The following is a 117,177-nucleotide window of genomic DNA, read 5'->3' as shown; positions in this document are numbered from 1 at the left end:
TAAAATACCCTCACAGCAACACCTATTTAGTGTGTGATTGAATAACTGACCAAATTGACACCAACCTAATTCTAGTAGTAGTAAGTTAATCACTTTATTCATATGCAATGCACAAATGGTGATATCAGAAAATTCCTAGTGGAGTTCAATGAGGGGAACTGCAAAAGCTTAAGATAGTTGTCATAGAGGTCATGGGTGTGGGTGTCAGGGTGTGAGTGCAGGTTCCATCTCTTGGTCGCTGTGTGATATTAGCAAATATCTTAACCTTTTGGTGCCTGTTTCCTCTGTAACGTAAGAATGATAGTAACTTTTAAGGTTGTAAGGATGAAATAAGATACGGATTCCTGCTATGCTGTGAACATAAAGCTTTCTTGCTGAACACATGTACCTTCACTTACATGCATAACCAGAAACTTTTAAAATATGCTGTGGGGCCAATTTATTATGCAGTATCTGCACCTATTTCCCTTTATCCATTACACGTTTATCATTTTGTAGTGTTGTCTGCTTTACATTGAAAACCCAGGGAAGATAGTGGTGAAACTGCTAGACCAAGACAGACCACATTCTGGACCATGAACACACCTCAACAAATGTAAAAGAATTGAAATCACACAGGGTGTGTTCTCCAACCACAATGGAATAAAACTGGAATTCAATAACGGGAAGGTAACAGGAAAGTCTGCAACACTTGGAAACTAGACAACACATTTATAAATAACCCATGTGCTAAACAGGAAGTTCCGAGGGAAATTTCAAAAAATTGAACTGCATAAAAGTGAAAACACATTATTTTAATAAGATAGAATAATGAAACAAATTAAAATACAACTTTTCTCTAATATAATACTATATAATTTACAATATATGCTATATCATAATGCTACATCATTTGCAGCACACAGCTAAGACAAATGCTGAGGGGAAATTTATAACACAGCATACTTTAGGGAAGAGAAAATCTCATATCAATCTCTCAACTCACGACCTAGGGAAAAAAGAACAAAATAAACTTCCAGCATCCAAGAAAGAGGAAATAGTAAAGATTAGAGCAGAAATCAGTGACACTGAAAGCAAAGATGATAATCAGCGGGAAAAGGAGCTGGTTCTTTGAAAAGACCATAAAATCGACAAACTTCTAAAACTACTTGCATAGACAAAAAGGCAACACAAATGATCACTATTGGGAACGCAATGATAGATCATTGCAGGTCCTGCAGGCATCAAAAGGATAATAAGCGATTATGAACTCTACACGCACAAATCTGCCAACTTGGATGAAATCACCCAGTCCTTAAAAAGCACAAACTATTGCATTTACCCAGAATGAAATATCTCACTTGAATAGCTCTATAATTATTAAACCCTATGAATTTGTTTGTTTTTTAAAGATTGATTTATTTATGCATACAAGAACTGGGTCGTAAGCCAGAGGTGTGGGGGCGGGGTGTGTGTGTGTGTGTGTGTGGATTCACCAGCGACAGTGGGGAGCAGAACAGGCAGATCTACTGAAGTACACTGCTGAGGGGAGCAGCAGGCAAGGCAGGAGAGATCTGCTGTGCCATGTGGGGCAGCCCCCTGGCCTGCTGGGGATCAAACTTGTGCTGCAGAGACTGCGGATAGCTTGATAGCGCTGTCTTTAACCCCTGTGCCACCAGGGAGGCCCAAGCCCTATGAATTTGTAATTAAAAATCTCAAAATGAAATCTTCAGGTTCAGAGGGTCTCTTGAGATCCTTAACTTAATCACCTACATTGCTGTACAACCTTCACAGGTGATGTTTGTAGGATGTGGACGTTATCTTTTGGGGAGCCAATTGTCAGCCACGGTTATAAAGACTGTGGTATTGGTGAAAGGACAGACATAGTGATCAACAGAACAGAAAAGAGAATCCACAAAAAGACCCGCAAAATATGTACCATTGATTTTTTTTTTTTTTTACAAAAGTGCAAAAACAATTCAATGGAAGCCAGATAGACTTTTAAACAAATAGTGCTGGCGGGTCAGGAGAGGTCTGCCACGCCATGTGGGTAGCTTCCTGGCTGGCCTGGGATTGAACTTGCCCTACACAGGCTGTGGATTGCTTCACAGGACTGTGCTTAACCCCTTGCACCACCAGGGAGACCCAAAACTATAAAACATTTAGTGAAAAACACAGACATTCTTGGGGAATCTAACAGGAAGAAAAAGAATTGTACTTGTAAAGAATTCATAAAAGGAAAAATCCATAAAAGGAAATATCAATACATTAGACTCCATCAGAATTAGAAACTTTCTCTGTGTTCGGTGACAGACGTTAACAGATGAAAAGATAAACTACAAGCTGGGAGAATTTATTTGCAAACCACGTACCTGACGAAATTTTTTTCTAGAAAACAAAGAATGCTCACAACGCAACATTAGAAGTTTTGGGGCCTCCCTTGTGGCACAGGGTGTTGAGCACAGCGCTGTGAAGCTGTCCGTAGCCTCTGCAGTGCTAGTTCGATCCTGGCCGGCCTCGGAGCAACCCACATGGCGAAGCAGACCTCTCCTGTCTCGCCAGCTGCTCCCCTCAGCAGTGTGTTTCATCAGTCTGCCTGTTCTGTTCCCTGCTCTGTCTCTGGTGATTCCTCTTCACCCTCCCGCGCATCTGGCCTGTACCTCAGTTCTTGGATAAATGAAATAAATCTTAGAAAAAAACATGCAGTTTTTATGTCTAAATTATATGTGACAATTATATGACCAATGATGTAAATAGTTGCCCCCCTCCCCAACGAGACGATCTAAAGATGGCAAATGCGTGAAAGGATGTTCAGCATAAGGGAAATAGAAATTAAATCCACAATGAGATAGCACTTTACCCACAACGGCTCAAATTAAAAACAATTTCAACACCAAATACTCAGGATGATGCAGAGAAACAGGATCTTCATATAATGCAGGTGGGAAATAGTTTGCCAGTTTCTTTAAAAAAGGAAACGAAATATGAGCCAGCAATTACACTCCTGCGTGTTTATCCTGGAGAACTGGAAACATATTTACACAAAAAGCCATAGACAGATGTTTATAGCATTTTCTTTATAATAGTCTCCTCAAATGGAAACAATCCTCCTGCCTTTTGGGGTGAATGGTTAAACAATGGCACAGCCATACCTGGTACATTATTCAACAGTAAAAAGGAGCCAGGGCCTCCCTGGTGGCGCTAGGGTTAAAGACAGTGCTATCAAGCTATCACCAGCCACTGAGACGTGAGTTTGATCCCTGGCCAGGGAGCTGACCCACATGGCACAGCAGACCTCTCTTGTCTTGTCCTCTGCACCCCTCAGCAGTGGATTTCAGTCGATCTGCCTCTTATGCTCCCCACTCTGTCTCTGGTGAATCCTCTCAGCCCCCACACCTCTGGCCTACACCCCAATTCTTGTATGCATGAATAAATAAATCCTAAAAAAAAAAAAGGAGCCAATTATACCTGTGTATCTGGTTTTTCTTTATTTTGGCCTTATAATTCCCTACTGTCATACAATTTTTATGCTATTAAGATTTTAAAAATGTTTTTCCCACCAAATTTAGTTGTTTTCACCATCTAATATGCAGGTTTCAGGGATAAGGGCAGGAATATATCTTTTTTAAGGCCCACAATTATAATTCAGATGATATGGTGCAAAAACAAAATATTGCTATTGTGATAACAGCATGTTAAGATTTTTAAAAAAGTCACTAGGAAATCAATTTTAATATTGTTTTATATTTTTGCTTTTGCAATTGAAAGCCTCAAAATTCTATCACAAAGGGCTTTAAACATCTCAATGGGAAGGAACTACATTAAAGTGGCTTTGTATTTACAGTTGTCATCAGTTAACCACATGACATCTAGGAAACACTCTTAGAATGAAAATTTATCTAACCCTAAGTGGTTTGAGTGCACCCATAAGTAATGAAATCCAAGCCTCTCATTTTACTGATAAGGAAATGTAGTTGAGAGGGCCTATGACTTGCCCCAAGATGCTCATATCTGGCAATAGAGTAGATGGAGCTTGACCAGGGGGTGCTGGACCCCAAATCCAATATTCTATCACAGCAAGCTGTCTCATCAAAAAGATTTATAGTTTTCCTTCTGTCAGGGGGGAAAGGATGTTCTGAGCTAATCCCATACAGGCTTTGTGAACCCCACCCCCACTCCAGACCAAAGTGATCAAGACATTGGTAAAGACAAGTCCCGTAACCACCAAAGGGAGGGTGGCTGGGACCTGAGGGTGGAGTTAAGCAGCCAGGGTTGGTATAAAACCAGACACGTGGGCCTTGGGGGCTCTTGCTCTGTCACTCACCTCCTGGCTTCACCGCTCCTGGCTCGTGGCCAGCTCTCAGGGCGCCATTTGGGATTCCTGATCAGCGGATTGGGTAGGACGCATTTAAAACTTTGTCTCCCACTTTTCTCCCTGAGCTGTACATTTCCTCATTTGCCCTTCCCTTGTGTATAAACCTTTTATGAACCTTTCGCGTGTGCCTGCAGTAGAGCATTGATAAGTCCTTTTAAGCGCGCGGGTGAGGACCCACAGTCAGGCACCCCGTTTTGTATCGGGGCTGCCCTATAACACTTCTTCAAATAACAAATACAGTTGTTCTAAATCCATTTTCATAAGACTATATTATAATACATTCAGGAATGCTGAGTATCATCTTTTTCATAAGCCATAGTTTGTTACCGCTGTTAACATGATGTATAAAGGGCATGTCAAATCTTTACTTAAAAGAGTCACCCTACAAAACAGTTTAGCAACAGATTTACATTTTCACAGAATATGGATCTAAATGACAAGTGTGCTATTTCTTACTGGTATTCTACTTGTACCAGTTTTAAAGCTAGAAACCCCACGCACATTTCTAAGCAATACAATAGAAAGTTGGAGGTAAAAATTATAGGCTAATGGGCATGGATGATACTTCAGTATCGTTTTTCTCCTGTCTTTACAACAGACTGATAGAACAGACAACTTATAGAACACAGGCTTCAAAGGTTCACAAGGTAATTTGTGTGACATGATAAAAGCTGTTCTAGGTCAAACTGGACAGTGTCCAAGTCACAGAACCAACCAAGTGTCCAATGACCGAAGCCTGGATGAAGAAATTGTAGAAGATGGATGGAATGGAATACTACTGTGGGTCTGCTACTCCTAGGCAGCCTATTCGGCTGCCATTTTGTCACCTAAACAAGGTCAAAGTTGTCCATCCAGTTAGGAACCAGGAGCCCAACCCTTAAGCCCTTCAAATCAAACAAGAGCACAAAGCTGGATCAGGCTGGGAAGGTTATGCATCACAAGGTACGTCCAGAGTGCCCAGGGGGCTGAGGACCGATGCATAACATGTGCATCAGGAGATATGTCCAGAATGCCCGGGGGGCCGAGGACCGATGTATGACAAGGGACCCCAGAAGCTGATCAGTGGAGCACCTTGTTGATAAGATCAGAACCATGGCTGGGGATTAGGGTGTATCATCAAGTAGATTAGAAGTGCCTGGAGGGCAGACTCACAATCCCTAATCTTCCATACCCTTCCCCTTTCTTTAATCTCCTTAATCTCTTTACAACCAATTACGTGTGTCAATAAAAGGGCCAGGATCTTGCTCTTCAGCAGCATCCTGCATTGTGCAGCCTGCTCCACGACTCCCGTTTGTCAGTGTGGTGTTGTCCCATGCAACACTACTCAGCTGCTGAAAAAGATGATATTGTGCCTTTTAGGACAAAGTGGATGGATCTTGGGGTGATTATGCTAAACGAAGTAAGTTAGAAAGTGAAAGATGGATACTAGATGGTTTCCCTTATTTGTGGAATACAAATAACCAAAGGACACAAGTTGACGAAGCACAGCAGACTGTTTAGACCGCGTGAAAAACACCGGTTACCAGAAGGAGTTGTGGGGAGGGGCCGGAAGGAGGGACTGGCCTGGGAGTTTTGGGGTGTGTGGGGGTGTGAATGACTGCACACATGGAGGTGTGACATGTATCCCCAAAGTTATACAGATCTGCAGAAGGATGGATAAACTAATAAAATTTGAGGGAATAAATTGTGAAGTGTCCACGCTGTTCTTTACAGGTTTTTTTCATTCTTCCACCTCCCCTCGCTGTCTCCACCTTGATTCCTGACTAACACCCCCACTCAGGTCTAATTAGCAAAAGAGTGGGCGCCCGGGCACCACTTACCTTGCATGCGAAACTCCAGAAGGCGGCCTGAGAAGGGGTGGCTGTCCCGAGCTGTGAGCCACGCTCTACAGGCCGCGCTGCGCGTGGGGAACATGCTGAGGACCCTCCTGGATCGCAGCGGCTGCCCGAGCGTCTGGCATGGCAGCGCCCGCCCTCAGAACGTTTAATCTAAGCAGTTAGTCAAAATGCAGATACTTTGAAGTTCATTTCATACGCACTTCAAAAGACTTGACTCCTCGGGGCTTTGGCGTCAAGCGTCTCCAAACACCGTGTCCTGCTGCGCCCCCCACCTGGGCCACGCGGCCTGCCCACAGCTCCACCTGCTGCGCGCCCAGGGAGCAGCTCGTTCCCGCTGGTTGGGGGGGCAGCCTTTGCAAATCCGTAAGGGCATGCACTTCATGAGTTTAAAAACATTAAATAGAACAAACACGACAAGAGCGTCGGCTCATTTCACAAACCGTATGTGCGAGTACTTGGCACCGAGCTGCATTTTTAAAAACGGTTGAGGGCCTCCCCAGTGGCAAAGCGGTTGAGCGCTGGGTTGCAAAGCTGCCCGCAGCCTTTTCAGTGCCGGTTCCACCCCGGCCGCCTGCGAGGGTCCCACATGGCGCGCAGACCTCTCCTGCTGCGCCCGCTACTCCCCTCAGCAGTGTACTTCGTCAGTCTGCCTGTTCTGCTCCCCGCTCTGGCTCTGGTGAATTCTCTCACCCTCCCGCGCTTCTGACTGTACCCAGTGTTTGCATAAATAAATAAATCTTAAAAAAAATAAATAAAAACAGTTGAGTTGAGACCATCTATGCGCTTTCCAGACAGAGGAGGAGATGAAGCATGGAGCTGAGAGTGACCTTCCCACTGCTTCCATCGCCGTGCTCACCCCGCGCGCACCTTAGTGCTGTGGGGCCGCTGACGTCAGTCCAGGTTCTGGTCCTCGAGAGGCTCTTGATTTCTGCACACTGAACACGTAGGCCCCTCGCCAGGGGAAACGCTTTATTCTCGGATTAGAGGTTCTCGATGACTGGAGGTCAAATCCAGTTCAATGACCTGTTCAGTTTGCCTGCAGAGTTTAAAAATTGGGAAATCTTCTTGGTTTCTGGCTGCTCTGAAAAGATTGGGAAACCTGGCCACGCTGCTCCCGTGCCCGAGGACAACTGCAGGTTGGGGCCGCCCAGCAGAAACCAGCCTGGAGAGGGCCTGCGGCTGGCGGCGGTGTCGGGGCTCCCTGGGGGTGTTGGGGTTCCCTGGGCCTGCGTCCTCATGCAGACTGCCCCGTAGTCTTCAAATTTCTGATGATAACTTAGAAGAATCAGTACATGCCTTACTGCCAAGACAGGCTACTACGTTTTAGATAAGCCAGCAGACAGCTTGATTTTTTTCCCTCACATGTCGGCAAGAAAATCAGGTTCCCAAAATTTGACAAACAAAATGAAAATCTCTAGAATGTGAGATTGATATCCCTTTTGAAGTTCCTTAATTCCAATTAGTTAATTCACCGACCTATTTATGTTCAAGTTGCTTTTCTTTTACCAAGAACGTTAGAAAATTTAACTGACACTAAGAATTGAACCAATGTAACCCAAAGTCTTTACCAAGGGCATTTTCCCTCTAACGAATAACGATTGAGATATATTATATATATATATATTTAATATTGAACTATGAACCAGGCAAGCATGTTGCCTGATGGTGGAGTTAATTAGAAGCTATTGTTTCTTGGGTCTCCCTGGCAGCGCAAGGGATTAAGCACCGCATTGTGAAGCAATCCGGAGTCTCTGCAGCACAAGTTGGATCCTGGCTGGCCAGGGAGCTACCCACATGGCGCTGCAGAACTCTCTTGTCTCGCCCGCTGCTCCCCTCAGCAGCCTATTTCAGGCCGTCTGCTTGTTCTGTTCCCCACTCTGTCTCTGGTGAATCCTCTCACCCCCTCATCTCTGGCCTGTACCCCAGCTCTTATATGCATAGATAAATCTTTAAAAAAAAAAGAAGGTATTGTTTCCATTCTGTATGGTCAGTATCATTTGGTCAACTTTTAATTTTCATTTCTAGCACATTTGGATTTCCAACAAACACGTGAGTAAATGGTTTATATAACACAGCAGCAGCTGCTGCAGAACCAATAGCTATTAACATTGACCTGGTAAGATAATGAAAAAAATTATGCATACTCAGTGGCAAAATTCTATAGCAGAGACCATAAAGTGATACTATTATATCTGGCCCACACATTGTATTAAAAAAATTCTGAATTAGTTCCAAACACCAAAAAGAAAAAATGCAAAGCCTGTAATGCAGCTTCCACAAGGGGGCACTTCCAGCCAACTTGGCTGGGTACATGACAAACCTGGCCTGGGGGCATTTGAGTTGGTGTCCTCTGCTCCTGAGTTATTACTTTTCAAATCAGAAGTATACCATGAAGTTTCATTTTCATCTGCTTTAAAAATGTTTTCCCCCGATTTAAAATACTCAAATATTTCAGCATGCAAAACAAGATCCTGGAGGATCCACTGGTAGGGTGGTTCCTTGAAACAAGGAAAAAGTGATTATTCAAAGTGAGATTGATGGCAAAGCAGGTGCTAGAACTCTGAAATAATTAAGGTCGGATGGGGGACCTCAGCCATCTGAAAACAGTGGGTGCAATTATTACAGAGAGTTGCAAGGTCTGCGGGGAAGGATAGAGGAGGCAGGAATTGGGGGCACTTCCTGTCTGTCTCGGCGCAGGTACTGAGGCTTCTTGCGTCTGTAGTGTCCTTCCCTGGTGGGAGATAGGGGCATCCACTGTGAGTCCAGCCCGTGATCTCTGTGCTCTGGAAATCTTGTTTGACTTTGATGTTTTGATGCTGGTAAGGGTTTGACTTTGACCCTTGGTTTGGCTTGGTTTTGTCGCCACCTTTTGTCTAACCCACTTCTTAACCCCCTTTAGACTCCTCTGCTCGTTATGCTTTATCATTATAGTGACAATTTAACTAATTATTGTTTTGAAATGGCAGGCTTCACAAAAGACAATTTAGAACTAAAAGTTCCCTTTGGGGCACTTGAGATCTCCTGAAATTTGTCAGTCTCGCAGGTGCCCTCAAGATTGCTTCTCTCCTATGGTTAGCTTATTTTGCTGGGTAAGAGGAGACAGTGAAACAAGAACCTGTCTCTGATCTTACACGGCACAGCCTCCGAAGGACTGTCTCTCTCTTCAGGACTCTACTCCTGCTCCTCCCTCCCCTCCAGCTAAGCCTCCTGGCACTTTCATCACCAACAATCTTCCATGAAGGCCCATCCAGTCTTCCCCCACCACTATCCCTCCTTATTCTGCAAATTACCTTTAACCCGTTAAGCCCTACCTGCTCTTTACCCTGCCCCGCCTCCTTGAAACTCCGCTGCTCCTCAACTCCCATCCAAAGGGCATCATTGTTCCTGCCTTACCTGTGATTGAAGGCCGGCCACCTGCGCGCCCACCTGAACAAGTGCGTGCCCCTGAAGCCTTACTCTCTGATTCATCTGTGACTTGACCAAGAATCTCAGGACTCTGGGAGAATAGAAAACACTTAGGGCCTCCCTGGTGGTGCAGCGGTTGAGTGCTGGGTTGCGAAGCTGCCCGCAGCCTCTGCAGCGTGGGTTCGATCCCCGGCTGCTCCCTGCGCAGACCTCTCCTGCCGCCCGCTGCTCCCCTCAGCAGTGTACTTCGGTCCTTCTGCCTGCTCTGCTCCCCGCTCTGGTGAATTCTCTCACCCTCCGCGCTTCTGACTGTACCCAGTGCTTGTACTTCTGACTGTACCCAGTGCTTGTATAAATAAATAAAAATAAATCTTAAAAAAAAAAAAAGAAATCAAATCTGGCTGGTCCTTGATGCTTATTCTTCTGGGCTCCCTGACTTACATCACCTGGTACGACTGCTAGTGGGCACCAAAGATACCATTTTATGGTCTGAAAAAATCCAACAGGCCTCTTTTCTAGAGGACCTACAAAGAAGTGAGAATACCCCTTGTGGCTTATCTGGCGCAGAAAACTACTGGGGAGCACTTAGAATCCCTTCCCACCATCTTCTCCTTAATACATGACCAGAGAGACATACAAAATTGCAGATGACGAAAAGATGACTCCATCTGGATACCATTAATTTGGAATGTACATCCATTTTTCCAAATTAGAATGCTTGGAAAGATTAATCTGGTCTCTTTCTCAATGATAGAACCACTTCCTTGTGGGCATTAGCCTTGTTGCTCACAACCAGCAATCACCAACCAAAAGCTTAGTATCAACTGGAGAAATGCTTTTCACGCTGAAATCCATACTAGCATGGAAAAGCCACAACCGAAGGACAACTCTTTTTTTTTTAATTTTTTTTTAATAGAGGCATGTTATTTACTTATTTGTTTGTTTGTTTGTTTTGTTTATACAAGCACTGGGTACAGTCAGAAGCGCGGGAGGGCGAGAGAATTCACCAGAGCCAGAGCAGGGAGCAGAGCAGGCAGAAGGACCGAAGGACACTGCTGAGGGGAGCAGCGGGCGGCAGGAGAGGTCTGCGCGCCATGGGGGACCCTCCTCCGGTGGCCGGGGAGCAGCCGGGGATCGAACCGGCGCTGCAGAGGCTGCGGGCAGCTTCACAACCCAGCGCTCAACCGCTGCGCCACCGGGGAGGCCCCGAAGGACAACTCTTAAACTCAGGTGGAAGGACCCTTAGGCAGTGACTCTTCCCCTTGCATTGCCCATGAGTTCTTAGAAGCGCTAATGTTAAGTGCAGATAATGAAAGCAGATACTCAAGCAATATCATTTCATTCACTGTATACTAGAAATTATTTTCTTATCAACCTATAACTGTTAAATAGCTAAATTTTAATTCCTACGGCTAGCGTCTCATCTAACCAGTAGAAAGGTGCTTTGAAAGGTTGTATAAAATGAGACTTACATGCAGAAAGAGGACAAGATGAGGGAAGAGGGACTTATTTCAGGCTTAGGTAGGTATGGCAGGTTATCTTATCTTCCTTCACAGAATGGGAAAAAAGTTACTTTCTTGGTGCTGACCAGAAAATTCTCTGTTGACCGGTTAATACTACATTCTTGGGTGATGTTGAGACAGCAGCGGAGCTGAAACCAGTCAGGTTAGGTATTAAGGTTTGGTGGGCTCAGCACAAGTGCCTAGGGGGGCTTGTTGTTTTTAACAGAAGGAATCAAGTTGAACGAAATGATCTTTTGAGGACCTGCTCAACAGTCTTCCAAACGCTCATACTGCTGCAAAACTGTAACAAATACAAATGTGGGGCCTCCCTGGTGGCACAACGGTTAAAGTCTCAGCACTATCAAGCTACTGTCAGCCACTGCTTATGAGTTCGATCCTGGCCTGGGAGGTGACCCACAGGGTGCAGCAGACCCCTCCTGTCTCCTCGCTGCTCCCCTCAGCAGTGGATTTCAGTGGATCCACCTGTTCTGCTCCCCACTCTGTCTTTGGTGATGCCTCTCACCTCCCTGCATCTCTGACCTAGACCCCAGTTCTTGTGTGCATAAATAAATAAAAACAAATCTTAAAAAAAAAAAGAAATACAAATGTGGGTTAATGTTTTACAGTTGAAAACAGACATCTTATTTTGAAGTTCTGGAAATTCACCCCAACAGGAGACTTAACCTCTTTTTTGGGGACCCCCAGAAGCAGATAATGACACAAACTTCTTTCTCGTGATTTTTGCGACAAGCAGAGGACATCACAAGGGGTTCAGTTTCCACCTACAGCACAGCACACAGGTGCCCGGACTTCCCCGCCTAATCTGCCCCACATTCCTTCTCCTCCTCGTCCATTTATTTTTCTATTGTCCAGCAGTTTCGGATTCCTTGAGCCGTGTCTTTCCTTTTCCTTTTTGTCCACTGACTCATTTCCTTCTCTATTCCTCACTTACCGAACATTCAGGCCCCCTGGTTATTGCATAGTTGTTCCCCCCAAACTCTCTGACCTCTACATCACTAGCAAGAACATTCGAGATGCTAACCAAGACGTGCACCGCGTGACCACCACAGCCCGGACTCCATCACCGGGCCCCTCCACACCAGCTTCCTGGATCCAACAGATGGGTTCATGCTGGCACGGAGTCCTGATTTTATCTTTAAGATAGCCTCATCGATTTTCTACTTTCTTTTCTAAGTTTCCTGCTAGCTAAATGCCTTATCTCCAGAGCCCCTCCTCAGCTTCAGGCCACCACCAGAGCTCCACAGATGGTCCGGCTAGTGCTTGCCCAGGGTGCCAACAAGAAACCGCTGACTCTCTGGACAATTTCACTGAACCTTGACCACAAACTCCGCAGAAACTACTCTAACACCTAAAACAAATGACGTTTGTCTTGAGCAACAGGGGACACTGACAAGGCCAAACACAGACTTTCCCCTTTTGCCTGACCCTGCTGGCAAGTCCAGACAGAGAACCTCCAACTTTCCACTCTTTGTCTCATGATTGATTTGCTAAGATTAAAGTTGTTTGTCCACTGAAACTAGCTAACCACAGAGAAAAACATTTCCTGTTCACGTGACTGAGATATCTGCTCGAAAAACAACCCTAACTATACATCACCCCTCTGCGACTTGTTTACTCTTCCTTATATAAATCTAAGGCAAAACCACCCTGCTGAGTTACTCTGTCTTTAGATGTGGATGCGCTTGCTGTTGCCTGAAGAAAGTCGATCTCCTTACTTATCTGATTTTTGTCTTTGATATAAATCACACTAAAAAGGGACCAATCAATAGAGTATTAATGCAAAACCAACATAGACCAAGAAACAGATAAATCCATGCTATGTGGGAATTGGCTATGTGATAAATCAGGCATGGTAGTGAATGGTCAAAAAATAATTGTTTAGGGCCTCCCTGGTGGCTCAGGGGTTAAGTCTCAGCACTTTCACTGCTGTGGCCTGAGTTCAATACCCTGGAACTAACCCACATATGGGCAGCAGACCTCTCCTGTCTCACCTGCTGCTCCCCTCAGCAGTGGATTTCAGTGGATCTGCCCGTTCTGCTCCCCACTCTGTCTCTGGTGCATCCTCTCACCTCCCGCATCTCTGGCCTACATCCCAGCCCAGTTCTTGCATGCATAAATAAATAAATCTTTAAAAACATTGTTTAGTCAATGGTATTGGGCAAATTTAGCTCGCTCTATAGATAAAAAATAAAATTCAACCCTCCACTTACATTAAATTAAAAAGGCGAGTCTCAGACTGAAATCCTAAATTCAAAAGGTAAAATTATAACTTTATTGCAGAAACTGTAGGAGTGTTTACACAGACTCAGGGGTACTCCAGTACCCCCAAATTTGCACACTCGAAAGAGGTCCAGTCAAGTGTGTGCTCAAAGGCAAAGCTCTCTTGGAGCGTGAAAGAACTTTAGCAGAATTAGTGAGCATAGAGAAAGAGAAGAAAGGATATTTCTAATCAGAATTCTCCCACTAAATCACCCCAAATTACCATCCTCTTGTAAGCAAATGCCCAGCCAGACAGGGTTGGCCCAAAGCGGGGCTGCTGAGGTGGAAAAGCTTGCCACAAGTCGAAGGTACCTTCTGGTGGGGAACCACAGGAAAGGGGTTCTGAAGCAGGTCCTAGAAAGCAGGGAACATAGGAGCAAAATCATAGCACAAATCAAGGCGTCTTTTACCTGCATCTCTTCCTAGTGACCCTAAATGTCTCTCCTCCAAGTCCTGGGTGCAAGTCTAAAGCCGAGAAGCAAGCACGCTCTTCCCCAAGTGTCTCCTTTTGAGCCCACCAGCCTGTCAAACAGCTTCACCTGGCCACTCAGCTCCGCCTCTCATTAAGTGGGGGTGGGGAACGGCCCCTAAAAGGAGAGTATCTGTGATCCAGAAGTGGAGAGGATTTTCTAACCAAGATGCAAATAATGGATAAACTTGGTTACACCAAAACTGAAAAACTTGAATAAACAATAATCATGGGCAAAATTAACAAAGACACGAGAGTCTGGGTGATGTTTGTAAATCTTTTACAGATCAGGGATTACCTCGCAGACTTTTGATTTTAGACTGTGATTTATAGACCATTATTGGGTAAAAATTTGAATTTAGTCCATTGCAATCAGCATAAAAAGTGAAATAGAGTAGATAGCAGTGATCACAACAAATATTAGGGAATGTATTCATCAATCCTTTGTTTACATTATGTAAAGAAAATAGTTATTAAAAATACAAATATACACATAATCCATATTGGCTAGGAATAGATATATTTACATATATATTAATACTTACTAACAATAATATACTTATGTACATTTAACATTTAATTATCTATTATTAATATAATCACATATACTATAGCTAATTAGATATTCATATATCATTTTATGTTTGAACATATTAATGATTATATATAATATGCATGTGTTAGTTGTGATGCAAATTTCTATTGCTGATTATGTCAATTACTGTTGATGATGATGAAAATAGTGACAACTCAATATTTAAGGGGTTCAAGCGAATCACTGAGGAAAAAAATTATATTCAAGAGAAAATTGGGCAAAGTATACAGTAGGTAACAGAGAGTGAAGTGTGAATGACTAACAAGTATTTGACGAGGTAGTTGGGGTGATACATTTTAACATGACAGATACGTTATGCTAACTGGACTGGCAAAATGAAAAGTTATGTGTGCTGCTGAGTGCTGGGGAGGGTGAATGTGGAAGCTCTTGTAATTTTCATGGAAATGTAGACTGGAGTGCATATTCTAGAAAAAGTCATTTGGAGATTGTCAGTGAAATGAAGAATGTGATTTCTCTTTGACCCAGCATCCCTGCTTTCAGGTGTACATATTCAATATAGCAGGGAAATTTCCACCCGTGCCCTTCAGGAGTGTATTGGGGTGGTGCTTGTGGTTCAAGCAGCTGGAGGCACTTAAATTTTAACTCATTGGCAGTATGAGTTACTACGCACTGGGAAGACACTGCAGACTAGAGGTACACAAGGAAAAATGTTGAGTGTTGAGGGAAGAAAAGGGTTTCTGGAAGAATACCTTGGAAGTGATAGCCATACAAATATGCACGCGCTGCATGTATTAACAGTTGAAAGCAGGTGTCTGCAGGCAGGAGCAATAGGATTTGTTCCCCTCTCATTCATTTTTTTCTGTACTTTTTCAAGTTTTCCACAACTTAGCTGAGGAGTCAGCCAAGTGAGTTAAAAAGTCATCTTGGAAGTTCCAGCGCCAACATATAAAGGAGCCTAGACTTGCTGATGAAGGGAGTTTCTGGACGTCTTGCATTGCTGACATGCAATGCACCTCATCTTGCAACATGCACGATCATGCCTACTCTGCTCTTGAATCTGGCCTAGGATGGGGACTTGCTCTAACCAACAGAATATGGGTGACATTGTGCCCAAGTGTGGCAGCTTCCATTTTTCTGTTTGGGGAGTCCTGAACTGCCATCGAGGGGGTTCACCTCACAGAGAGAGGCCATGTGGAAAGGCCTCTTGAAAATGGAGAGGCCCTGAGGCGACCAAGAGAAGCTCAGACATCAGGTGCCCAGCAGAACCCAGCCCCTAGCCCACCAGCCAGCTGAAGGCATAGCACGGGTGACCGCTGGCGAGACCAGCAGAACCACTTACCTGAGCCTAGCCCAGACTGCGCCACAGGCAGTAAATGGTTGTTTTGAGTCACTGAATTGTGGAGCTGGTGACACAGTAATAGAAAACTGAAGCAACCAGGTGAGTAGGATCCTAAAACTTAACCTTTTAGAAGGAGAATATTGTGTATCACCATCCTCCTGGTGTTAGGCTCTGCCATGAGACTTGATCTGGCTAATGGAACATGAGCAGACACAGTGTGCATCCCTGTGGGTGTTTGATAGTCAGATGGCTTGGCCAAGTCTCTTGTGTCTGGTCTGTGCTGTGAGAAGAGCAGCCCGGCGGGCTCCCACACACTTTATCCTGTGTTCCAGAATGATGGACAGGTGGGACAGCCCTGTCTGGAGCAGAATCACCATAGCCAATCCACAGACCAGTGAGGAAAAAAACACGTTTCTTGTCCTAAGCCACTCAGAGCTGAGATCTGAGCGTTGTTACTTCTACAAAAACTAACATGCTCAGCCCACCAAGGATCATCTAAACTCTTCCTTCAAGAAAACCTTTGCCACTTCCTGCTGTGCCTCCTTGGAAGCTAAACCTCATCATCACTCCTATGCCCCACGCTTGGTGGAATAGGAGATTCTGACTCAACGTAAAGCGTGTTGATCATAATTAGAAGAGATACATTGCAAATTACAGAACTATGTTGACTTTGTCATCACAACTCTGGGAAAAATTTTATGGATCAAGGTTTTTTGAGAATGTTTGACCAAAGATTGAACAAAATAATATGTGAGTCTTCTCAATTTGTTTTCATAGTGACTCTGCACTCAGTGGGGCTGGTAGCTGGATCTCGGAGGGATTGGCTTGACTAATGCAAATCTGGTCCAGTCTGCACCCTGATAGGGGCCACTGAAGGCCAGAAGCACCTGACCCAGTGGAGAAAGACTTCAGATGGACACACCCCGAATTCTCCCTCCCCTCGCTTGTCATTAAGAACAGATCAGTAAGGGAAGAATCTGAATTTTTTTAATGGCCTTCGACCTTCCGTGAACGCGGCTAACACTTTCCACGTGCCAGGATCCGTGCTAAGTCCTTCACGTGCAGTCAGTCCATCAGACGCAAGCAATCCAAGGAGGCGAGTAGCACAATTATCACTCTATTGACCAAAAACGTCAATCACTCAATTGACCAAAAAGTTAAATAATTTCTCCAAGAAGCAGCTGCTAGAAAGTGGCAAAGACAGCGTTCCAACCCATGTGTTCCTGCTCTGGAGTCTAAACTTACTGTGACTCTGTATCGTAGGACTGGCTGAGGGTGGGTGAGGCTGCAGTTAGAATTAGACCCCTGGTGTGGCCGGAAATGAGAGGGGCCACGATGCCCGGGCACAACACTGATTTCTCTAGCTGGTGAAATGTATCTGCCATGTCAGAAACCGCCGACATGTAGGGTTGTTTCCTGCAGCAAGGGCATAATAATTTGGGAAACAAGGTTTGTAAAGTAAATGGTTCTTTTTAAGAGTTCACTTACTACACCACTGCCAACATTTTTACTTCCTGTGTTGTCTATTTTGGGCTCTAAGATTAAATGGCCTTTCTAATCAGCGTAGAAATGCTTCTACCAGTGAATGCAATAATGATTTTACTGAAGTACAAACCAAGGCTGCCATGTAGCCATTTTTTTTTTTTTGTTTCCTTATGTCTTAGGAAAACAGGCTAAATGGAGTGTAATTGATATTTTCAAGGAAAAATAAAAATGCTATAACATGGGGCTTCCCTGGTGGCGCAAGGGGTTAAGGCGCAGCACTATGAAACTGTCCGCAGCCACTGCAGCACGAGTTCAGTCCCCGGCCAGGGAGCTACCCACAGGGCAGGCAGACCTCTCCTGTCTCCCCGCTGCTCCCCTCAGCAGTGTATTTCAGCAGATGCACCTGTTCTGTTCCCCACTCTGTCTCTGATGAATCCTCTCAACCCCGCGCACCTCTGGCCTGTACCCCAGTTCTTGTATGCATAAATAAATCTTAAAAAAAAATGCTATGACACAGTGAGGACCAAGATTACTTTGGGAAGATCCTGGGCTACAAACATCTACTGCCACACCCAGGGGCAAGGATGAATGAGAAATGATTACATCGAAGTAGATGACCGATTACTAAAGGGCTGTTTATCAAGGGCTGAGCTCGTTCAGGAATAAAGTCAGTCTGTTCTCCTAGACAAAGAATCCTACCAACCTGAGGAGCTACTCAGGGCAGGGAAGCACGTGGGATGTGTAGTGGAACGATCAATCCAACATCAGATCAATCTAAATCAACTAACAGGGTGTTAGTTACAGAAACAAGGGTCACACTCTTCCAACTTCCTGTTTTCTGCTGAAGTGTAATAACTATCCCCAATGTTTTTCCTTCTTGGGAAGAAACTGAGAGAAACAAACAGCACCTAGAGATGCCTCCAAGAACAGCGACTCTACGACATGACCTCTGGATCCCGTATTTAGGTAGAACTTTGGATGACCATTTTGTGGGGGAGGGAGGTGATGAATGTGTGGCTGTGTGTTGAAAGCTGGCTGGCCTCAGCGGGAGCATCTTTGTGCAGGAAGACAGAGGGTGCGTGGCCTGGACGTGCAAGCTGAAGGCTGAGTAGCTAAAGGGGGGCAGAGAAGCTGCGCCAGGTAGATGACTTTCCCATCACATAGCTGGTAAGTGATGGAGCCAGATAAAACCCAGGCTGTAAGTTGTTAGCATTAGAGGCAACTGAGTGTGTGTTATAGGGGAATGAGCTGCATGATCATCACAACTCTTCTGGAAATTTTAGAAGCTGAGTAAAAGAAAAAAAAAAAAGGTTGTTGACTGGAGCTTACACTTTCAACCACTGGACAATGTTTTATCTCTGGACCCCTGGCTCAAGTGATGATTTGAAGAGTTGGCATTTGTTTCCAAGGTCCCCAGAGTGGATCTCATTCCCATCCACGATAAGAACTGACTGTGTAGATTTTGCTATGTGTAGATTATCTGGCCTTTCTGTAGTCTCCTCCCAATAACTTTCCTCCTCGATTACAATCAGTTTCTATCTATGACTTTCAACCTTACAACAAAACTGCCTGTCACTTATGTATGCATAAAGCCAGGCACTCTTCTAGGTACCTAACATGGATGAATTCACTTGCCCCTCACAATGAAGAGCACCCCCACCGAACAGGTGGAGAAACTCAGGTGTGGAGATGTTAAGTAATGTGCCCAACTCACACACCTAGGAAGAGACGAACACGGATGCTTGGCTCCTGAGTCTGATTCTTGTACCCCTTTGCTCACCACCCCCTCAAAAGAAAGTTCATGGGGTACAGTCACCGTGTACAGCTCTCGGAGCTGGGTTCTTCCGGATCAGATGCCTCCCCTTTCCCTGAGCTGGCTAAGCAGTGTGCAGGTGCTCCTGAGCGTTCCCTGGAGGCCATAACTCTGGTCCCCGAACGTTCTGGCTGTCTTCTGACCAGGGGGGAACAGGTGCTCTGAGAGAGCACACAGAGCACTCACATCTCTTGGAATGCTACATGCTTCTTGTAAGGTCGTGAGTCACTATCTCACCCTGCCGCCGTGTTCTACTCAGCCCCAGGATGGGGTCACATTCACCTCTGGCCAGGTACCACCATTTGGTTTTGATGTTGCCTCTAGAAACCCAACTGATTCACCTTTAATTCCCACGAGGCTCTGAAAGCCTGCAGAGTAGCCTCTGTGGCCATCTAGCTGTCCCGGGCCTGCTCACATTCCACTCACACTCCTGTCTGCAAAGAGCAACACACAGGCTTCTGATCCCCCAGAATGGAATCCCGTCAAAAAAAGCCAAAAATTACCACAAGCCCTTTCTACACTGAGCTGGTTATCATTTGATATTTTCCTAAAAACCTCAAAGAAAATCCTCTATGTAAGTGCTGACCTAAGACATGTTCTACATATTCAAAATAAGAGAATGGAAAAGTAAACATATTGACAAAAAGCAATCGTGTTATTATGGCAATTCTATATTATTTTATCTCATTTTTTATAGTAACACTTAAATATATTGCTCTAGGCATTGTCTAATAAAACTAGGAAATAAAATGAACATTATGATTATCATTTGTCCACTACTCAGTGTGCACTTGATTGGCGCTGAAATATGGTAGGGTCATTAAGGGCTTTGTAATCAGCTTTCCGCACCAATCCAAGGGGTGAATGTCACGTATTTGTAACACAAATCCTATAAAAATTAATCCCCCGAGCACGACAGCTGAGGCAATAGCAATAAGTGTGTGTCCTGGAAAGGGCAGGGGCACTTCATCCACATAAATCTGCAATAGAAAAAAGGCAAAGTCTTTAAGCTTTTTGAATTTAGTCATTCAAAACATTGAACGCCATACAGTGCCCACCCTGGTGGAGACGCCATTCACGATTTAGCAAAATTCTGCCCAGACTTGCAGAGATACTCAACACCCACAACACATAGCAGTGGTCGCTTGTCCATATGGCAAGTAACAAATTGCACGCAATAAGTAGGGAATAAAAGTTCTATTTATGATTTTGTGCCTTTATCCTATGTCTCTAACAGCAGAGCTAGGCAGAAAGAGCATTCACAAGGCAAGAGGACGTTCTGTCTCCCATTACCGAGGAATGGACAGAGAATAAGTGGGTTCACAGAACACTAGGGGAAGGGAGCACGTGCTCTTTTAAAATATCATCTCTGGAAAATTCTCTGTGCATTCAAAATGTTCCCTCTGCCAGTCTAGAAAATTAACAAAAGCAAGTTCTGAGGCGAGAGAGAGGATGGTGGACAGTAGCACGGAGAGGTGGTTTTTTCTGACACTTGAGGCAAGGATGGAGGACATATATATCAACAGAAGTGGGGCTGATGGAGAGTGAGATGGTTCGAGCCCGGTGGCATCGGTTTTCGCTGTCAGATAGGGAGAATGATCATCCTTTGAGGGAGAAGAAAGTGGAGATGAACGGAAATAGGGCGGTGGGGGATGTGGGACATGCTAAGGACAAGAAAGGACTGATAAGCTGCTTCATAGTTGGAGTGATAGATGCCACCACCCTCCCAGCGACCCAAGGAGTTGCCTGTTTTCTTAAAAACAGTCCCGACCTGCTGTCCATTCAAGGGTACAGTCCCCGCAATTCATTCCTTACAGTCCCTTTTCAATAGCGCTGCTGTGAATTTTATTGCCTTGCTTTTTATAAATAAGCTTATTTAATAATCTCCTTATCTATGTTGACATAAAAGCCCCTTTTCTGTTTTAGTGAGGGTGCTTTGTTTTGTTTTGTTTTGTTTTGTTTTTTGAGGGTCCTTTGTTTGCCACTAAGACTCTTTACAGTACTGAATGGGCACCAGAAGTGTTATCCAAATTGTTGAATGTAGTTTTACTTTTCTCTGGCTGTTTTCAAGATTTTTTTTTATCTTTGAGTTTTAGTAGCTTGATTACGATGTGTTTAGCTAGGCATGATTTCATTTTGGGGATCCATTAACCTTCCCGAAGATGGAAATTCATGTTTCACCAAATTTGGGACATTTTCAGGCTTCATTTCTTTAGATTTTTTTTTTTTTTTTTTGGCACCAATCTCTCCTTCCTGTCCTTCATGGTCTCTGGCGACATAAATGTTAAACCGTTTCACACTATCATACAAGTTCCTGAGGCATTTTTTTACTTTTTAAAATCCTTTTTCTGCAGGTTGAATTTCTGCTGATTTATTTTCAAACTCATTGACATTTTCTCTACTATATCCATTCTGCTCTTGAGTGGCTAGCTAATGACTTTCATTTTTTAAATATTATATTTTTAAGTTTTAGAATTTCCACTTGGTCTCTTTTTTATAGCTTTTATTTGTCTACTTAAAATTTCTCTTTCCAATCATTTCAAAAGTGTTTACCTTTGCAGCAGAGGAATTATTTCTAATAATTCCATTTGTTACTTGTTGATTGTCTCCTCATAAGTGATCACATTTTCTTAAGTCTTAGTATATTGAGTAATTTCGATTTGTACCCCAGACGTTTAAACTATTATGCTGTAAGATTCTGGGTCCTGTTAAAAATTCCTATTTTCCTGTTATTCATTTTTATGGATCTTCTTTGCTTCCTGAAGCTTCTTTTCCTTGCACTGACACATCTTTTCATGCTGAACATTTTCCTCAAGCATTTTTTTAAAGTTCTGCCTACAGTGGATTTTATTTGTTTTCCTTCATCTAAGAATACCTTTACTTTTCCTTTGTTCTTGAAGGAGATTTTAACTAAATATAGAATTCTGGATTGATAGTCATTTCTCTGCATGCTGCTGGGCATATTGAAAATGTTGTGCTTTAGGGGTTTGTTGTAGCAGACAATCATGCTGGTTGAGCTCAGATCACAAGTGATGCTTTACTTTCTATGGTTCCATTGTCAGTTCCTTTTTTTTTTTTTTTAAAGATTTATTTATTTATGCAAATACAAGAGCTGGGGTGTAGGCCACAGGTGTGGGGGATGGGAGGTGTGGTGAGAGGATTCACCAGAGACAGAGTGGGGAATAGAACAGGCAGACTGACTGAAATACACTGCTGAGGGGAGCAGAGGGCGAGTCAGGAGAGGTCTGCCGCGCCATGTGGGTAGCTTCCTGGCCAGGGATCGAACTCATGCTGCAGTAGCTGCTGAGACTTAACCCCTTACGCCACCAGGGAGGCCCTGGCAGTTCAGTTTTTGAAGGCTCTGCTATGCTACTGTGGCTTCTGTGATATCCAGGGCTTGTTCTGGAACTTTAGTGGTGTTTACATTATAGTTTATTTTGAAGCTTTTGATATGCTTCCTTAGTTAGGTGTGTTCTGCTTATGTGCTGCCTGGCACTTGTACCGATTCATATCCAGAATTAGGAATCTCCTTCTCTGCCTCTCTTCTCTTAGGGACTTCCCCCATACTTTCTACTACCAGAGACTTTACCCTAGAGCTCTGGGAAGGAAGTCATGAGGAGTTTAGCTCCCTGTACTATTGTGCTGTTGCCTGAAACAGGGACTGCTTTTGGGAGGAAAGAAGTAAGGAAAGAGAGAAAACATTCATTTTACCTGAAATTCATCAACTAAGTTACAAAAGGTGACCCCTGGAACAACGGACATTCTGAAGTGAAAAAGCTCAGAGCCCTGTGGGAGAAACACATCTGGTCACCAGCAGCATCGACATGTATGTTACTTTAAGAAAAACTATACGGCGGTCACTTTCCCTGCAGCTGTAGCTTGGGGAAATTTCAGGCTGCTTCTGACTCTTGGGTATATACATCATGTATCAAAATGGAAATGGAGACCTAAAGACAAGAGTGTGCAACAGAGGGATCTGATAGCACACAGCAGGTAGTGTACAGCAGCTCTCTTCCTCTCTCTCTCTGTATATATTTACACACACAGAAACATAAGGCCCAACAGGGTCTTGAAGAGCACTTTGGGCTCCTCTTCCCATTCATGTTTTTGGCTTGCTCCATACATTTTATTGGCTTTAACGACAATGACCTAGATTATGGTAACTTCATGTGTTCTTATGGGCAGCCAGAACCAGAAGACAAATGTCTGTACAACCAGGTGGAATATTAAGTGCATTTCCTCTCCCCCAGTTACTTTTAGAAATATCCATTCTGTTCCACCTAGCTCTGTAATCTACTTGTCTTTTCTATCAGCTCAAAAAATAGAAGTTAATGTTAAATTTGACTGTCAGATATCTTCAGAAATAATAGTATCAAGGGAAATGGAGGAAAAATAAACATTCTCCATATACTTTAAAGATGCTATTTTCACCATTCCTGGATACCTTTACTTTAAAACTGAAACCAATCTTAGTTTAGACATGAATATTTTATCTGAAATTAAAACAGGAGAAATAAAAATGCTGTCCACTTACCCTTATACTTAAGTTGAGGCCTGAAGGATTATACACTGAAGCATTAAGATTTTGTTCTAAGAACATTTTCAATATTTTTACATTTTCTGGTACAGTTTGTTCTAAAAGCACATAAAGTATATTTTAAGCACATTTAGCTTATTTTCTTATTTTATATAAAATATGTCACATACAATTAAGGTTCAATGAAAGAGTATACTCTATAACATGGCTAAGTTATTCCAGACTTTCAGCTCTTCTTGACTTTGCAGAAGATCTATTTAGGTGAAATTAGGACTAATATCTCACATGGCATCTTTTTTTTTTTTTTAAGATTTATTTATTTATACAAGAACCGGGGTATAGGCCAGATGTGTGGGAGGGTGAGAGGATTCACTAGAGACAGAGCGGGGAACAGAACAGGCAGACGAACTGAAATACACTGCTGAGGGGAGCAGTGGGTGAGACAGGAGAGGTCTGCTTCACCTTGTGGGTTGCTCCATGGCCGGCAGGGATCGAACCCGCCCTGCAGAGGCTGCGGACAGCTTCACAGCGTGGCGCTCAACTGCCTGCGCCACCAGGGAGGCCCTCACATGTTATCTTCTTAAGGGCATTATTAAGGTCAAAACCTCTGACCACCTTCATTTGGGTTGACCTCTCCTGCTAGCCCCACGATCGTGACCAGCTCTGATCTGCACACACTTGGTGTCTGCAGCAATGAAATAATTTCAGGACCACTTTAGTGGTTGATAAATGATTTTCAATAAGATGGCAGAAAACTTTCACACTATAATCACTTAAATCTTTTCTAAAAGAAGTGGTCAGTTGCTTCCACCTTACTTGTAATTCTTTCTAAAGCCAGATATGTAGTGTAGGGGTTAGACATTATAGAAGTGTAATTGTACATAGTATTTAAAGGGGGAAAAAAACATTTCATTGTACCATTTGTCAACTTCCATGTTGTAAATACTCTCACCAAGGCCAATTTCAAGCTACTATTAGTTTAATAATCATTTTGTAAAATGCTTGAATATTTAATAATTAGAGGTAATAGCAGTTAGTAATAGCAGGCACCAGCAGACCACAGAAAATAGGGATGTTAGTTAAAGCAAAACATTTAGTCATTTTCTGTCTTGTATTTTACAATTCAAAAATGCATATGTTGGACAGAGCAAGACATACTGAATACCAAATGTCTAGATATTTGGTAACATATTTTTTAAAGATTTATTTATTTATACAAAAACTGGGGTATGGTCAGAGGCATGGGAGGGTGAGAGAATTCACCAGAGACAGAGTGGGGAACAGAACAGGCAGACAGACTGAAGATACTGCTGAGGGGAGCAGCAGGCAAGTCAGGAGAGGTCTGCTGCGCCATGTGGGTTTCCCCCTGGACGGCCGGGAATTGAACCCGCACTGCAGAGGCTGCAGACACCTTCACAGGGCGGCGCTCAACCCGCTGTGCCACTGGGAGGCCCTATTTGGTAACATATTAATGACTGATTAAAATAAATCTATATCCATCCATCCATCTCCTTAAACTTCATACATGGACAAGCATACAATGTGCAAAAGAAAGTTGTATATCTGAAGTTAAATTGAATTGCGTTCAATTTCATTTTTCATATATAAAAATATTTCTGGGCCTCCCCTGGTGGCGCAGCGGTTGAGCGCTGGGCTGACAGGCTGCCCGCAGCCTCTGCAGTGCCGGTTCGTTCCCTGGCCACGGTGAGGGTCCCACCAAAAAATAAATAAATAAATAAAATCAGTCAATATTAAAAAAAAAAAAATTTTCTGCATCTTTCAATTAGTTTGCCATAAAACCTTTTAGAAACTTTTCTCACATAATTAGAAGATAGTGCCTATAGCTTATCTGAAATCACTTTACAACCTCCTCTGTACCACAAAATAAGCTGGAAGGAGCCACTAGACCATCATGCACCACAAACTCAAGCAATCATTTTTGCTATTGGTCTATAAAATGGCTTTCAATGTATTACAGTTCAAATTCTTCAAAATTATTTGATGTCACAGAACCCAGGTCACTGTGTGCTAGAGTAAGGGGGAGGCAACAAAGTCAAAATAAGATGCCAATTGATCAGAATTCTTTTCCAAAGATCTCCTGACCACCTCTTGTGTAGACAGATTTTGTACACCACTTATCTAGGTAAAAACAACATTACTGACATAATAAAATAATTAGAGAAGAAAGAAAATTCTACTTAGTTTCCAGTTTCCCCTTCCGTTCACTTCAGTTATAGTGACCAGATAATGATTTGGCAATGGGTTGGATCCATCCTCACTGTGAATTTCCAAGGTAATTGGATAGTTTGTGACCGGAAACTTATAACGAGGAACCTAAAATACAAACTCCAAGAATGAATATAAATTTGGAAATTTCAAACCTAACTTCATTTCCTGGTAAAGAATGAATATATATATTCCCAAGAATTTGGGTCTTCTAAATGAAATGTGCTTAGGGCTTCTGTCTGCATGAAAAAAAAATCTGTCTTACAGCAGAATCAATGTGAATTTCAAATGTGATACACAAACATTGTGGAGCAAAACTCATAACTTTTTATAGGTTTTTTAAAAACAGGAACTTACTATGATGTTATTCAAACTTTTTCGGCTAACCCATATCCCATAAAGCACTGCCAAACTGGATCTTGCTTACCTTCTTTATACCCTCCTCCCACCATAAGTTACGATCTTTCAGCCACACTCTTTAAATTGAAGTTCTAGAGAAAGTTTTCAAATCTAGTTTCATCACATATGAATGATGAGTTTTTGGCAAGTTACCTGGATTTTATGTGTTTCAAATAAAATGAGAAAATCATGAAGAAGTCTTAGAGCAGAGTTTTGCAGAAACTCCTCAAGAAATAACACAGTTGCTCAGCAAGGAGGGAGTTGTAGCAGTATATAATAACAACTCTTTCAATTTAGTGAATGTCCACTCTGTGCCTGACATAATGTGCGTGTATAGAAAATATATATAAATATATCAATTTATATATAAATATACAAAGTATATAAAATATATAAATTAATAATTAAAATATTTTATATATATATGGTCTCATAAGTTTTTGAAATAGATCTACTTGAAAGTTATACCAAGGGGACACTTGTCTCAGCTAATGTAAACAGCAAAATCAACTTGATATACCTTTGAATGCTTTGAGACTAAGAAAATGAAATATTTGAGATAGAACCTAGTCTTAACCAACATATTATACTGTGTTCTGTTTTGTCATGACTGCCAGACTGAGCTCCAGATTCTAGATCCTTGAATCCTGGAAGCTGATGCGTGTTAAATACTTAATAATTGCTTTAATAAATCAGAATTCACCACAATCTAGTATATTATTTTATGGATTACAAACTGCTTTCATATTCATGACATAGACCTCAGAAACATCTTTGAGGAAGCAAAGAAGGAAAGAAAACAAAGGTGAATATAAACAGCTGGGACTACATCAAATGAAAAAGCTTCTGTACTGCAAAAGAGACAGCAAGCAAAATGAAGTGAACCTCACTGCATGGGAGAAAATATTTGCACACCATACAACTGATGAGGAACTGATAGCAAATCTCTACAAAGAGCTCACCCAGCCCACCAAAAACAAAAGAAACCACCCAATCAAAAAATAGGCAAAAGAGCAGAAAAGACACTTCTCCAAAGAAAATTTGCAAATGGCCAACAGGCATATGAAAAAATATTCAACATCACTTATTGTGAGGGACATGCAAATCAAAAATCACAATGAGATACCACCTCACACCTGTGAGAATGGCCCATATTAAAAAAGCTAGAAACAACAAGTGCTGGCGAGGATGTGGTGAAAAGGGAACCCTCTTACACTCTGCTGGGAATGTAAACTGGTCCAGCCACTCTGAAATCTGTGTGGAGATTCCGCAAAAGACTATAAATGGATCTACCGTAACACCCAGCAATTCCACTCCTCAGGGTCTACCCAAAAGACACAAAAACATTAATGTGAGAGGAAACCTGCACTATGTTTATTGCAGCACTATTTACAATAGCCAAGACATGGAAACAACCTAAATAGCCCCAAATAGATGAATGGATCAAGAGGATGTGAGATATATATATATATATGCAATGGAATACTACTCAGCAATCAAAAAAAGATAAACTTATGCCATTTGTGCAACATGGGTGGAGCTGGAATGGACTGTGCTAAGCAAAATAAGTCAGGAGGAAAAAGCATAATTAGTGGACAGTTTCATTTGTACACGGAATATAGAGAAACCAAATAAAATGTCAGGAAAAAAGACAAAACTTGGAAGCGGACCATAGATCTGAGGCATCCAGCAGGGGAGGGGCAGGAAAGGGGATCAAAACAGGGGAGGAAAGAACACAAGGGATTGTGGGGAGGGGCCACAGGTGCTGTGCGGAGGGAGAACGCCAGGGACTTATACCCAAGGGGAGAAGTCAAACCCTCTCCAAAATTAAACAATGATGTAAGGCAATAGCGTTTATTTCAAAAATTGCTTTCACAGGATAAGTAAGCATGTGTGTTTATAAGAATCCTGTGAAATGGACAGGGTAGTGAAGGTTTTATTTTATTTTACAGATGAGGTTCGTTAATCTAAGGACACTTAAATCCAGATCTTTTTAGTTCAGTGTCATAACAAGACATTATTTCTTGTCATGTGTAGCCAAATGCACATTGCTAGATCTTATTAATATAAAAATACTTTGGCTTCAAATAATTAAGAGTTATCTTACCTTTTCTCTACAGTCTGAGAAAGCAACAGCATATGAAAACTTCTGATCATGTGTGCAATTACACGACTCCCGATTGGACTTACCAGCACACTGTTTGTATTTACCTGAGTTCTGCAAATTAAATCATATAGGTTGACTTGCTTTTATTTGGTGGGGGGAGGCAGAATTTCTGCAAACTGAGTAAATGTTCAATAAACACTTGTTTCCTGAATGATTAAAATCCCTGAGAGGTTTAAAGGGAAAATAATAATAATAAAGGTAGAGTAAAAATATAGTAGCTCTGAATTTTGTCTCCTTGTTCATTTGAATCCAAGCACTCCTCCACTGCTGTACAATTTACCTCAGGAGACTGGATGGGACCTAGAAAGCCCGTGTTGCTCTGAAGGCCGCTTCTTGGACCCCTGAGCTCACTGCTCTCGGGCCCTCCCTTTGCAGGCATGAACACAGAGGCCCAGAGGAGCTGACATGATGTTACAGACACCAGACCACACTCTCCAAGCCTGTTTCAGACCTGTTTGTCCTCACAGCACTCACAAAGGATGTTCAAAATCGCCACAGGAACTGTCCTGTCATTCGTTTTCTACCCAGTCACTCTCACTGGAGATTGGTTTATTTCACCTTTTTCAAAGAACTGACTCTTGAATTCGATAATCAACTCTTTTCAGTTTGCTTTTTCAATTTGTGTTCCTTTGTTTCCACCACCTGAGACCTCTAGCAGTTGTGGAAGAGGCGTCTCTGATTCTATTTGCTTTCTCTTTTTGGAATTCCCTGCTCTCTGAATAGAACTCTTTCTCCCCCGCCCCCCCGCCCCCCCCCCCGCCTGCACACCCCCCCCCCTGCACTCTAGTTTTCTTTGAAAATATGTTCACCAAGAAAGGGTGTAGATGTTAGTCATTTTCAGTTTAATCTACTTTGGTAAAAATACAATGTGATAAAGTTAATTTGTATATCAGGAGCCACACAATGAGGCTGCCCCCATGCACAAAATGGTTCATGCTACAAATCTAAGCCTAAAGCAGCCTGAATTCCCAGAAGCCTGACAGGAACCACCTCCCTCCAGCTCTGCTTTGCGACTACCTTACCTCACAGAACAGCACCCGCTAGCCTCAGAAGGAATCCCTGACCTTCTAGTCGACCACACCCTGTTCCCGCATCACCTCTTCTAACGTTCTACAAAATGTGCTCTTGCCCAAAACCCCTCAAGAAGAAAGCTCTGCATTCCCCATCCCATGAATACAGGACACCCAACTCATTACTGAATTATTTTAGTTTTGTCATTTGACAAATGTGTGGTTTTTTTTTAAAGATTTATTTATATATGCATACAAGAGCTGGGGTGTAGGCCAGGCCAGAGGTGTGTGTGTGTGTGGGGGGGGGGTGTGTGTGAGAGGATTCCCCAGAGACAGTGTGGGGAGCAGAACAGACAGATCTTCTGAAATACACTGCTGAGGGGAGCAGCGGACGAGACAAGAAGGTCTGCTGCGCCATGTGGGTCACCTCCCTGTCCGGGGATTGAACTTGTGCTGCAGTGGCTGAGGATAGATTTATAGTGCTGAGACTTAGCCCCTTGTGCCCCCAGGGAGGCCCAAATGTGTATATTTTAAAACACAAGTAGGCAAGCAAGTCACTTCCTGGCTTAAACTCGTTGGGTGGTTCTTGATCTTTCTTAGGGTAAAATTAAAGACCCTCTCCAGGGCCTACAACAACCCTGTGGCATTACTCTCTCCAGAGTAGGGCCTACTCTCTCCAGCCTGATTTAGTGCTTCCCTGTGCTCCTCCTGGTCTTTGAATCCTTCAAAATCATTGAGCTCTTGCCCATATCTGCCCTTTGTGCTGGGTGTTCCTTTAGCCTGGAATGCGCTGGGTCTTTCTCCCTCTTTTGTTTTTCTCCTTGTCCCTTGTTTGGTTAATCCCCATTCACCTTTCAGGCATCAAGGATCCACAGTCACATTGCTTGCTTTGTATCCAGCTCTAGTACTTGTCTAGCTTAAACTCTGGGATAGATCAGGATTAACCATAGAGATATTTTAATGCAGATTTTGGGACCATACCCTATAGCTTTTGATTCAGTAATGAGGTGAGATTGAGAAAGTAGCATTGTAGAAATATTTCCAGATAATTCTGGCTTAGATTCCACTGTGCCATACTGACACTAGTTAATTTACACAACTCCTTGTTTAAATTCTCCTGGCAGGAGTTTAAATGTGTCTCTGTTGGGGCCTCCCTGGTGGCACAAGGGGTTAAGCACAGCACTATGAAGCAGTCCGCAGCCTCTGCGGCATGAGTTCGATCCCTAGCCAGCCAGGGAGTGACCCACATGGTGAGGCAAACCTCTCCTGTCTCCCCGCTGCTCCCCTCAGCAGTGTACTTCAGTCAGTCTGCCTGTTCTGTTCCCTGCTCTGTCTCTGGCGGATCCTCTCACCCTCCCACGCATCTGGCCTGTACCCCAGCTCCTGCATGCATAAATAAATCTTTAAAATAAATAAATGTGTCTATGTTGAAGCAAAACCTTCCTTTTAAACACACCCCGTTCCTTTCACAAGGTTGCAGACATGAGGAAAGTGTTTGGAGCTCCTTTCATTAGGATTTTTCACCCCACCAATCCCTTTGAAATCCAAATGGGAGACAGAGAGAAGTCAGCGGGGCTGGGATTAGGGGTGATGGGTGAGGTCCGTCTAGACTTCTTGATTTCAAAATGTGTTCAGGAGTCTGAGTAAAAAGAAGGGAGATTGAAGAAGTAACATGAAAATCAGGGGTAGTATTGACAGCAGTGTGATGATGATGATGATAAGCTGACTTATCAGGGCAGAAGAAACACTGAGCTGAACAAACCTTTTCATTCACCCCTGCAACTAGGCCCATCTGTAACTTTACTGAATGATTTCTTGAACTCAAATGAATAGTTGCTTATCTGTAGAGAAATTCCTTACCTTTGATTTGTGAAATAGATTTCTTGGTATGGGTTTACTAGGATCTGCATGATAAAAATGATCTGTCAGTGGAATAGCAATTCCCATATTTGATGGAGGCCTGTAGTTTATCTGCAAGGGGTCAGGCAAGGAAAATGTGTCATTTATTGTTGTTTTGATTTTCAAGAAAAGCAAATATTTCATTTTTAGCTCCATGTATTAAGGTAAATTTCAAATTTCCTTATATACCTTACTCTTTGTTTTTCAGAATTTCAACAACCTCAAATTATGGCTATAGTCTGGTTATTTGATTTTATTCAAGTTTGGTTATTTGATTTTTAGTCACAAAATTTTTTTAAGTAATAAATTAGTTAAGAAAGACTAATAATTTACATCTTAAAAAGCCATAGATTCTGACAAGGTAAAAATTGAAATTGTTACTACATTGAGGCCAGTAAGATATGTCAAGATGGTAAACATATGGGCAAATAACTACATAATGAAAAAGCGTAAGATTATGCCACTATAATATAACATAAAATGATACTAAAATGATGAAAATAAGTTACCAAGAAATATCATTATTTTAGAAAGTTTTTACATTTTAGAAATAATCATCAAATCCTCAAAATGACTTGAAGTCATCTGGAGTGTTTTGAGCATCTTAGAAAAGAAACGCTAAAACTGAGGAGCCAACCAATCCCATAAAAGTAGCACATCACTGGTGCCCTTAAAAAAATCTGCTTAAATTTTTTACCGGCAAAGTTTTGATCATATTAAAACCCTGGCTGTCTCTGTGAATGCCACTAGTCCAGTCTTCCAGTGGGATAATATTAATAGGTCTGTGATGCATAAATTTGAGATAACTACAGCTGCTTTTCAATGTTGGCACAAAGGTTGTAACAAAGCACTCAGTCGATGCTCCCCAGACAATCAATGCCAGTGAAGTCCAACCCTGGAAATATCCAAAAAAATCAAAGTTAGGGGCTTCCCTGGTGGTGCAGTGGTTGAACGCTGTGCTGCAAAGCTGCCTGCAGCCTCTGCAGCGCTCGTTCAATCCCCGGCTGCCAGTGAGGGTCCCACATGGCGCTCAGACCTCTCCTGCTGTGGCCGCTGCTCCCCTCAGCAGTGTATTTCGTCAGTCTGTCTGTTCTGTTCCCTGCTCTGCCTCTGGTGAATTCTCTCACCCTCTCGAGCTTCTGACTGTGCCCAGTGCTTGTATAAATAAATAAATAAATGAATAAATAAATAAATAAATAAATAAATATTTAGGGAAAAAAAAAAAAGAAAGAGTAACTGTTATAGACTGACATATATGCCCTCAAAATTCGTAAGTTGATGTTCTAACCCCCAGTTTCTCAGGATGTCACTGTATTTGGAAATCGGATGCAATTAAGTTAAAATGCATCATTAGGGTGTATGCTAATCCAATCCTCAGTACAAGAGGACTTAGATCTTGTTGGCCTCACCTTCCTGTTAATGAGCCCCCAGGCTAATAGGAATGCAGCCAGTCACCAGGAGCAACAGACCATCCACCCTCCAGGGGCTTCCTGCTTTCAGGCAAGGGCTCCAGAAGCAATTGAAACCTGATGGCTGCACAGACACAGACAGCAAAACTGACCTAGTCGTGACCTAGGACTGATTAGACCGATAGGAACACACACCCTTGGGTGGAGACCAAAGATGCTAACGAGACATGAAATATGAAGACGCATGTAACCCATCTGCACGTGCCCCAGGGTAGCCCAGCCCCAAACACATTATGATGCTATCGCCTGATACCCCGCCCTGGTAGTCAACCCCATTAAACCAGGATGCTTGCTGCTCTCAGGTCAAGAGAATGTGGCTCAAGGCCTTTCCACTCTTCTACTTCTGTGCGATCTACCATTTCTGCTCTGCTCCTTCTTGAAACCCATTGGCTCTTTCAAAATTTGTGGAGTATAAGTTGGTGAAAGTGAGACAGAGACCCTTTAGGATCTGTACAACTGAGCCCCTTCCATGTGTGAGACATGGTTTTAGATGCCCTACTTAAAGCATGACATTTACTTCTCAAAACAACCCTATGAGGTATTTTTTTTCCATCATCTCCATTTTATAGATTAAAAAGCAGCACAGTAACTTCCCCAAATTCTCATAGATAATACCAGAAGTCAGACTGAACTCATTGCATCTTCCTCTTTGAACCTCTATGCCGTGCTGCTACACCACCTTTTGGTCATACCCCAAATGTTACAAGTTCTTAGTCATCCTTGGTCGGTAGGGTTCTGTACAATTTGTCCTTCTTTTTCTTGGTTTATATTCTAAATTTTCTAAAATTAATATTTTTTATAATTAAAGAATATATTACTTGATGTAAATCTTTGCTAGTTGCAGAAATTTCCACTACGTAACTATCAGTATCATCAAAAAAGCCTTCAGCTTTAAATGCCAACAAATTTGGATTTCCAACAATCACAGTCAATAGTGGTTTTTCAACTACTTGAGTATCTAGGGAAACAAGATCAACAATATTAAATCATGAAAATTTAAACAACTGAATAATGATGGGCTAGTCAGTATTCTAGAACATCTATAGTATCTATTATGAAGGCTACATAATAGCTACAAATATTTAATGATTCTTAGAAAAATCGAACTTCATGAATACCGTGTTTCTTCTGAGCAAAATTGCTTCCCTCCACCCCTCAATCCTCAGTGGTATCAAAAAGATGTGGACAGAGGTGGATGACTTTGTAGAGAACCGAAGCACGCATGTTTAACTACGGTGGTGGAGCTTTGGTGGTGGGCGCGCTATGGTAACAATACCTGAAGCGGGGATCCTATGCTTCTAAAATACAAACAGTGATGTAAATCAACATTACCTGAATAAAAAACATTTAAAAAATCATTTAAAAAATAAAGGGCTGTCAGTCAATTGTTGCCAAGAGAAAACTCCTTACGGGTTTGAACACAATCAGGTCAGTTTTGCCTTCAGCCCACTTATTTGCAACCCCTCCCTTCTGGGAAATATAATGAAAAGCTTTATTAATCTGCAAGTCAGAGTTGAGAATTAGTAATCAATGTGCCTGAAATCTCATCTACAGCAGTGTCCCCTATGCCAAAATGATCGGGTCATTCTTCCTAAATTTTAACTGGGGATTTTGTTAAAACTCAGGATTCTGATTTAGCAAGTCTGGGGAGGGGCATGGGAGTTCACGTGATGATCTGAGCTAAGTATACATTGGAATAGTGTTGAATCTGCTTTTGGTAGGATGGACATTTTAATAATGTTAATTCTTCCAATCCATGAGCAGGGGATGTCTTTCCATTTCTTTGTGTCTTCTTCTATTTCTTTTAACAGTGTTTTATAGTTTTCTTTGTGTAAGTCTTTCACCTCTCTTGATAGGTTTATTCTCATGTATTTGATTTTTTTGTTTCAATTAAAGAAAGGGATGGCTTTTTTGATTTCCTCTTCTTCAGACTGATTGTGTATAGGAAGGCTACTGATTTTTTGTGTTGATTTTGTATCCTGCTACTTTACTGAACTGGTTGATTATTTTGAGTAGTTTTTCTGTGGAGTTTTTAGGGTTCTCTATGTATATTATCATATTATATCGTCTGCACATAGTGATAGTTTTTCTTCTTCTTTCCCTATCTGGATTCCTTGTATGTCTTTCTCTTGTCTTATTTCCCTGGCTAGGACCTCCAGTATTATATTGGAGAGAACTGGTGAGAGAGGACATCCTTGTCTTGCTCCTAATCTTTTTTTTTTTTTTTTTAAGATTTATTTATTTATTTACACAAGCACTGGGTACAGTCAGAAGCGCGGGAGGGTGAGAGAATTCACCAGAGCCAGAGCGGGAGCAGAGCAGGCAGAAGGACCGAAGTACACTGCTGAGGGGAGCAGCGGGCAGCAGGGGAGATCTGTGCGCCATGTGGGACCCTCGCCACGGCCTGGGATCGAACCGGTGCTGCAGAGGCTGCGGGCAGCTTCGCAGCCCAGTGCTCAACCGCTGCGCCACCAGGGGAGGCCCTTCTTGCTCCTAATCTTAAAGGAAGGGCCTTTAGCTTTTCGCCATTGAGAATAATATTGGCGGTGGGTTTGCTGTATATGGCTTTTATCATGTTAAAGTAGGTTCCTTCTAACAAGAGAGTGAAGACTTGTCGGGGGCTGGAGGCTTGACCGCCTCCTGGCCACCGCCCCCCACCCTGGTACACGCCTGGTACATGCCTGGATTTACCTGGTAAATCCCAATTAAAGCCTGCAAAAGCCACCGAGGGCTCCAGGACTCTCTTCCTTTACCCGGTCTGCTCGGGTCATAGAAATCCTGCTCCGTCCCTTCCTGCCCACTACAGGATGGTCGCCGGGTTCTGAGCTTCCTCTCTTTCCATCCTCTTTTATGGCAGCTTTCCCCTTCGGGCAGTTTGCCAGAGTCGCCCGTTTAACTTTCGTGTCCTGGTTTTTGCAGGGACCTGCTGCTTTTCCCCCCTATTAACTTTTTTTTTTTTATGGGAGAACCTAACCTCAGCATTTCCCCCACCACCCTGTTGACCTAACACCCTCTCAATGAGAAAGGATTCTAATGATTTTAGAAAGAAGTTTTGCAGGATATTTAGGTTACAGAATTGATGGGCATAGAAGCAGATGACCTCCCATTTTTTTCAAAACCTGTAATTTTCATTTATATAGGTGGTATTTAGTTCTGCTTCGCACATAGCCTCTTAAAATGCAGTGCTTTGTCCTTTCACTATGATTTGCATATCGTATTTTTATCTCTTTAAGGGTTTTATGTATATTTATTTTGTGGTGTTTCTATTATTTCAAGTTCTTGGAGATTAAATTTTTCTGTTCCCTGGGTCTGTTAGAATACCCTTATATTCCGTCATTTCCTTACACAGTTTTAAAATCATTTTCTTCAATTCACGTTCAATGAAGATTGATTTTTCCATGAAGTCCCTGTTACTTGCGTTATGAAAGGATTCCCACAGGAGGCACTGTGCCTGCTCATGCTGGGGTGAAAATTCTCAACTAGAGGTTCTGGTACCTGGTGGGTTCACTCTGGATGTTCCACAGTCTTGTTGTTGTTTTTTTTTTTTTTTTTTATAGGAAATTCTTTTCTCCAGTCTGAGTTTTATGAAGATGATAATCCCCCTGTCTCTTTCTTCGAGTTGGTGAGTCGAGTTTTCTTAGTCCCCTCTTTACCGTCCCAGCTTTCTAGTGAGTGATCTTGGTGGCAACTTCCACCATGAAGAAAGTAGGTCCAAGCTACAATGTCTGCCAATGCTTGAGAATTAAAACCCACCCTACTGCCTAGATGTAAAACTCCTACCTGAGCCTCACATCCTACAAGGAGCCATGAATTAACTAATTTCTTTGGCTTTGAGTTCCCTCTTCATTTTCAGCGGCAGGATTTTCTTCTTTTTCTCTCCCTTGCTGCCATCATTCCCTCCTCTCTTTCTCAGTTATTTACTAAATATTTTGTTTTTCTAGTATGTCACTTTTCCATCAATTTTAATACATCTCATATTACTTTTGTAATAAATACCTGGCAAACTGCAGGAAAATAGAATTCTATTTAGAAGTCATTTTTTTGCCTTAAACTTTTTAAAATAATTACAATGCCAAGATAATGAAAATATTTTCTTTTTTAAGAGAACAGCAAAAATCCAAAGTAAAATTTGGTAGAAACTTGGCCTGTTAACTATATTTTTCTCATTTGTAAAACGAAGATTATAATCTAGGCTTTCAGGGTGGTCATAAATATTAAATTAAAAAGGCATAAACTTGTTAATACAGAGCCTCACACATAGTAAGTGCTCAATAATTGGAAGCTGTTGTTAGTAGGATGTCAGCTGCTAGGAAACCAAGGATAAAGGAACTATCAAAGAGTATATTTCACATCCAAGGAAAGCAAAACAAGATGCTTTTGATGTATCCCAATAAAAATTAACTTACCTTTTGATCCAGGTATGATCTTAAGTCTTAAGGCATAAGATTTTCCCAGATCAATGTACTTCAGGACATTGAGGGACAGGGTATTATCAAATAGTCGAAACCAGTAATTACATGGTTTTGAAGATATGTTCCATGTTCGTCCATGCCTTTGCCCAAAGTTGTATAAGAACCAGGAGTTTTCTGGAAAGGTCATATTATGGGGCACTATTTCAGGCATGGTAGCAATAGCTAAGGCATTGTTAGCATCTAAAATATTTGTGATCAGGAAGCTGCTATAACCAGGAATCACCACAGTCTTCTCTATATCCGTATCTTGAAATGAAGATATAACACCAGGAGCTATAAGAAGAATGATTTGGTTTAAAATAAAGCAACTAATGGTGCCAAGCACACATGAACATAACCGATGAATATACTAGTTGAGGTATTAAACTATGGTCTTAACTAGGTTATAGATTTCAGGTTATAATCAATCATTTTATAGAAAGATACATATTCAAACATATCAAGCATAAGCCTATTCTATGAAACTAGTTCTACAAAAATTCTCAGCAGAAAAATAAACCATGTAGGGCTAAGTAAGTGCAAAAAAGCTAATTTATTACAGAACTGTTAAGAGCCTTAATAACCTAGAGTCTTTATTCTGATTCTACAAGAGAAAGGTAACGTAGCCAGAGTTTGCCCAGTGTCTAGAATCTATCTCTCAGAAGGTTAGTTAATCAATATTTGTTGAATTGATAAATCGATGTTGCTTAAGGAAAATGGTGGAGAGTTAGAAGAGGCTCTAGGGCAGGGCCTGAGGGAGCCCCATCATATAAGGAATGCCAAAGGGCAAAGATTTCACGGAGAAGTGATAGGAGTCAGCGAGGATAGGAAGGAAGCCAAAAGAAAGACTGATTCAGGAAGACGAATGTCTATTTAGAGAAGTTTTCAGACATTATTTCATCAAATAGTTTTTCATCCCCCTACCCCTCACTCTTTCGTTCTGACTGTTTGGAATGATCTCTTTCTTTTTAAAAGATTTATTTCTTTCTTTATACAAGCACTGGGCACAGTCAGAAGCGCGGGAGGGTGAGAGAATTCACCAGAGCCAGAGCGGGAAACAGAACAGGCAGACTGATGAAACACACTGCTGAGGGGAGTAGTGGGCACAGCAGGAGAGGTCTATATGCCACGTGGGACCCTCCCCGGCAGCCGGGGACAGGTGGCCGGGGACAGAACTGTCGCTGCAGAGGCTGCGGGCAGCTTTGCAGCCCAGCGCTCAACCGCAGCACCACCAGGGAAGGCCCCAGAATGATCTCTTTAGTCCAACAGTCTTTCCTGAACTTCAGGCCTGTCTTTCTATATATCCACTTAATCTCTCCACTTTTATGAGTAACAGGTATCTTCCATTTAATATGATCTCTCAACTGATTATTCCAACAGTCTCTTAAATAATTTTTCTGCTTTCTTTCTTGCCCTTTCTCCATGAGTGCCCAGTCTATTCTCAACACAGCAAAATGAGGCAAAAAAGTTATGACTAGGTTTTAACATATTAAAATAAAGAATTCCTCCAGGAATCTAAGTCCATGGAGACATCTATAGATTACCAACTGAACTAAATTTTGAAAACTACTAATGTATAAATGAGCATGAAAAGCCTTCCCCAAAGATAACTTTTCATTTTTTCTACCACTAGGGATGTATATTATACTTACATTGCAATTGAAGTGTAAGTTTATAGGAATCTCCATCACTTTGAATTTTAAGGGAACTAAGCAAACAAGTGCTCTCATTTGCTTCCTCTAGTCCAAAAGGCTCTGTAATTTCTGCAGTAGCGGAGGACAAAAATCCTTCAGAAGTGTCATATTTCACTATCTCTTTTATGTAAGCTGTTCCAGTTTTCCTAAAAGACAAGCCAACAAACATTAAGCAATTTGGGCAAAAAACAGTGGCTAAATGAGGAAATTGTGAGTATATAATTTATAAATAAAATGTACTACAATGGGTAACAAATGAACATTTAATTAGCATTTGTTCAATCTTATTAATAATCAATGAAATCCAAATTACAGAAATGGATACAATTTTTCATCAATCAAATTAGCAATTATTTTGAAACGACAGGTTTCCAAAGCTGCAAGAACTGAATAGAGATAGACTTTCATCCACTACTAGTGGGATTGTAAATTGGCACCAGCTTCCTAGAAAGCCATTTGACATTATGCACGAAGATCTCTAACATTCTCTCCCTCTTTGATTCTGTTAGTCTATTGATAGGGCTCTAGCCTAAGGAAATATGTAGAAAACACAAGAGAGAAGAACAGCTTTCCACACAAAAATGCTTATTGCAGCATTATGATAATTGTTAGAAGTAAGAGATTTCAGCAATAGGAAAGTTAAATAAATTCTACTACTTGATTTTACCTAGACAAAAATGTAACTATTTTAAAAATAGTATTTAAAAGTTTTTAGCTACACAAGGAAAATGTTCTTACAGAATGTCTAAGTGAAAAAAGCATGGTAGAAAATGTTATGCATGTTATGCATATTAAAAGACTAATTATTAATTCATTAAGGTACTAGCCATCATGATTTCAAGTGTTTTGTTTTTATTTATCTATGTTTTAAGAAATTTCTATCATGAACACATACTTTATAATCAAGAAAAACAATCTACTTTAAAAATGCTCAACTAGGATATCCATAAATGAAAATAGATCTTGACACAGACCTGATTCCCTTCATAAAAATTAACTCAAAATGGATCATAGACTTAAATATAAAATGCAAAACTTTAAAATTCCTAAAAAGTAATATAGGAGGAAATCTAGATATGCCTGGGTGTAGTGATGACTTTATATACAAACCAAAGGCACAATCCCAGATATAAAAATATTGATAAGCCATACTTTATAAAGTTAAAAACTTCTGCCTGGTGACTCACCCAGCAGGCCCCTGCAGACCCTGTGGCGTCCTGGTCTGGGACCTGAAAGTAACCCCACCGCTGCAGGCCCCCCCAGACTTCAACAGGGTTGACACCGAGGAGATTCGTGCTACATTGAACAGGAAGTGGCTGGAGAGAGGACCCTGGGGATTGTGGCCTGGGCTGGGGAACACCAGTGGGAGGGCTGTCCTGGAGAGGCCTGGAGGCTGGTAGAGGAAACTCCTTTGAAAGAGGGGGAAACCTAGCGGAAGAGCTGGGATGCTCCCCACAGGCTGCCCCCTGGTAAAAATAACAGCAGAGCGGGCATTCTGACCTGCACTCCCAGGAGCTTACATTGTACGGAGCACTTAGAGCGCAGGGACCACTGGGTCTAGCATCCCACGCCCCAGAAAGGAGCGAAATCAGGGATGCCACAAACACAAGCCAGCCCTGCCCCAACTCACCCACACCAACAGCTGCCAAATGGCCAGCGATTCCACTCGTAGATGGAAGAACTCAAAGGGCACAAAAACACTAATTTGAAAGGACACAGGCATGCCCATGTTCTCTGCAGCAAATTTACAAAAGTCAAGTGATGGAAGCAACCGAAGTGTCTGACCACAGATGAGTGGATCAGCAAGATGTGACACGTGTACCTGATGTAATACTACTCAGCTATAAAAAGAGATGAACTCTGCTCTGCCAGTCAGACAGACGTGTTTGTCTGTTGGATACAGGAGAACGTCCTGAGTGAACACCGTGGAGAGGCAGCAGCTGGGCGAGCCCAGAACTTTCTGAATGCGCAGGATGGCAAGCCCACATTTCTGCAGCTGGTCTGATGGTGCTGATCTAACTGGCCCATGATTCTCAAATCAGGGCAGGGTACAAGACGCCGTGGCATTTATAAACGTGTCCGGCTTGTGGGGTGTCAAAAGAAGACCTACTCTATTGAGTAAAAATTATTCCAAAAAGCAAGCTCAAACTTTAGACTCTAGAAACCAGCATGTTGTCTAAATAAGCAGAAGGCAGATCAGTAACTACCCAGAGTGTAACATTTTCCCCAGATGAATGTAGTCGAATTTGCTGGTGTGTATTTTGTCCTTGGGTGCATTCACTGGTACGTAGGCGTAGAAGATCATTTTGTTGGAGGTGAGGTACTGCGGAGCGAGTGCAGTCTCGAAGCCCATGTCAGGAGCCTGGGACAGAAAGGGGAGAAAAGAGAAGCAACTTCGACTATGTGACATTTCAGCTCTTTGGCATTTCGGAGTGAGAATAACAGGTCGGATGCAGCTCACATCCAAGTGCTACTGCCCTGTATCCAAGGCACACCTGTGTGTGCGCGAGGGGAAATGCACTTTTTTCCTGAGTAGGAGCAAAAGAAATTCTGGAGAGTAAGACTCTGGAGACGTTTCCTATGGTCTCTGCAGGAGGCTGGAGGGAAGGGGAGACGGGACGTGTGTGTGTGTGTGTGTGTGTGTGTGTGTGTGTGTGTGTTTCCAGGTGTGTGTGTATGAGGGGCGGGGGCTGCTGGAGGTCGGGACCGTAGAAACAGGCTCTCTTTTGGAGTTCCAGTCAGGGGAGGGCGGCCCAGTGCCTCTCCTACTTGAAATCTGCGGCTGAGGCCTCCTGCTAGTGTCTCAGCACGACCGTCCCCGCCCTGACTTTGGCGACACAGGCCTTTCTCAGGCTTTGCCGTCAACAAGGGTAGTTCGGCCCAGGTTTCTGACCCTCAGGTCTTGTTTTCCAAACACTGTTCTCTGATCCTGTTCAGCGCTGGGAACCTGCAGGGCCCGAAGAGAGGTGGGGCCAGTCCCCGCCAGCTCCAACGCTGGAGTTGCCTTTGCTGCTGGGGCAAGAGGGGTGGGTGTAGTGGTGCAGACCCGCTGGGCACAGACATCAGATGGTGCCTCCCAGCCCCACTGATGGTCGTGCCTCCCCCCTCGTCTCTTAAATTTGGGAACCTCTGAAAAGAGGAGAAAATAGGAAATAGATGCAAGAAGAGCAAATGTGGGGCTGAACAGATGGCTTCAGGACTCTTGAAGATTACTGAAAAGACTGAAAGTACGTGGGATTTGGTCCCGCCTTCTAGCCTGGGGCAGCAAGGATAGCTTACACAGAGGGTATGTGCGCCCAGTGACAGGGTTTGGTGACTGACAGCACAGGCCCTGGGACCAGTTGCTTGGATAGATTCCTGATTCCAAGAACTAACTAGTGGTCTGTGTAATTTTGGGTAAATTAATCAGCCTCATGGCGCCTCCTTTTTTCATCAGTAAAATGAGGCTAAACAGAAAGATTAAGAGCCCAGAGGAGTGTCTGGCACACAGTGAGGCTCAAAGAAGGCTGGGCCTTATTTTTATCCAGAGAGGGTGCATGCATAGTCTGTTTGGGAGGAGGGAGGTGATAACATTGGGGGTGAGTTCCTCAAAATTGTCCTGAGTATAAAACCCCCAACAGTCTTTGATTTTAACAATTTAAACACTCACATAAGAGAGCGAAGACATTGTCTGTGAACTTTGAAGCTGGTGAAAACTTGAGGTAACTGGTTTTTGGTTAGTTGTGTCTGAGCAGATTCTACACCACAGACTGGCACACACGGGGGTCACAAGGAGGACCCCAACTCGCTCATGAGTGACTCAGGTAGGGGGGCTAACACCATACTCTCAATGCAGTCTTGGGCTGGCGATCTGGAATGATCTACTAAGAATAGATTCACCTTTTGTTCTATTTCTTTCAGGCCAAAGGACAGATTTTATTAGCTCCAGTCAAAGCAACCTGCTTGATTCTCACTGATACGGTGACATGAGTCCATTGTCATAGCCCTGTGCCCTATTATGAGCTCCTTTGGCACATCTAGCTCGACAGTGGTACACTGCACATTAAAAATACTAGCAACAGGGGCCTCCCTGGTGGCGCAGCGGTTGAGCGCTGGGTTGCGAAGCTGCCCGCAGCCTCTGCAGCGCCGGTTCGATCCCCGGCTGCTCCCCGGCCACCGGAGGAGGGTCCCCCATGGCGCGCAGACCTCGCCTGCCGCCCGCTGCTCCCCTCAGCAGTGTACTTCGGTCCTTCTGCCTGCTCTGCTTCCCGCTCTGGCTCTGGTGAATTCTCTCACCCTCCCGCGCTTCTGACTGTGCTTATATAAATAAATAAATCTTTAAAAAAAAATACTAGCAACATCTGTATGCGGTATCATCTATGAAGAGAATAAATTCTTCCTATGTTAGCATTATAACCAAGGGGGCAGACTGAATGTGAAAAAAAAGAACTTCAGGTTTACTCAAGGTCACTCTTGAGAGATAGAGAATCATTCCAGATCGCCAGCCCAAGACTGAGTTGAGAGTACGGTGTTAGCCCCCTTATCTGAGTCACTCATGAGCGAGTTGGGGTCCTCCTTGTGACCTCCGTGTGGGCCAGTCTGTGGTGTAGACTCTGCTCAGACACAACTAACCAAAAACCAGTTACCTCAAGTTTTCACAAGCCCACAAAGACCCTGGGTTGGGAGTAGTGGGTCTAGCTTGGCATCTCAGATGGTGTTTTGCTTGAAGATATTTGTAGGAGGATATCTGGGGTGGCGTTAACTTTACATAGCTCTGTATGGGACTTAGAAGAAGGTTTTGGAGGTGTTCTCTGCTACATGGAAGTTTTTCCTTTAGTTAAATAAAGTGCGGAAAAATGAATTTGCGCCCAGAAGAATATTTTCCCCACTTCCCCTTTCATTCTGCGGGTGGAGTGTGGCATCTACTCTCAACACAAGGCTATTTCAATGCGTTAGATCACTGACCTGGCCAAAAAAACCTTTTGTATCTCCAAAGGCTAGTGTATTTCCAACTTCAAAACGCTCTGGAGTCAGTTTATGTATAAACGCCATGTGGTCATAGTATAATGTGAAAATCTTATCGGGAATAGATCCCAGCTCAGTATATCTTTTTATTCCTATTAGGAAAGAAACAGATGTTTTTCTGTTAGTGACAGAATACAACTGGGACGCTCTTGATACCATACCTTGTGGAAACGCCTTCACTGGAAATGAGGGCGGGGGCTGGGCTCAGAGAACCCGGTGACACACACGTTAGTCTTCGTTAGGCCCCTGTTGCTGCAAAAGGTTAAAAATATCCCAGGCTCCAGTTCATTACAGACCTGTGTGCTAAAGCAGGCGAAGGACAGAGTGAGGGGTTGCTTCATCAAGAGATCCAGAAGGAAAGAGGTCAGCTACCCCTGGGAGAGGTTTCTCTTCCTAATACCAGTCAAGCAGGCCCCTGAACAGGCAGAAGATGGTGAGCAAATAACCCCCAGGAAGGAAAGGACAATATCCATGGAGACCAGCAGGTCATCAGCACTAGGTCTGATATGTCGAATCACATTTGTGTCCCGTGTCTCCTGCCTTAGAGCATCACGTTGGGAGGTACCGACAGTGACGGAGAAGTGCAGCGATATCACTTACCAGCAGATACTGCTCCAGAGAGAGCGTGAGGTCCTGGCCCGAAGAGATCCGGGTGAAAGCTCAGGTCTCAGGATGGAAAGGCTGATTTCCACACACATCCGTCCCCAGCCCTCCCTGTCCGCTCCCCTGCCCCTCAAACTTGAGATGCGGCATGATTCTCCCATCTCTTGCCATACCCAGAGCTCTCATCCAGCTGGAGGATTGTCAGTCCATTGTTGTGTGGGTGATCCGCAAACTTAAATTTCTCATCTCCTTATTTTCTTTTAATGTCAGGCTTATGCACATGTAACTGCCTGCTACCTACAGACCCACGTCGGTCATACAGCTCGGACGGAACGCCTCGCCCTCACACAAACCCCCTCCAGCCTCAGCCATCCTCATCTCTAGCAAGGGCAGCAGGGCCACTGCACTATTCCTGAGGCTCCATCCACAGCCCTGGAGGCGTTCTTAATCCTTCCTCTCCTATCCTGTATCTAATCCGTCAGCAAATCCTATTAACATCAGCCTCCCATGCACATGCACTCCAACCACTTCTCATCCCTTCCACCACGAGCTCCCTGCACAAGACGACAGGACATATGTGTAGGAGACTCTTATAAGAAGAAATCCTATGACCCGCTGTCTGTGAGCTAGAGCCCTGGACGCTTGGGAACCAGGGCTGCCGATGGCTTGACTCCCAGGCAGGGGCCAAAGGTCTGATACCCGGAGGCCACTGGTGTCAGGCCCGGAGGAGAAGATACCCTAACTGGGCAGGCGGGCAGGATGACAAAGGGGTGAGAATTCCTGCTTTCTCCACATTTTATTTTGCTAAGGTGGTCGTGGGACTGGCTGATGCCCACCTCACTGGGGAGGTCAATTTACTGACCCCTCTGATTGGAATGCTAATCTCATACAGAAACTCTCTCTCTCACACACACATTCAAAAATAATGTATAAGCTGGGCGTGCCTTCGCCCAATCAGGCGGACACATAAAATTAACCACTATAATTGCTAAGAATCAACTTGCCATAAACGAAGATACACTTTTAACACTCGATGTAGCTTATAGTCACGGTCCACCAGGGGGCACTGGTGGCATAGTGGTCACCTGGCGAGCGCTCTGTCTCAGCTCTTCATAATGTCATCTCTAATGGAGTTTCCTGAATCGCGAGTGCAATACATGTCGAGCGTTATTGCTGCTTAAAACGCCTTCAAAAACATCACATCACAATGTAATGTTATTGCGGGTGCAGCAGGAGAGGAAAGCAAAGTGGCGGGGCATTTATTTCTCAATAAAGCAAATGTCACTGGGAGAATTGTCACCATTTCGTATTTTCTTATAGAACAGGTTCCAATTATTTTATAGGGCCTGAGAAAAGAGGAAACCCACAAATAAATGAAATTGCATTCTATTTTACTACTTCTGCTGGTGCGCATCAAGGACACAATATTGAAGCCCAAGTAACCAAGATTTTTGAAGTCATATCAGAAACTTTTAGGAGGCTTGTTTAAAATCATCTCAGAGACTCACAAGATCAGAAGAAATTTGTCTGAAGCTAGACAGTCAAGAATGTTTAATAAAATTGTTAAGAATGCTGACAATGTTAAAAACAAACAAACAAAAATCAGCCTCACTCTTGACTTGGAGACAGTATTTTTCCTAATCTGGTTGGATCTAATCAGATATCACCAACTATACTCCAGTCTCCAAAGTCACCCTAGCACGTGTGAAAGTGCTACTCCAGCACTGCTGGGCGAGACTATAATTTCTGAAGATAGGTCTCCCTTTCTACATAAAGTTATTGAATTGTGATTTTATTTTTTGTACAATTACTAGCTTCATTAGTTGATAAGATGAACCAAAAAATGTGTATGAAAATGATAAAACTCTCTGAAGAAAACGTAGAAGTAAATCTTCACCATCTTAGATTAGTCAATGGTTTCCTAGAAGTGACTGTAGCAGCTACCTGCCTCCCCTGCTCCCCTCCAGCCACGTGGTGGGGAGCCGTGCACATGTTCCTGGAGCAGTTGCTTATGGGACCCCGTCCTCCAAATGTTGGGGGTCTGTGCTTTGATTGCTGGTTGCTGCTTCTGATCACAGAGGTGCAGACAAAGATAAGGGTGACCGTTATTGTTGCACCCGCAGCCCCCCCTTTTATTGTAAGTAACCAACTTACAACTTTGTCTGAAGCAACTTTCAGGGAACTAAAAAGGTCTAGGCCCTAATACCCTTTTCTTTTCCCCCTTTTGGGAGCCAGACATTAAAGGTTAGGATATTTGAGCCATTATTAAAAAGACAGGAGATAACAAATGTTGGCAATGTCGTGGAGAAAAGGGAGCCCTTATGCACTGCTGGTAGGAACATAAATTGGTGTAGCCAAATATAGAGATTCCTCAAAAAATTAAAAATAGAACCACCATATGATCCAATACATACGCTTCTGGATATCTAGCTCAAGGAAATCAAATCACTCTTTCAAAGAGATAGCTGCATGCCCATGTTCATTGAAGCATTAGTCACTATAGCAAAGACAGGGGGACATGTCTGAGTGTGTGTCTGAGTGTGTGTGTGTTAATCATCCATTAAAAAAAGAGGAAACTTTGCCATTTATAGCAACAACATGGATGAATCTTGAGGACAACATGTTAAACAAATCAGACAGAGAAGACAAATACTTCAAGACCTCACTTATAAGTGGAATCTATTTTAAAAAGTCAAACTGAACTAGATCACAACATGGATGCATCTCGAGGCTATTCTGCTAAGTGAAAGAATCCATCCGCCACCCGACAGATACTGTAGGATTCCACTCACAGGAGGTGCCCAGAGTCTTCATACTCAGCGGCAGAAAACAGGATGGTGGGTGTCAGAGACTGAGGAGCGGGGATGGGGCTCTCTTGCTCACAGGGTGTAGAGTTTCGGGTTTACAAAATAAAAAGATTTGGCTAGTGGTGGTGGTGGCAGAACACTTTGGATGTACTTACTGCCACCAAACTTCACAATCAAAATGGCTAAGATGGTACCTTTATAAATATTGTTACCACAACAGGTTTTTAAAATCCATAATCCCTAAGAGGTTTGAGACCTAGGATTAGTTGAAGATTCGGATTGGATTAATATGGCAGATTTTTTTTCCCCCATAGATTTAATCCCTGGTTCACATGCAATATTCGTACCAATAAAAGTAAATTTCCTACCTGCCTTCGTGAGGTAAACCTTTCCACGTTTGGAAACAAAAATAATATCTGAAGAATAAAAGCTATGACAAGTGTGTATGATGGTATCGTCGTGAAAGTCAGCTAACAGTTCAAAAGTGTTGCCGCCATCAGTTGAAAGCCAGACCTGAGGAAACAAAGGTAACACCTCATTCGAGTGGCCATGGAACAGCCAGCAACTACCTAGCAGCCTAAGCATCTACCTACAGAAGTCGTGCAGTGTGGTCTTTTCTATGCTTCTCTCTCTCTCTCTTTTTCACTTGCACACACGCACACTCACACACACTCACACACGCGTGCGCACGCACACACACACACACAACCCTTACCTACTTGGTCTACTCTTCGTTTTCTTCCTAGAGTTGCATGACCGTGTACACAGCAGAGCCTTGGGAATGCACAGTGTGTGTGATGAATGTATAAAAGAACAAAGTTACTCCCATAATCTCCCAAATGGGGTCCCCTTGTTCATAAAAATGGGTGCGGTTCTGGTATATCTGGATATGGGGGAAGAGTTTACCCCACTGATATGAGACTTTCTGTTCTAGGCATCTGGAAAATATGTGAAAACATGTTTTCTGTGAAAGCTTCCCTTGCCACTTACAAGTCTGCGATCCGGTATCTTAGCATATCCTCGAAGTGTCTCTGTTTGCTCATCTTTCAGTAAGAGTTGTTCAAAGATACATCAGCTCAGGTATTGGAGGAATACTTCTCGATACCTCTTTCAATAGCCTAAGTCTTCTTTAAATGAGGATTTCTGAATTTTAGATGTCTTTTTATAAATTGAATTTAAGAAGTTATACCTGAAAATAGGCAGGACTTTGAATATTAGGATTCTAGTGTGTCTCAGTGTTGGTCTCTGGAGTTTCCTTAATTGGAATTTTTTTTTGAGCTTCTTTAACCCACATGTCCATTTCTTCCAATTTGGAGAGTCTGGGGCCCTTATTTCTTTAAAGAAGTTTTCTGCCCCTCTCCCTCTTCTTCTAGAACCACCCCCCTCGCATAACACGTGTGCAGAGCTCCTTTCAATAACACCACACAGGACTCTCTTCACTTGTTTCCGTTCATTTTCCTATTTGCTCCTCTGATTCAATATCAAATAATCTCTCTTCAAGTCTGCTGCCTTTTCCTCTGTCGATCAAGTCTGCAGTTCAACTCCCTGGTGAGTTTTTCAATTCAGTTCTATTTTTCAGCCCCAGAATTTCTTTTTGTTGATCTTCTCAATTTATTCATGCATTATTTTCCATCGTAATTACAATTTTTAACAGTTTTTTTTCTTAATCAGACAGCTCAGAGATCTGCATTTCCTTAGGGTCATCTTCTGGATTTTATTTTGTTTCTTTATAGGGCCACGTTTCCCTGTTTCTTTGTACGCCTTGTGACGGCTTATTGTTGTTTTAAATCTTCAGCATTTGATTTAACAACCACTTCTCCCAGTCTGTGGGCTGGGTTCACGTAGATCTTGTCTGATCGGGCCAGTGGGACGTTGCAGATGTCTGAAATCTTTTGAGATGTGTCTTCTTTGGCTGGTGCTATGCTCCTCGTTATCTCGGTTCCCTGAGCAGCTAATCTATTCTTCTTCTCAGAAACCATTAAGCCCTTGTTGCCCTGTCATCTGCCCGCTGCAATGATCATATCTATTTTCAGCAGTTTGCAAACAAAGCTTCCAGTTAGGTGAAACAGACTCCAGGCTGCCAGACAGTCCATGGTCTGGCCAGAATAGTGGACACACAACCTCTCTAGACAACCAGTGCACAGATCCTCTCCCCTCTTACCTAGATGTAGAAATACTACTTTTGGAGTTTCTCCCCCACCCCTCTCTTCTGCATTGATTTTCCCTCTCTGTCAAGTAATTCTCATCAGCATATAATTCTTCCTATCTGGAAAAAAAAAACCTTTTATTGACCACCCTCATCCTTCAGACTATGCCCTGTTTCGTTGCTCCACGTTTCAGCGAAACTTTCCAAAACACACGTGTGTATTCACTGTCTCTAACCCCAGCTCGCACTCTCTCTTGAGCAGACTTTCCACCTCCCCGTCCATGAGAGTGACTCTCTTCTTGATGAACAACTGCTCAGCGTCAAGTGAATGGCATGCACCTGTGCGGGGTGTGACTTCCGTGCTCACCTGATTGCCGTACACATACAGGAAATGACTCCGTGGATGGAATACCATTCCAGCAGGGGAAGTGAAGGATGGAGGAAATAAGAAGATTGGAAACTTTTGTACCAAAGTTGGTTTGTGATCTTTTAGAATTTTCACATGGACTGTGGTATGTTTCTAGAAACAGATAAACAAAGCATGAACAAATTATAAGAACTTTTTCATTACTATTACTAGCCAATGTTACAATTTTTAGTTTCCTGTTATTTGACTCTTGACTAAGATAGGGATATACCCATCAACTCAGTGTAGAAGTGAAAGATTAGGGATCATCAATATCTCTTCACTCTGCCTCCGTCCCCACCCCTCATGCATACATAGTCATGTTGTATTCATGTTGAAAATCAAGTAATAGGGCCTCCCGGGAGGCGCAGGGGTTGAGCGCTGGGTTGCGAAGCTGCCCGCAGCCTCTGCAGCGCCGGTTCGATCCCCGGCTGCTCCCCGGCCACCGGAGGAGGATCCCACATGGGGCGCAGACCTCTCCTGCTGTGCCCGCTGCTCCCCTCAGCAGTGTACTTCGGTCCTTCTGCCTGCTCTGCTCCCCGCTCTGGCTCTAGTGAATCTTCTCACCCTCCCGCACTTCTGATTGTACCCAGTGCTTGTATAAACAAACAAATAAACAAACAAATAAATAAAAAATACATGCCTCTTTAATAAAAAAAAAAGACAATCTTAGTGGGCCTCCCTGGTGGTGCAGGGGTTAAAGACAGCACTATCAAGCTATCACCAGCCACTGTAGCACCAGTTCGATCCCCAGCCAGCCTGGAAGCTGCCTCACATGGGGTTGCAGACCTCTCCTGTCTCACCCGCTGCTCCCCTCAGCAGTGTCCTTCGGTCCTTCTGCCTGCTCTGCTCCCCGCTCTGGCTCTGGTGAATTCTCTCACCCTCCCGCGCTTCTGACTGTACCCAGTGCTTGTATAAATAAATAAATAAGCAAATCTTTTTAAAAAAATAAATAAATAAAAAAGAAAATGAAGTAATAGGTGATTAAATAATTTGTCCAAGTTTCTATAAGAAAGGGCATGTGGAGATTTATTACTTTTACTATTATTTATTACTTTGCTGGTATTATTGTCAAGCTTTATTGCTAATTACTATTTATTAAAACTGAACTAGGCAGACAGACTCTGATGCCAATGCCCATAATTATTGCTCCAAACTTCTTTCGAAAGTGTGCGGGTACATGTGGCCATAGTCCAGTTCTACTGGATCACGATCTTTTTTTTTTTTTTTTTAAGAGGCATGTGTTTTTATTTATTTATTCGTTTGTTTGTTTTTTTGTTTGTTTGTTTATACATGCACTGGGTACAGTCAGAAGCGCGGGAGGGTGAAAGAATTCACCAGAGCCAGAGCGGGGAGCAGAGCAGGCAGACTGACGGAGGACCCTGCTGAGGGGAGCAGCGGGCGGCAGGAGAGGTCTGCGCACCATGTGGGACCCTCCTCCGGTGGCCGGGGAGCAGCCGGGGATCGAACCGGCGCCTCAGAGGCTGCAGGCAGCTTCGCAACCCAGCACTCAACCGCTGCGCCACCGGGGAGGCCCTGGATCACGATCTTGAAGGGGATCAATGTACACCTCACGTTATGCCACTTTGGTGTAAGCTGAAGATATTTGAGGTTCACTGGAGGCAGGGGAAAAGGCTTTTCCTTATTTGACTAACAGCAGCAGCTTCTGGTAACTAGGGCTGTCATGAATTCCTCCTCAGGGGAGAGTTACAACCAGAAGGAAGAATTCAAATCCAACCTACTCCAGACCTTCTCCTTCAAGGCAGAGTTATGGTCCTGGTGGAGAAGGGCAGACCATTACTACCTGCATACACACACACAGTCATAAACATTTTACCTCCTGTTTGTTTTCCTGAAAACATTTTTTTCTTTCCAAAAAGTCATCTGATACCCCTAAGTGTAGTGGGTTGTAAGTCCCACCTCTTGGAGTTACTCGTCGCTGACTTTCGTGTGTGTGTGTGTGTGTGTGTGTGTGTGTTGTGTGAACTACATAAAGAAACCATTTTCTTGGGCCTCCCTGGTGGCACAAGGGGTTAAGACACAACTTATGAGGCTGTCCGCAGCCACTGCAGCACAAGTTCGATCCCCGGCCAGGGAGAAACCCACATGGTGCAGCAGACCTCTCCTGTCTCCCCACTGCGCCCCTCAGCAGTGGATTTCAGTCAGTCTGCCTGTTCTGCTTCCCACTCTGTCTCTGGTGAGTCCTCTGACCCTCCACCCCTCTGGTCTGTACCCCAGTTCTTGTATGCATAAATAAATAAATCTTTTTTAAAAAAACCCATTTTGACAATACCAAACACGTTCTATGAAGCCATTATTACACTAATACCAAAACCGAATAAGGACAACACAAAAAAGGAAAACTACAGGCCAATCTCCCTAATGAACACTGATGCAAAAATCCTCAATAAAATTTTAGCTATCAGAATCCAACAATGTATCCATAAGATAATTCACCACGACCAAGTTGGATTCATTCCAGGGGCACAAGGATGGTTTAACATCCAAAAATCAATCAACGTTATCCAACACATCAACAAAAAGAAATATAAAAACCATATGATAATATCAATAGATGCTGAGAAAGCTTTCGACAAAGTGCAACACCCATTCATGATAAAAGCACTTGAAATTCTTGGGATACAAGGAACATACCTCAACATCATAAAGGCCATATATGACAAGCCAACAGCCAGTATCATTCTCAATGGTGAAAAGCTGAAAGCAATTCCATTAAGATCTGGAACAAGACAAGGATGTCCACTCTCACCACTGCTTTTCAATATAATACTGGAAGTCCTAGCCAGGGCAATAAGACAAGAGAAAGACATCCAAGGAATCCAAATAGGAAAAGAAGAAGTCAAACTATCACTATTTGCAGATGATATGATAATATACATAGAGAACCCCAAAATCTCCACAGAAAAACTAATTCAACTCATCAATCAATTCAGTAAAGTGGCAGGATACAAAATCAACACGCAAAAGTCAGTAGCCTTCCTATACACAAACAATAAATCTGAAGAAGAAGAAATCAAAAAAACCATCCCTTTTATTATCGAAACAAAAAAAATCAAATATTTGGGAATAAATCTAACAAAAGAGGTAAAGGACCTATACAAAGAAAACTATAAAACACTGTTAAAAGAAATAGAAGAAGACACAAAGAAATGGAGAGACATCCCCTGCTCATGGATTGGAAGAATAAACATTATTAAAATGGCCATCCTTCCAAAAGCAATATACAGATTCAATGCTATTCCAATCAAAATCTCAATGGCATTCTTCAAAGAAATAGAACAATTATTGATGAAATTCATATGGAATCACCAAAAACCCCGAATAGCCAAAGCTCTACTGAAAAAAAAAGAAGGAAATGGAGACATCACACTCCCAGACTTCAAACTATACTACAAAGCCATAATCATCAAAACTGCATGGTATTGGAACAAGAACAGACATACAGACCAATGGAATCAAATAGAAAATCCAGAAATAAACCCACAGATTTATGGTCAACTAATCTTTGACAAAGGAGCAAAGACTATGCATTGGAGCAAAGAAAGTTTGTTCAATAAATGGTGCTGGGAAAACTGGGTCGCTACATGCAAAAGAATGAAGCTTGACCACTACCTCACACCATGCACAAAAACCAACTCAAAATGGATTAAAGAACTAGACATAAGACCTGAAACCATAAAATACATAGAAGGAAATATAGGCGAAACACTACGGGATTTGCACATCAAAGACATCTTTACAGACACATCACCCAAAGCAGTGATAGTGAAGACAAAGATAAACAGCTGGGACTACATCAAATTAAAGAGCTTCTGCACAGCAAAAGAGACAATAACAAAAACAAAGAGAAACCCCACCAACTGGGAGAACATTTTTGCACCCAACACTAATGATAAAGGACTGATCACAAAAATCTGCAAAGAGCTGATGAGACTCAGCAACAACAAAGAAAATAATCCAGTCAAAAAATGGGCAGAAGAGCTAAAAAGAAACTTCTCTGAAGAGGAAATGCAATGGCCAACAGACATATGAAAAAATGTTCAACATCCCTTGTCATCAGGGAAATGCAAATCAAAACTACCATGAGATACCATCTCACACCAGTGAGAATGGCACATATTAAAAAAACTAGCAACAACAAATGTTGGCGAGGGTGTGGAGAAAAAGGAACTCTTCTGCACTGCTGGTGGGAGTGCAAACTGGTCTAACCACTGTGGAGAGCTGTGTGGAGATTTCTGGACCTACTAAACATAGAGCTTCCATAGGATCCAGCAATTCCACTCCTAGGTATTTACCCAAAGGACACAGAAACATCAATTCCAAAGAGCACCTGCACCCCTATGTTTATAGCAGCACTGTTTACAATAGCTAAGCTTTGGAAACAACCCAAATGCCCAAAAATAGATGACTGGATCAAGAAGATGTGGTCCATATATACCATGGAATATTACTCAGCATTCAAAAAAGATAAACACATGCAATTTGCAGCAACATGGATGGCGCTGGAAGGGATCATGCTCAGCGAAATAAGCCAGAGAGAAAAAGAAAAATACCGGATGGTCTCACTCATAGCAGGAATCTAGAGAACTTAAATAAGGGACCAGGAAAATGAATATAAGAAAGTGAAAATCAAAATCAACAGAAAACTATGAACCAGAGACACTTTTTTGGGGGGTGGGGGGCGGGAGGGGAAGGATTGGGGTCAGAATGGGGCATTTGCAATTGTATGGGGGAATATAAAAATAAAATTTATTATTTAAAAAAAAAACCCATTTTCTTATCTCCTGTTCATCTGTTGTTTTCCAATTTAATTTGCAGGGCTGTAATTGCTGAATCTAAAAGTGCAGAGGAAAATTTTTTTTCTCCCCTAAAAGGATTAGAATAGGGTTAAGAATTTTTTAATGGCTCTAAGACAATAAATTCACAGCTAGGATTAACAATCTTTGGAACACAAAACATATAATCTGTGACAATTTAGTTTCTTTTTTTTTTCATTTTATCTAACCATTCATGGAAACTTAAATTTATGTAGACCAAACTCAGCTTATATTCTCCCAAATAGCATCACATTTTCCATTTTCATCAAACGGAATGACAAGCAGTGACAAGAAATCTCTAAGTGTCTTTAATTATTAACTGTAAATAATTTTGTTTGAGCTGATTTTATCAACCTCTATTGCCAAAGATAACAAGAACTTAGAAATAACTTTTGATAAGGTAAATTCTCACTGTTTTACTGTGCAATCATCACCTGGAGGGGGTCACTGTAGAGGTATACTCCAGTGTTAAGCTCTTGGTCAAAAAGAAATGTTATCACAGTGGAAGGAGAGGTTTTCGTTTGTCTTGAAAGGTGAGGTAAGCAAGGATACCATGCAAGAAATGGTTCATTACTATAAAAACAAGAGTGCGCCTACAAAAAGAGAAATGAAAAGTCAATGCTGTTCTTGAAATATAAGTTCTAACTAATTTTCTTAGATAAATTCATTAAATAAACGAATGAACAATTGTGTTGTCCTGGCTAAGCATAAATAATAGTTTTAGGTCTTTAAAGCCTGTGTTTCTATTCTGAAGACTGTGAAGGATTGTGAGTCTAGAAAACACTGCAAAGCATCTCTTTTTGGCATGGATTATTTTTCTAGAACCATCAAATTAACATAATTAGGTAATTACCATTAAAGCCAAATAGAGGTTCGGTTGGGAGTCAGAGTGGTGGCTAAGCCTCTCAGTCTATGGACTTGCCATCTGGCAGAGTAACAGCAGTCCGTGAAATCATGCACAACGAAATGTGTTACCTTTTAAAAATCTTTAATACCGTACCTCACTCAGAGTCATGTTTCTCTCAAAGGTGATAGTAACATAATCAACTGTAAAAAATGAAGGTCTGAAATTACAAACAGCATCTATACTTCTAAACACATTCATTTTCTTGCACTTATAACAGGGTGTGGTTTAAATTAATTTTTGATTGTCTCAAATTTAAATTAATTTTTGCCCTCAGCTTTAGGCCATAAACTTCTACAAAGTAAACCTGCTTGTATGTTTTATTTTATTTTAGTTTTAAGTTATTTTATTGAAGTTATATATGCTCTCCTGAAAAAAGCCTGTTAATATTTAATTGAAATTTACCTTCAAAGTGCTCTCTGTTAGCAAAACATTTTTCATTATACCACAATTTTCCTTTGACATAGTCAGCCTAGATAGAAAAACAAAAATATCAGTCAGTCGGTATGTAGACTTCAGATATAAAGTAGAAAAACACTAAGAAAATTTAACGCTCAATAGTTTAGAAATGCGAGGCAAATAGAGAAAAAAATTGCATGCAAATAAAAGGTTGTAGAAGGAGAACATAATACAAGACTGTGCTTTTTGAACAACACACAAAAAGGAATACAAAGAAATTTCACTGAATTAACACACGTCAGTGGAGCATCTCCAGTGTATGAACTGCCTTTCTGAAGCTATTGAAGCTTAACCTTTCATCACAGATGCCATGGGTTGCCAGTTCATCTCTTATTCTTCCTGAACTGCAGTGAGGCTTACAGAGTTTTCATAGAAGTGTGACAGCAGACAGGAGGACCAGGAAGACAGCCACCAAAACACAGGTTTTGAGAAATAAGCCATAAGAGAGAGAAGCCTCCAAGAAAGTGAGATTTTAGAGGTTGGATATTAATTATATCCAAGAGTTTGAGATGTTTTTGTCACAGGAAGATTCTGACTTTTTTTTTTAAAGATTTATTTATATATACAAGAGCTGGGGTACAGGCCAGAGGCCTGGGGGTGAGAGGATTCACCAGAGACAGAGCGGGGAGCAGAACAGGCAGATGGACCGAAAGCACTGCTGAGGGGAGCAGCGGGTGCGAAAGGAGAGGTCTGCTGTGTCATGCGGGTTTCTCCCTGGCCAGCTGGGGATCGAACCCACTCTGCAGAGGCTGCAGACAGCTCCACAGCGCTGTGCTCAACCCGCTGCACCGCCGGGGATGCTCAAGATTCTGACTTTTAAATTACTGTCAAGGGGCTTCTCTGGTGGCACAAGGGGTTAAGTCTCCGCACTATGAAGCTATCCACATCTCTGCAGCCTAAGTTTGATCCTAGGCCAGGGAGCTGCTCCCCTCAGCAGTGTGTTTCAGTAGAACTGCCTGTTCTGCTCCCCACTCTGTCTCTGTTGGATCCTCTCACCCTCCAGTACCTCTGGCCTGCACCCCAGCTCTTGTATGCATAAATAAATAAAATAAATAAATAAAATAAAAATAAATTACCATTGAGACACAGTAAGGCCTTTCCACATTTTAAAAGACTGATAGTAATCTGTTCATCAAAGGTTTTTAAAATGATCTAAAATTGATTGTAGTGCTAGTTGCATCAAATGAACCTCTTGAGTTCTCATATAAATCTTCAGGTTTGTAGGATACTCAAATTATCATTATGCTATCTGAGCAATTAATAGAGACTCTTTACTGATCTATTCCTTTTGCCCTCCCCTACCTGGAATCAATCTGGTACCAGCCCAATAATTTAAACTGATCAGTTCAACCTCATTCCAAGGATGAGCTCTGACCCCTGACTAATTTAGAGCCACAAGGATTGGTCAGGAGTAAATAGTGACCCATGTCAGGGCAATGAGTTGACACTGGGACTTGGTGGAAGTACAAGAAAAATACTTCCGGTTGGGACTGTTAACAACTTATTCCCCTACTTTGCGAAAATCAGTTTTAGTCGGTTTCTGTCATTTTTCTTCAAAAAGGTTCTAACTCTTGTTAGGTAGTTGTTGCCTTCCCTATCAGCCACTTTGGTTTATAGTCTGATTTTAATTATCTCATTCTCTTAGGATACTGGGCTAGCTTGGATGGACTTTGAAGGGAGGACTCAGGTCTGGTTTGGGGAGTACCTCAATCATGCCCATACTGGAAGGACAGAAGGCAAAGCATTCTCAGCCCCTCAAGGCTACCATTTTCTTATCTCACAACCAGAAAGAGGCTACCCTGGGTTCCAGGTCTTTTTCAGCCTGCCTGCCTTTGGGCACACAGAGAAAGCAATCTTCCATCAGGCTTCCTTCTAGGAGACAAGACGCACTTGCAAGCTAGCAGAAGGCTTCTCTGGGAGCTCAGGGAGCTCTGCAAGCCAGCCCTGTCTAGGACCTCTTACCTCCCAATCCTCCACCTCATGTCTGTGTTGCCACATACTATGTTTTCACATAACTGATAAGAGGAAATACATGCCAGATCGCCTGAGTAGCATTCCTTAAAGCTCGAGCTTCAAGTGGTCCCAGCTGTCCAGCAACCCTGAATGTCTTGACTTATCAGGCAGGTAACCTGGAGTCAGTGGTTTAGGCAGCAAAGCTCAGGTTACAATTTCCTCCAACCCTTTATTTGACAATTTTTTGGTGTGGTTTGGATGTAGGTATACCTCTTATAATTAGCATATAGCCCAATGATCTTTAGTTTTCTATAGTATTCATTTACATTAATTGTAATTGCTGATATATTTGGATTGTTTTAGACCCTCTTCCTCACAGTTTTCCTTGTATCTTTGTGTCTATTTTCCTCCTTTGTTACTTTTGGTGAAACTGATAGGATATATATGTATTTTTTATTTTAACATTTATCATTTTTTACATTTTTTTAGACAGTATTTGCTTCCCCCCACCCCCCTCAGATTGAGTCCCCATAGAATGTCCTTCCCCAAGGCACCCGCGCACCATCCCCACAGTCCCCTGGGCTCCTCCCTCCCTCCCTCTCACCTCTCTCCCTCCTCCTCCCCTGCAGGATGTCTCTGGTTTATAATTGACTGTTTTTGCTTTGTTGTGGTTTGTACTGTTATTATTTTTTTTACACTGATGTCTTATTTGGTTCCCCTATATTCCTGCTATAAGTGAAACTATCCGATATGTTTCTTTTTCCTTCTGGCTTATTTCACTGAGCATCATTCCTTCTGGCTCCATCCACGTTGCTGCGAATGGCATGAGTTTATCTTTTTTGATTGATTGCTGAATAATATTCCATTGTGTATATGTACCACATCTTCTTGATCCAGTCATCTATTTTGGGGCATTTGGGTTGGTTCCAGGTTTTACCTATTGTAAATAGTGCTGCAATAAACATAGGGGTGCAGGTGTTCTTTTGAATCACTGGTTTTGTGTCCTTTGGGTAGATCCCTAGGAGTGGAATTGCCGGATCGTATGGTAGCTCCATGTCAGTAGACTGAGGAACCTCCACACAGCTCTCCATAGTGGTTGGACCAGTTTGCACTCCCACCAGCAGTGCAGGAGAGTTCCTTTTTCACCACATCCTCGCCAACATTTGTTGTTGCTAGTTTTTTTATGTGCCATTCTCACTGGTGTATGGTGGTATCTCAGTGTGGTTTTGATTTGCATTTCCCTGATGATGAGGGATGTTGAACATTTTTTTCATATGCCTGTTGGCCACTTGCATTTCCTCTTTGGAGAAATGTCTTTTGAATTCTTCTTCCCATTTCTTGACTGGATTGTTTATTTTGTTTTTGTTGAGCCGTGTGAGTTCTTTGTATATCTTTGTGATCAGTCCCTTATCAGTGGACTGGAGTGCAAAGATTTTTTTCCCTATCAGTGGGGTGTATCTCTGTTTTGGTTAATGTCTCTTTTGCTGTGCAGAAGCTTTTCAGTTTGATGTAATCCCAGGTGTTTATCTTTGCTTTCACTATCACTGCTTTGGGTGATGAGTCTAAAAATGTTTCTGAGATGTATGTCTTGTAGTGTTTTACCTATATTTTCTTCAATATATTTTATGGTTTCAGGTCTTATGTCCAGTTATTTTATCCATTTTGAGTTGATTTTTGTGCATGGTGAGAGGGAGTGGTCTAGTTTCATTTTTTTGCATGTGGTGGTCCAGTTTCCCAACATTTATTGAACTGTCCGTGTTCCTTTGCATATTCTTTGCTCCTTTGTCAAAGATTAGTTGTTCATATAAGTGCGGCTCTATTTCTGGGCTCTCTATTTGGTTTCATTGGTCTGTGTGTCTGTTTTTGTTCCAATACCAAACTGTTTTAATTATTATGGCTTTGTAGTATAGCTTGAAGTTGGGAAGTGTGGTAACTCATTTCTCCTTTGTTTTCATCAGTAGGGCTTTGGCTATTTGTGGTTCCATATGAATTTCATCAGTATTTGATTTGTTCTATTTCTTTGAAGAATGTCATTGGGATTTTTACTGGAATAGCATTGAATCTGTATATTGCTTTTGGGAGGATGGCCATTTTAGTAATGTTGATTCTTCCAAACCATGAGCAGGGGATGTCTTTCTATTTCTTTGTGTCTTCTTCTATTTCTTTTAACAGTGTTTTATAATTTTCTTTGTAAAGGTCTTTCACCTCTTTTGTTAGGTTTATTCCCAAATATTTGATTTTTTTGGTTTCAATTATAAAAGGGATGATTTTTTTGATTTCTTCTTCTTCCAATTGACTGTGTATAGGAAGGCTACTGATTTTTGTGTGTTGATTTTGTATCCTGCTACTTTACTGAACTGGTTGATTATTTTGAGTAGTTTTTCTGTGGAGTTTTTAGGGTTCTCTATGTATATTATCATATTATATCGTCTGCACATAGTGATAGTTTTTCTTCTTCTTTCCCTATTTGGATTTGTTGTGCATCTTTCTCTTGTCTTATTGCCCTGGCTAGGACCTCCAGTATTATATTGAAGAGCAGTGGTGAGAGAGGACAGCCTTGTCTTGTTCCTGACCTTAAGGGAAAGGCCTTCAGCTTCTCACCATTGAGAATAATGTTGGCAGTGGGTTTGTTGTGTATGGCTTTTATCATGTTAAGGTGTGTTCCTTCTATCCCAAGAATTTCAAGGGCCTTCATCATAAATGGTTGTTGGACTTTGTTGAATGCTTTCTCAGCATCTACTGATATGATCATATGGTTTTTATTTTTATTTTTGTTGATGTGTTGGATTACACTGATGGATTTTCATATGTTGAACCATCCTTGTGCCCCTGGGATGAATCCCACTTGATTGTGGGGTAGACGGCCTCATTGTCTACTGCTGTGCTGGTCCGCGGCATACTATCCCTTTGATGTATTATTGGAGTCTGTTGGCAAGGATTTTGTTGAGGATTTTTGCATCAGTGTTCATTAGGGAGATTGGCCTGTAATTTTCTTTTTTTTTGCTGCCTTTGTTGGGTTTTGGTACTGGTGTAATGTTGGCTTCATAGAACGTATTTGGTAGTATTCCTTCTTTTTCAATTTTTTGAAAGAGTTTGTGTAGGATAGGCACTAATTCACTGCTGAACGTTTGGTAGAATTCATTTGTGAAGCCGTCTGGGCCTGGGCTTTTGTTTTTGGGGAGTGCTTTGATTACTGCCTCAATTTTGCTGCTTGTAGTTGGTCTGTTTAGTTGTTCTATTTCTTCTTTGTCCAGCTTGGGATGATTATATTGTTCTAGGAATTTGTCCATCTCTTCTAAGTTGAATTTGTTTGCATATAAGTGTTCATAGTAATTTCTGATTATTCTTTTGATTTCTACTGAGTCTGTTGTGATTTCTCCTCTTTCATTTGTAATCCTATTTATATGTGTTTTCTCCCATTTTTTCTTTGTGAGCCTGGCTAGGGGTTTGTCTATTTTGTTTATTTTTTCCAAAGAACCAGTTTTTGGTTTCATTGATCTTTTGGCTTGTTTTTTTAATTTCCAATTCATTTATTTCTGTTTGATTTTTAGTATTTCCTTTCTTCTACTGGCTTTAGGGTTTTTGTTGTTCTTTTTCCAGCTCTTTGAGATGTGAGATTAGGTTGTTTCTTTGAGTTCTTTCTTGTTTGTTGATGTGAGCCTGTATTGCTACATATTTTCCTCTTGTTACTGCTTTTGCTGTATCCCATACATTCTGGAACGTGGTGTCCTCCTTGTCATTCAACTCAAAGTATTTTTTAATTTCTTCTTTGATCTCCTCATTAGTCCAGTGGTCTTCCAGTAGTGTGGGTTTCAATCTCCATGAAGTGGGAGGGTTCCTTGTTTTCTTTTCATGATTTATTTCTAGCTTGATGCCTTTATGATTGGAGAAGATAGTTGGAATGATTTTGATCTTCATGTATCTGTTGATTTTAGTCTTGTGGCCCAGTATGTGATCGATTCTGGAGAATGATCCATGCACACTTGAGAAAAATGTGTACTCAGATTTTTTTGGGTGCAGTGTCCTATAAATGTCTGTTAAGTCCATGAGTTCTATGTCTTTATTTAGGGCTCTAGTGTCTTTATTTTTTGTCTCGTTGATTTGTCCATTGGTGAGAGTGGGGTGTTGAAGTCTCCCACTATATATGTATTTTCTTTAATGTCTGTTTTCAGAGCTGATAATAATTGTCTAATATATTTTGGTGCCCCTTCATTTGGTGAGTATATGTTGATGAGTGTTATATCTTCCTGATGTATTGTCCCCTTGATCATAATGTAGTGTCCATCTATGTCTCTTTTTACCTTAATTTTTAAAAAAGATTTATTTACTTATTTATACAAGTACCGGGTACAGTCAGAAGCACGGGAGGGTGAGAGAACTCACCAGAGCCAGAGCAGGGAGCAGAACAGACAGACTGATGAAGGTCACTGCTGAGGGGAGCAGTGGATGGCAGGAGAGGTCTGCGTGCCATGTGGGACCCTCGCCAGCGGCCGGGGATCAAACCGGCACTGCAGAGGCTGCCGGCAGCTTCGCAACCCAGAGCTCAACCGCTGCGCCACTGGGGAGGCCCTACCTTTTTTAATTTGAAATCTGTTTCATCTGATATAAATATGGCTGCTCCTGCCTTCTTTTTTGGTCCATTTGCTTGTAGGATTGTTTTACAACCTTTTACTGTCAGTCTATGTTTATCTTTTGTGGTTAAATGTGTTTCCTGGAGACAGCGGAAGGTTGGATTTTGTTTTTTAATCCAGCCTGCTACTCTGTGTCTTTTTATTGATGAGTTTAATCCATTTACATTTAGAGTTAATATTGATATGTTGGCATCTGCATTTGCCATTTTGTCTTTTTTGTGATTTTATTCCTTGCTTTATTCTGTTCTTCTTGTTCAGTCCTCTGCTGGTTTTGGCTTTAGGACTTGTTGTAGAATTTTTTGGAGTGGGGATTTAGTTGTAATGAATTTCTGGAGTTTTTGTTTGTCTGAGAAGGTCCATATATTTTCTTCGTAGAGGAAGGAGAGCTTTGCAGGGTAAAGTATTCTTGGTTGGCATTTGCTGTCTTGAAGTTTGCTGAATGTTACTCCATTCTTTTCTTGCTGTTAATGTTTCTTTGGAGAAGGCAGAAGTTAACCTGATTGGTTTTCCTTATAAGTTATCTGTTTCTTCCCCCTTGCCAGTTTCATTATTTTTTCCTTGTCTTGGACTCTTGCTTTACTATTAGGTGTCTTGCTGTAGTTTTCTTTTCATTGTGGTAACTGGGAGTTCTTCTCGCTTCTTGTATGTCTATATTCATCTCCTTTTTCATGCTTGGGAAATTTTCTTCAATTATCTCCTTGAATAATTTCTCAGTTCCTTTGTCTTTCTTCTCACCTTCTGGAATGCCTATAACGCTTACATTTCCTCTCTTCATGGAGTCTGATAAGTGTCTAAGAGTCTCCTCATACTGCTTCATTTGCACTTCTCTCTCCTTTTCTCTTTTGGCTCTTTTTATTTCTGTATCTTCAATAGTGCTGATCCGTTCTTCCGTTTTATTGATTTTGTTTTCATTGCTTTTCCCAGAGTTCTTTATCTCCCCTAGTAATCTTTTAATCTCCTGCGTTTTTCTTTCCTTTCTTAAGGTCTCAATTTCATTCTTCAGTTCAGTGATTATTTGTCTCAAATAATTTTTTTTTCCTTTTCATTTTCTTTCTGCTTTTTAATCATGATGATCATTAATTCTCTATCTGATAGGCCAAGAAGTTCTTCCATGTCATTGTTGAGCTCTGGTGACCGTATTTCTCTTTGTGGTGTGCTCTCCTGCAGGCTTGCTGGGTTATTTATATTTTTTCTTCTCCCTGTTGTTTGCTTTCTAATGAGTTTTATGCATTGGGACGTTGTGCCACTGGTGTTGGCAGGCATCTCTTTGGAGTGCTCCATTAGGGGTGCCGGAAACAGTTTACCAGACTGAGACCAGCATTGGTAGGCCAAAACTCCACCAGGGTGTTGATGCTGTGTTGCTGAGCGCTGTCCCTTATAGTTCCCTCTGTATTTACTCAGTTCCAACAGGGAATCAGCTAGTTGGTGATTTTGTTCTGGTCATGAGGTGGGCGCCAGAGATCCGTACTTGCTGACCTGTGCTTTTTCCCAGTGGTTTTCTGAGAAACAGGGGTGTGGGTGTGTGGGGGGGTGGGTGGGGGAAATGGGATGGGGAGGAAGGGGTGGGGGGGCAGAGGGGAGCACCTCAACACAGGGGCTTTTAGTCAAGCTGTGTGCTGTGTCTGCTCCGTGTTCACCCGGTGCTGTGCCCACAGCTGTATGGATTGATAGGGTATTTTTTAACTTTTCCCCGTCCTCTGTTAGCTTGGAAACTTTATGTTATGTGTTTTTCTATTTGGTAATTATCTTTAATTTTTGACATATATGTTTAAGTAGACACATTTTTTTCTAACAAGTTCTGAATTTATTCCCCACATTGATGCTCCTACCAAACAAAGAACTTAAAAATAGTTTGATTATCCACTGAAAATGATCTCTATTCCTCCTTGCTGTATTGTCTAGAGGTTTGGTTACACCCAATTAATAAATACAAAATTTGTAACTCTTATGTTTATATCAATTGGATTCTTTGAACAAATACTTTTTAAGTGCCTAGCTTGTGTCAGGCGCAATTCTAGACACAGATCCCAGAATGAAGTCCTAGATAAGGTCCCTGCCTCTCTCAGAACTTAGAGCAAATGTTCTAGTTGTCTTTGCTTCTGGTGCCCCCCTCCTTTCAGGGGCCTTTGGGGGGCTGACTCTCAATGTGCAAATTTCTTTTCTTCACTTTCATTCTTGAATGATGTAGTTTAACTAGATTTGGAATTCTATTTTAAAAGCTATTTCCCACTGTTCTTTCTGATGTCAATCAATTTTGTCTATCTGGTCTTTTTAGTTTGAGAATTTTTCCTCCTGCTGGTATAGCAAGTCAGTTTCATTGGTTTCCAGAGAATAAGCAGGTGTGCACATTCAGAATCGCTCACAGGCCTATATGAGGAGAGTGGGGAAGAAACATAGCAAAAGGCTAAGACTACTCATAATTTTGTTGTAGTTGGGCCTCCCTGGTGGTGCAAGGGTTAAAGTCTCAGCACTATCACTGGCCACTGTGGCCTGAGTTCAATACCCCCCTCCCACCCCTAGAGAGAGCTGACCTGTCTAGCCTGCTGCTCCCCTCAGCAGTGTATTTCGGTAGATCCACCTGTTCTGCTCCCCACTGTTTCTGGTGAATCCTTTCACACCCCCCCCCATACCTCAGCCTATACCCCAATTCTTATATACATAAACAAATAAAAATAAATCTTAAAAAAAATTTTGTTTCAGTTCCCAAAGTGAAACATGCTTACATGTTAATGGGATGACCTAGCTGACTTTGTAACAGAGGAAAAAATCTGATGAAACACAGTCCCCAAAAGAGTCATCAGCAGAGCTGTGGCTAGCTCATGAGCCATTTTTGTTCAAATTAGAAAGAATTTCCATTTCTCCAAGTAGGCAAGACCTACACCCAGGTGCATGAACTAGTGACTACAGCGTTAGCCAGATTTTCAGCTCCCAGTCTCTTTTCAAATGGGTGCCCTTGTGTAGAACACACCAGAAAAACACAATAATCCTGGATGGAACACTTAAAGAAGGGTGGGGGTGGCCTCTGAAACGAGGAAGGGTCCTTCCTCCTTTGAAACAAAGAGATCATTGCTTGATGGTTGGTGGAAATACATTTTTTTTTTTAGTTCAAACTGTAAATATATACTATTCTACAATAACATATCATTGTGTAATCATGTGTATAATGCCAGGAATAATCTATACTGTGAGTTCTTATCTTGGCCCTCATCTTTGTTCATCAAGAAAACACACTTAGCCTTTTGGCTCTCCGAGCAGCACCATGGCCGTCGGCAAAAACAAGCGCCTTACGAAAGGTGGCCAAAAGGGAGCCAAGAAGAAAGTGGTTGATCCATTTTCTAAGAAAGACTGGCACGATGTGAAAGCACCAGCAATGTTCAATATAAGAAATATTGGAAAAACGTTAGTCACGAGAACGCAAGGAACCAAAATCGCCTCTGATGGCCTCAAAGGTCGAGTTTTTGAAGTGAGCCTCGCTGATCTGCAGAATGATGAAGTTGCATTTAGAAAATTCAAGCTAATTACTGAGGATGTTCAGGGCAAGAACTGCCTGACTAACTTTCATGGCATGGATCTTACCCGAGATAAAATGTGCTCCATGGTCAAAAAATGGCAGACCATGATTGAAGCTCATGTTGATGTCAAGACTACGGACGGCTATTTGCTTCGTCTCTTCTGTGTTGGTTTTACTAAAAAATGCAACAATCAGATTCGGAAGACCTCTTATGCTCAGCACCAACAGGTCCGCCAGATCCGGAAAAAGATGATGGAAATCATGACCCGAGAGGTGCAGACAAATGACTTGAAACAGGTGGTCAATAAATTGATTCCAGACAGCATTGGGAAAGACATAGAAAAGGCTTGCCAGTCTATCTACTCACTCCATGATGTCTTTGTTAGAAAAGTAAAAATGCTGAGGAAGCCCAAGTTTGAACTGGGAAAACTCATGGAGCTTCATGGTGAAGGCAGTAGTCCTGGAAAGGCTACTGGTGATGAGACAGGTGCTAAAGTTGAACGAGCTGATGGCTATGAACCACCAGTTCAAGAATCAGTTTAAAAATCAGACTTTGATGACAAATAAAAAGTCAAATTTGAAAAAAAAAAAAGAAAAAGAAAACACACTTATCTTCTAACCAAACTTTAGATATTTTAAGTTTCTTACCCTTTCAAAACCACAAAAGTCAGCCCTTGAAAACTAGAAGAAAATAAAAAGAAACCTTATTTTTAACTAAAAATATGAGAAGACATCAACAGTATATAACAATTTAAATTACACTAATGGAAATCATTCTCTTTCAATATGCCAGTATTCAGTAAGATCAAACACTAAAGTAGCAGGCACTATAGGCCAGAGATTTCCTCTTCAGTCTTTGCCCTGTTTTATCATTTGACTAATTTATCTATACCTTACCTTAATTCCAGGAAGGACTTGGAATCAAAACCAAATCTTTTCCATGATTTAAAGAAGGAGTTAAGAGGTGTGCGGAAGGATATTAAGTCAGTTACCCATTGGGTTTATGAAAGCACACCCTGGGTCTGTTATTGTCTGCATGGGCCTCTTTTTTCTGCCCAACCCCAGGCGGACTCTGGATCAGGTCCTCTTCATGTACACCCATGCCTCATTCTCAGGGCTTTGAACTTAAGTTGCAGTGGGTAGTTAACTATGCAGTTAAACAGTTTCATGATAAACACAGAAGCTCCAGATCTACTAGTTATCTGAGCCACAAAGGGTACCTTTTCAGAGATGGTGAGGGAAAGCTGTGATTATTCCTACACTGGAAGAAAGATAATAACCATGTATAGCCGATGCCCCCTATCCATGGGGGATCCATTCCAAGACCCCCAGCAGGTGCCCGAAGCCATGAAGAGTACCAAACCCGACATACATTATTTTCCCTATACATATACTCCTATGGCAAAGTTTAAATTATAAATTAAGAACAAGATACTAACAACAATTCATAACAAAGTAGAACAGTTATAACAATATACTATAATAAAACCTATGTGAGTTTCCCCTCCCCTGCCATGAAATATCTTCTTGTATATGTTTTTGGACCACAGGTAACTGAAACCAAGAAAAGCAAAACTGGATCAGGGGACTGCGGGATAAGAAATACCTGCTTCTCAACCAATAAATTGTTCCTTCTCTTTTTTCCCCTACTGTTTCCTAAGTCCATTACTACTCTAATTGTGCTGCGGTAATTTCGGAGAGGTATTTATTAGCATGTTTTAAAATTTCATGGCATGCATATTGCATATCCTCACCAGAATGTATATTCTCCTTTACTCAATCCCAAAACTTATTTTTAATTTGTTACTTTGTAAGGCTCTATTGAGCTTTATTCATTACCTAGACTATTTTGGGAGCACATATAACCATAGATAGCATTAGGGAGCTAACCAGATATGTAAAGAATTTTCTACATGTACATATTTAAAACTTACTATAAATGTGTACAGCAATAAAACCAGCACCATTTCCAAATGATACATTATATACTATAAGGCTCTATTATGCTGTTACATATTTTAAAAGGAAGGGGTATTTTAATTCTAATTATACTATATATCTAAAGTATCCAATATTTCTACTTTATATCACAGAACGTATGTAAGTTTACAAGGAAATTCACATACCCGTAAAGTTAAGTTTTTTGGGTAACGAAGATCTTCACTTACAAAAAGACCCAAAGAGGTGAGGATAACTAAAAAATGATTTGTTAAAACCATATCCACCACTGAGAGCGTTCCATATTCTAAAGGAAGAAATCATACATTGCATTACAAAGCAGGGGAAAAGTGAGTTCAACAGCAGAACAGAGACATTTTACAAATATTGGTCAATCACTGGTAACATGAAAGGCTGAGTGTGAAAGCAGTGTTAGAGGAATTACCTTCTCCAGATTCTGTAAAGGAATTCTCTGACAGGTCATACCAGAAGGTTTCAGCATAAACCCAAAATGCAGAACTGGTGAAGCCTACGTAGACACCTAATGTGTGAGAAAAGGAAAAGAAAGACTGGACAATTGTGTAAAGTTAGTAACTCAACTTTATGGTGCCAGATCTCCAGGGCCAGCGCCTGATTTCTCCACTCACCACCCGTTCCCTACTCCAGCCTCAGCTCCTCACCTCTTAGCTGGAATCTCACACACTTAAGCATAGGAAAAATGAAGTAACTTCAGGACATACCACAAGACCTTAGTCAATCATTTGACTTAAGTCTTAAAAGATTTTGTTTTATACTGAAGGGGATCTGGATATTCCACCCCAAAATACGTCACTTTGGCATAAGACTGTTTTGAGCTGGAGGCCATTGAGAATCAACAGATGCAGGAAGAGTTCTTTGCCTTCCCATATCTTTCTAAAAGCAGAGCATACACTTCCCCCTGCGAAAGGTGTTCACCCCACCCCTTGTCCCAAGAAGAGAAGAACATTTTTATCAGCAGATGGAGGCATATTTACATAAAAAGATCTTACTAGGGTAATTATCTTCCACTAGTCTCCTGCATATTTCCTAATCACTTCCCTAACATTTCATTGTCCCTTAAAGGGATAAACTTATTTTCCTTGTTAAAATGGATTATAGACCCCCAAGTTTAACCACTTCTTTGAGTTTTCACTTCTTTTCTGTAAATTTCATAGATGTAAATGAGTACTGAGTGCCTTTTCTCCTGCTAATCTGTCTCTGTTATAGTTTAATTTGCAGGCCTCACACACAGAACATGAGAGTGGAGAAAGAGTCCTCGCTCAAGCCCCTCCTGAAAATATCCTCCTAAGCACGAATATATTCATATTTCAGGAGCACAATCTAAGTCAGTAATTTACAAAACTCCAAAGAAGAAATGAAAATGTAAACTCTAAGAAGGAAGAAATGAAACGAGCTCACTCTCGCACACCATGACTAAAACAAAGAGACACTCTCCAGAATGGGAGAAAATATTTGCACACCATACATATGACAAGGAACTGTTATAAAAGAGCTGATACAATCAACAAAACAAACAACCCAATCAAAAGATGGGCAGAGGAGTAGTTCTCCAAAGACGGCTCTTCTCCAAAGAAAACATACAGGTGGGCAAGAGGCACATGACAAAAATGCCCATCATTACTTATCATCAGGGAAATGCAAATCAAAGCCACAATGAATGAGAACGATCAGAAGCCACAAGTGCTCCCAAGGGTGTGGAGAAAAAGGAACGCTCTTATGCTGCTCGCAGGAGTATAGACTGGTCTAGTCCCTATGAAAAGCAGTGCAGAGATTTCTCAAAAGACTAAAAACGGATCTGCCAGATGACCCAGCAATTCCACTCCTAGGTACCTACCCCCCAAATACAAAAACACTCATTCAAACAGAAACCTGGCCTCCTATGTTCACAGCAAACAATATCCGCAAACAAGTTATGTGCCCTAAAACAGATGACTAGATCAAGAGGATGTGGTAGAGACACACAATGGAATACTAGTCAATAATCAAAAAAGATAAACTCATGCCAACTGCAGCAATATCGATGGAGTTAGAAAGGATGATTCTAAGTGAAATAAGCCAGAAGGAGAAAGATAAATACTGGATGGTGTCACTTATATGTAGAATACAGAGAAACCAAATAAAGGGTCAAAGACAAACTTTAAAATCAGCCTTTGAAAGATGACCATAGATTGACAGCTTTCAGAGGAGGAGGGGAGAGGGAAGAGGGACACTGGAGGTGGGTGGGTGGGGAGCACAATGGACTGTGGTGGAGAACTGGGGTGTTTCTGTGGTGGGGGTGCTATAGTGACTGCACCTTAGGGGGTGCATCACATCCTGTCAAAACACTAGCCAGGATGTAAAATGGTGACACCTCAGTAAAAATTAAAATTGAAGCAAAAGCAATGGCCGCTATGAAAAAGTCCGGACACAATGAGTGCTGGGGAGGATGTGGAGAAAAGGGAATCCTGCTGTGGTGCTGGCGGGGATTGTAAACTGGTGCAGCAGCTGTGGAAAAACGGTACGGCAGCGCCTCAAAAAATTAAAATGACAACTACCATATGAGCCAGCAATTCTACTTCTGGGTATTTATTAGCAAAATATGAAAACAGTAAGTTAAAAAGATAAATGCACTTCTGTGGTCATTCATAGCACTGTTCACAATAGTCAAGACACGGAACTAGCCTAAATGTCTGATAATGATGGATGATTAGATTTTTAAAAAATGATGTGGTATATATATATGTATACACACACATTGCAATACTACTCAATTATATTTAAAAAAAAAAAGATGAAATCTTGCCATTGTATCAACACCTTGAGGGGATTGTGCTAAGTAAGTCTGAAGGAGAAAGAATTTAAAGAAACAAAGCAATGAAGAAACAAAAATCCATAGACTCTGGCAACAAAATGGTGGTTACTAGAGAGGAATAGAGGGCAGGACAGGTAGAGGTGGCTGAATGTTTGGTGGCAGGGTGGACTGTACAGTAGGTGGTGGGCATGGTATAACCTATACAATTGTCAAGGTGAGAAACACCTGAAACCTACACATGGTTGTAAACCAGAATTACCTCTGGTAAAGAACTTGTGTCCTAGATTTTAGCTTGGAGTATTAGATATTAATAGGGAAGAGAGGTATAGATTTTAGAGGACGATGAATCAAAAATTCTAGATTTCCCTTGTTACACATGAGATGCTCAGTAAACATCAAAGGGAAAGTTAAAATTGACAACCGAATACAGGAACTTAGTTTCAAAGGAGTCCTCAGCTCCAGAAATACAGATTTGGATATCATCAGCCTGAAGAGGGCAGTGCTGCCCTGAGGCTGAATTGTGTTTCCCAGAGAGACATTTGTGGAATGTAAAATAACCAAAGCAAACAAACGCAAAACACAACAACGATGATTCTTAGACTGTGAAAATCCTTTCTGGTTACCAGAAAGGATGATGGTGGGAAAGAGGAGTGTATAGCAGAGAGAACTTCGGTGGAGGGTGAGGGAAGCAGGTGCACATATGGAGGTTTGAAGTTGTATCCAACTTATGGTTAGGTAAATGATTGGCCAATCAATAAAATTTGTAAAGTGAAATAAAACTGGAACAAAAACATGTTGAGAGAGAGAGAGAGAGAGAGAGAGAGAGAGAGATGTGGTTACATAAAGAAGGAAAGTCAAGGGAAAAATCATGGGTTCATCAACATTTTAGGGTCACACCAAAAAAGAAGATGGCCTAGAAAAGTAAGGAGGAGTAGCCCCTGGGATAAGAGCAAAGCAAAGCATGTCAAGAGAGGAACGAGTTTTGAGGAGTGGTCAACGGTGTCCAGGGCTGCTGCGAGGGAAAGCGGGATGAAGACAGGAACCGGCTGTGGGAACTGGCAATACAGAGACCACAGATGCTCGTGGAAGAACTGTGTCACAGGCGTGCTGGGAACAAGAGTCTTATTTATAGTGGAAGGAAAATAAAATGGAAGGTGGAAAGGGTAGCACTGTAATAATAAATTCCCTCTATAAATTTAGCTTGGAAGGAAACAGAATAATGGGGAATGGAATTAAACTGAGTTGCATGAAGGTTTTGTTTAAGGTGCTAAGGTGTTTAAGAGGGGAGCTATTAGGATTGTTCTATGTTAATGGATCTGACCCAGAAGAAGAGAACAGGAGCTAGTGCAGGAGATAAAAGGGCAAATGCGGGAGGGGGGGCTGGGGGGGTGGGAGAGTGGGGGGGGAGGGAGGGTGGGGGGTTGGGGGGAGCTGGTGGCTCAAGGGGTTAAGATGCAACCTATGAAGCTGCCTGCAGCCACTGCAGCACGAGTTCAATCCCCAACCAGGGAGCTACCCACAGGGCACAGCAGACCTCTCTGGTCTTGCCCGCTGCTCCCCTCAGCAGTGTATTTCAGCTGGTCTGCCTGTTCTGCTCCCCACTCTGTCTCTGGTGAGTCCTCTCACCCCCCACACCTCTATCCTGTTCTTGTATGCATAAATAAATAACTCTTAAAAAAAAAAAAAAAGAAAGGGCGAATTGCAGGGCAGATGCAGCAGCAAGGGTCTCCAGATGACGGGAGGGAACAGGCCCCAGAACAAAGACATGTGAAGTGACCTGTGAAGCAGCAGCAGACACACTCCTCATAAGGAAATAGGCAAAAAGGCAAAGCAGGCGCACAGGCCCAGCGATGAAGGAGCTCCTTGTGACCAACCCTGATTTTCTTTGTTAAGTATTAAATAGAGGCACAGCGGAGAATGCAAAGGGAAGAAAGGTGATGTAGAGTATTTGAGGAGTGGGAAGGGGTGTGATAAGGTCATTTTGCAGGGTGGGAAAATAAACATACCAGGAGAAAGAGAGGATTTCTGGGAGTGCCCACTTGAGATGTGTGATCACGAAGTTACAGTGAGTCCACTGGAATTTTAAAATGAGATTAGTGCAAGTTTTTCTTAGCAAAAAATTTCTAGCCATTGTATGCCCCTCCCGCTCAGAAGTAGGGGTGGATTTAACTAGAGTGGGGGTTGTGAAAGAAAGGAAGATAGAAAAGGGCAAGGAAGTGAAAGAAGTATTTATGAGGATGGGCTGTGCAAATTATGGTGAGAAAAGGTGAAGATAAGAATGTGGGGAAGAGAAAAAGGAGAAGGGACAATACATTGACGTCTCAGTGAAATCAAAGAGAGGTTGGCGCGTGGGCACTAGAGCAGGGTGAAAGGACAGGATGGAGTGAACAGAGCACGAGATGCTCGTAGAGGAGTTTGGAGAGTGAGTGACATCATTGGATCCAGCCAGGTGAAAAATATGGCCACAGAAGATGGAGCTGAGGCCTTGAAACCGAGTCCTTCCACACGGGTGGTGAAGTCTCTGAAAGCAGGGGCAAAAACAAGGGCAGAGGAAGGCCACACTCAGCAGTGAGTGAGTGTGCATGCATCATGGTGGGGCCCATAGGCTGGCAAGCAAGACTTCAAGAAGAATTAAGAGGTGTTGAAAGGAACTGGTGTTCTGAAGGAGAAGACAGGAGTAATTATTAAGAAGCAATGCCAAGGCGCACAAGGACACCCCGCACGGGAGCTCTGACACGTGCTGCGGGGGAAGGCTACAGGGCAAAGGCTGTTACTGGGAATGGCCAGGTGACGCTTCATGGCAGGACGTTTAGGGACCATTCAGAGAAAAGATCAGTGGTAGAATGTATGGGGTGGGGGGATGCTGATGACAGGCTGTGAATTCCAAAGAAAGGATTGGGGTGGATGGAGGGGCCAGAAATTTGGGTCAAATTAAAGGAAGCACAGAAGAGTTTGTGATGTAGGGTCATAACCTGGGAGTCTAAGGTTTCTGGTGGTGACTGATAAAACTGGGAGAGTCTGATGGATGTGTCTTAAGAGTGTCACAGAGAAGGAAAGCGGAACAGGTTCCCACCATTAACTCCATGAGCTGTGAGGTCAGAGGGGGGCGAGCAAGGGCCCACAGAGGAGGTGCTAGTGTAGGTGGTGGCAGCTTGATCCCGTGGGAACTTCTCTTTTGCCTCAGTACCGTGTGGCCATTTGGGGAAAAGGCGGTTTCCGATAAAGCATTGGTTGCTGAAGCAGTTTCTTTTCCCAAGAGGTAGAGGCAGTTAGTGGGTAAGATCCCGAGGAGCTGAGACCATCCCTCCTTCTCTGATTGAGCTTGAGGAGGTGAAAATAGGTCCTGTCCTGTGGATCCTGGAAGTAAGGCAAGTTTGGTGTTTGGATAGCCAGGAGATCAAACCTGGCATCCTCGGAACTAAGCTGAGTATCCTTCTGGTTGACAGGGGAAAGAGACATAATTCTGAGTAAACTAATTCAGCACAAGTAGGCACTCAAAGCTAGAGACAGTGAAAGATGCTAAGTTTTTAGGAATTTAAAAAAAATGGGGGGCAGGGCTATTTGTCTCTCTCTACACAGGGACCTCAGTTATAATCTATTACTTTATAAAAAGTCATGGTAGGGAAAGCTTTTGTTCTTTGAAATTATGCTTGTTAATTCATGTTACTTCACTCTCCCATATGAATTTTTGAATTGGTCTGTCAACTCCCCAAACACCTCCCCAAATATTGCTATGATTTGTGTGTGTGTGTGGGTTTATTGAACTAATAGACAAAATTTGGGAAAAAAATACCATCTTTCCAGTTTTTATAACTTCTACACAGGCCTTGTAACTTTATATTTTTTAAAGATTTATTTATTTATTTATGCAAGAACTGGGGTACAGGCCAGATGCACGGGAGGGTGAGCGGATGCACCAGAGACAGAGTAGGGAACAGAACAGGCAGACTGACGAAATACACTGCTGCGGGGAGCAGTGGGCGAGGCAGGAGAGGTCTGCCGCACCATGTGGGACCCTCGTGGGCCGGCCGGGATCAAACCGGCGCTGCAGAGGCTGTGGACAGCTTCATAGCATAGCACTCAACTGCCGCACCACCAGGTGAGGCCCTGGAACTCTAGTTTTTGGTCTATTCCTAGGTCCCTTTTGGGGTGGGTTGCTTTATTACTTTCTGGGTGGTTTTTATAAATTGCTATTCTTTTTTTTTAAGTTTTTTTTTTTAAAGATTTATTTATTTATGCATACAGAAGCTGGGGTACAGGCCAAAGATGCAGGGGGTGAGAGGATCCGCCAGAGACAGAGTGGGGAACAGAACAAGCAGATTGACAGAAGTACACTGCTGAGGGGAGCGGCAGGTGAGACAGGAGAGGTCTGCCGCACCATGTGGGTTGCTCCCCGGCCAGCCAGGGATTGAACTCGTGCTGCAGAGGCTGCGGACTGCTTCACAGTGCGGTGCTTAACCCCTTCCGCCACCAGGGAGGCCCGATAAATTGCTATTCTATCCCTCAATTTTAAACACTCCCTTATTTTTTTCTGATAGTTTTTTTCTATTGATTCTTTTGGGTTTTTATACAGATACATCTATAATCTATATTACCAATGTAATAATATTTTATCTGTTATTTAAAATGTTATTTAGCATGATAATATTTTAGTGATATTATTTAAAATAGTCATTGAAATATTCATTAGGAGGTTCTCAATGACCTAAGAAAATATGGTTAATAGCTGAAATGCATAAAGATACTATTAAATATTACAATAATCATGGCAAAGCACATACATATTAAGGAAAATAATATGATGCCTTAGAGCAAAAATACTATTTATACATGTACGGCAGGAATAGCAGCAGGATCAGAACCATGCTGAATGACCCCTAAGCATCAGCAGCATCATTGGAGCGGGGAGGGAAGTAGAGGAAATTAAGGGAAACACTAAAGTCACTATTAAGAGGGCAAAAAGCTGCAGAGAAAGAAAAAATACATCACATTTGCAAGCACTCAAGGTGAAGTAATAAAGAGCAAATTTTTAGGTATTTTTCAGAGAAATTTTGACTCCATTATGTCTGTGTATTTAACTTGTACTGCCAGTTAAATATCGCTGTTATAAAATACAGAACACCACGTCCAACATTCAGTAAAGCCAGGAACTTACCACTACGGGTTGAATTCAAAATGAGGCCAAGTAATGCTATATCGTTGGCGCAGGGAGATTTTGTCACTATGATGTCTACCACATGTGGCTGTATATCCTCTAATTCACTTCTTGACAGCCTATGGCCCATAGACCACTGAAGAAGAGGCTCTGTGGAGATCAAGTCTAAGTGTTTAAATTGTAGCAGCAGACTTAAAAATGGAACATTACGGCTTTCTTTAAAGGTTTTAAAGCAACAATGTAAAGCATTGTTCAAAAAATGGGTGTATTACCTTAGTTTTCGTCAGTTAAAAATTTGCTGACACAATTTCTAGAGTCAAGGGAATGAAGTGTAATTCCCCTTGACAGGGGCCTGCACAGTCGCCCTGCAGGAGAGCATGAAGCTTGGGAGATACTGCACAGGCCGTCTTTGGAGGGTACTACTGGCCCCAGGCTCTATTGCTAGAAAAGGAATTGCTGGATCACAGAATTTACACATTTATAATTTAGACAATAACTTCTGTTTCAAGAGTCTATGTATTTACTTCTTGTTCTCTTCCCTAAACCCACTTACACAGTAGTAGCTTTATAAAAAGGAGAATAAATCCACTAATCCACTAGAATACATTCACCAATGAGAACCGGGAGTTGACACGAGTGGCCAAGACACTTAGAGGGATTTCTGGAAGATATAAAGAAACTGTGGTGAGCCCAGCAGGAAAAATCAGTCTAGAAATGGGACACCGTTAGCCTTTCAACTTTGCAATCTATTCTTGGATATACAAAGAGTTAAATTTGGATAAGTTTATATTTTAAAGCATAATAAAACGGGAGGATAGCCTTTCTTGTGGAAAAAAAAGAAAAATAAGAGTACAAAAACTAAGCCAGGGTAATTTGACTGAATACAGTTGTCTGAATTTCAAAAATATTTAAAGTACTTTTAAGAACAGAGATATCTAATAATACCTTACTGTTTACATTTCTACAGTGTAAATACCCATCTCCCCAAACTTTCACTAAAATCTGTAGCAAAACCAAAGCCTATGTAATACATATTTTTACTTTGAGCAAATCAAGATAAGAAGGTAAATTTCCATCTGTGCTGACACAGTGGATAGCACAGCGACAGCTAAGAAGAGACATAATTTACAACAGTGTCACCCCAAAACTCAATGAAATTTGGGGCAAGGCGGTTGACTTTCCAGAGTGTAGCATGTGTGTACAGGCAGTTAACAACCAGACCTGAGAGGCCAGGGAGATTTGAGCTTGCATCTGGGGCACCATTACAAACGCCTTTAACTTAGATGTTGCATTTTATTGATTGATTGATTGATTGATTTTTCCTAACTTGGTTCTTTTTTTTTTTTTTTTAAGATTTATGTATGTATTTATACAAGACCCCAAGTACAGGCCAGATTCGCAGGAGGGTGAGAGGCTTCACCAGAGACAGAGTGGGGAACTGAATAGGCACATAGACTGAAGTACACTGCTGAGGGGAGCAGCCAGCAAGACAGGGGAGGTCTGCTGTGCCATGTGGGTCAGCTCCCTGGCCAGATATCTAACTTGTGCTGCAGAAGCTGCTGATAGCTTCATAGTGCTGAGACTTAACCCCTTGTGCCACCAGGGAGGCTCCCAGTTTTTTTTAATTATTACAAATAATGTACATTAAGTAGATTTGTACCTGTCTTTTGTCACATGTGAAACTTCCTCTCTAGAGTAGTTCTCAATCTTCTGCATGTCAGAAACAATTGGGAAGATTTTTTTTTTAAACTACAGATACCTGGCCCACATGTAGAAATCAGATTGTGATTGGTGTTTGGTGGGGTCAAGACGTGATTACTGTGTGATTCTTTCCATAAAATGTAGTATTTCTTTATTTCCTCTATGAACCACATCAAAATGGGAGTAGAAGGATAAAAATTAAAATGAGAGTGAGGATTGAGGATTAAAAAAAAATATTTATACTATAGTGGTACAGGTGATCCAAAAGTTGGATCAGACAATTGGGAAAAACAGTCCTAGTAGGTTATATTACTCAGTGTATATAAATAACCTCAAAACAGCCAGTATTTCCTGAAAACATACAGATGTTCCTAACTAAGACTAAACAAGAAATTTTGCAAGTGGTACTCAAGATAGTGATGCAAAGAATACTACCTCCTATAATGTCTTAATAGAAGACAAAAAAAACAATGAAGCCATTGGTTATTATACCCTCTAATATGGCAATAGAAAAAAAATCTATGTCCATATTCCTACGGCACTCTTTGAAGACCCGTATTAACAACTACCCAAAGTATTTAATTCTTTGTCTCATCAGATTGTAAGTTCTTCAACAATTATGAGATCTCTTATTTATTTTTTACTTCTAGGACTTAGCACAGAGATGGCATATAGTAGGTGAACAGGTTTGTTGAAAGAATACTACAAATTCCATTTTCCTTCTTGATCAATTAGCATTTACCTCGAACCGTATCCAAGAGTGTGCCTTTAGTAACATACGTATTTATTGCATGTTGGAAAGTAATCCTGACTAACCATTCTTCTACAGCTGCAACATCTGCTTAAAAACAAAGAGCAAGAGGAGAGAAGAACATAAGGGACTATCGTGATGGGGGAATTGGTGGTGGGAATATTATGGGGACTACACCTGAAAAGAGAAAGCACACAAGCATACATTGTACAAAAATGAACAATGATCATAAAAATAAATAAATTAATTAAAAAACTCAAAAAGCAAATAATCAACTATTTTTTGTGTGTCATGCTGGTGAAATTTGACTGTACGAACACTACCAAAGAGGATTCCATGTCCTTGCGTAAGGCTTCCCTTGTTTATCCTACAAGCATTTTGAGAGTAAAGCAAGGAAAAAAATGATGACGTGATCTAACTACCACAGCAATGAATCCTAATAATCATTTTAGATCATAATTTTTCTCTGAGAGCTGTTGTAGCTTGGTAAAAAGCAAACTACAACACCTCATGTGAAGTGGCATAACACATTATTTGAGAGTGCACCATAATTAAATAAAACATATAACGTAAGCCCTAGGGCAAACATTAAACTATAAATAAGGAGCCAATGGTGACTATGAAGGGAATCATAAAAAGTAACTAATATGAAGGTGACAGATAATAAAAGTAAAACCTAAGACGTGTAGCAAAAAAAGAAAATTACCTGATGATGTGTTTCCATTGAACACTGTCAACAATTACATTAGATGTACACATTCTAAAAATAACAATTATTTGATTCAAACGTATCCTTTTGTTCTTCACCAAGTCAGTCAGGTCTTGTTTTTTACAGCACCTTCATAAATATTTGTTCATTGAATAAATAGCACTCTATGTTTTCTCCTTTATCGACTAAAAAAAAAGACCGAACCATATGCAATCTATAAAAAGCCCACCTTAAATATAATAGCATAGATGTATTAAAAGTAAAAAGATGGGTGGGAGCCAAGGAAGTCATGGCTGGTGAACTCAGCTGAGGAGCTGCTGCAGTGGCTTCCCCCAGGGGCAAAGGCTAAGGCTGAGACTGAACTCAGGTGCTCGCATGAAGAACATGCCTGACCCAAACAGCTCATTGCACGGGCCTGCATGCTCACCCAGTCATCTAGGTGGTTCAGTGTACCACCCCAGGCATGATGTGGTGCTTCTGGTGACTGCTGAAGCAGCTGAATCCCAAGTAGATCAAGCACTATTTGTGATTTTTGCTGTCACTGCTGGAGTTTGGGAAAAATAAAGGTGTGGGAAAATAACAGATATGCTTCAGCTAAAGGAGTTTCCTGTGTGCCTGCCTGATGCAGTGAGAGAAGCTGATGGATAACCTAACTGGCCTTCACTGGGACTGAGTCAAAGATGGTATACATTCAACTTTCTTGAACTTATAAAACATGAAAATAAGAGCTCTGAGGATCCACAGGTCTTGGTTGACTTTGCTCAAGTCCCAATTAAAGCCAGAAATAGAAAAAATGATGTGGGTGCTATGATGTTTATGATGTTTGAATATAAGGAAAATGTAGGTTTTAGCCTTTCATCAGCAATAACATTCAGTATTTTCTTGGTTGGTTTTATATCAATTACTTCTCTTTTCACATGTTTCTTAATGAGCAAAGGCTTCTGTTTGGTGTCAACACTAATCCTGGTCATCCTAAAAACAAAGAAAGTATTCATCTCACCTGTTCTGTGTCTAACATAGTGACAGATGTATATGAAACAGCCATGAGACTGTGTGGACATTGTTAGCTGGTATATATGAAGCTGGGGGCTGAAGAGTTCAATGCCAAGACCAAGACAACCCTGTGCAGGTACTTAATAGATTGTTACATCTATTTCACATGAACAAGATGTTCAAGAACTCCTGAGAACAACAGCCCTGCATGAAGAGCTATAGAAAAGTGGACAATCTAGCTATTAAACTCTTTGTTACTTTGGGTAAAGAAGGTAAGACTGTCCCACTCTGAAAATGTTTCTAGTTTATTTCAATCACTCATAGACCTACCCTAGAGCCTGTGAGAGCTTCCCTTTTGATTGGACTTGGTTAGGGATTTCCATCCATATGTTAGATAATTCCAAGGTTATCTAAAATTATTCCATGGAATGGATAGGTACTTGAGGTGTCATTTTTTAAAGGCTTCTTCAAGTGAGTCATCTAAGAGACTTTCTGTCAACATGTTATTACAAAACCACACTTGAAGGTGATGATTGGAGAAATCCCAGCAGTGAATGCAGAGATGCTTCAAAATATAGGGCGAAGGGCTATAAGTGGTTGAGCGCTGGGTTGCGAAGCTGCCCGCAGCCTCTGCAACGCCGGTTCAATCCCCAGCCACTGGGTGAGGGTCCCACATGGCGCGCAGACCTCTCCTGCCGTGCCCGCTGCTCCCCTCAGCAGTGTACTTCGATCCTTCTGCCTGCTCTGCTCCCTGCTCTGGCTCTGGTGAATTCTCTCACCCTCCCGCGCTTCTGACTGTACCCAGTGCTTGTTTAAATAAATAAATAAATCTTTAAAAAAAAAGTTGTCTTAGGAAATGTAGAAGGATGAAAAAAGATATGTTATGCAGACACTAATCAAAAGAAATCTGTATTGGCTATATCAGTATCTGATAAGAGATTTTAGATCAAGATAACATCAGGAACAAAGAGGGGAATAGATATGATAAAGGAATCAGTATACTAAAAATATAGGATAGGGCCGGTGGCGCAGCGGTTAAGCGCTGGGTTGCGAAGCTGCCCGCAGCCTCTGTAGTGCTGGTTCGATCCCCGGCTGCTCCCCAGCCACCGGAGGAGGGTCCCACATGGCGCGCAGACCTCTCCTGCCGCCCACTGCTCCCCTCAGCAGTGGACTTCGGTCCTTCTGCCTGCTCTGCTCCCCGCTCTGGCTCTGGTGAATCCTCTCACCCTCCCACGCTTCTGACTGTACCCAGTGCTTGTATGAATAAATATATCTTTAAAAAAATATAGGATATCCATACACGATTATAAACCTAACAAAATTGTTTCCAAAGGCATCTGCCAAAGGCCAGCTCCGGCAAAATGTCATGTCAGGGGTTCCTGAAAGGATGAGACGGCATCGGCGAAACTGAGGGCTGAGGGGAAGGGGAATGAGGCAGACACACACACACTCTATCTGGTGCAAGGATCTCCTGCGGTGGGTCTCAGCGGGGCTTTAGTTATATATTAAGGCAAGCGGTGGGATGACATCATCGTATGCATAGTAGCAAAACAGAAACAATCAGTACATTCCTTTCCCATAGACTTTTGGCACCTACGTGCTTTCAGAAAAGAGGTGACCTTTAAAGTTAATAGATAATAAAATCTTCTACTCATTATTTCAGCCTAAACAATTACCTAAGACAGCTAATAGTCCACGGTACCTCCCTATCCGCCAAGGCTACCCTATCAGGAGACTCCTCTACCTATATGGCCTGCAGCTAGAGACCAGTTGCTACCTGGTTACCAGTTATCAGAACTTTTTCTACCTAGAAACTCCTAGCATAATCAACTTTCTGAATCATTAAAAGGCTTCTTTAAGGAACTTCCATAAAAGGAAATTTGTGGCCAGTTCTGCGTTGCTTATCAGGCATGCTCTCGTACAATAATTATTTCCCGTTGTCAAGTGGACCAAACTGTTCAGTGTTTAATTTTTAAGTAGGTAATTCTCAGTGCCATGTACTTACAATATTCTTATGAGTATAATTTATTGCCCAATGTATTTTCCAAGAAGATTTTTGTTATGACCACGAACAAAAAACAAAGGGATGCTTATTCTTCAGCCCCACCGTGTGAGGCACAAGGAATCTTCAGCACCACAGTGTGAGGCCCTTTTTCTTCAGCCCCAAGGCATGAGGCTCTTTGAAAGTCTTCGGCCCCATGGCCCCACGGTGTGAGGCCCTTTTCTTTTTTTTTTTTTTTTAAAGATTTATTTATTATTTATACAAGCACTGGGTACAGTCAGAAGTGCGGGAGGGTGAGAGAATTCACCAGAGCCAGAGAGGGTTGCAGAGCAGGCAGAAGGACTGAAGTACACTGCTGAGGGGAGCAGCGGGCGGCAGGAGAGGTCTGCGCGCCATGTGGGACCCTCCTCTGGTGGCTGGGGAGCAGCCGGGGATCGAACCGGCGCTGCAGAGGCCGCGGGCAGCTTCGAAACCCAGCGCTCAACCGCTGCGCCACTGGGGAGGCCCGTGAGGCCCTTTTCTTAGCTGCTTGCCAGTGTCTTATCTGGCTGGGGCAGCAAGGCCCCTTGCAGCACGCATCAATCAAAAGCTGATTCTGCAGTTGAAAACATTCTTGAAGTCATAAGAATGGAGATAGGTGTGTTGGGCATGTGTGTTCCTGGCTCCTTAATTGGAGCTAAAGAAACAAGAAGCATCACAAAGATGAAGAGCCTATCATATTTGAGGGTCGGTAAGAACTCCTGGATGCTATCACCTGGGCTCTAGTCCCTCCATTCCTCCCCAAAGCCCTGTGTGTCCTTCTTTTTGAACTTAACATTCATTACCACCCTTTGCCCCCCACCATGTTCATCAGAAGCTCTCAGAATAGGAGGATGGCATCATTGTTAAGGCCATACAACTCATTTTTTGATGATAGCATTTCAAGATAGTAAAAGGAGAAAAAGATGTTACAAGAAGATAAAACTCCAGATTGAAAACCTCAAGAGCCTATTAGTAAAATGAATCCAGCAATATTTAAAAGGATAATACATCATAAGGGAGAGCGAAGCAGGCTCAGAATTGGAAAAAAAAAATAATCAATGAAATATATTGATGACCTAAAAAAGAAAATTCTTTTTTTAAATTAATTTTTTTAAAGATTTATTTTTATACAAAAATCGGGGTACAGGCCAGATGCACGGGAGGGTAAGAAGATTCACTGGCGACAGAGCGGGGAACAGAACCAGCAGACTGACTGAAATACACTGCTGAGGGGAGCAGTGGGCAAAAAAGGAGAGGTCTGCTTCACCATGTGGGATTCTCGCCTGTCGGCCAGGATTGAACCCATGCTGCATTGGCTGCGAACAGCCTCTGCACCCAACCGCTGGCTCCACCAGGGAGGCCCCCCAATTTTTTTTAAAGATTTATTTATTCATGCATACAAGAACTGGGGCACAGGCAAGAGATGTGGGGGGTTAGAGGATTCACCAGAGACAGAGTAAGGAACAGAACAAGCAGACTGAAATACACTGCTGAGGGGAGCAGCGGGCAAGACTGGAGAGGTCTGCTGCTCCAGGTGGGTTGCTCCCTGATGGGCCGGGATCGAACTCATTCTGCAGAGGCTTTGGACCACCTCATAGTGTGGTGCTTAACCTTTGTGCCACCAGGGAGGTCCCCAAAAGAAAATTCTTATAATCATCTCAATAGTTGCAGAAAGAACAACACCAATTCAAGATAAAAACTCAGCAGACTAGGTATACAAGGGAACTTCCTTAATCTTATAAAGAGCATCTACAAAATACCATATAAATAATATCATACTAATGATGAAAGACTGAATGTTTTCCCCCTACAACTGAAAATAAGGCAGAGATTTCCTCTCTTACCATTCCAATAAGTGAATTTGACAAGGCTGCAAGTAAAGAGTCAATCTGCAAAAATCAATCATACTTCCACAAATGAACAATGAACAGAAAATTAAAGTATTAAAAAATAACTGCATACAGTAACACCAAAATCATGAAATATTTAGGCATAATAAAAAATATGTAAGGTCTCCACTGAAAACCACAACACCCAGATGAAATGAATTAAAGATGGTGTACATAATTTCACATGAATCACATTTTAGTAAGTATGTCCCAAATAACAGAAGATATTTACATGGGATAACAAATAACTTTCAATTATATAAATGCTGCTTATGTTAAATTTTGGCAATCCAGGTTCATGAATAAAAGAATTAATGCAGGTCACTCTTACCTGTATTTTTAGTAATGTTTTCTCTGGGAATTTCAATCAGCCAGTAAGCCTGATCACTAAACTTGAATAAAGAAGACATCACAAGTCAGTGTTTTACAATATTAATAGCAACACTTACTTTGACATCCACCTTATCTTTTAAAAATTATATAAATTAAAATATCCGATGCATATACTCTTTTTTTTTTTAAAGAGGCATGAATTTTTATTTATTTATTTGTTTGTTTGTTTGTTAATACAAGTCAGAAGCGCAGGAGGGTGAGAGAATTCACCAGAGCCAGAGCGGGGAGCAGAGCAGGCAGAAGGACCGAAGTCCACTGCTGAGGGGAGCAGCGGGTGGCAGGAGAGGTCTGCGCACCATGTGGGACCCTCATCCGGTGGCTGGGGAGCAGCCGGGGATCGAACCGGCGCCACAGAGGCCGCGGGCAGCTTCTCAGCCCAGCGCTCAACCACTGCGCCACCGGGGAGGCCCTAATGCATATACTCTTTACCAAGAGATCTCACTCTTAGGAGTTTTACTTACAATATTTTCACATATGTGTGAAATGAAGTATTAAAGGATATATTTTCATGATTATTTATAAAAGTGGAAAATCAAAAAGATTAAAATATTCATCAGTTATGTATACAATAATACAGCTACAAAGTGGAATACCATTCATCCAGCCAAACCTGAGGCATTATTGACTTCATGTATCAGAGGACAGAGTTTGAAGTTGATAGACAATTTGTGAATTTAAGAGAAAAATCCCAGGAGCAAGGGAACTGCAAGAATGGCAAACTAAGGAAATAAAGAAATTCTTTCCAGGGCCTCCCCTGGTGGCGTGGGCGGTTGAGCGCAGCGCTGTGAAGCTGTCAGTAGCCTCTGCAGTGCCAGTTTGACCCTGGCCGGCTGCGAGGGTCCCACATGGCACACAGACCTCTCTTGTCTCGCCCACTGCTCCCCTCAGCAGTGTATTTCGTCAGTCTGCCTGTTCTGTTTCCCACTCTGTCTCTGGTGAATCCTCTCACCCTTCCACATATCTGTTCTGTACCCCGGCTCTTGTTTAAATAAATAAATAAATCTTAAAAAAAAAATTCTTTCCAGATTCTTGGGCAACACATGTATAAGAGGAGACCCCTTACATGTAAAAAAAAAATATCAGGAGTAAAAGCTAAAAAACTGAGTAGAAATATCAGGTGCTGAACCAATAAGACAGTTTGTTGTTTGCACCAATACAAGTAATAATCTTTTAATCTACCAACAACAAAAACAATAAATTCTCATAAGAACAAAGAAGAATCCAAAGTTGATGCAATTTATTATGACCAATGTCCAGTTGTCACTCAAAATAACAAGACATGAGTAAAAAGAGGACCATGTAATTGATATTCAGGGTGGTGGGGAGAGAAAAGGTAGTCAATAAACTGACTCAGAGTAGGTCCTAATAGCAGACAAAGACTTCAACGCAACTATACAAATATGTTTGTCACTTTAAGGAAACTGTCCTGGGAAAGGAATGAAGAGGAAAGCCCACCATAGAAATGAAAAATATAAAAATAAAGTCAAATAGAAATGAGATTTAAAAGTATAGTAGCTGAAATAAAATATTTACTAGATGAGTTCAATAGTGAATTGAAGATGGCAAAAGAAAGAAAAGTGAACTTAGAGATATTGCTATTGAAATTATTCAATCTGTAAAAAGGGAGAAATTATTAAAGAGAATTAAAGAGACTTAGAGAATTGTGGGACATTATCTCATGTTCCAAAATGTGTGTAACTGGAGACCCAGGCAAGGAAAGAGATAAAGAAAGGGGCAGAACAAATTTTTTTCTGCGAAATAATGGCTGAAGACTTTCCAAATTTGGTAAATTTACAATCCAAGAAGCCCAGAGTAACTCAATCAGGTTCAGAGAAAGAGAAAAATCTTAAAATCATTAGGGAAAAATGACACATTACATACAAGAGACAACAAAATTAACAGCTAACTTCTCATTCAGAAGCAATGGTGTCAGATGACATTAAAAATGAGGGATTACATGTTCAAAATGCTAAAACAAAATTAAGTCAGTCCAAAATTTATATCTGACCAATTTTCATTCAAAAATTAAAGTGACCACTAAAAACCCACTAGAACTCATAAACGGGTTCATAGAGGCTGTAGGATACAAGATCAATATACAAAAACTAATTGTATTTCAATTGTTCTTACAATGAACAGCATAGAAATTAGATTAAGAAGGCCACTCCTTTTACAATAGCATCAAAAAGAATAACATATTAAAATAAATTCAGCAAAAGAAGTACAAAATTTATCCTCTGAAATGTACAAAACATTACTAAAAGAAATTTTTAAAAATCTAAATAAATGGAAAGACATCCCATATTCATGGATTGGAAGACATTATTAAAATGGTAATACTACCCAAACTGATTTACAGATTGAACACAATCCCAGATGACTTCATAAAATTGACAAATTTATCCTAAAATTAATAAATTAATGAAATTCAGATGAAGACCAACAATCTTGAAAAAGAACAAAGCTGGAGGATTCATGCTTCTCAATTTCAAAACTTATTGCAAAGTAACAGTATCTTGGGGGGGTGTGATAAAAATGTTCTAAAATTTGATAGTCATGATGGTTGCACACTCTTGGAATATACGGAAAGGATTTGTCTACTTTAGATAGGCAAATCGTATGGTGTGTTAATCATACCTTAATAAAGTTATCCCTCCACCCCAAGTAGAGGTGAAATAAAGACATTTTCAAGTGGAAGAAACTCCCAGAGGATTCATTCCCAGTACCCTGCACTGTGAAAATGCTAAAAGAACTTCAGGCTGATGGGATATGACACCAGATGGCAACACACAGCTAAGAAAAAAGTGAAAAGCAGTGGAAACAGAGCAATAAGTAAGCAGTGAAAAATTTAGTTTTTCTTCTCTTAAGTTCTTTAAAACATATGTGGTTGTTTTAAGCAAAAGATATAATATATATGTTTTGTATGTTGGCCTTAAAACATAAAAGGTAATATTACTGAACTAGATAGCTTAAAAAAAAAAACCACATTCTATAAAAGAGTCTATGCTTCTTGTTAATAACATATCACAGAATAAAATAAAACGTATTTACCAAAGTTAAATTGAAGTGGAAGATGCCAGTGTATGTGCTATTTATGATTTCCAAGCTGGGAGAAATCCCTCCTGATGCAAACGTGCTTAGAAATTCCTCTGAAGTAAGGGTATTGTCAGATTGAAAATAACACTGGATAACCTATAGGAAAGAGTAAAGAAACAAGTAATGACAGTTTTATGGAGAGAAGTATATTACATTAATTTAAAAGTGAGGAGAAATCTATGGAGAGAAGATATTGCTGACCACTGTTAGTGACTTCCTTCTCTAACTAGGAAAAAATGTCTGTTCTGAAAGCATACTTTCAGTACTCAGTGACTTATTCTGCTAGAGTCATAACAGGTTTCAATTCATCCTCATAATCTCTTCTGTCATAGAAATGGTCATAAGGTTTTGACATTTAATAAACTTAGAATCAAAGTTACATGCTAGGGCCTCCCCGGTGGCGCAGCGGTTGAGCGCTGGGTTGCGAAGCTGCCTGCAGCCTCTGCAGCCGGTTCGATCCCCGGCTGCTCCCCGGCCACCGGAGGAGGGTCCCGCATGGCGAGCAGACCTCTCCTGCCGCCCGCTGCTCCCCTCAGCAGTGTCCTTCGGTCCTTCTGCCTGCTCTGCTCCCTGCTCTGGCTCTGGTGAGTTCTCTCGCCCTCCCGCGCTTCTGACTGTACCCAGTGCATGTATAAACCAAACAAACAAACAAATAATAAATAAATAAATAAGACATGCCTCTAGAAAATTAAAAAAAAAAAAAAGTTACATGCTATCGCAAATAGAAATTGCTATTTAATTAAAATCATTCCTTTCTGTCCAAATTCCAAAAGAAAGAAATATATAAAGCAAAAATCATTTTGCTGTATTTTTATTGGTTGTTTCCAAGTTTTGAGAAGGTATATTAAAATGTAGCCATCACAAAGGGTGGATTTTACCAAAAGCCAACATGAGATATAAATTAAGGCTTTATCTCATTGAGTTCTCCTAGTAGTTAAGATCATTTTGGGCAAGTCATTTTGTTATAGGACAGCCCCGATATTGAACGGGTTCCTGGCTGTGGGTCTTCACCCACGCGCTTAACAGGGACTTATGAATACTCCACTGCAGGCACACACAAAAGGTTAATAAAAGGTTTATTTACAAGGGAAAAGGAAATAAGGAAAATGTACAACTCAGAGAGAAAATAGGGAAATAAAGTCTTTAATGCGTCCTACCCGATCTGCCGACCTGGAAACCCAAAGGCACTCTGAGAGCTGGCGGAGAGCCAAAATGGGGGACCCCCCAAAGCCCACGTGTCTGGTTTTATACCCACCTGGCTGCTGAACCCCACCCTCAGGTCGCAGCCACCTTCCCTTGGGTGGGGATGGGATGTGGAGTCCCCAGTGTCTTTGGCTTTGGCCTGGGGTGGGGGTGGAGTCCACAAAGCCTGTGTGGAATTAGCTTTAGGACAGCCTTTTCCCCCTAACAATTTGAGTTTCAGTTTTGCTATCTATGAAGTGGGGAAACACATGCATTCTACAACGTTATTGAGCCCTTATACGTGCCAGGCAGTGTTCAAAGTGCTGGGAAAACAAAAGTGAACAAAATGAAAAAACCCTGCCTTCATGGAACTTACGTTCTTTTTCTTTTTAAGATTTATTTTTATTTATATATGCGTACAAGAGATGGGGTGCAGGCCAGAGGTGTGGGGCAGAAGGGCTGTTTAAGAGGAGTCACCAGAGACAAGAGTGGGGAGCAGAACAGGTGTTATCTACTGAAACATACTGCTGAGGGGAGCAGTGAGGAGACAGGAGAGGTCTGCTGCGCCAGGCTCCCTGGCTGGGGATCGTACTCCGGCTGCAGTGGCTAGAGATAGCTTGATAGCTTTGACACTTTAACCCCTGCACCACCAGGGAGGCCTGGACCTTACATTCTAGTAACTATTGGCAGGGAGATAAATCAAATGGATAGACTGGTAATGGGAGGATGGAGAGAGAAGTAAAATAAATATAGAATACATAACCAGAATAAATTAGAGATGAGTGACTGGGAGTACATGTGTTTGGGAAGGGAGAGTGATTTTTAATAGGGCTATCAAGGAAAAGGACAATGGTACTGAATGGGATTGAAAAATACCACCCCACAATATGCTACTTTTAGCATAAGGATTATTTTGAGCTGAAGGCAACAGGGAAACAGCAGATGCAAAAAGAACCCTCTACCTCTCCTTAACTACTTAACAGCAGGCTATGAATTTCCCTTTGTGAAGTGGTTCCCTCTTACCTCTCCTGTCCCAGGAGGAGAAAAGATTCTTTTTACCACTGGAGACAGAAAGTTGGCACCAAATGGTCTGCATAACAAAGCTTGATAAAATCACCCTTATCTTCATTCGGTTCCCCCAACAATTTATCATTCCTAAGAACCCAAGCCCCCTTTCATTATCTTATCACTCCCCCACAACTTATTGTCCTTTGTTAAGATGGTATATAAAAGAGCCCCAAATTCTAACCACCCCTTTGTGTTGCTCATCATTGTGTTCTTTCATGGCTGTGAGAATGGCAAAGGTAAATAAACTGTTCTCTTTTTAATCTTTCCGTTTTTGCTCACTTAAAGTCCGTTTAATCTTTCAGTTTATTTTACAGGCTCCAGCCACTGAATCTAAGAGAATAGTTGAGTACTCTCCTGCAGTGCTTATAGATTAAATGTCATATTAAACATAAAAAAACATTTTAAAAAATGCCTCTTACACATGAGTACTTTATGAAGCTTAGCTATTATTTCTAATACCATTTATACAACTGTTATATCACAACTATCAAAAAACAGGTTACAATTTCCCATGTAAGAGTACAAAACTGGGGCCTCCCTGGTGGCGCAAGGGGTTAAGCACCACACGGTGAAGCTGTCTGCAGCCTCTACTACTCGAGTTCCATCCCCAGCAGGCCAGGGAGAAACCCACATGGCACCGCAGACCTCTCCAGTCTCACCCGCTGCTCCCCTCAGCAGTGTACTTTGGTCAGTCTGCCTGTTCTGTTCCCCACTCTGTCTCTGGTGACTCCTCTCACCCCCCTCACCCCAGTTCTCGTATGCATAAATAAATCTTTTTTTTAGGGTTAGGGTTATGAGAACTGGGGTACAGGCTAGCAAAAATAAATCTTAAAAAAAGAGTACAAAATTAAGGGCAGAGAGTCAGATCACCTGCTCCAAGGCACCTGCTCCATTCATGGCAAGACCAAAACATGACTTCAGTTCTGTAGGTTTCTCTCCTTCTAAAGTGTATTCTTTTCACATAATATATAATCACAAATCATAAAGGCATTTCTTATTCAAAGGAAATGCACTTTGCAACAGTTGTTAGTAAGAACCTAATTATCATCGGTCACATCAAGAAACTGGTAATTAAGTCAAAGCAGACTTTGGGATAGATGTTATTTGACTGCATAGGCTATTTCTCTCTAGTTTTATTCTATTTATCATGGATTTTTTAGGGAACATGTCTATTTTTTAGTAACGTATGCTTTTGTTAGCATTTGCTGGGTAGCTATGTCAGTACATTTTATTTTATTTTGTTCTGTGTTTTTTTAATCTGCCATTATTTGAATCAAAGGAATAATGTCATCTTTTGCCAAGATGACAACGACAATGTGGTACTTGTTACATAAAGGGAACGAGTTTTTCTCAAGGTCATGTGAGGTAATTTTCCTTCTCTAACAGGCCACATCTGTCAACTTCAAAAGGACAAATCAGATCCATAAAAAATGAGGATTGCTATAGCTACTCTTATAAAAAGCAAAAAACACGCCATCTTAAAAACAAAAAGGCAGCAAAACAAAACAAAAACACCCAAGGTATTCCAAGGTTGAATAAAAGTTTTTACCTGATCCAAGTGGAATGAAGTAGAAAGGACAGATAGGATTATTATTTCTGTAGAATCTCACCTCCCAAGTCTGAACAGAGTAGCAGGTATTTAAAAAGAGTGCAGTGTTCCTGTTTTAATTCATGGACTGAAAAGGAAAGTGGAGGTTTGCTACAGACGCTATTAGTGGATCTTACCAAGTTCTCTAAGAAAAGAAACAACTTGATTGTGCCATTCTTTGCTGTGTGCCCATAGTTAATACAAGAAAGGCGTTTTTCCAAAGTACCTAAATAATACAAAATATATGTACATTGTGTCACTTATAGAAGAGCCATCTTTTCTTTAACATTTTCGTTCAAAAACCATACTTTGTATGTAAATAACATTTATTTTTAACTGAGATAATATGGGAGTACCCCCATCAAGTATTACCACCATAATGCACCCTCCACCAACTCACCCATATTCCACCACCACAGACCATTATGCTTCCTTCCCTCTCTGCTCTTTTCCTACCCACACCCCCTTTCAACCCCCTGCCTTCTGGTCTTTCAGTTCTGTAGTCCGTTATCAAGGGTTAGTTTTTCAGCTTGTCTTTATCTATTAACTTAGTTACTTTATATTCTGTTTGCTAGTGACACCATCAGGTATTTATCTTTCTTCTTCTGACTTATTTCACTTTGCATTATCCTTTCAAGCTCCATCCATGAGTTTATCTTTTTTGATCATTGAGTAGTATTTCACTATGTATATATACCACATCTTCTTGATCTACTCTCTGTTCTGGGGCACTTAGGTTGTTTCCATAGTTCAGCTATAGTAAATAGTGCTGCAATAAACATGAGACTTCAAGTTTCCTCTTGAATTAGTGTTTTCTAAATTTTTTGAATAATGTGTGGGAGTGGAATTATGGGGTCGAATGGCTGACTGATCCTTGTTTAATGTTTTGAGACACCTCCATACTACTTTCCAAGAGAATCATATTTTTTATTTTTTTAAAGATTTATTTATGCATACAAGAGCTGAAGTACAGGCCAGAAGTGTGGGGGGGCGAGAGGATTCATCAGAGACAGAGTGGGGAACAGAACAGGCAGACTGACTGAAACACACTGCTGAGGGGAGCAGCGGGCGAGTCAGGAGAGGTCTGCTGTGCCATGTGGGCAGCTCCCTGGCCGGGGATCCAACTCGTGCTGCTGAGGCCGCGGATAGCCCCATAGGCTGTGTCTTAACCCCTTGCACCACCAGGAAGGCCCCCCTGCTGCTTTTCTTAGAGGCAATTCTTTTTTTTTTTTTTTTAAAGATTTATTTATTTATTTAAAGATTTATTTATTTTTTTAAAGATTTATTTATTCTCGTATTTATGCATACGAGAGCTGGGGTACAGGTGGATTGAATGAAATACACTGCTGAGGGGAGCAGCGGGCAAGACAGGAGAGGTCTGCTGCGCCATGTGGGTTGCTCCCTGGCCGGCCGGGGATCAAACTCATGCTGCAGTGGCTGCGGATAGCTTCATAAGTTGTGTCTTAACCCCCTGTGCCACCAGGGAGGCCCTGAGAATCATATTTTTTAAATGACAAAATATTTTTAAAAGAATAAGGATTGCAATTGGATATTTTAAATTTACATTACTCTAAATAAAATTCAAATATTTCACTTTTTTTATTTTAAAGAGACATCATCAGGTTACTAAAAAGGAAGGTTTGGTTGAACACTAAAACAAAAGATAACACAAGCTAGGCCACGATACAAAATTAGAGGTGGCCCAAAATCAATTCTTGACTCTTAACCTCCTCAACCTTGGGGAGCACGTAAGAGGGCAAGGAGCTAGAGATTGGAGAATTCATGCTTTGATAGCGAGCTACTGATCTGAGGTGACTCCTCTCTCTACAAGGGAATGTCTTAACTTCTCGAACCACACTCTTAAAGGACAGTTTCCCCAGATACAAAATTACTAGTTGACAAGTTCTTTCTTTTAGCATTATGACTATGGCAGCCTACTGCCTTCTTGCTTCTAGGGTACCTAATGAAACATCTACTGATAATTTTATTGACGATCCTTTGTATGTGATCATTTTACATCTCTTGTGCTGCTTTCAGGACTCTATAGTTTGCATTAGCACATTTAATTAATGTGTTAGGGCGTGTCTTTCTGAGTTCATCTTTTTTTTTTTTAATTTTATTTTTTTTATAGAGGCATGCTTTATTTATTTGTTTGTTTGGTTTATACAAGCACCGGGTACAGTCAGAAGCACAGGAGGGTGAGAGGATTCACCAGAGCCAGAGCGGGGAGCAGAGCAGGCAGAAGGACCGAAGTACACTGCTGAGGGGAGCAGCGGGCGGCAGGAGAGGTCTGCGCGCCATGGGGGACCCTCCTCCGGTGTCTGGGGAGCAGCCGGAGATCGAACCGGTGCTGCAGAGGCCGCGGGCAGCTTCGCAACCCAGCACTCAACCGCTGCGCCACCGGGGAGGCCCTGAGTTCATCTTTCTTGAAGTTTGATGAGCTTCCTGGATATTTATATTCATGTCTTTCTCAAATCTGGGCAGTTTTCAGCCACATGCCTTCATATATTCTCTTCCCTCCCTCTCTGTCTCCACCTTGTTACTCTCACACAGAGGGCATGCCAGCCCACTTGTCCCACAAGTTCCTTATGTTCTGTTCACACTTTTCAAGTTCTTTGTCCTTTTACTCCTCAGACTCAATAATTCCATTATCCGATCTTCAAGTTCATTGATTCTTTATCCTGCCTGCTCAAAGGTGCCTTTGCATCCCTGTAGTGGTTTCCCTTTCAGTTATTGTACTTTTCAGCACCAGGATTTCTTTTTGGCCTCTTTCCAGACTTTTTATCTCTTTATTGATATTTTCATTTTGTTCATACATCATTTTCTTGACCTTCTCCACATCTTTAGTTCTTTGAACATCTTTAAGATGATTAAAGTCTTTTTTTTAAACAGATATCCAGTCTTTTTCAAGGATAGCTTCTGTTTATTTCATTTTTTTCCCCTTTGAACGGGTCATACCTTCCTGTTTCTTTGTATGCCTTGTGATTTTTTTTCTGCTGTTGTTGAAAACTGGGCATTAAATCTAATAATGTGGTAAATCTGGAAACCAGATTCTTCCCCAGGGCTTCTTTTTATTGTTACTGCTTTTGTTTATTGTTGCTGGGGCTTTGTTGTTGCTGTTGCTGCTGTTACTGCTGTAGCATTCTTTGTGCCATAGGCCAGCCTGAGATTTAAACTTATGGTTCCCAGGTCTTTTCTGAACTTGAGTCTTTCCCTTGTGTGGTCGCTTTCTAATTTAACCCCTGTGTGCAGTTGCTTTTTAATGTCCTACTCTTTGGACATTAAATGAAGGAAGGTGGAAGATAGGGCATTGAGCCTTTAAGTCCCTTTTGAAAATCATTTTAACCAGAGGGAGAGAGGGGCTTGCATCAAAGTCTCTATACTTTATGATCAGAAACAGCGATCAGCATTCAGAGCATACATCCTCAATATTTAGAAGACAGGATCCTTTTTGTCCACTCTGGCTTCTTCAAGTTGTGTGTCACTGCTCTGGGAAAACATGCATAGCTGACTATCACAGGGATGAGGGCAGGAGGTGGAGGTACATAGCTGCTATGTAAAAAGAGCTGATAATGACTGAAATAAACAGCAATTTATTGTCTGCTCCTTCCCCCTGGAAGTTGCAAGCTTTCAACAGAGTTCAGTTTTATCTGTTACATAGCCTTGGTGATTTTACTTACAATTACAATACAAAGCTGGGTTCTATAATCTGAAATTACTGGATAATTGTTTGGATCACTTAATTGTAACTGAAAAAGTCCTGGGACCCTCCCATAAATTCATCCAGGGAAAGAGAATGACTAGTCCCAAGGATGGGAAATAAAAGTAAGTCTCTGTTATGACTGCATGGTATTCATCTTGATCATCTAACACAGCAGTTTCAATGCTGTTCTGAAAATCCTATAATTAAACATAGCGATGCAAATACAACAAAATTGGTTTAAAATACATTAAAATATACTTTCTATCTATCCATTCATTTTGCCCATACCTGAAAATGCTACCAGACCTATTTTTTAAAGCTATAATTTGTCTTTAAAGTCCAAATATCTTCTCTATTTAAAAATCTTTATTGACACCCTTTGATGAATAAACTCCTTAAAAGGAGAAAAATTAAGCAGAAGGAAATTAACTCCTTTGAATAACATGCTTTGAGAGTCTGGATTTACATTTCATTTTATTAAATGCTCAGAATACCTTGTATCCTCTCTAAGAAGATGAATCAAGAGTCAAGAAGATTAATTTATTTCTCAAAAGTCACCCAATTCACAATCATAAGTCAGATCGAAACCTAGGTGTTTTTGTCTCAAAGAGTCATCCCCTCTTTATCCTGCTAGACTGTCTTCAATCCATTATCTGATCTTCAAGTTCATTGATTCTTTATTCTGCCTGCTCAAATGTGCCTTTGAACTACTCTAGTGGCTTTCATTTCAATTACTGTACACTTTTCATACTAATGTAGTGCATGAACAGAAAAAGACTGACTTCATGACTGAAGATCTGATGCAAACTATCATGATGGGCTTCTATTTGTTTCCCAACTCTCCTTCCTCCAATAAATTTTACAAAATGCTGTCACATTAATCACCCTAAATTATAGCTATGTTACCTCCCTATCCAGTAATTTCAAATGGTTTCTCAATGAATAAAGACTAAAGCCCGAAATCTTTACCTTGACATCCAAGTGCCCCTGAAATGAGTCAGTTGCCACTTCCCAGAATGGTTTACTTCTTCTGTTACATAATTCTAGTCATACATAACTATTTACTGTTCCCCTACATTCTGTGGCTTCCTACTTCTACAACTTATTACTGACCTTGATGTTGTCTTTGCAGAGTACTGTTCCTCACACGAATATAGGTAACTATTGCCCATTTTGGAGCCCTAGGTTGATGGCTATCTTTTATACCAAGGCCTCCAGACCACTTACCACCCCCTGCCAAGATAGGAGTAAACACTCTATTCTCTGAAATCTCATAAATTTGCCTGAAACTCTATCATCTTAGATTATATCCATACACATGCCATATATTCTCTATTAGAATACAGGAACTAGAAATGGATCATCCCAGAATTCACCCAATTCTGCAGTATATCCGTGAATAGAAGAGCCTGAATTTATGTCTTCAGCCATTCAGTCTACTGTGTTTTTTAACTGAGCATCTACTGTGTTTTAGTAGCTCCAGTTCAGTATACTATAGAATCTAAACAATCTGCACATTTGTCTTATTGCTTTTATAAAGTTTTCTACCATAAAAGTTCTATTGACCAACTTATCCATGTATTACTTTCAGAAAATTCTCTTCAATCTAAGTCTACTAACTTTACAATTCAGTTTACAACTCATACTCATGGAAACTTTCTTTGTGGAGAAAAAAGAAAGATCTATTCAAATAAAGTTTTGCAAATATAAAATGCTCCTTAAACTTTAAATATTCTATGACATTTAAATGATGAAATACTATAACAAAAGAAAATTCTTTCTATAAACAACTTAATAGCATTCAAGTCACATGACACATATCATTAGAAACCTCTGGACCAGAACACAACAGATAATACCTGGGAAAATTGGAAAACAAGGTAAAGAAGAAGTACTAAAAGAAAAAAATTATAACCACTGGTTAGGAAGGCGTGTAAGGAGAATTCCTGAGAAGAAAACAAATTAAGAGAGTCTGAAACTTACCTTTATTATATATCATTCCTGATGAAAAATCGAGCATATTGAAAAGTAAAATTATAATATATAAAAGTGGCAATTCCATCTGTTAGAAGAAATACAAATTATTTTCGTTCAATATCTTCCAGCATACTTTTTTGAGTTACTTTTGCTATAAATAACTATATATAGTGCAGGCATCATCTCTTCAAATTAAAAATATTTCTCATTAAGTGACAAAAGCAAACAACAGTTGACCGAGCTCTATACTAACTCTGTGTTATTAAAGCTATAGACAAATGTTAGTGTTACTGAAAGAATTATGGCTCAGGTTTTTCTTCTGTGCAGACACCTGTTGGAGGGCTGCAATCCTTTCTATAGCTGTGTAAAACAGGATCTTACTTGATAAAGGTACAGCTTTGCCTTGACCTAAGATTTTGATTGACCTACTGTAGTGGCAGAAAGGGCCAGAGCGGGATCTCTGTAACCTGAGCAGGCCGGTCAAGGAGGAGAGTCCTGGAGCCCTTGGTGGCTTTTCAGGCTTTTATTGGGATTTACCAGGCCCATGGCAGGCAGGGGCGCTGGAGGCCTGCCAGCCTCCCAGCCCCCAGCAAGTCTTCATTCTTTCTGTACTCTATGTTGTTCTCTCTGCTTCTCTTTTGCCGGTTCTTCCATTTGTTCTGCTGGCGTCCCCGTGACGCCGCCCTTATAAGCCCAGTCTCTCAGCCCAGGTGAATCCCACCTACACTTGCCCACACCCTACTCCAGGTGCCCGCCGTCAGGCATGCATTCAGGACCGCAGATCCATCATCCATCCTAATGGTGGAAAGGCAGAAAATCCTGATATCATTTTCACTTACCCTACACCTACTTTTGAGAGGGATAATGCACGCAAGTTCTGAACATCTCTGCATTTTCTTGCCCCGCCAAGAACATAAGATGCTGACCACTTACTGCCCAGCTTTTTCTCTGAGCTTTATTTGCAAGAAGGGAAATAAAAGAATATTTGAGAGTTTACTAATCATCATGCACACAGAAATAAGACTTTGATGAAATATTGTCCTTACCAGGAAAATCTTGTATTATTTTGCTAAATATTCACATTGAATGACATAACATCATTATTAGAACCTGTTGGTGTTTCTCATCCCTGAAAAATTGACTGAAATATTTTGCTCCAGGCTCAGGTTTGGATGATCTGGGTTTGGATGACCTTTAAGTTATCCCCAGTGTTGTTTCAATTCAGTTCTAATTTCTAATTTCATTTGAGTGGGTTTGAGTGTCTCTATCTTTGACTAAAAATGGAAAACCTGGGGCTTCCCTGGTGGTGCAAGAGGTTAAGATGCAGACTGTGAAGCTATCTGCAGCTACTGCAGCACAAGTTCGATCCCCGGCCAGGGAGGTGACCCACATGGCACAGCAGACCTCTCCTGTCTCCCCGCTGCTCCCCTCAGCAGTGGATTTCAGTCAGTCTGCCTGTTCTGTTCCCCACTCTGTCTCTGGTGAGTCCTCTCACCCCCCTCCCACACCTCTGGCCTGTACCCCAGCTCTTGTATACATAAATAAATCTTAATTATGATAAAACTCAGATCTTGCAAGAATTTGGTTTATAAAAAAAAAATGAGGGCCTCCCTGGTGGCGCAGCGGTTGAGCGCTGGGTTGCGAAGCTGCCCGCAGCCTCTGCAGTGCCGGTTCGATCCCCGGCTGCTCCCCGGCCACTGGAGGAGGGTCCCACATGGCGCGCAGACCTCTCCTGCCGCCCGCTGCTCCCCTCAGCAGTGTCCTTCGGTCCTTCTGCCTGCTCTGCTCCCCGCTCTGGCTCTGGTGAATTCTCTCACCCTCTCGCGCTTCTGACTATACCTAGTGCATGTATAAATAAATAAATAAATAAATAATAAATAAATCTTAAAAAAAAAATGAAAAACTTACTTTGAAAGGCTTTTAAATATTTTCTTAAAGAAAGGGAAACCCAAGGGAGTGAAACTTGAGGGAGAGACGCTAAGGAGTGATCTTTGAGGTCTCCAAGCTGTGCTAGTAGTTGTACGTAACGTTTTTCTAGTAAGTCAACTCTTGTTTTTATTCTGAAATGTGATTTTAATAAAGTTTGTCTTTTCTTATTTTTTAAAAAGATTTATTTATTTATGCATACAAGGGCTGGGGTACAGGCCAGAGATGCGGGGGGTGAGAGGATTCACCAGAGACAAAGTGGGGAGCAGAACAGGCAGATTGACTGAAATACACTGCTGAGGGGAGCAGCGGGGAGACAGGAGAGGGCTGCTGTGTCCTGTGGGTTGCTCCCTGGCCAGGGATCGAACTCATGCTGCAGAGGCTACGGATTGCCTCATAGTGTGGTGCTTAATCCTCTGCGCCACCAGGGAGGCCCAAGTTGGTCTTTTAAGCCACCTCTTTTTTTTTTTTTGTAATTTGGAGATGGAATGTTGATATGAGACATTAAATATCATGTCCAAAATTAGTAACAAGCAAACAACAGAGTCAGGATTAAGACCAAAGTCTCTTGATTCAATAGATCAGTGCACAAAGATGCCACAAAATGAATATTTCAGCACTCAAAAGATACCAAGTGCATGATTAGATTTACCTCTCAATAAAACTGCTACACTTGTCCACCATCATTCTGTTCTCTCCACATAATTAGTCTCATTCTTCAGTATTATTACTGTTCTCAACTGTTTTCAATTCTCTGTGAATAATCATCTCATGTTTAGAGAAAAATCACTGTTCATTCATTGAGAGATGTGTGATCTTTGAAAAGTTACCTAACTCCTTTGAGCTTGGTTTCTAGTTAGTCAAACAGGGATAACAGTCACTTCATAGGGTAGTTGTGAGAATGAAATGAATAATATAATCAAAACATCGAACAGCTACTTTACACAAGCTAGGCACTTGATAAATACCAGCTCTGCATCTGTCTCTATGCACAGAAGCAGCTTTTTTATCCTCATCATTCTTGCCTAATCACCCATTAACAATTAAATTACTCCCCGGTTATCCGTCCTATTTAATTGTAAGTTTTGCATAATGGTCAGATATAAGCCACATGTCTGGCCATTTCCTCTTTTCTGATTCTTTTATAAACACTCCACGAACATGGAAGTGAGTACATTGTCAAGTCCCACGATAGTACGACCCTTATTTCTTACTGTAATTTCCTCTTAATGAGATGCTCGACTAGTTAGTTGTGCTTTTCTTTTTTATATTTTCCCAAGCTTCCTTCCACATAGGCCGAGAAAGAAGACCCAAAATCAGGAGCTGAGCTTTCACCGTTTACTGGTTTACTTTGGTAACAACCAATCAGCTGAAGCACGTTGTAAAAATCTAAAGGACTGGCAGTTGGAATTTCCAATTAACTGCCTCCTTCAGAGCACCAAAGATCATGTTCATTAAAAATCTGAAAGGTAGAGTTTCTCCTTCTCCACCATCTACATCTCAAGGGTACAGTTTACCTGTCAACACAACATGCACTAGGAAGTCTCATGACAACATGTACAATGAGGTTGAAGGGAAGAGAAACTGTCAGAGCATCACAACTCTGTCTTGAAGGGAGGGAGGGAGGGAGGGAATTAAAAAAATAGAGCAGAATTTATTGACAGGGTAAACAATACACAAAGCTGAAAGATGGAAATGTTGTGTATGTATGGGGCTTAGTAAACTCGAATGACTGCCAGTCTGTTCTCCAGATTCATCATGTATGAAGGGCCTTTTTCTGGTTGACTCTACCCACTCAGGATGCCTTTAACTAGAAGGCCAAGTCTGAGCCTTCCTGACTTACTCAGCACCCTGACTCATCATGAATGGTCACTGAGGCTAAAAAAGAATTTTTTAAATAATGATAATAAAACCGGCTTTACAGTGAGTCCCTTTACATGGCTACTTAGGACATTGCAAAGGGCAGGACAGGGCACAGTGCAGGTTTTCTGATCCCATGCAGATCGGGTAAAGGAGGAGTCAGAGTCCTCAGTGGCTTTTTGCAGGTCTTTTATTGGGGTTCACCAGGCATATTGTAGGCAGGGGTGCTGGGGGGCCGGGAGGCTGGCAGGCCTCCCAGCCCCCAGCAAATCCACACTCTCTCTGGGCTCTCTGGTGTTCTCTGCTTCTGCTTCTTTGCTTCTCTCTTGGCTTCTCTTCGGCTTCTGCTTCTTCTCGGCTTCTTCTGGCGTCCCTGTGACGCCGCCCTTAAAAAGCACAGTCTTAGCGCAGGTGTACCCACTTCAGGTGCCCGCCATCAGGCATGCATTCAGGATCACAGGGTTCCCTCATCTATCCTGATGGCGGGAGGGCAGAAAAGCCTGATACCTTTTACCCTACCCTACAGACATATTTTATACTCTTGTCGTGAAAGACAGCTGGGATCTGGGTTTAATCCACTCCTGGCAGAACCTGTGTAAGAAATTCTTTCTCTCAACTTTGGTGGTGACTTTGACCCAAGGAAGTGACTCCTCAATCTGAAATAAACATGCAGATCTCAACATGTCACCAGCACCTGGCTAAGGCTGTTCTCCTTGGACTGTACCTTGTCTGTTGTGTATGTGCTCTTGTGCGACAAGTGGCCAGACCCTGGCCTCCAACAACAAGTAAAATATCCCTCTTAATAAAAACCCTTTATCTTGCTGGTTCCCCACTAAAGAAGGTGCCAAAACTTTTATATGAAAGCAAGCTCTGGTTTGCAGTCTCTGTGGCAAAACTGTCTATAAGCTCTTTCTCCACCCTGCCTGGAACAGGTAGGTCTGAGCAGCGCTGACGGTCCACACTGATGACTCTAAAGAAAACTGTGAAGCAGGTGACTTTTGCCTTCTTTCTGCCACCACCTCCTTTGGTTGCTTTCCCTTCCTCATTTGCCCCCATATGGGGCTGCCTTCCCAGTTTTTTGTTTTTGTTTTTTTTTATATTCCCCATACAATTGCAACTGCCTTATTTTGACCTCAATCCCTCCTTTCCCCACCCCGCCCCCCATGGTGTGTCTCTGGTTCATAGTTGTTTGTTGATTTTGATTTTTTTCTTTCTTACAGTTATTTTTTTCTGGTCCCTTATTTAGGTTTTCTAGATTCCTGCTATGAGTGAGACCATCCGGTATTTTTCTTTTTCTTTCTGGCTTATTTCGCTGAGCATGATCCCTTCCAGTTCCATCCATGTTGCTGCAAATTGAAATAGAAGTAGACACAAAGAAATGGAAAGACATCCCGTGCTCACGGATCGGAAGAATTAACATTATCAAAATGGCCATCCTACCAAAAGCAATCTACAGATTCAATGCTATTCCAATTAAAATTTCAATGTCATTCTTCAAAGAAATAGAAAAAATATTGATGAAATTCATATGGAGCCACCAAAAACCTCGAATAGCCAAAACCCTCCAGAAAAAAAAAGAAGGGAATGGAGGCATCACTCGCCCAGATTTCAAACTATACTACAAAGTCATAATAATCAAAACTGCATGGTATTGGAACCAGAACAGACACACAGACCAATGGAACCAAACAGAAAACCCAGAAATAAACCCACAGATTGATGCCTTCCAGTTCGAGTGGCGCTTTCCTTCCCTAACATGAGCAAGGTCTGCTTTGAGTCATAGCTACGTTTGCTTGTGAATAACTACCAAGAGTGCCCCCTCACAGAGCACATCTGAGTAACAGTGCACTGAAAGATGTTCTTCCCCCCCGAAAGGCAAGTTAGCCACTTGGCCGCTAGAGGGGAAATTTAGGGACAAGGGGAGGGGGGAATTGAAAGAAGGACAACTTTGGCTTTTTCTGTAATTTTTTTTCTAACCATAAAAGTACTCGTTATACAAAACTTGGAAAATATAAACAGGTTCTAGGTATCCAGTATTCTGATTTTATTTTTACCATAAATTAGCTTTATATGTTCTTGAATTCAATATAATGGAATCATATTGTTGTTACTTTTGTCTGACTTCTTTTTTTGTAATTTATTTATTTATTTTATTTTTTACATCATTGTTCATTTTTAAACATTTGCTTCCCCCCACCCCTTCAGGTGTAGTCTCCATAGAGTGTCCTTCCCCAAGGCACCTGTGCACCATCACCTCAGTCCCCTGCGCGTCTCCCTCCCTCCCTCTGCTCCCTCTCCTGCCTCCTCCCCTGCAGCATGTCTCTGATTTATAATTGTCTGTTTTTGTTTTGTTGTTAAATGGGTATTTTTTAATTAAAGAAAAAAAATTTACCCATAAACCAACAATTAGATTTAACCATTGTTACCATTTTGATATATTTTTCAGTCTGTCCCCTACACATTTATTCTCTATATTACATGTAGGGTCCTTCTTTATATATAGTTTCACGTCCTTCTTTTAGTCCTTGTCATTCTCATGTAATATGAGTGTTATTTTCAAAAATTTTGATAGTGACAAATCTAAAATAACTGTACACAATGTACTTAAACATAAGTCATTCAGCTGTTTTCAGTGCTTCCCTATTACGAATGATGTGGTAGCAAATAATCCTGAACAAAAATCTTTCTCTGCATTTTAAAATATTTCTTCAAGACATGAGTGAATATGTTTAATATTTTTAATGCATGTTGGCAAATTGCCTGGAAAATGCAGCATTGAGAATTAGATATAATCTGTAATGATTTGATAGGCAAAACATTGTTTTACTATTTGAATATTGGTATACTTGAACATTTGTTAGTCATTTTTTTTTTATAGAGACATGTTTTTATTTATTTATTTATTTGTTTGTTTGTTTTGTTTGTTTATACAAGCACTGGGTACAGTCAGAAGCGTGGGAGGGTGAGAGAATTCACCAGAGCCAGAGCGGGGAGCAGAGCAGGCAGAAGGACCGAAGGACACTGCTGAGGGGAGCAGCGGGCGGCAGGAGAGGTCTGCGCGCCATGTGGGACCCTCCTCCAGTGGCCGGGGAGCAGCCGGGGATCGAACCGGCGCCGCAGAGGCCACGGGCAGCTTCGCAACCCAGCACTCAACTGCTGTGCCACTGGGGAGGCCCTGTTAGTCATTTTTTCTTCGATAAATTATCTGGATATATTTGTAGCTATTTTCTGTCATAATTTTAGTGTTTTGCTTATAAAATGAAATAATAATTCCTTGCAATATTTACTGACTATTGAACCTAATTTTTCATTTGCCTTAATTTTATGTGGGCCATGATGAACAGTAATTCAAATATGACACAATCAAATTTATTAATATTTTCCTTTCTGGTAATTTCCATAGCCTTATGGTTTCAAAATCTTCCCCCATCCAGAGACATACTTTTCTTATTCTTTTTATGTGAGAAAATTAAAAAACTCAAAAATAACAAGGATATTTTGATGATCCAAGATCACTGCAGAAAGTTTTAAAAATACATGATATTTCCAAACACTGGGAAAAGTAGGAAGAACTGCATAATCATCATCTAGCATAGCATTAGTTCTCTTTCATCAATACACCCACCCTTTCATCTTCCTTCTCCAGGGTCCTCTTGAAGATATCCTAGACATCTACCTACACTTCAGTAAATATTTCTAAGAGAAAGTCACCTTTTTTTAAATAAGAGAAAACCACAATCCCATCTCACATATAAAAAGAATGAGGATTCTGGATATCTGTTTATATTTTCCCAGTTATTTCATTCTTAAATTTTGTTATAGTTTGTATGTATGAATCATGTTTCAATAATGTTAGTTAACTATTTTCCCTCTCTTCAATCATGGTCTCTTTCTTTTTCCTTGCAACTTATCATTTGAAGATGTAGTTATTTCTAACGTTCCTCACAGTCTGGATCTGGCTAATTGCACCATCACCATGTCTTTTTACACCTTCGGTCTATCTCATTTGTCCTGAAATACCACCAAGTAGATTTAGAGGCTTGATAGGATTCTGGTTTATGTTTTTTGGCAGGAGCACATCATGGGTGGTATTGGTCAGTTCCAACAGGAGGCACCTGATGTCTGATTGTCTCTCTTTTCTTTTCTTTTTTAAAGTTCCTTTTTTTTTTAAGATTTATTTATTTATTTGTACAAGCACTGGGTACAGTCAGAAGCACGGGAGGGTGAGAGAATTCACCAGAGCCAGAGCGGGGAGCAGAACAGGCAGACTGATGAAGTACACTGCTGAGGGGAGCAGTGGGCACGGCGGGAGAGGTCTGTGCGCCATGTGGGACTCTTGCCGGTGGCCGGGGATCAAACCAGCGCTGCAGAGGCTGCGGGCAGCTTCACAGCCCAGGGCTCAACCGTTGCGCCACCGGGGAGGGCCTCTCTCTTCTTTTTTTTAAGATTTATTTATTTATGTATGCATACAAGAGCTGGGGTGTAGGCCAGAAGTGCCAGGAGTGAAAGGATTCAGCAGAGACAGAGTGGGGAGCAGAATGGGTGGTTCTACTGAAATACACTGCTGAGGGAGCAGCAGGCGAGACAGGAGAAGCCTGCTGCACCATGTAGGTCACCTCCCTGGCTGGGGTTCGAACTCCTCATGCTGCAGTGGCTGCAGATAGCTTCACAGTGCTGAGACTTAACCCCTTGAGCCACCAGGGAGTCCCTAATTGTCTCCCTTTTCATGATATAGTAGCCATCACTATCTTCCTGGATCTGTTAAATTCATTAAAGTTTGCAAAATGGGAACATTTATCATTTCTTCTTCATTTATTTGCTGGAATACTTCTATAAATTTTCTTCTATCAACTATTTGGTTACCCAGAGGTATAATTCCTTCATTTTTTTCCCTTTACTTACTAGTATCCTCAGAAAAGCAACTCATTAGGTTTGTTTTTTGGTATCATTATGAACTCACAGATTTCAATTTAAACATATTTGAGCATCTCTATCCATTACAGTTATTATCCTTACCGATGATCAGATGGTCCGGTTGGCAGGTATGCTCTTCTTAAAGTTGGCTCCGAGGTTATGGCTCTAGGAACCTTTAATAACTTCCTTTTTCTTCTTTCCCTCTAGAACAAGCTGTTCCAGGCTCACTTTACACATTTCCTGTCCCAGATGCAAAATTTGTACATTCTCTGTGGAATTCTGATTCCTTTTATTGAAAAATGGTATTTAGATTATGATCTGGGAGCTAGGCTAGTATTTTTTAAGTAAACATATAAAAACCTTATGGAAAATAAATAGTAGCTACTTAAAGTTGAGTTTCTTCATATTCTGTAGCCCACCTCCCAATCACATAAAGAAAATTAAATTTTTAAAAACCCTGGAGCAAACAGGAGACTGAGATTACCAACAATTTGAAACAGGAAGGGTCCCATAACAAGGATAGGCCAAGACTCAAGAACAAAACTTTGCTGTTCCCATGGGCTGGTAAACAAGAGTTTAAATAAATCTGATGACTCCAGGCCCAGACACCTGCTGCCATAAATTTCCTTGGCCCATTGCTTTTATTACTAATTTTTCCCTAACTTGGGCATGCCTGAGTTGTCTCTACAGCTTTTCAAGTTGGCTGCTATCGAGAGAAGAGTTCAGGCCTTGAGATCAGACAGGTTCAAGCTGGAGCTGCAGGCACACAGCTTCCATGAGATACTTCCCATGAGAGGGTCAACACGAGCCCCCAACAAGCACCAAACTGCAGCTGATGGGTGCGCACAATTAGCAGCAATAAGAGGACCACATGTGGACAGACAAATGGACTCTAGCCAAGTCCACTCTCCTTGCTTTCTCAGTCAATAAAGCTTAATTACTTTGCTCTCAAACTCCAGCCCTAAGACCCATATAGAGCCCCCAGCCCTAGCAATTTGGAGAGGCTCTGAAGTCCAGAGGTTTCCCCAGAGCTTTTTCCTTGCTCTTTTGCTAATCAGTAAGTGCTGACTCCTTGCCTGCCTTCGTGGTTGTCTGTGGACTCCACTTTTTAATTGTGATCAGAGTTCTCAAGAGCCCTTTCCCGGGAGCAGGCCTCCATCCACTCCCACAGCCCCCCCACTCCCCAGTCCATCCCTCCAATTGCCAGCAGGTGGAGCAGTGGACAGCAGCACATTAACTCCCATTATCAGCCTGTGCTATTTAGGGTGGACCTTTGTCGAATGACATTTCCAATTTACATGTAAGTGGAAAATAAACATCTAAAACTAGAAAGACTAGGGCTTCTCTGGTGGCGCAAGGGGTTAAGACACAACCTACGAAGCTATCCGCAGCATGAGTTCGATCCCAGCCAGGGAGCTACCCACATGGCACAGCAGACCTCTCCTGACTCACCTGCTGCTCCCCTCAGCAGTGCATTTCAGTCAGTCTGCCTGGTCTGTTCCCAACTCTGTCTCTGGGGAATCCTCTCACCCCCCACCCTCCCTACACTTCTGGCCTGTACCCCAGTTCTTGTATGCATAAATAAATCTTTTTTAAAAATAAAATAAAACTGGAAAGACTAACTGGAGTCCACACCAGAGTCGTCAGATAGCAAGGACACGGGCAGAGGGTGGAGGAGTAGAGCAGTGTGGAATACAGCGCAGGCTTCTTGAATCGCATCCTACCTGAGAGGAGAAATACTGAGAACAGGCTGGAGTAACATCTACTGACTTTTCACAAGTCAAGAAGAGGGTTTAGCTTCTTTTTCTCCTCCACCCCCCAACACACAGGCATCTTGTTCATTCCTCTATTATGCTACCATCTTTTGTTCTGTTCATCTAATTTTCTTACCACTTCTATTTTTCTCTCTCTTTTTAAAAGATTTATTATAGAAGAACTGGGGTATGGGCCAGAGGTGTGGGGGGTGAGAAGATTCAGCAGAGACAGAGTGGGGAGCAGAACAGGCAGATCCACTGAAACACACTGCTGAGGGGAGCAGTGGGGAGACAGGAGAGGTCTGTTGCACCATGGGGGTAGCTCCCTGGCCAGGACTCGAACTCCTGCTTCAGTGGCTGTGGACAGCTTCATAGTGCTCGTCTTAACCCCTTGTGCCACCAGGCAGGCCCCCAACGTCTATTTTTTACATCTCTTTGTTTAATTTTCTAAAATTTTTCTCAATTCTGCCTTCCAAGTCCTTTATAGTACTTAAAATTTTTTTTATAATACTTCTATTTTCCAATAAGTTTCTTTTATTCTCAGAATGTTTCTTTTTATAGATTCTAATCTTAAATATGCATGTAACATTCTCTCTTTTCTGAGACTCTTAGTGGTAGGGTATTGTTGATTAATCTCCTTTCATAGTTTGATTTCTCTAAGTGGCTTTTTCCAACAATTTCAAGATTTTTCCAACAATCTTCTACTCCCATTTAAGAGCAGGCATTGAGAAGCTTATTGAAGCTCTGAATTCAAGGGAATGGTCTGTCAATGGTGGGTTTTATAGTAGCATGTTCTGCAGAAGTTGCTTCATTGGAGAAACAATCTCAATGATTTAAAGTCTTTATTTTTGGCTTCTCAATTTTCCTGGGGTCTTCTAATATCCTTCCTAAAGAGCATAGCAAGCCTTGCTGCTAGTATTCCAGGGTATCAGGCTTAGCGTGTAAGTTCTCATTCTGTCCCCCCCTTTCAGTATAGCACCTCTAGGACTCTCAAATGTGCTTGGTTCCTACTGGTCCAGAGAGCCTCTGTCTCACCCTCTCCTAAGAACAAGCTTCAGCAAGAGTCTGGGAGGGAAAGGCAGCAAGACTGCAGAGTATTGGGGAGAGGATCTAAAAATTTCTTCCATGGGTATTCAAACAATCTTATTTTTAGCCCTACTTTCACCAGCACCTCAAGAGATACTCAGTGCTGTCAAATCCTGGGTTCTTTGGGGGTTCTACAGTACAAAGTCCATTGTTTATCTGTGTCCAAGGTCAGTTTAGGATTCAGCTTTCCTAGGGCTGCTAATTCAGTTACTTCTTATCCATCTACTCTCAAGCCTTCTAAATTTGGTTCCTGTTGTTGCTTCTCTAGTTCTCTCTGTACTTATGAGGTCATGCCACGTTAATGTTTAGTGATCCCTTTAATACTTATTTCAGTAAGAGTGACAGTAAATACGTGTGTTCAAAACCAATAGACAGAAATCCTAAATGTGTCGAGAATTTTAAACAATTATTGGAGGGTAGCAGAAAAAAAAATCCATTTGATTTTGATTCTGGGAATACTCCCTCATTTTTTATTTAGATATAATGGGCATACAAGATTATATTAATTTAGGAGTACAACATCATGATTCAATATATTGTGAAATGATCATTACATTAAGTCCAGTGACCTACATCTGGGAACAATGTTCTTTTTGATGGCCCAGAGATCGTGACACTGGACTCATAGAAGAGGAAATAGAATCCTCACCTGCTATTTGGTCTGGAAATGAAGTCTTTTGTAGTCAGTGTGACCTAAGGGGACCCACCAGGATCCACGGTGTGAATGAACTGCTCCCCTGAGTGTGAGTGGGACCTGAGCCTTCCTTCTAACCAGCAGGATATGACAAAGATGAGGAGATGCCACTCCTTTGATTAGATTATACGACAGAGGATTTCATTCCTGTGATTATGCTACATTATATAAAAATACTAAGGAAGGGTCCTCTTGCTGTCTTTAAAGAAATACACAGCCATGCTGACAAATGCCTATGGGGAGAGCAAAGTGGCAGAGCAGGCAGCCGCTAGGATCTGAGGGACCTCCACCTGGTAAAAAGTTAAGGCCCTCAATTATATAACCACGAGAAAATAAATTCTGCCAAATATCCAAACTTAGAAGTAAATTCTTCTCCGATTGAATCTCAAGGTGGAAAATCAGCCCAGTCAACACCTTGAGTGCCAGCCCGAGATTGCACAGAGAAGTGGCTAACTTGTGCCTGGACTGCTGACCCCCGGAAACTGTGGGGTACTAACCATGTGTTGTTTCAGGCCACTCGGCGCTGACTTGTACGCAGCCACGGAGAGCTAGTACAGACCCCCAAGGGCGCCATTATTGCACTGCCAGTGGAGCTGCTAGCCTCTTGTGCCTCTGAATCCACAGGTGAAGACCTTGCTCTACTGACTGGGTGACTGATCTTGATGACCCAGGGGAGACTGGGATGCTGCTACATAGTGGGGATGAGGAAGCGTAGGTATGGCTCACAGGAGGAGTCCCCCAGGCACCTTTGAGTACTCCAACAAGCCAACTCCGGCAGGACTGCTAGCAGTCCAGAAGCTTCAAGAATGAAGGCGGTCTCCCCAGCGGGCCAAATCACTACAATCAGCTGTGAGGGGCTTGCTGAGGGCAAAGGAAACAGGGAATGGGAAGTAGAAGGTAGTTATAAAAATATCACATGGGCAGCTGGAGATCTGAGAACTACAACGGTTTGAGTAAGTCCTCCTTCTTTTCCTGAGTGTGCTGTATCTACATTAACCAAATATTTTGTGATTTTCTCTTTCTCACCCTCTTGTCATCCAACATGTGTTAATCATAGTTTATTTTTAATCTAAAGGATATTGGAGAAGAATCATCTCCTCCAATCACTTGGGATCCTCTGCTGGGGCAAGAGTTAGCTGTTTAGTTGTACCTGGGGTAGTTGCATCATGTTAAAAAGAAGTGTATATTGTCTTTATTTGGACATGAAGTATGTCTCAGCAGATGTTTATGAGTGCCAAGCTGACAAGGGTTAGAGTATGACTTTGAGACGTGGCCACTTGGCCACATTCCCCAGATTCCCTTCCAGCATGTTTCTCATTAGACTGGGCTCGAGGCACATGCTTTCCTGAGCCGGAGGACAAAGAGGAGGCGGCAGCCATGCTGTAGAATCTGCACGACTTTCTCAGCTCCGCAGCACTGATCTAGGCGTTGCTGTGAAGGAATTCTGCGGATAGAGTACAAGCTCCTCATCAAGAACATTAAATTAATCTAATAGGAATTTATCTTGGGTGGATCTAACTTAATAGAAAGGCTCTTTAAAAAAAAGCCCAGGCCCTTCCTTCGTTCCAAACTTCAAGCTCTAGCTCATGCTCACGGCTTCCTGTGACCTTCCCTCTTGATGACCCGTCCCACGGATGCCAGGAGTGCTCAGTCAGGCCCCGTAATTTCAGAAGCCACTTCCTTAGAATAAACAAGTGTGTGTGTGTGTGTGTGTGTGTGTGTGTGTAGGTAGGTTTCTATGTTGAGAGAGAGAGAAATGAGAGAGACAGAGAAGGAGAGACAGAGAGAGGACGCACGGGATCTGCTTTTCTGGGCGCGCTCCGACATGACGACGGTGATGATGTGCACGCTGTTACTGGTTTCCAACATTTAAACTGAACTTACGGACAAAGACTAGGTTGGCAAATCAGGACATAGAGGAAATGGCATATTTTATAGAATGATGAGGGTAATGATTAAAACACAAAAACTAAAAAACAAAGGATCCCTCTGGAGAGGGGTCTGAGACAGGAACTGACTGGAGGCCGAAACTATTGCTTTTTGATCATTAACTCTTCTGTAGCACTTTAAACAGCGCCGAGTGTCTGTGATGCTGCACAAATGAACAACAAGATCGCTTTAAAAAGGTTATTGTCCTCCCCAGAGAAAATGTGATGAGTATAGAGGAGCAACTCTACAGTCGGATTTCTTGGTTTCTTACTCTGTGGTCTTTGTTAATTGTGCTACCTTGAAAAGCCACTTAACCTCTTAATCCCGTTTCCTTATCTGAAAAACAGGATTCATTACACTTTTTAAATCTTACGCAGCGTGAGCGTTTGTGGGTCTACATACACACACATTCTCTTTCCCTCGGTTAAAGTAGCTTACTATGCACCTGCTACAAGCTATACTTTAGACTCTAACCACGCGTCCAAGAGTCCTTTCCTTACAACTGCCTGGTTCCTGTTGGGGAGCTGCCTCTAATTCCACTGTGTGGGTGGAACCATCATTTATATAATCATCCACCTCTGGAGAGACATTTCAGTTGCTTCCAAAATTTTTCTATTGCAAAGCATACTCATCCATATGTCATTTCACACACATTGAAATATAGCTATACTTTTCTAGGAAGGAAATTTATGGGCTAAAGAAAAATACCTTTCAAATGTTGCTGTTATCAGTCGATGGAAAAAATGCTGTTAACAAATTTCCCATCCCTGCAGGGGGAGAAATGCACATTCCCCGGCCAGCATGGCAGTGCCAGCTTCCCTACACACTCGCCAACCAAGTGGAGGGAAGTCACTGTGTTGTCGTTGTATTTGCATTGCTCATATCACATACTCCCTTTTCTGAACTGTTTGTTCATAGGTTTTGCTTGTTTTTCTGGAATGTTGATCTTTTTCTTAATGGTTTGTAAGCATATTTTATATGTTAAGGAAACTAACCCTTAGCCTGTGAGGAAAATTGCAAAACAATTACACCATGTCTCTTTTGTCTTTTGAATTTTTTATGGTGATGACTTTCAGTTAAATAAATGGATTTTTTCTTTTATTTTCTGGTATTTGTGCTTTCATTTTTTAAGGTATCTTCTCTGAGCCATCTGGAAGTCATTTTGATATAATCTATGAAGTAATGGTCCAAAAAACATTTTTTTCAGATGGATTCTCAGCTGTCGCAACACCATTTACAAAGCAATTCCTTTTTTCTCCACTGTTTTGAAACAAGACCGCTATTTAATTATTGTATATGCTTGAGTTTTCTACTATGTTCCTTTGGATTGTGGATTCACTCGTGCCAGTAGATCATTATTTTCATTATTGCAGGATTAGTTTTTAAACTTAGTACAGTTCGAACCCTTTCATTTGTTTTCTCTTTTCACAGCTGTCCCGGCAATTGTTACTTCTTTGTATACATGATTTTTAGGATCATTTTGTCCAATTCCTCACAAAAAGTAAAAGCAAGAGGTGGTTGGTGCCAGCCAGATTTAAGTCATGGAGACTCGAAGCTGTGATGTTGTTGGAGTCTCCTATCTAAGTGTGGCAATGCCTTATTTTTCTCTAAGTTTTCTTTTTTTGTTCTCTCCATGATGCTTTACAAATTTTCACAGAGTTCAAGTCCCATGCCAAGCCTATTCCTTTCATCTTTTTCAAATGCAGTAGGACCATTTCTTCCATCACTTCTTCTGATTGTTACTAGACTATCTGAGCTCTATTTCTGTGCTTTTTGTCTTCGTGACCTTACTACCCAGACTCTTAGCCTTTTGGATGACTCCTAGGGTCAGCAAATACTGGTTTAATCTTTTTTTAATTTTTTTCTAGTTTACAATTATGTATTCATTTCTACTTCACTCTAATTGCACCAGCACATACATAATTAGGGTAGATTCATCTTTCTCCCATTACTGACTTCAATGGAAGTGCTTCAAGTGCTTTTTTCTTATGCCTGACGAATTCCTTCGTGTTCTGCAGCTTACAGTTGATTCTAGAGTTACTGATCTGATAATCTTTTGTTTGAATAGGCTCAATTCATGTTCTTTCATGACACCCAGCCCTACTGATTTTAAATCTAGACCCTCAGAGAGGGAAAGGGCTTAATGGAGAGTCAGCAGCTATAGGGGATGGTGGTGGCAGAATTTTTGAGAGTAGCTAGAAATGCAGATAACTGTAAACTGAGAACTGGAATACAAAAAAGGCACCAGGGTGAAGGAATGACAGACTCATAGTAAAAGAAAAACTGAACCAGTTTTGCAGGTTCAGCTGGGGCAGGATTCTTGATTCTTAGGCTTCATATTCAGCCCAAACAAGATGGTTATTGGGAAAACTGGGCAATACAATTCTAGCAGTTTCTAGATGCCAGTCAGTTTTATCTTCAAAACTTAAAACTAGCTGGGGGGAAAATGACAGGGCATCCACAAAGAAATAATCAGAAAGACAAATGACTTTTCTTTAGCAATAATTAAGGTCAGGAGGCAATGGAAAAATACTTTCAAAGTGTTCAGAAAGGACCTCCCCTGGTGGCGCAGCGGTTGAGTACTTGGCTGCGAAGCCGCCCACAGCCTCTGCAACACTGGTTCGATCCCCGGCCACCGGCGAGGGTCCCACATGGCGCACAGACCTCTCCTGCCACGCGCTGCTCCCCTCAGCAGTGTACTTCGTCACGCTGCCTGCTCTGCTCCCCACTCTGGCTCTGGTGAATTCTCTCACCCTCCTGCGCTTCTGACTGTACCCAGTGCTTATATAAATAAATAAATCTTAAAAAAAAAAAGTGTTGAGGAAAAGAATTTATCAATGTATAATTGTGTGCTTAGGAAAACTATCTTTAAAGAATGAGGGTGAAACAAAATCATTTACAGATAAAAACAGGGTGTGTTTACTATCAAGACTTCTATGCTAAGGCAACTTCTAAAGCATGCACATCTAAAAAGAACTTTTTTTTCCAGAAAGATGACCATAAGTACAAAAGGAATGACGATGTAAGGGGAACTAAAAAAGTAAGTTTCTTAGATGCAGCTAACCGGCTGGTTTCTAAATAAGAACCAACCAGAAGGATATTTTGACTCACAGAATCAGTGGAAAGACTAGCAGAAACCAAGAACAAGAACACAGCCAAACAGCACCCCGTGAAATAGCATGTAAGTGCATTATTGCTGTTGCAACCCAAACCACAAACATCTACAGCTTGCCACAAGGTCTTCACCGCAACAGAAACCTAGAGGCTGCCTGGGAAACAATATTGCTGCTTCCCCACTGCGCTGTTCTTCAGATTGAAAGTCTGAGTAGGTGTACCTGACTAGTGAAAGCTAGGGCACATGCGAACAGGAGGATGCCCAAGCTACAAGGAAGACGGAGGCATCAGCTATGTGGCATTTTGGGGTCTAGTCCAAGCCAAGACTTCTATGGCAAGGACTTCCCAAACACAGGATTAGGGGTTACTGGGCAACATGACCCACCTGACAAATGTCTACTCCAGGCAGAAACTTTAGAAAATCAAATGATACTTTAATAATAAGAAATGAACTGACAGGATAAAACAATAACTAAGGCAGAATGTTTTATTTAATATTCCAAAAATAACTAAGATTATAGTGAGCAGAGTCCAAGACATAATTCAAGCAAAATGTCTTTTTGGTAAAAGTGCAACTGAAACTCCTCTGAAAAGAAAGCCCTGGCAGACATGAACAGAGCAGACAAGATTCAGGGCAAATGTGTTTATGCCAAAGTGTTGTGCCTCAAAGAAAAGCAGGGGGGAATTATTTGTGGGACAGAACTGACATATTGACCAAGCCATAGTTAATCATTCCATCACCACTCATTGCTCCGATCAGCTCTCAATCCTCCTTCACATGCTCTTCCAATGAATGTAGTGCTGGGGGGGGGGGGGGGGCAACGAGAGCATAGCCCTGAAATGCACCTGGTAATTGGAAGTCAATGTGGTGTCTGTAATGCAGAATAAGGGGGATGGACCAGAGGGCCAGAGGTCAGCTGCACACAAACACTGGAAATATAAAGTAAAAAGCTGAAATTAAGCAAGCAGGAGGCTGGGAGAACATGGTTAATAAAGGTTAAGGGTGTTTAAAAAAGATGAGGGGACCTCCCTGCTGGCACAAGGGATTGAGTTTCAGCACTATGAAGCTATTGACAGCCACCACAGCCCAAGTTCGATATCTGACCAGGGAGCTGACCCGCGTGGCTTAGCAGACCTCCCCTGTCTCGCCTGCCACTCCCCTCAGCAGTGGATTTCAGCAGATCTGCCTGTTCTGCTCCCCACTCTGTCTCTGGTGAATCCTCTCACCCCCACACCTCTGGCCTACACCCCAGCTCTTGTATGCATATATAAATTTTTTTAAAAATTAAAAAGGTGAGGATTGAGCACAAAACTATAGGTGAGGGAAAGCAGAAAGGACTGTGTACTGAAGAGTGGGCAGATAGAGTAGGAAACATAAGAAATTAACAGAAATTGAGAAAAGTTGGAGGTGGGGTTGAGTTTTAGCATATACCTAGATAGCAAAAATAATGAACATAAATTATATTTGGTAAGACACTGACATTTGTCTACTGAGAGGGGACAATAACTCTTTATGTCACTTATGCTAATTTTCAATTTTTTCATAATCACTTTATGCATTCATTCAAAAATATGCATGAAATATATTCAGACTGGAGTAAATACTGACATGTCCTTGCATTCTAGAGTTTATAATCCCATGAGGGAGGAAGACAAAAATCAGTAAATGATTCAGTAAATTACTAAGAGATCATGAGTAGTATGATGCTATGATAGAGATAAGGTGGTAAAGGGGTATGTGCTATTGAGGGACTATCTCTTTGAGATGACGTCCATTCCATCCACATCTTGTTCACATGAAGGAGGCCTTCAGGTGAAGAGTTGTGTACTTAGTGGGTGGGTATGGAGGGCAGAGGGAACAGCAGGTTAACTCCTAATGGTTCTTCCTATCATATGAGTCTTTATAGTAGTGTGGTTATGATAAGGGTATGACAGTACATAGAAGAACATAAATCTGGTCTTGCTGGCATAGGGATGGTTTCCCGGAATGCACAAATTTTTGTCCTTATTTCCATGAAAATCTGGGAATCTCTCTCTCTTTTAATCACATGGATGATTCTATATAACTGAATACTGCCACATATTTCTGTTGCCCAAGTATGTATTCATGATCTTTCTGTTTGTTTTAACTTCACTATCATTTCACAGCTGGATAGAAAGAACAACTCATGATATTCCTTTTGCTTCTGAATCCCAGAACCATTAACCAAAACCACATTATGTGAAAGAGTATCTTTTCCTGGTTCCTCCTAATCTCTCGAACCTCTTCATATTGGAGAACCTCAAGACTGAATTCCTGGTACTCCTTTCTGTCACACGTGTTCCCTTGGCAAGCCTATCCAGGCTCTTAGCTTTAAAAACCACATTTATTCAGATGACAGCAATGATTACATTTCCAGCCCTGGCCTCATCTCTGCACTTCCAACTAATACATGTTCAGCTGCTCTCTCCCATCTCTCTGTACATGGTTCATATTTCAAATTTGACAAATTTTTATCTTTTCTACCCACTTAAAAAAATGCCATCTCCTCCCGAATTTCCCCTACTTCAACACCTATGGAGTAGTGTAAGTCGAAAGTTGGGGGTCATGCTTAGTTTTTTTCTCTTTCTCCCCTCCATGATGTTGGTTGACTTCTCCAGTGGACTGTGCTTCCAAAATTGAACTTAACTCTCTCACTTAGAATGCCATCACCCTGTCCAAAGTCATCACCTCTCTCACATAGACGGAGACATTAATTTCCTGACTCAC

The 117,177-nt window shown here is 41.7% G+C and overlaps 2 protein-coding genes across 2 annotated transcripts; one reads left to right on the top strand and one right to left on the bottom strand.

Moving 5' to 3' along the window:
- Window positions 1-19,817: 19,817 nt before the first annotated feature.
- CATSPERB (cation channel sperm associated auxiliary subunit beta) lies at window positions 19,818-91,875 on the bottom strand (the record flags this gene model as incomplete). Its single annotated transcript, XM_084240336.1, has 25 exons — window positions 19,818-20,021; window positions 22,753-22,827; window positions 23,576-23,676; window positions 25,777-25,912; window positions 28,311-28,421; window positions 31,241-31,351; window positions 31,977-32,174; window positions 33,567-33,706; window positions 37,155-37,493; window positions 38,852-39,039; window positions 41,101-41,255; window positions 43,838-43,989; window positions 47,676-47,820; window positions 49,821-49,973; window positions 55,132-55,290; window positions 55,698-55,744; window positions 56,007-56,073; window positions 66,804-66,836; window positions 68,282-68,400; window positions 68,539-68,634; window positions 76,079-76,228; window positions 78,522-78,617; window positions 84,476-84,536; window positions 87,589-87,686; window positions 91,872-91,875. The coding sequence occupies 25 exons, from the start codon at window positions 91,873-91,875 to the stop codon at window positions 19,818-19,820; spliced, it is 3,138 nt and encodes a 1,045-aa protein (XP_084096462.1).
- Window positions 65,886-66,864, top strand: LOC311175882 (small ribosomal subunit protein eS1-like). Its single transcript, XM_084241055.1, has one exon. The coding sequence runs from the start codon at window positions 65,904-65,906 to the stop codon at window positions 66,696-66,698; it is 795 nt and encodes a 264-aa protein (XP_084097181.1). The 5' UTR covers window positions 65,886-65,903; the 3' UTR covers window positions 66,699-66,864.
- Window positions 91,876-117,177: the final 25,302 nt, after the last annotated feature.

Source organism: Talpa europaea (genome assembly GCF_964194135.1).
Source record: "Talpa europaea genome assembly, chromosome: 8".
Lineage (NCBI taxonomy): Eukaryota > Metazoa > Chordata > Mammalia > Eulipotyphla > Talpidae > Talpa > Talpa europaea.
The sequence above is the reverse complement of the archived record's forward strand: the minus strand, read 5'-3'. Positions and strand labels throughout refer to the sequence as shown.

Excerpts from the sequence above, each read along its gene's own strand:
- LOC311175882 (XM_084241055.1), top strand. The coding sequence starts at position 65,904 with ATGGCCGTCGGCAAAAACAAGCGCCTTACGAAAGGTGGCCAAAAGGGA.